At 45.7% G+C, this 144,179-nt stretch overlaps 2 protein-coding genes and 1 long non-coding RNA gene across 8 annotated transcripts; 1 reads left to right on the top strand and 2 right to left on the bottom strand.

Moving 5' to 3' along the window:
• Window positions 1-50,356: 50,356 nt before the first annotated feature.
• On the bottom strand, window positions 50,357-79,016 carry LOC144132537 (uncharacterized). Of its 5 annotated transcripts, XM_077665020.1 has the most exons (7): window positions 78,880-78,999; window positions 78,139-78,293; window positions 77,621-77,789; window positions 67,265-67,416; window positions 64,795-64,859; window positions 63,547-63,639; window positions 50,396-51,482 (listed from the first exon to the last, which is right to left on the bottom strand). In XM_077665020.1, exons 3-7 carry the CDS (start codon window positions 77,744-77,746, stop codon window positions 51,343-51,345), a joined length of 576 nt encoding a protein of 191 aa, XP_077521146.1. In that variant the 5' UTR covers window positions 77,747-77,789; window positions 78,139-78,293; window positions 78,880-78,999; the 3' UTR covers window positions 50,396-51,342. The 5 variants fall into 5 exon arrangements, with proteins under 5 accessions (XP_077521148.1, XP_077521144.1, XP_077521147.1 ...); XM_077665021.1 differs by lacking the exon at window positions 78,139-78,293 and having other exon boundaries at window positions 50,395-51,482; window positions 77,621-77,782; window positions 78,880-79,002; XM_077665019.1 differs by lacking the exon at window positions 78,139-78,293 and having other exon boundaries at window positions 50,399-51,482; window positions 78,880-79,016.
• A 19,437-nt stretch (window positions 79,017-98,453) lies between these two features.
• Window positions 98,454-126,397, top strand: LOC144134782 (uncharacterized). The gene is made up of 3 exons (XR_013315252.1): window positions 98,454-98,710; window positions 99,649-99,723; window positions 126,278-126,397. It is a non-coding gene; the product is annotated as an uncharacterized LOC144134782 (long non-coding RNA).
• Window positions 107,489-127,418, bottom strand: LOC144134780 (uncharacterized). 2 transcript variants are annotated; one of them, XM_077667609.1, is made up of 6 exons: window positions 127,375-127,418; window positions 126,370-126,505; window positions 121,747-121,901; window positions 117,052-117,116; window positions 111,557-111,640; window positions 107,489-110,083 (listed from the first exon to the last, which is right to left on the bottom strand). In XM_077667609.1, exons 2-6 carry the CDS (start codon window positions 126,493-126,495, stop codon window positions 109,944-109,946), a joined length of 570 nt encoding a protein of 189 aa, XP_077523735.1. In that variant the 5' UTR covers window positions 126,496-126,505; window positions 127,375-127,418; the 3' UTR covers window positions 107,489-109,943. The 2 variants fall into 2 exon arrangements, with proteins under 2 accessions (XP_077523735.1, XP_077523736.1); XM_077667610.1 differs by lacking the exon at window positions 111,557-111,640.
• Window positions 127,419-144,179: the final 16,761 nt, after the last annotated feature.

Genomic DNA, 144,179 nt, shown 5'->3' with positions numbered 1-144,179 from the left:
CAGGCCATTCAAAGTTATCAGCGACCATCACGCATTGTGTTGGCTAGCTAACTTAAAGGACCCTTAAGGACGGCTGGCACGGTGGAGCCTCAGACTACAAGAATACGACATCACTGTAACCTACAAGTCCGGACGAAAACACTCAGATGCCGATTGCCTATCACGCGCCCCCATTTACCCGCCGCCGCAAAATGACGAGGATGACGACGCCTACCTTGAAATAATAAGCGCGGAAGACATCAGCGAACAGCAACGAGGAGACCCGGAGCTAAAAGCCGTAGTCGATTATTTGAAATGGCACACCGACGTTGTCCCTAGACCATTTAAGCGTGGATTGTCTTTGTTAACGCTTCAAAACAACCTACTCGTAAAGAACTTCTCACCAGTCCGCACCAACTACCTTCTTGTTGTTCTGTCGGCGCTGCGTCCAGAAGTACTGCACGCCCTACATGACGTTCCGACCGCTGGGCACCTTGGTTTCTCCCGGACACTATCAAGGATACATGAAAGATATTACTGGCCGCACCTAACCGCCGATGTCGCCTTTACGTCAAGACATGCCGAGACTGTCAGCGAAGCAAGACACTACCGACAAGGCCAGCGGGATTACTTTGGCCGATCAAGCCCCTTTACCGACCTTTTCAGCAGATCGGGATGGACTTGTTGGAACCGTTTTCGGCTTCAACTTCCGGAAATAAGTGGATCGACGTGGCGACGGACTATCGCACCCGCTTCGCTGAAACTAAAGCTCTGCCGAAAGGCAGCGCAGCCGAAGTGACGAAATTTTTCGTCGAGAACATCCTGCTGCGACATGGTGCTCCAGAAGTCCTCATCACCGACAAAAGAACGGCTTTTACAGCAGAGCTCACGCAAACCATTCAGCAATACAGCAAGACAAGTCACAGGAGGACAACTGCCTACCATCCGCAGACGAATGGTCTCACGGAGCGCCTGAAAAAGACCCTCGCCGACATGCTAGCAATGTACGTCAACGTCGAGCACAAGACATGGGATGCGGTCCTGCCGTACGTAACATTCGCTTACAACACGGCGGTGCAAGAAACAACACAGATCATGCCATTTATGCTGGTTTACGGCAGGAACCCGACGACGACGCTCGACGCCATGCTGCCGCACGTCACTGACGAGGAAAATCTTGACGTCGCTATCTATCTCCAGCGCGCCGAAGAAGCTCTACAGCTCGCCCGCCTACTGATCCAGAACCAGCAGCGTACCGACAGCCGACACTTCAACCTGCGACGACGCTTCGTCGAGTACCAGCCCGGCGACCGTGTTTGGGTATGGACCCCGATACGCCGACGAGGACTCAGTGAGAAACTATTGCGACGCTATTTCGGACCTTACAAGGTCATTCGACGTATTGGCTCACTGGACTATGAGGTCGTGCCAGACGGCATTTCGCATTCACAGCGGCGCCGCGCACGATCTGAAGTGGTCCACGTGGTGCGCCTTAAACCCTTTTACGGACGCTGATGAACTTCCTTATTTTTGTTATTTTATTTGCTACGAGTGCTTTTCTTTATTTCGTTTATTTGCAGCATCGGGTCGATGCTTTTCAAGAGGGGGGGGGGTAATGACACGTGTCATTTATGTTTATCGGGCGACCACGTTTTGCCGCCTAACAAGTGTTATCGCACAGCGCGGGACGCGCCTGCATCTATCCGAAGTTTCTGGCAAGTCATCGATGGTTCTATTCGCTGTCTGTTGTAGACGAACCTTATGTTATCTGATTTCATCGCCTGACGCGAATGGTGTACAACTTTGTGGAATGCACTCGGGTCCCAATGATCAGTCTGGAACATTCGACGACTGCTATATAACAGCCGACGCGCTTGACCCGTGGATCAGATTTTCGACGATCGCCGACCGTGCTCGCCGCTACTGTTGTGCTGTAAGTGTAGCCTCTTTTGTGGGCACAGGTTCGCCCAATAAAAGTTAGTTTTGTCTTTCACAGTATTGTACTGTGTTCTTCAACGTCACCACCACGTGACAATATATATATACAGAGTGAAAAGGTCACAACTGGTTCGATTATCTAGGTTTATTCACCAACGGTTTCAGACGGCGGAGCGTCCTTCATCAAGGTTAGGTCGAATGAATACACAGATGTGCGCATTTACGGTCCTAAATGCAGAGGGAGAGGAGGCACTTTCTCTCCCTCTATCTGTGTGTCGGCGTCCACTAAGGGGAAAGAATAATGGTTGTGAAACAAGTGAAAAAAGCTGGTTAAAATACAGAGGTGACAGACATGCAGCAGAGCTGAGAAGGTTGGATTTTCGCCGAGAAGGCCTAAGCAAGAAAGGCTTCCTTTTGCGGAAGCGAGAAGTTCGAGCACAAGAGAAAAATAACGAAAACAAGAAAAACAAGAAAAGAACAAAAAGGAAAACACCAGAATAAACTGAAACAAAACACAAAGGCGCACATAGCATGACCCGCTCCCCAGCGGTGCAGATGTTAAGAACTCTTGTAATGTAATTCACTGTCAGCTGTCAAGACCGCGTCATTTCGCCCTGTTCAAGAGGCACGCAAACTGGGACATAGGGCAGACGTATGCCCAAACCCAAATGAGAGGACGTGCCGTGGATGCGGCCAAGTAAACCCAGAGAAAGAGCACGATTGTCATCTGAGTGCCAACTTTTCGGAAAACCACATCTGTTGGGAGACAAAAGGTGCAAGAACATCTATAGGATCCCTTACCTCACGAAGAAAAGGATATGGGCGAAAACAGAAATACAACAACAACAGCACCAAAAAGAAGAGGAAGCAACTGGCAGCTTCGACAGGAGCCGCCCCAAGTCTAGAACAAAACCAGGCCACAGGGAGAGATCCAACTCGGAGTCCAGGTCGAGTTCGAGGCCAGGATCCATGACCGCATCGAGATCCCGGTCCAAATCTGCAACCAGGGACAACGCTGCGGCGGATGCAGAGGTGACCACCACAGGAAGTGGGCAGAGCCTGGCGGCGACACGGAAAGGTGCTGGGCAGCCGTCCAGGGACCCGACAAACCCCTGGAGCCAGCAGAATGGAGCAGAAGCCAAACGGGTGAGCTTTGCTAGCAGCGCCTCCTAGGCTATAAATCAAGAACTAGAGGAGCTAAAGAAAGCAAATGCAACACAGAGGGAGCTCATAACATCCTTAACTCAGGAAATTATGGTGGTTAAAGCTCAGATCTCAAACGGCCAGGCTCTCCAGGATGCCGCGGCGACAGCTAAGAGACCAGCATCATCATCATCATCATCATCATCAGCCTTACTACACCCACTGCAGGGCAAAGGCCTCTCCCATGTCTCTCCAATTAACCCTGTCCTTTGCCAGCTGCATCCACCCTTAGCCTGCGAACTTCTTAAACTTATCCGCCCACCTAACCTTCTGCCGCCCCCTGCTACGCTTACTTTCTCTTGGAACCCACTCCGTTACCCTTAAGGACCAGCGGTTATCTTGCCTTCGCATTACATGCCCTGCCCAAGCCCATTTCTTTCTCTTGATTTCGACTAGGATGTCATTAACCCGTGTTTGTTCCCTCACCCACTCTGCCCGCTTCCGATCTCTTAACGTTACACCTATCATTTTTCTTTCCATGGCTCGCTGCGTTGTCCTTAACCTAAGCTGAACTCTTTTCGTTAGCCTCCACGTTTCTGCCCCGTAGGTGAGTACCGGTAAGATTATGCTGTTGTACACTTTCCTCTTGAGGGAAATTGGTAAACTGCCACTCATGATCTGCGAGAATTTGCCATATGCGCTCCAGCCCATTCTTATCCTTCTAGTTATCTCCCTCTCATGATCTGGATCAGCTGTCACTACCTGCCCTAAGTATACTATTCCGGCACAATTTCTAGGCTCTCGCTGCCAATTGTGAACTGTTGTTCCCTTGCTAGGCTGTTGAACATTACCTTGGTTTTCTGCATGTTAATTTTTAGACCCATCGATCTGCTCTGCCTGTCTAACTCGTTGATCATGATTTGCAGTTCACCTTCTGAGTGACTCAGCAAGGCAATGTCATCAGCAAATCGCAGAATATTTAGGTATTCTCCATTTATTCTTATTCCCAACTGTTCCCAATTCAGGCTTCGAAATACCTCCTGCAAACATGCGGTGAACAGCATTGGCGAGATCGTGTCTCCTTGCCTGACGCCCTTCCTTATTGGAATTTTATTGCTGACTTTATGGAGGACTATAGTAGCTGTGCAGTTGCTATATATATCTTCCAGTATTTTGACATAAGGCTCTTCTACCCCCTGATTACGCAATGCCTGTATGACTGCTGAGGTTTCCACTGATTCGAATGCTTTCTCGTAATCAATGAAAGCTATATATAGAGGTTGGTTATATTCTGCGCATTTCTCTATCACCTGATTGATAGTGTGAATATGATCTATTGTGGAATATCCTTTACGAAAGCCTGCCTGATCATTTGGTTGATTAAAGTCTAACGTTGCCCTGACTCTATTAGCGATTACCTTAGTAAATACTTTGTAGGCAACGGATAGTAAGCTGATCGGCCTGTAATTTTTCAAGTCCTTGGCGTCTCCCTTCTTATGAATTAAGATAATGTTTGCGTTCTTCCAAGCTTCTGGTACAGTTGAGGTCATAAGGCATTGCGTATACAGGGTGGCTAGTTTTTCTAGCACGATGTCCCCTCCATCCTTCAACAAATCTGCTGTTACCTGATCCTCCCCAGCTGCTTTTCCCCTTTTCATTGCTTCTAAGGCTTTCTTTACTTCATCTTTCGTTACTGGCGGGATGACGCATTGCTGTGCACTGCTGTCTTTCTCATTAGCGCTCTGATTACGTTGGCTACTGTACAGGTCTCTGTAGAACTCTTCGGCTACGTTAACTATCTTATCCATATTGCTAATGACATTGCCCTGCTTGTCTCTTAATGCATACATCTGGTTTTTACCTATGCCTAGTTTCCTCTTCACTGTTTTTAGGCTACCTCCGTTCTTTATAGCATGCTCGATTCTCTCCATATTAAACTTCCTTATGTCGGCTACCTTGCGCTTATTTATTAACTTTGATAGCACCGTTAGTTCTATTCTATCGGTAGTGTTAGATGCCTTCATGTTTTGGCGCTTCTTAATCAGATCTTTCGTCACCTGAGATAGCTTCCCGGTATCTTTTCGAACTGTCCTACCGCCTACTTCTACTGCGCACTCCGTAATTATTGATGTCAGGTTATCGTGCATTGAATGAACATCAAGATCATCTTCTTCAGTTAAAGCCGAATATCTGTTTTGCAGCGCTATCCTAAACTCCTGTGCTTTCCCTCTTACGGCTAACTCGTTAATGGTTAGTGGAGGAAAACACTACGACAGTCCTGGTACAAACAGAATCAGCTGATTGCATGGGACAAGACGAGGCCAGACCCCCACCGCCAAAAAGAAAAAGTGGAGACTTGGACCCATTAGAAAAACAAGTCAGAGATCAGGCAAACAAAAATAAGGAATACGAGGGATATTTTAAGATTTTTCAGGAACAGATAAAAGACATAACCGAAAAAATGCAAGCATTCTCGGCTGCGCTCAACAGTATCGGGACAAGCCTCGGGGCCAAAATTGTCCGAATAGAGGAATTTTTAAAAGAACAAAATGGCAGGGAAACCCAATCACAGTAATCCCAAGGAAAGCCCGGAGCATAAAGCTCTGTGGCAGTGGAACTGCAGAGGCTTTGCCAGAAAACGAGCGCTACTGCAACAGTACATAACGATGTGCGGTGTCGATCCCATAGCCGTGGCCCTGCAGGAAACATCGAAAACAGGGGCGACAATAGCCGGCTATAAGTTTTACGGGAACGGGAAGACGGACTCCAAGGGGCAACTTTGGTTAAAAAGAATCTGGCCGTCATAAAACATGACATAGAGTCCGAAGGAGAAGACTACGTCTTTGTTGAAATAATCACCGGAAGGAGGGAATCTAACAGCATTTTTCTTCTTAACGTTTACAGCAACCCAAGACAGAAATTCAACTTAGAAGCCACCTTTAAGGAGGCAATCAAAATCGCAGGCAGATGTCCCTTAGTTATTATGGGTGATTTCAACGCGGCCCATCCGGAGTGGGGCTACAAGCAGGCAAATTTCAAGGGTCGGCAATTGCTAGAAAGCATTCAAGACCTAGGAATCACACTGCATAACGATCCCTGCACGCCAACGAGAGAAGGATCAGGAGGAAAGGTGGATACTTCTCCGGACCTCACCCTCAGCAGAAACATTACTAAGGCAACCTGGGCCACCACAGGGCAGAACCTAGGTAGCGACCACATCATCATATCCCTCACTTTAGGAAAGGGCATCGCGGTGAGAAAATATAAGAAGCCAACCATCACGGAGTGGGATAAATTTAGGGCCATAAGAGAAGCAGAACACATGGGCAGCATAACCGACATATGCGAGTGGACCACCCTGCGGAAAAAAACACGTAGAGGACACTACAGTTGAGGTAGAGGACAAGGACGCCCCACAAAACGTGGACAGCAGGCTTCTTTGTCTTTTTCGGCAGAAAACGACCCTCGAGGAAAGGAAAAAGAAAATTAAGAACGACAGGCGGATAACGAGGGACCTAAGCAAACTCAACAGGGAAATAGAAAAGCATGCCTTTCAGGTATGCGAGCAAAATTGGCTAAGCGCTTGTGACCAGATGGAAAAGGGAATGAGTCTGACAAAGACGTGGAATATAATCAGACACTTATTGGACCCAGATAAAACCAAATCAGAGGCAAGAGTTCGACAAACGAAAGATACTGCAAAATGGCATTTTTCTGGGCCAGTTGGTATGAATCCATGATTTGGGCCAGCATGAACTTTGGGACACAAACGAAGAGAGACACATGGAACACGGAACACACTGCTCTTCGTTTGTGTCCCAAAGTTCATGCTGGCCCAAATCATGGACAAACGAAAGTCAGGCACAGTTTCAACGGCACAGATGAACAACTATGCGAGCGTCTGGCAGAAGTATATATCAACCAGGAACCGGCTGGGCCTCTACCAGAATATGGGGGTGAGGACAACCCGGAGCTGGATGCATCAATCACGGAAGCGGAGGTGCGTGCTGCGTTATGCAATCTAAAAACTAAGGCGGCACCCGGCTCAGATGGCATTGGCAACAAGGTACTTAAAAACCTTGATGATGTATCCGTCACCACCCTCACGGCCTACATTGGGAAAGTATGGCAAACCGGAAAGATTCCCAAAGCCTGGAAACAGGCAGAAGTAGTATTTATACTAAAACCGGGGAAACCCGAGGAACTCAATAGTTTGCGACCAATCTCACTTACATCTTGTGTAGGAAAGGTAATGGAGCATGTAGTGCTCAACAGACTTTCCAGGCATATGGAGGACAATAACAAATGGCCACACGAGATGGTTGGCTTCAGACCAGGGTTAAGCACTCAGGATATAATGCTAAGACTAGAGCAGGATATAATCAGGAACCGTTCACATGAGTTGAAAGTTATATTAGGCCTAGACCTAAGGCATTCGATAATGTTAGGCATGAAGCTATACTTATAGGCATACAGGAAGCAAACCTGGGCCTAAGAACATACAACTACATAAAGGACTTTCTCGCAAACAGAGAAGCGATACTGAGGTTTCAGGATGCAAAGTCGGAACCAATTAAGATAGGGGGTCCGGCACGCCACAAGGGGCAGTACTATCCCCATTTCTTTTCATTATAGCAATGAGAGGACTCCCACCCCTGCTCAACAGAATTAGCAACCTCAAATTCAGCTTGTACGCCGATGATATAAATATTTGGATCAGCGAACCTGGTACGTTCGAAGCCAGAGATAAGCTACAACAGGCTGCGGACATCATTGTTAAATATGCCAAAGAGAGAGGGCTGGCCTGCTCTCCTCAAAAATCAGAGGTTCTAGTGTACGCCAAAGGAATATACGGACCTAAGCCTGACATCAACATCATAGTTGAGGGCTGCAAGGTTCCCAGAGTTGAGGAAATCAGAATCCTTGGTTTCTTCATCAATTCCAAAGGCAAGAACGCTAGCACAATAAACTAGAACAGTATACAGATAAGATAGCAGGGTTAATTAGAAGAATAGCTACCAAAGGAAGGGGGTTGAAGGAACGTAACCTGCTCAGGCTCACGCAGGCTTTCATCACAAGCAGGATCTGCTACGCCACCCCCTTCATGGAACTTAACAAAGGGGAGGTAGACAGACTGAATATAATCATTAGGAAAAGTGTAAAAAGAGCCCTAAGTTTACCTGTAAATACATCCACTGAAGAACTAGAAAAAATGGGGGTTCATAACACATGGGCGGAGCTTAAGGAAGCAGTTAGAATTTCACAGCTTGAACGACTTAGCAAAACGCGGACAGGCAGGAAAATTATGGAATGGGTGGGGGTACAGCCTGACAGCAAAATAGAAGGCAAGGTAGATATACCTCTCGACATCAGGTCCAAAATAAAAATTCCTCCCATACCGAAAAACATGCACCCTCAGTTCAACAAAGATAGACGAAAACATAGGGCCAAGGCTATGGCAAAAAAGTTCAGAGAGCTGCCTGCTGAGGAGGTAGCATACGTACACGCTGCTTGGGGTCTGGAGGGGGCTGCGGTTTCGGCCGTTGTAGACGGTCAGGGAAAACCCCTGATCACAGCCTCAGTCAGAACCCAGAACACGGAAACTGCTGAAGAAGTGGCGGTGGCGCTCGCCCTGGCAGGATCTAATGCAGGGTACATTCTTTGCGACAGTAAATCCACTGTCAGAAATTTTAGTAAGGGCTTGGTCTCTTGGGAAGCCAAACGCATTCTGGAAAGGATGCCAAAACATAGGTCTGCTGCACTATTCTGGATACCAGCACATGAAGAAATAGCTGGAAACGAGGCCGCTCACCTGCTAGCCCGAGTAACCTACATCCGGGCAGCAGCGGAGCAACCGGTCTGCACAAATCTTAAGGATGCCCCAATCACGTACAAGGAAATTACGGATGGTTACAAATTAGGAAGAAGAATATACCCTCCTCCAGACGTATCCCTTACTCACAAAGAGGCGTATATCTGGAGGAGGATCCAAGCAGGGGTATACATATCGCCAGTCAAAATTGCTAAGAACTCAGGTGACGAAAAATATATCGACTGTGGGGAAAGGGGTACACTAAACCACATTACTTGGGAATGTCTTGGCTCACCAGGGGCTAAGGAAGAAATAAATAGTTTTGAAGCCTGGGAGGCGCTGCTGCGGAGCGAGGACCCCAACGCGCCGCGCAAAGCCACCCGCGTGGCGGCTGAGGCCGTGAAGCATCAGCTACACCGTCCTCAGCAGACGGCCTCTTCTCCTAATCGGGCTTAGGCTTCGGCCGAGCCTGAGACGGGGTAGGGAGACCACCATCTGCCGGAAATAATGTTTTTCTGAACTGAACTGAACTGAACTGAAGAGGCACCAGTGACCGTTACGAGGGCGGCGTGTCGCCTAAGCGGCGGAAAAGCGGTCGTCCAGAGGCCGTGTGGAAACCCGATCCCGCAACTAGCCGCTGCAGACAGCAACCACCGGCCGTTCGTCAGAGGGCGCCTGCTCCGCGCGTCCCACCGCTGACAATTCCGAGAAGGGGGCTAGGAGGGCAAGGAGGAAAAAGGGAAACCGGCATGGAGAAAGGAAGAGGGGGGTGGGGGGGCTCATGGTGAGCAGAATAAAAGGAAACAAATTAAAAATAACAGACGGGAGCTTCTTTCTCAGTTTGAATGGTTTTTGAGGAAGGCAAAATTGTCCACGTTCTCGTTCACACAGTGGGTTAATGTCCGAAATTTATGTATGAAATACGATTCCCTTTGTTCTCTTTGGTGGCCGGTTTGAAAACATGACTGTAGGAGGATGACCCGGATGCTTTGAAATGAGTGCTGTGGCAGACATAGATGCTTAAAAAAGGGTAGGTTTGGCAGTGTGTAAATATGGGCCTTGTGGTTGTTGAATCGCAACCTGAACGGAGTTACTGTCTGGCCGATGTACTGCATGCCGCACACGCCGCTGTGTAGCATGTAGACCACATTTGCACTGTCACAATTTAGAGTTTCTGTTATTGTGAAAGTAAAGTCAGAGAAGGTACCTTTTGCAATTCCAGTTGTCAGCATGTGGCAGCAAACCTTGCAGCGTGGTTTTCGGCAGGGTTGACACCCAGGGTTTGGGTTAGCATTGGGCGATGTCCTGGATTTAACTAAAATGTCCTTGAGCCCAATGCTAACTTCCTTCAAAAAGATTTGTCAAAGGCGCCTGCAGTGCTGCAAAATCTGGGTTTAACTGGCGATAAAAGTTCGCCATTCCCAGGAAGCGTCTTAGATCGGCTAGATCTGCGGGCGACAGAAACTTAAGCAAAGCCTGAAGCTTATCATCGCACGGTAGAACGCGGCGTCTGTTGATCATAAACACCAACAGTGTTAATCGTGTCGCGCCGATCTGTGCCTTCTTCGGGTTCAATGTGATTCCCGCGAACCTCAGCTTCTCTAGGACGTCCCTCAAGTGGCGCAATTGTTCCTCGAACGTTTTCGAGTACACCATGAAGTCGTCTAGGTACGCGACCGCATGTTGCCACTTCGCATCTCCCAGAACACGGTCCATTAGGCGCGGATAAGTAGCGGGTGCTCCTACCAAGTCAAAAGACATTCTATTGAATTGCAAAAAGGCCTCTGTGACCAGTGAAAACAGTTTTCTCTTGTCCTGATCATTCATTTCAACCTGAAAGTATCCGCGGCTAGCATCGATTGTAGTAAAGTACTTCGCCCCGCCTAGGTTAGACACGAGGGAAGAAATGGTTGGTAGAGGGTACGCGTCTTTTCTCGTAACCTCATTCAGTTTTCGGTAGTCCATGCAAAGTCGATACGTATCGTCTTTCTTTAAAACCAAGACTACCGGGAAGCCCAAAGGGCTGTTTGACCTCTCAACAACGCCAGTGTCGATAAGTTCGTCTAAGGCGCTGTCCAGTGCTTTCCTCCTAGCCAAGCTAATTGGCCTAGGATTGCACGTCCAAGGCAGAGCGCCACCCGTGTCTATTCTGTGCCTTACTAGGGTTAGTTAGGCCAGGGCTGTCAGTGAATATCGCGTTGTATTCGTAGAGAAGCGATGACAACCGTTCTCTCTCCCTCTCTGTCACGCCGCTCACTTCAGACAACAAGGGGTGAGCTGAACTTCACTGCTGCACGGCGGAGCAGTTTTACACCGTGGCATTCTTCTCTCTGTTCTCTCTCTAGGCGGAGATTGCCCACTCGCCTCCTGGTTCTCAGGCTGGCGGGTTCAATTTGTCACGATTCTCTCCGCTCGCGCCGCGTTGGGAAATCGAATTGTCGGCGACGCCGCGGGCGCTTGTCGAAATGCTTCAAGGCGCCTGACGTGCGCTCCCAGTAGCCACCGTTGCTGATGTCTGTCACAATACCTCCTTTGGCTAGAAAGTCTCGCCGAAGAATTAGAGGACCGGATAAACAGGGAAGAGGAATGAGGAGTTGTCGCCGCGCCCGTCTTTCCCTGTGAACCACTATCCTAGCTGCACCGCTTGATCGCGCTGTGCCGCTCGCGAGGTGAAAAGGGGTATCGCACTCTCTCAACCGGATTTTGTTCTCGCAGAAATGGTTTAAGACCTCGTCACCGAACAAAGAAGCGCTTTCCCCTGTATCGAGTAACGCGGTGAATTTTTTTCGAGCTATCGTAAGCTCAATGTATGGCGCTGACAAGTCAACAGAACTTCCTACGCGACATGCCAAAGGCGCGAGCAAACCGGGGTTCTCTGTGTACGCCGCGCGGTTTCGAAGGTCGATCACCGGCGGTTTTCACCGTTTCCCGTCCGTGTTTGGTCACGGACGGGAGGACGGCCACATTCTCGGGCAAAGTGCCCCGGCTGGTCGTACCGGTAGCAACGGCGGTCCGGGCCCCGACGGGCTAGGCGCTGGTCGCCACGTTCCGGTCGGTCGTCTCGAAATCGCGGTGCGGACGGTGGAGGCCGCTCGTGCGGCCGCGTGTCGGCTTCGCAATCTTGCCTAGGTTTCTTCCGCTCTGCAGCAGCGTGTGCTTTTCGCAACGCGTAGTCGAATGGGTCCAAAGCGCGGTCGGACAGCTCTCAACCCCTTGGGACACGCTCGTCCGCAAATCGTGCTGACGCTTCAGCTCTGGATGGACTGTTGCCATTCCACGTGCAGCGCGGCTCAAATGACAGCGATGCGGGTAGTAGCGGCGGATACGCTCGCGTAGAGAGGATGGCTCCCTGATTGCCCTTCGCCTCAGCAGCCAGCTCATCCAAATCTCTGAACCTCACTCCTCTCAGGTAGGCCGTGAAAGTCGGGTGCGCTTGTCTCGTAACACGCTCAACTTTCTCCATGTTCGTGGAGCGAGGGTCAGCGAGGCAATAAAGTTCGTCCATCGCTTGGACGTGCTCTAACAGAGACTCGTCGGGGTGCTGGGTGCGGAGCTCCAGCTCTCTCCTCAAACGCCACTAGTAGTCTTTGGGAAGGAATTCGTCGCGGAAGCTTGCGCAAAACTCCTACATTGTCCTAGCTCGGTTGCCAGCTAGTGGGTACCAGCGAGCCGCTTGCTTCGCCAAAGAAACAGGCACAACACGCGCAAGCATTTCGGCGCCTGCGATTCATGTCACTTGCTGATAATGCAGCAGACGGTCGAGGTACTCATTTGCTCGCGTACTGTCGTGGTAGCCCGTGTAGTTAGGCAAATCTATCCTAATACGTGGTGACTGAGCCGGGGCTTGCAAATTGTTTTGAAAAATACCCGCTAGACTCTGCATAACCTGCAATGCGTTCTGTAAGAGCACCTCGAACGTTTACGGGCTAACGCTCTCGGAGTTGGGTGCAGCCGCTTATGGCAGCAAATTATGAGGCCTAGGTGCCTCGTTGTCCGCGCCGGGGAGCGGCGAGGCGCCCGATTTTGAGCCCCGCATACCAGGCCTAACTCCTGCCAACACGTCAGGGGATATTCCTCGGCTATTCCGCGTGGAACGGCCGAGATTCGCAAATTCAAACCCTTCCAAAGGCACGTCATGTAGGGAGCCCTGGCTCTGTGCCACTAGGTCTGACAGCATGAACAAAGACTGAAGGTCAGGCCTATCAGCTGTCGTTATTTGTTTGGACGACGGCAGTCGTTCGCTCGAACAAAGGTCACTGCTCAATTGACTAGTTCGCCTCACGTTCGGGCGACAATTTATGGGGCCACTCTGCGTCCAGCTGGCCAGGAAGGCGAGCTTCCGTGCCAGCTACACACAGGCGTTATTCAAGTACGTAACACGTTTCCTTAACCCGTGACGCACAGTCGCAGCTACGGCAGGTCTGGACGAAACTGGCTACGGCAGGACACGCTAGGAAATAGTTTATTATCCTAACGCGAGCCAACCACACTGCGGAAGAATGTTCTATCCGTAAATTAGAAGCTCAGTAGCTCACCAAGTCGTGAGGTCGACTGGTGTTGGATTCGGGGGCCGGCGAGCAGCGAAAGGGTTCCTCGGGGCACTCAGGACAGGTCCGGCAGCGAGAGCATTTCCAACCTCGAGTTCCTCCTTCTATCCCCTAGAGAACTGCCTCCCTAGCAGCAAATCGTTGCCGTCATGTTCAGGCATGCATCCCTCTCCGCAGTAGGCAGCGCGCTGCCGTGACATAACGTCAGTGCTGGGGCGGAAATGAGCAGAGTCGCAGGGGTGCCTTTTCTCCACATTCCTTGTGGCCAGGGTGCACTTGGAAGTCACGATCGCCACTGGCGCGGGGAATGAGGAGGTATACCAGTGTAGATGACACAGGACAGCGCAGGTAACTATCTGGGAACTCATGTCGGAAAACATACCTCTGGGAAATAAGGGTACACCACTGGGTCGGTTTTATCACTCATTTGTTTCGACACCGCTCTGATCACGCTCCCTAGGAAGATTTACAACACAAAGTATTTTTTACATACCCTATATTATGATGTCGTCATGATCTGAATGAATTACGGATCACACGGGCAGACCGAGACGGCCTTACAACAGGCTACAGACGCCGCAGAAGCCCATGCCTGTAGGGCACGACTGGAATTCTCCCTGCAAAAGTCGGAACTGCTGGTCACCCGCAATAACCGATGGGCTCTCAAAGCGAATGTGAATAGCATACAAATGAAAATCCAAGGAGATGAAATTCCGGAAGTAGAAACAATACGGGTGCTTGGAAGGCTTAGACAATCCAACAGATGCAACAAATTGACGCTGGACATGTTGACGACCTCGGTCTAGCAGACCATACGGATCATTAGGCACGTGGCACTCTGCGAGAGGGCATGAAATAGCACCACACATTTCGGCTCGGGCAGGCTTTCATCATCACTCGGCTCGTGTACGCCACCGCATACCCATGGATCTCAAGAGAGTGGAGTGAAAAGCCGAACTTCCTGATAAGGCAGGCGAATACGGCGGCTCACGTCCTCCACAGAAACACGCCCACCGCGAGACGTCTTTATCTTGGGGTCCAGAACACCCTCGAAGAGCTTATTGCGGCACAACTTACATAAAAAGAAAAGTGGCTCCAGTAGACAGATACGGGACTATACATTTTTGAGAAGCTTAGGTATAAAGGACGAGGACCCTTGAGGTCAGGTGATTTTACCGACAGAGATGCGTGAGCAAATTCCGGTGAAACCTATCCCCAAAAATTGCAAGCGAACCGTCACGGAAACCGGAGAAGGCCTGGGCGAAGATGTCAGGCACAAAATATCGAGGGGACAATAGTGCCGTGTATGTTGATGCGGAACAATATAACATTACCAGCAAAGACGCTTTCGCTGTAAGCGCGGTGAGCATCTCCCTCAGGGCAGCGGCTGCGGTGGTCGCGGACCAGTGCAAGAGACCGAGGAGGCTGCGATAGCACTAGGGATAGACGGAGCTCGTTCTTCGTCGCCATAGCTCCGAGAGATGTGGTGACCAATATGTGAATGAGGAGCGAAGACGATGCAGCTCTGGACCGTTGCGCTGTGCAGCCGTTAGCTCCTCCATATCCACTGGTGATACGGACGCCATGGCACTAACACGGGAAAGCGCATCAGCAGCAGCATTCTCCGGGCCATGGACGCGACGGAGATGCACTGTATACTTGGAGATCAAACACAGTTGGCGGATCTCGCGTGAAGTGTAGGTGCTGTGGTTCATTTCGAAGGCAAACGTCAAGGGCTTACGGTCCGTGATGACGTAACGTGACAGGAAGGCACCGGCAGAAGTCTCAGTGATTCCAAAATGGCCCTTCGCAACTTCGCGAGGGGACGTATCCGCCACTGCGTTAAGAATTCTTCGTACAATGCCAAACTACAGGAAGGAAGTGGATCTGCTGTGGGTCTCGGCCAACGCGGATGTTCCAGGGAACGTGGCCGCTCACCAATATGCTCGAGTTTTTTTCAGCCTAGCCAGTGAGGGGGTCTCGAACCCGATGCCCTAAGGGGTGGGACGCTAATTACATATCAGCCCATAACCAAGATTTAATGGCACTCAGAGCGAGCCTGCCTCCTCCGCACGTTTCTCTGACCGCAATGTGTCATCCCGTCAGTAACGAAAGAGGCAGCAAAGAAAGCCTTAAGAGCAATGGAAAGGTGGAAAGCAGCTGGTGAAGATCAGATAACGGCAGGTTTTTTGAAGTACGGAGGAGAGACTGTGCTAGAAAAACTAGCCACTCTCTATTCGCAATTCTGTATCTTCTCGACCGTACTAAAAGCTTTGAAGAACGCTAACATCATATCATTTCATAAAAAAGAGGCTCCAAGGAATTGGAAAATTACAGACCGACCAGCCTACTGTTCGTTGCCTGCAAGGTATTTGCTAAGGTAGTCGCAAATCGGGTCAGGGGAGCCTTAGATTTCAATAAACCAAATGATCAAGCAGGCTTTCGAAAAGAATATTCCACAATATATCATATTCACACTGTCAGGTGATAGAGAAATGCGCAGAATATAGCCAACCCATATATATATATATATATATATATATATATATATATATATATATATATATATATATATATATATATATATATATATATAGCCTTTATTGATTACAAAAAAGCATTTAACTCAGTGGAAACATCGGCAAACCTCATGCAGGCATTGCTTAATCACGGTGTACAAGAGTCTTATGCCAAATTACTGCAAGATATATATAGTAACTCCACAGCTACCATAGCCCCCCTAAAGTCAGCAATAATATTACTATGAGGAAGGGCGTCAGGCAAGGAGACACGATCTCGCCAATTCTATATCACCGCATGTTACAGGAGAGGTATTTGGAAGCCTGACTTGGGAGCAGTTGTGAATAAGAGTTAATAGAGAATACCTAAATAATCTGCGATTCGCTGAGGACATTGCCTTGCTGAGTCACTCGGGAGATTAATTTCAAAGCATGATCAATGAGTTAGACAGGCACTGCAGAACGGAAGGTCTAAAAATTAACACGCATCACACCAAAGGGATGTTCAACATTCTAGCACTGGAACAGCAGTTCACAATTGGTAGCGAGGTGGTAGCAGTGGTAACGGAATAAGTCTGCTTAGGGCAGGTAGTGACCGCTTATCCGGATAAGGAGGTGGAAATAACTAGAAGAATAACAATCTGGTGCAGCGCATATGGCTGGTTCTCTCAGACCATGAATGGCAGTTTGCCAATTTCCCTCGAGCGAAAAGTACACAACTGCATCTTACGAGTACTCACCTACGGGGCAGAAACGTGTTGACTAACGAAAAAGGTTAAGCTCAAGTTAAGGGCAACGCAGCGAGCTATGGAAAGAAAAATCATAGGTGTAACGTTAAGCGACCGGAAGCGGGCAGAGTGGGTGAGGGAACAAGCGCGGGTTCATGACATCCTGGTCGAAATGAAGAGGAAGAAATGGGCTTAGGCAGGTCACGTAATGCGAGGGCAAGATAATCGCTGGTCTTTAAGGCTGATCCTTAAGGATGCGAAAGCAAGCCGAGCAGGGGGCGGCAGAAGTTTAGGTGGGCGGATGAGATTAAGAAGTTTGTAGGCATAGGACGGGCGCAGCTGACCAAGGACAGGGTTAATTGGAGAGATATGAGATAGGTCTTTGCCCAGTAGTGGCCATAGCCAGGCTGATGATTATGATGATGTGTAAAAAATAAACTCCGCCATGACCCTTCTCATCTTTACCCAATGCCAGCAAGGGGTACACCACAATATCAGAGCGATTTATATGACCGTATTTTTTCCCTATCTATTTGTACAAGCTTTCCTTATTTCCACGCACGATAACAGTTTGAACCCATTAACCCAAGCTTATATGTTGAAAAAACTCTAACGTAAGTTCATATTCCATGTTTCATGTTGGTTTATTATTTATTATTTTTCTGCTATATGTTATGGAATTAGATTATTATATAAATATCTTATTACGGCGGTACTGCTGTATTTTGTTGCTGTGATTTTCATTTTTATGACTGTAACCTTCCTGCCAGGACCTAGCCATGGTGTGCATTTTGTACACAAATCAATAAAATGAAAAATCGGTTGGAGGTGTCACTCTACAGGACCATTTATACTTCACAACAATTCGTGACAATATCGCTGGGATATACAACTACCTGCTTCTCTCCAGTGTATCTCTCCACCTAGAGTTTTCCGTCCGTGCTTTGAGCATGATGAAAAATTCCGGGATCGAAAGATGCGGCTAAATTTTAAAGAGTTACATGTATGGGCGCTTATCAAGTTAAACTTTAAGGGCAGAAAACACACGCTAATAAACGTTGTATACAGACATTATGCTGAAATTCTGTGGAAAAAAATTGCACTTTGAAAGCGGCAAGGACTGGAGCCAAAATTCTCTTGCGTCAATCGCATGGTGGTTCCCATATGTTCGCAACGCAAATTTATGCATAAAATTTCAGGTTCTATTTTAACACTGATTTTAGAGCAGTTTTTATGCATGGCTTTTTTTTCACTTCCAAAGCAGATTACGCCATTCGCAGTGTTCTTACCTGCGCCGCATTGCAGTCCTCGCGAATCTGTTGACAATCTCGTCGAAAGGCGCTAAGAACCGGTCTCAATGAAGACAATGCTGAAACTGAAATCAGCGAGAGCTTAAAATATTTAGACGAATTCATTCCGATGGCTTTATGAGAGGGTCGAATAATTGATGGACGTTTTGTGAAAGAAAAACACAAGAATTTCTGCACCGATAGCAACCGCCAATAAAATTTTGAAACACTGCGAATATAAGCCACCGGATCCCATGAAAACCCTCCTATGCAAAAGGCTTAGGGTCACGGACATATGTTCAAAAATAATCTAATAATAAATTTTAACAGTTAACTTAAGGGCTGACACAGTTAACACCCTATGCAAAGTTTAAAGCTGCGATCAAAGGAAAAAAATACCGTTGCTTCTACTCCACAAGGCCTTTTAAAAATTGCGGGGGCTCTTTCATTATTCTGTTCACTATATAGGTTGCACGGACATACAATTGTTTTCGAGACGGCAGTAGTAACACTGACCAGAGGGTCACTTTTCCAGATGCGCGTGGTTTATCAAATGTGCTTTCATACCGCTAGTGTTCTCTATATATGAGACCAAAGACAATATTTTGTCCTGCTAGTCGACCTAATCTGCCAGTGCAGCTGGGTCAGAAAGCTTGATTTTTGTTTTCAGCGTGGCGACCACAACGAAGTACAAAATAGTAAACACAGGAATGCTTGTGAGATAATGCTGCACTTAGAAACAAGGCTCTCAGCATTTTAGTGAACAGGTACAAAATTTGTGCATTCCGTGCGTTTCCCTGAGCTCTTAATTTATTTGCCTTTTTATGTTTGCACATTTTTTCCCCATCCACTGAAGCTTGCTCAGCAGTGATGAAGAGCACTTTACCAATATCCTTTAAACCAAAAGTGTACAACAGCTGTATCTTACGGTACCGGCACTCACCAACCGGGCAGAAACATGGAGGCTAATGAAATGGGTTCAACTTAAATTGACGACCACGCAGAGAGCTATGGAAAGAAAATGATAGGTGTAACGTTAAGGCACGGGAAGCAGGCCGAGTCGGTGAGGGACCAAACGCGGTTTAATGACATCCTAGTCAAAATCAAGAGGAAGAAATGGGCTTGGGCAGGGTTAGTAATGCGAAGGCAAGGTAACCTGCTGGTCCTTAAGGGTAACGGAGTGGATTCCTAGAGAAGGCAAGCGTACAAGGTGGCGGCAAAAGGTTAGGTGGGCGAATGAGATTAGACAGTTTGCAGGAATAGGGTGGTCATAGCTAGCAAATGACAGGGTTAATTGGAGAGGCATCGAAGTGGCATTTGCCCTGCAGTGGGTGTAGCCAAGCTGATGATGATAATGATCATGCGGCTTAGCGATGTTTGGAAGACAGACTTAGCATGTACAGTCTAAGACCAAAATATACTGCCCAATGGGTTTGCTTCCAAGCCGAGTAACTGCGCTCCTAAAAGCACATTTCGCAGTCCTAATCTTAGGAGGGCTGACGAACTAATTTGCTCCTGCCTTCGCGAGGTTAGGGCCTCTGATTATGGAAGGGGTGCCGCGTGGGAGAGTTATGAAGTAGGCCCCTTGCGCTGATTGTTTTTGACAAAAACTGTACATTGTTAAAAACAGGCATATACTGTGCTGTCGCGGCTTTGCCCACCTGCGAGATCTAGGCTTTGCATTCTTGATGACTAAGGATGCTGCTGGCAACACACCAGACTTCTAAAGTACTACCAAGGAGTAGTAGTTATTGTAATAAAGGATAAAAAGAAGTATAGATTGAACCACTACATGTTGAAGCATCTACATCCACTCACGATGAAAAGAGTCTCAGGGATTATAAGAACGTAAATTTCACTGATACCTTGATGAAAAACACAGAATACATTCGCGATGGCTGAATTCAGAGCCTAAGGGAGACAAGAAGCATGCATGCTATCCTCCGTTCGGAGACTGCGGAACATGTCCAAGGATAACATTCCGGAGCGATTGTACAGTTCACAGAATGAACAGCTAATAAATCATGAGCACCTTCTGCTACGTGAGAATGGGAAGTGCACTTTCAACAACCTGAACAGCTAGAACTAAAATAAATGTAGTCACGTTTTAAGCCCACCCTGGCGTAGTACACAATGTACAAGGGTTAGGCACGATCAGATGCAAACACTCTAAGATAGCTCTGTAATAAGCATTCATTTGAAAAGCTAGCAAAAAGCACAGGTGGGGAAGAAGAGCATCATCCATTACCGATATAAAAGAAAGCAGAAGAATTCAGTTTGCCTTGAGAACACATATTGTCATTAAATGAAAAATTTAGACATTATTAGAGTTTTGCAAACGCAAATTAATGCACCGTATACCATCACAGAGTAAGCAATATAAATGGGCGGTACTTGCAAGGTATACATTTCCCAATAAACGGCAGTGAGATAGAGGTGGCCGAGCAGTCATGTTATCAAAGATACTAAGATACACAAGATCGATAAATGTTTGATGTAGAGCATCTAGCAGGCTGCAGAGAACTTGCATATGTGGACAATCAGCTGCCAAGCGGAGCTTATACATTCGCAAAAGCAGATATGCACCACGAAAGCACATTAAGACTAATGTCATTCGCAATATGGATAACTGAGTTAAAATAGACGAAGAATTCTGCACAGATATATAATGCGACGGGTGGTCAGGCTTATGCAAGTCCAGATTTTTTAATGGTCCGTGGGGACATTACGCTAGCCGGAGTTGCCTCCCTCCTACACAGTGCCCCAAAACTATGACAGCAACGCAATCATGAAATAACAATGAGCTCGTCTTAATTCTTAAGAGGTGCAAAGTCAAGGACTAACCGAATTATATCAACCTCAGGACTCAGCCCAGCTGAGCATCAGACTGATTTCTGATTGTTTACATATGACCTTCAATGATAAGGACCAATTGTTTGCTCACTCGAAGCCTCAGCAGTCGTCCAGGCATTGCGTAAGCATGGTCTACAAGTCATATTTACGGTTACTCGAAAAAAAATTCTGTACAAGTTGCGTAGCGACCTCCGCCTTTGAGAGGGAAAGTGAAAATAAGTTAGGAAATGTGGATTGCGAGAAAGAAGATTTATGCAGTACTACTGACTAGCTTTTTAATGGAGCTCCTCAAAAAATTATCCTAAAATGTTTATATAAGCGCTAATTTGAATTCGTACTAAATCGTTGAATTCCTGACGACTTTACATTGATGAGTATCTAAGAGGCCGAATTAAATGGCGTGGTTGAGATGTAAAAGCTAAGTTTAGCAGCCGCGCTAAATATAAAACTTGACAAATATAAGGCTAAATTGAACAGTGTCGAGAGTGACCAAGAGCGTACTGCACGCCGCAAATCCATACTAATTGTAATGGAATACACTGCTCAGGGAAGCTAATGACTGGAATTTCGTACCTTTAGTTAGGTGACTTTAGGCGGAATGAGGACTATATTAGATAGGCATTCTCTGGTGATAAAGAATCGTTTTACAAAGCACCTAACATGAAAATATATAACAGCTGTATCTTACCGTTCCAACCTATCATGTAGACACATTGAGGCCAAGGAAGAGTTGAACGTTAAGCAAGCACAGCACAGCCATCTAAAGAAAGCCCAAGTCACCGGTGTAAGATACAGGGAGAAGAAGAAAGAATGGGCCAGGGAACAGGTGTGAGTTTGTGATCGCTAAATTAATGTGAAAGAGACTGGATTGCTAATAATCACAGAATGTAATATGACATCAAAATATTCGTTCGTCTTTATACCTTACGGACTGGATTCCAATAGAAGGCAAGCATAGCAGGGGTCATCAGAGGGTCATGCGGGCGGATGACATTTGAAATTTTGCAAGGAGTAGTAGTCCGCTGCTCGAACACGACAGGGTTATTTGCAGAATTTTGGGAGATGCCTTTTGAACTAGAGTGGCCTTAGTTAGGCGGTCGGTTCTCAACTCTGAAGTCTTTCTGTACTGTGAACAAAAGCTAAGGCTGTCTCTTACTGTCTCTTACTCTTACTTTGGTCCCTGTCTGTGTTTGCGCTAGTCAATATGTTTCACAGCTGCCAACAAAAGATAGTGAAACGGACAGTGAGCGACAAGAGACAATTTTGTTCTTGCAAGAATATAAGGTATTACACAATCCTGCGCTGCATCTAGTTTATTGTGAAAAACAGAATGATTTTGGAGAATTTAACCAATATTTTATGCTTGTGAATTTATTTGCGCCAAGGTGTTTTTTACAAGCTTCAAAACGCTAAACCAACTAGACCGGGAAAATGCCTTACTGAGCAATTCATATGATGTTCCACGTCATACATATGTCCCTGATCACCAGTGTATATAGCAAACCGACGGACCGTCAACAATACCTACGCTTCCAAAGCTGCCATCCTCGTCACTCTAAAACAAGCATCCCATACTCTCAGGCACATCGATTCAAAAAAGCGCATGTTCACAGGTTAAGGACTTCGTAAAAAATTCCAAACGCATGCGAAAAGTCCTCATTAAGCAACGATACCCCCCCCCCCCCCCCGCGTCATTGTCGGCGATGCCATTGAAAGGGCATCTAAACTCAACCGAGAGCAAATACTGGAGGTACGTCGATCAGCGAGGAAACAGATCTCCGGATATATCCCGTACTTACCTTCACCAGTAACCAGCCTAACGTAAAAAAATCCTCAGAAAACATTTCAACATTCTCGAACAAAGCGAGCGCTTCGCCAAAATGTTCACTGCTCCCCCTCACGCGGTCTACAGACGACCGAAAAACATTCTAAACATTCTAATACACACAAAAACAAATAACGAGCCGGTTTTGGGGTGCCGCCCCTGTGGAAAAAGTAGATGCCAGGTCTGCAAACACTTAAAAACATCAAGCTGTGCAGTAAGCACGGCCTCAGGCTTCAAATAGAAAAGTAATTCCAAATTTGATTGTTATTCCTGCAACGTAATATACCTCCTAGAATGTAGTGTGTGTAGTATGCAGTACATTGGGCAGACCGTCAACCCTTCACGAATTTGCTTTATTAACTACCGCGCGCATATCTTATCCCTACCTTACCTCAACTTGTCAAAACACATTAATGAGAAAAACCACCAATTTGATGTAATTAAGTAAACAGTCTTACAGGGTGGGTTCCACAACACCTGGGAAAGAGAGCAATGAGAGTCGTACTTTATTTATAAATTTGGAACAATTCCTCATGGCATTAATGAAAGTCCAGGTGTATTGTACTCCATCCGACGCATGCAGAGCCAGTGTTGACCTTACGAAAGCCAGCTTAACATACCTCGGTCGTTTCTCACCAGCGGCATCTTTTTCAAGCTTCACCCATCTACTTACCCAAATTTCTTCATGCCCCACCCCATGCCACCCCTATCTTTCAGGTTCAACCATCTTGCCGAGCGGGGTGCAATTGAAGAACACTCGCTTAACTGCTCCCGCCTTTCACATTTCCCCCCACACGGCACTTTCCCAAACCCGGATGTTTTGTCACCTTTTTTCTTTGTATTTTGTGTGTGTCTGGGTGTTTTCGTGCAAAGTGCACGTGTGTCTAGTTAAGCTCACGGCGCCGCTGATTCGGCATTGACTATGGGTGTCGAAGAGGTTCCAGGTGACAGAAGTCTCCTGCCCTGTCTGAATTTTATTCTGTTTATTTGTTTACTCTTTATTGCCGGCGTACGTAAATGCACGCAGCTCTAATTTTCATCTGTTGGACGATTCCGCCACCATCGGTTTCAGTGCAACTTACTCGCCGCCCCTCTGTTACCTTGAGGGGTGGCTATTATCTGCTCCCGCTCCTCGTTTTTCTTTTTTCCCCGGGCCGGCTCCCCGCGGCTTTCGATGGGCAGCGGGGGACAGCGCGTTTTCTTTTTCCCTGTTTTTTTTTCTCTTTCTCTCTTTCAGAGTATTTTTGTTTTGTGCACATGTTCTTTTCAGCATCCGTTTGCTTGTTGTTTTGTTCATGTGTCGTACATGTGTGCTAATGCCAGCACGAAGAGGAGAAGATCCCTGTAACTTCAGTCTTGAGAAAGGACAGGCTCTGTCCGAAACGCCGACTCAAAATAAGTCTACGGCTTGATGAAGCGATTCTCAACTTTTATATATATATATATATATATATATATATATATATATATATATATATATATATATATATATATATATATATATATATATATATATATATATATATATATATATATATATATATATTCTGTTTTAAACACTTCCGTGAAATATATTCCTAATCATGGAAGGAATGTGCTTCTATGTGCCACTGTTCTCACCGTGAAAGGCGACAAACTGTGTGTCATGAATTACATGTGACAGCATGATATTAACGGCATATGGACACCTGGCTTAAAAAGGAAAAAAAAGCAGAGGAATAAACGCAGGGAACTCAAGTGAAATACTTTTTTATAGGAACCTTCGCACGTGACTAGAAATCACTGCGCAATATCTTTCAATCGTACTGACTACCTCAGAAAGTGTAAGCAAAATATTATTGACAGTTTCCTTGAACAAATTACTCAGTTTATCACGGCTGGTTCATTTCACAAGCTTCTGCGTAGCGTTTTATCGCCTTGTGTGGCAGTAAGTAGTATAAATCCTTCGAGGTCATTGCTGTGTACAATGAGCGTGAAAGTCATATTATTCCTTGCGTAACGAGCACACTGGTCGTATGTAAGGGCAAATACACGAAAAAAACCAGTGAAACACAAAGCACAGGAAACTAGCTGCATTTCTCTGGCATTCAAGAACCACCGCCCAGAGTGCACAACATATGTAACAGCAAAAAAAAAATCTAAGAACGTGAATTTCAGTTTCAGATGACCGGTGTATATAAACTTAACGCGAACTACGTCCAGTCATTAGAACCATAGCCGGCGCCGCTTGGATGCTAATTCTCAGACGGGAATGAATTCAAAAATATCTCGAAGCCGTTTAATGGTCTTTTGCATTAAAAGTGTTTTGAAGGTTTACGTTTTTTCTCACCCCAAGTGGCAGGAATAAATCTTTGCTGCTAGCTTATTCAACCGATATCGAAGAAAAACAACCGATGGGCAGTCTAGTAGAATGCTGCGGCAAGGAACACACATGCATTTGCCACAGTGTTAATCTTGCAAATATGAAGTGCTGTGTCACTTCAACCCAGACACGCTGAGCGTAATTGGAGAACTTTAAAATCGCAGTTATCGGGTGAGCTGTAGGCCTTCAACTCCCTTAGGAAGCGAGAGCGTTAACAAAAGCTGTTTTTTTCAATATTCGCACAAAATATTTAATTAAATAATGCTTTAGCTTGTATACCGAGCTTTAATTGTGGAATTTGGGCTCCTGCACCAAATTGATGCCTTAAGCGGTGGGCATACATTCTGTAATCTATTTCAGTAACAGCCGTCGTCGTCGATCTTCGTTTGAAGTATCTCCCGAAACGCATTTTTTAAGCGCTTTGTAAGGTTGTCGATCATAGCATGGTAGCTAGGTGCTGGCTTTTATGACAACACTGCACCGAGGCTAACGTTCGCTCGGCCAAAAAAAAAAAAACTGCTCCGCATTCAGTGATGGGCATTTGGATGGAGCACGCACGAACACGACCTGCTCACCAAACACTTCGCTTTAGCTATATCAGTAGTATTATACACTTTTGATCACGCATACGGTTACAGTACACAGTCGCGAAGTGAAGAGGACGTTGCTCAGTCGATGGCCAGTTGGTGACGACGAGGACGCTGCTGCTAGTTCTTGAGTAACTTTGGTTTTTGTGTGACTTCTGTATGCGTCCAATCGTTCCTGCTACTGATCTAACCCCGTAATATTTCGACCTCCGCAGCGGTCTCCGAACAGGATCCATCACTATGACGCTTGACAAACCTCCGGCCGCAGCGTCAACTGTCCAGCGACAGAACAATGTCCTCTTCACTTGGCGACTGTGCACTGCAACACTACCCCCCCCCCTTCCACCGCGTCCTAAGTTAGTGTGTGTGAGTGGCAGGGTTTAAGACGGGGACGTGCACAAGCTCTGTGGAGGGGGGCGCGGAAGGAAAGTTGGGGTGCAGCGTCATCGTCGTCGTCAACCACACAGTGACAGAATAACGTCCTCTTTACTTCGCGAATGTGCACCGTAACACTACCCGAACGCTCACCGTTGTCGTGGATCATCCTCGCGACCAGGGCACCTTTTGTGGCACCGATGACGTTGATGACGACGATTGGCTCACCATATATGAGCGTCTGTGTAAGCACAACCGCTGGGACGCGACTCACATGCTAGCTAACGTCACCTTTCACTTGGCGGGCATGGCGCGCGTCTGGTTCGAGACGCAAGAGGAAGACGTTACCTCTTGGGACACCAACCAGCAGAAGCTCCGCGACTTATTTGGCAGCCAATTGGACGCAAGCTCGGCGCTAAAAAAATGCCTTGCTTCTCGAGCTCTGTCGTCCACGGAGCCTTACCTCTCGTACATCTGTTCATCTGTTATGTCCCGCTCTTTGTCGCAAAGTAGACAGCGCCTTGTCAGAGACCGACAATGTGGGCCACATCATCAAGAGGATCGCTGATGGCGACTCTATCCTCTTGGTAGGCCGGCAGTTTGAGCAAGCAAGCATCGCCGCATTGCTCCTCGTTTCGCCCGCCTTCCCAACACGGCGGCGACTTCCTTCTGAGAAGACCTCCCAACAGTGCAACAGCCGTCCCACGCTGACAATTTAACCCGAATTGTACGGAGAGGATTTAAGGCTATGACTTCCGTTGCCTTCGCTCCTCAACTGCCTGACGCTGTCATTGCTCTGATCTAGGCCGTTCGCCAGGATTTTTCAAACGTGGGTATCAATTCTGGCCTGCCCTCTGCTTTGCCCTGTACACCAACCACCGCTCCATTGGTTACTGCTGCTTATCGACTCTGACCATCACGCCGCATTACCGGACGAACGGCCCATCTGCTTCATCTGCTCCCGTGTAGGCCACATTTCCCTCTACTTCCGCGGCCGTTGGTTTTCAACACCTCAACCTAGCTGCAATTATGATCTTTGCACGGAATACGAACCCAGCTTTATGATCGTCGTGCCGACAACGGACCTCGCTCTGAATACGATCGTCGTGCCGACTACGGACCTCACTTTGATTACGATCGTCGTGCCGACTACGGACCACGCCAGATGTTTTCCCGTGCTGAGTTCAACACTCCAACGACACTCCGACCCCGCGCAGGTACAGCTGCTCGCCTTCACCTCAGGTCCGCAACACCCGTTCACCGCAAGTTCAACGCCCGGTCACTCCGCCCTAACCTGTCTCTCATTCGAAACACTAACCAATGCATCTCCCGGAGGTAACGCTGTATTGACGACCCGGCCCGAAATATCCTCTCCTGACCCCCGCTCATCTCCGCAACCTTCTCTATATGTGCGTGCATGGTGCACCAGTTAACGCTCTGATTTACACCGGCGCTGAATTTTATTTCTTGAGCTCCTTCGTTCGCCGTCGTCTAAAGAAGGTTGTGACACTTGCCGTTTCATCAGCCGTTCGTGTCGCCGACAGCAGTGCTGCTGCAGTCGCTGGAATATGCACTGCGCGTGCTTGCATTGCCGGCCTTACTACAGCCCTCCTGTTCGCTGTGCTTTACCACTGCTTCCAACATGTGATGCTCGGTATCGACTTTTGAACAACCCACGCGGCGCTAATCGATTGCTCCAGCGGCCTTCATCGTTTGGACCTGCCTCTCTTCTTGGAACGCGCCGACTCCAATCCGCCCCTCTTACATGCCGCTGAATTTACTCGCCTGCCACGCGATGTTGCAGTCTATGTTCCAATGTCCCTGGTTCCCCGCGTTCCTGATGGTGCCTACGTCACTTCCCAATCAAGAACGTTGTCTTTCAGCCAAACGTCACCCTTCCACACATCGTCCTGACCGTCACCGGTAACCGCACCTACCTTCCAATTCTAAACCTCAGCCTCTCTAGTCAAGTTTCACCCTGTGGAATCCCACTCGCTAAACAATGTCCTTTAGCCAAATGCACAGTTTCTGCTCTCACAGCTTCGACTTTGTCTGGCCTCCATGACCCCCGCTCGACCACTCCACGTCCGCACCTTACTTCTGCATTGATCGCGGCGGATTTGCCACCTGATCACGCCAGAACGCTCTCAACTCTTCTAGTTTCCTACAGTGACGTCTTCGACTTTGAGAATCGTCGTCTCGGCCAAAATTACTGTCGCGACCGATAGCATAAACATGGACGATGCCAGCTTCATACACAGAAGGCCCTATTGTGTCTCCCTTCCTGAGCGCCATTTCATCCAGGCGGAAGTGGACATCAAACAACATTATCGAGCATTCTAGCAGTCCGTGAGCGTCCCCTGTGGTGTTGGTCAAAAAGAAAGATGACAGTTGGCACTTCTGTGTAGACTATGGCAATCTTAATAAAATAACAAAGGCGTATATTCTCTTCCAAGAATTGATGACGCTCTGGGCTGCCTACACGGTGCCAGATAATTTTGTTTTATTCATCTGCATTCAGGCTACTGGAAAATTGGTTTTGACGAATGGGATCATGGGAGACAGCCTTTGTCACCTCCGATAGCCTGTACCAATTGAAAGTCATGCCTTCCAGCATCTGCAACGCTCCTGCCGCCTTCGAGCGTATGATGGACTCGCTCCTGCGTGGCTTCAATTGGACGACGTGCTTGTGCTACCTAGATGACGTTGTCGTTTTCTCCCCAACTTTCGAAAGCCACTAACAACGTCTTTCTACTATCCTTGCCATCTTCCTTCGCACCGCTCTCCAACTCAACTACAAGAAGTGCAGAGTCAGCCAGTGCCAAATTAATGTCGTCGGCCACTTGGTTTGATGCTTCTCGTGTCAAGCCCTACCCTGACAAAGCTCGTGCCACTCGCGGGTTCCCCACCGCCCTTCCTCACGCGATGTGCGAGGTTTCCTCGGGCGCTTCTCGTATTTGCGCCGTTTTATCCCGAACTTCACCGATATGGCACGTCCCTTAACTCCCTGCGGAAGAAATATGTGCTTTTCTCCTGGGGCCTTTACCAAGCTCGCGCCTTCACCGCACTTCTTCCGGCCCTCAGTGCTCCACCTGTGCAGACCCATTTCAAGCCTTCTGCGTCTACAGAACTTCGCACCGGCGCCAGCGGCAATGATACTGGCGCCATCCTTGCGCAGCGCCAGCACTACTACTATTGTGTCATTGTCTACGCCAGCCACCTGCTATCCCCCTTTGAACGTAACTATTCTATTACTGAGCGGGAGTGCTTTGCACTTGCTTAGGCGCTAACAAAGTTCCGCCCCTATTTGTTTGGGAGGCCGTTCTTCGTAGTTACGGACCACCGTGCCTTGTGCTGGCTCTCCTCTCTTTAAACACCCTACAGGCCGACTTGGTCGCTGGCCCTTGCGCGTGCAGGAATACACAATTATTGTTGTCTGCAAGTCCAGCCACTTTTGCCAAGATGTTGACTGTCTGTCCCGCCATCGATTTCAACAACCACAATAGAAACGATTGTGCTTTGTCCGTCTCGGACTTTCTACACATCGACGACGAGCAGCGCCGTGATCCATCTCTGCGCCCTATAATCGACCGCCTCCGAAGCGGCACTTCCGATCCTGATATGAGCCTGTTCGTGCTGCATCACGATATTCTGTACCGTCGCAATATGCACCCTGATGGCGTAGACCTCTTGCTCGTCGTCCCGACGCATCTCTGGCATACAGTCCTTGCCCAGCTTCATGACGCTCCTACTGCAGGGCACCTCGGCGTGTCCCGCACGTACGACAGCGTGCGCCGGCGGTTCTTCTGGCCTGGCCTTTACCGCTCTGTCCGCGGTTATGTTGCTGCCTGCGATCAATGTCAATGCCGGAAAACACCCCCGCTCCCGCCTAGTGGCCCGCTTCAACCCATCGACATTCCGCCTGGGCCATTTTTTCGTGTTGGCCTTTTCCCACATCAACTTCCGGGAGCAAGTGGATTGCCGTTGCGACCAATTGCACTACCCGGTACGCTATCACGCGCGCTATCCCGACCGGCTGTGCCTCCGATGTCGCCGACTTTCTCCTCCATGACGTCGTCTTGCTTCATGGTGCTCCTCGTCATCTGCTTACAGACCGAGACACCTGATTTGTTTCTAAAGTGGTCCACGACCTTCTCCGCTCCTGCTCCACCCGTCAAAAGTTTACCACGGCCTACCATCCACAAACTGACGGCCTTACTGAGCGACTAAACAGCACCCTGACGGACATGTTTTCCATGTATATCTATGACCTCCATCGTGGCTGGGATGTCAGTTTACATTTCGTGACGTTCGCTTACAGTTCCTAACGTCATAGTACCATCGGATACTCCCCCTTCTACCTGCTCTTTGGCCGCGACCCGTTGCTACGCTTTGACAGCTTACTACCTCATAACCCGTTTTTGCCAGCAGCTACGTTTGTCACGCCATTACCCGCGCTGACGCCGCCTGCCAAATGGCTCGTTCGTCTCCACGCTTCTTGAACCACTCAAAAACGTTGTTACGACCTTTATCACCGTAAAGTGCACTATCCTCCCGGCTCCCTGGTACTCCTCTGGCTCCCTGCATGCGGTGTGGGCCTCTGTGAGAAGCTCCTGCCCCTTACGTTGGTCCTTTCTGCGTGTTGAGGCAACTAAGCGATGTGACCTACTAAAACACACCGCTGCACTCCCACTCTCCTTCCGTGGCCCCATCCACACAGCCTGCGCACGTCGCCCGTCTTAATCCCTACCACTCGCACACACCACCTTAGAACGTCCAGGGACTGTGCCTTCCTCCCCGCGGTGGAAGGGGGGGGGGGGGTAGTGTTACGGTACACAGTCTCTAGGTGAAGAGGACTTCGTTTTGTCACTGGCAAGTTGACGACGAGGACGCTGCAACTAGTGCTTGAGTGACTTAGGATTTGGAGTGTCTTCAGTGTGGGGCCTATAGTCCCTGCTGCTGAAAGAACGCTGTAATAATAATAGCTTAAGGAACTGGACCCTACTCTACTGAAGTTGCGTGCTCTGCGTAAAATCTTGGGTCGAACACGTACATTCTAAAGGTGGCGGTTTCGGAATAAGTCTTGCTAGGCTGTCTGGCGCCGGAGTTCGCCGTTGACAGTCGCCGGCGTTTTAATATTTTGCATGATTTCGGCGCGTAGTCTTGTCCGATAGTTACCATCCAGAGGTCTGTGAAACATACACATGAATTCGTTACCTCCGACGGCAGGGTAGTCCTGAAAGTTTTCATGATCAAAATAATTAGCGTAACTAAATCTATCGCAGTGGAAAAGCCTCGCCCATGTCTCTCCGATTAACCCTATGCAGTGCCTGCAGCATGCAAACCTATCCCCTAAAACTTCATAATCTCCAGCACCAAGCAAGCCTTCTACTGGCCCATACTAAGCTTCCCATCCTTTGGAATTCAGTCTCTTATCCTCAAGGAAGTTAGATTATCTTCCGTTTGCATTACATGCCCTACCCACCCCGTTTCCTTCTCTTGTTTCTACTACGATATAATTAACCCGTGTTTGATCCCTGACCCACTTTGGCCACTTTATGTCTCTTAACGCTACACCTACCGTATATCTTTCCATAGATCGCTGCGCTGTCGTTAACTTAACCTGAACAATTTTCGTTAGCCTGCACTTTTCGGCCCCATAGATGTGTATACATTGATTAGCAGTAAGATACAGCTCTTGTACACTTTTATATTGAACATTGGTGAAGTGTCATTCATGATCTGAGAGAAGCTCCTAAATGCGCTCCACCCCATTCTTAATTTTTTAGATATTTCAGTCTCATCGCCCAGGTCTGTGTTCACTACCTGCTCTAATTAGACACTACAAATTTTAAACTACTGTTTCCTTCCGTGTCTGGTAAACATTACGTTGATTTTCTGCACATTAATTTTAGACCCTTAGTGCTTATGTGCTTACCCAAATCAATGATCAAGTATTGATATTCATATCAGTGACATAGCAAGTCACTGTTTTCAGTGAATCGCAGATTACTAAAGCATTCTTCATTAAATACTATCCCAACAGTTCTCAAATCATGCCTTAGAACAACTGCGGTATATATAAATTGAATAGCAATACCAAGATCTTGTCTCTTTGCCTAACACCATTTATCTTTGGAATTTTTCTGCTGACTTTATATAGCACAATGGTAGTGGTGCACCCGCTGTAGATATCTTCCAGGAGTTTTAAATAAGGATTTTCTACACGCTGATTTCACATTTACCTGATGTTTCTACTGAGTGTAATGCTTTCTCATAATCTATAAAAGCTATATATTATCTTTCGTTGTACTCTGCGCATTTATCTATCGCCTCATGGATAGGCTGAATACTGTCTATTTTCGAGTACCCTTTACTAAAGCCTGATTGATCATTTCGTTGATTGATGTAAAAGTTTGTCATGAATCTATAAGTAGTTACAGATAGATCAGTTTAATAACCTTTGGCTGTAAGGTATTTACTATGTACATGCCTTACAGCCAACGCATATTAAGCTGATCGGTCTGTAATTTTTCAAGTCATTGATGGTACCATTCATATTAATTGAGGACTTGTTAGCGTTCTTACGCTAGAGGTGATAAGGTCTTACGTATGCAGGTTGACTAGATTTTTTCTACCACAACCTCCCCTTCGTCCTTCAAAAGATCTCTGGTTACCTGATCCTCACTAGCTACTTTCCCACTTTTCATTTCATCAATCTTTGAAGTCTCCTTTAATTTGAAAACCAAGCCCAGGAACGAAACCTAAGTGAAAACCGAAGTACTAGCGTACCTAATTCACATTTCTTTCAACCACGCAAAATTATACCCAATGACTTAGGCGCATGGAGACCGTCCACGTTTCAAAGTATCTAGCAGCTATACACACATGTTATCCCGGTGTTTTATGAAGTATACCTCGCGTTCTTGGTGCGCTCTAAATCTGTCACCAAGATATATTATGATGCTGCATACCTATGGGTAGTTATGCTAGGAAAGGTTGTCGTCGGTGCATTTTATGAGTTTTCCTACCTGCGGTTCACTGCGCTCGCCGTCCGGTGAAGTACTAGTGCTAAACGGGTTCAGAAACCCACAGCTGTTTCAGTAATTAAAAACGAAAAGTCTCGGAGAGCGAGAGCAAGTTCAGATACCTAATGAAGTACAAAAGGCTTTAAAAAATTGAAGACAATGCAGTGAACTATAGATATCTTCTAGTTTGCTTCATGTAAAAAAGGCCTTCTATTCTGTTGCCAAGAAAGAACTCTTGCGAATTTTCCGATGGACGTCTCTAATTCGCGGTTACGCCGATGTAGGTCCTTAGTGAATGGATTTCATTCTCGTGGGTAAATGACCTTTATAATTTCTTGTTTGGAGCCGGTCGCGTTACCAACAGAATGCCACAGGATATTTTCTGTCATTATTTTATGGATTTTATATGCCGAGAACCTCTCATAGGGGAGCTGGAAATAATGTGCACGTGCTGGTTATTTGTGGCCAGGACTTTTCCAAGATTTTTTGGCCAGCACCTGTGTCGCGAAAGAGTGCAGCGTCTGTAAAGTGCCCTTTTAGCTTGAACCCAATATTCTCTTTTATTCGGTGATTTCCTTGCGAGCAGATTGCAATGTTACTACACATCACAAAGCAACCACCTCCGCTGCTAGCTTTCGAGTCGGGAGAAAAAAAATCCCTGTTATCGACAAGAACCAGAGTTCTCGGGTTGTTTTCTGGCAAGGTGTAAAAGATAGGTTTCGCACAGAAATGCACCTCTATTAAATTTGTCAATAAACTAGCAGTTTACTTCAGTGTGGCTTTAAAAGTTAACGACGAAACGATTTTACGAGCGTGGTCCTACACAGTTTACGATTCCTCAGAGAAATATGTGACAGGGGTACGTGGTTACAAAACTACATTTTTTGGTTACTTTTATGATAAGCAATTTCTTTATAATTAACTTCTTCAACATCATCTTTTGTCAAATACGCTTCTACTTTTTTTCTTTCAATGTATATGACAGAACAAATCATCGTGCTTAATATTTCTTTTATGGTGCAGAACTCGAAGCAAGTCTACTACCAATTGGCGTTGTACACAATCTCAATCTCGCCTCGCTGCTGGTGAATCACGAAGCATTGATTCTTTTGAGTTATCAATCCTCAATATGGAGGCTTTTCGACACCCATAGTTTAAGTGATTCGTGAAAAGCAGCGAGTTGTCTGAGACATTCTCCTTAAATTTAAGGGCACGGAAACAATGGAGCAGCCTTCAAATTTTGGTATGATTTATTGACAAGCATTTCTGATATAGATAGCAGGAGAGATTTCTCCGAGTAGGGCATTAAGCAATCAAGTATCTCAGATGTTCGAAGATTTTGCACGCTCTCACTGCATTTTTTGTATATTGCCAACAAGGGAACACTGGGGCGTATTTTTTGTGCTAGTAGCTATGTAGCCAAACTTTATACCAAGCACAAATAAATTGTCGAAAACAGAGCAAGGATGATGACCTGGTTGCGAGCATGTTTACAACTAACTGCGAAAACGTCGATATCAGTTCAATATGGCAGTGGTCAAGCAATGTGTTTTGCAAAGCAAGGAAGTTTTGAATTAGGCTAATATCCATTTTCAAAAAACATCCCATTTCGCGCGGAATTTTACAAACATTTTACTTTGCCGTTTTATGAACCTATCGTTCGCTAGTTTCGCTGCTAGGAGTTTGTCAGCGTCTGAGGTTTTGTCCGCAGATTACAATTTGAAATAAGAATTGAAATAGCCTAATTCATCAATTTATTTTTGCTTATGCTCGCTGAACTTAAGCCCGATGTGTCTTCCAAATTTCAAGGACCGAGTGCAGGGTTTCATTACAGCGCTTCAAATCATTACTAAATCTCTCATTTTATATAATGTCACGCACCGCCTGTAACTCATTTTTAGGAAATGACAAGCACGGATGAGTTAACTGAGTCAGAGAAGCTTCAAAGCAAACTAAGTATAGATTTAAATTAAGTTTAATATTTTCTTATATGAGAGTGAGTAAATATTCAACATCTAGCAAGGGAACAGCAGTTCACATTTGGTAACATAGTGCTGGAAGTGGTAAGCGATTACGTCTACTCAGGGCAGGTAGTGACCGCTGATCCGGATCTTTAGAGGGAAATTACTAGAAGAACAAGAATTGGGTGGAGCGCATAAGCCAGAATCATTCAGATCATGAATGGCAGTTTACTAATATCCCTCAAGCGAAAAGTGTACAACACTTGCATCTTAACAGTACTGACTTATATGGCAGAAACGTGGAGGCAAGCGTAAAGGATTCAGCTCAAGTTAAGGACAACGCAGCGAGCCATGGAAAGAAATATGTTAGGTGTAACGTTAAGAAACGGGAAGCAGGCAGAGTGGGTGAGAGAAAAACGCGGGTTAGTGACGTCCTAATCGAAATCGAGAGGAAAAAATGGGCTTTGGTAGGGCATGTAATGCGAAGGCAAGATAAGCGCTGGTTCTTAAGGGTAGGGGAATGGAAGCGCAGCATGGGGCGGCAGAAGGCTAGATGGGCGGATAAGATTAAGTATTTTGCAGGCACACTCTGGGCGCAGCTGGCAAAGGACAGGTTTAATTGGACAGACTTGAGAGAGGCATTTGTCATGCAGTGGGCGTAGTCAGGCTGCTGGTGACAATGACTATCTACTCTATCATAAGAATTTGTATACCTTACACAACCCAAAATTGCATTGGCGAGGCATTCATGCAGTCGTACAAAGCGAAAGAAAGGATATTCCTTCTGAACTGCAAATCTGTGGGGTTAAATATGTCGCGGTCTCCCTTCACTATAGACCTAACGATCATTATATAGCGGCAGGAGCTTACCATGGCTCTCTTAACTCTCACAGGGCTTGTACGGCTGTCTCATACTTTCCTACCCGCAGTGCCGATTCTAACTAGGCTAAGCCGTTTGTAATGTATAGTAGCTTCTTTTGAATCTAACGATAATGCTACTACTTTGAACTTTAAACTTTAGGGTTCGAATAATAGCGGATAAATCATACGAGGACAAAAACTGAATAACGATAACAAAAACATTTGCTATATTCAAGAAACATTACACACATCTTCCTTCGACGACTCTTCTTTCCGCACTGGCGCAGTTCACCCGCATTTTCACCCTCAATGTCCACGAGGCACTCTTTCTCCCCGCACGTGCACATGGTTTGGTGGTCGCGTCCCCACCCCCACACTTGCTCCGTGGCCGACATCTGGAGTTCGTTCGGGAAGGAGACCGCTTGCGTGCGTGTAGAGCTTAAGCGCCGTCTGTAGTTGACCGCGCGGCTCTCCCCTATGTCACTGCCAATTAAAGTTGCCGTGCTGGTGGTGGTCTTTTGTCCGCTCTCTTTGGGGTGCCGCCTTTCGGGTGTGTCCAAGGGCGCCATAGTTTCTGTTGCCGTCTGTTTCTGCTTTGTAGCACTTTACCCAAGCTTGACGTTTATTTCAGAGAAACTGCTGTTTCTGCTTCTTCGTTTCCTTGTTTCTTTCCACCGTTTCTATCAGTGAAGTTATTTGAAAAACGTGTTCACCTTGAGCGATGAAGTTCGTGTGTTTCCTATCATATGTGCTGGTAATACTAATGCTGTCTCCTTACGCATACCTTTCGTAAAATGCAGCTCAAAGGAGTTCTCCCCGAAAAGCTAAAAGTTGCGTGCGTTATGAAGGTACTCATAGAGGGCAGGAAAATTGACCCGAACAATATTGGTGTTGCTGTTGTTCCTAAATGTAGCTGAGTGGGTAGTCTTCAGACGCATAAAATCTAAAAAAATTAAAATGTTAAGAACAGTATGAATTTAAGCCTCCTAAATCGACTCGACAAGCTTTGTTAGGTATTAAAAACTGCATTGTTAATAATTTCGCAGATACAAATTTTTTAGATTTGTACAAAGCCTTCTATTCGGTTAAGCATTCAATACTACTGAAAATGAAGATTTAAGAGATTTGCGGAGTTTAAAATACACTAGTGGAAGGGTGAATAAGCGCTTGAAGACAGTACAAAGAGATTCACATTGTAAAATTTAATTTTTATGTAGTGAATTCTCTTGAATATATTTTTGCAACTGTACAGTTTACTCTGTATAGTGGTAACATTGTCAACATTACACTAAACACGAATATTGTGTTATACACCGAGAACACGAATGTCATTTACCAGACTAATCTTCAAGACGTTCGATATCTGACAAATTCATTGCTTACCGGTTAATAAATTGTACCTCTATCGACCAACTCTAATTAGATGAGAACAAAACTAGGCTCATGTTATCTAACAAAAAAAAAACGTTAGACGAACGTATCACAAGAAGTGGTTTGGTTTGGGCTAGTTGGTTCGTCGCTAAGGTTGATTCTGAAGAAGGCGCAAAAAAAAACACGGACAAGGAAGGCGCCTGTGCCTTCCTTGTCTCTTTTGCGTGGTCTGCAGAGTCGACCATCATATCACATTAAATTATAATAGCTTCAAAATTAAATAAGTGCGTAGTCGGCGATTTCTTGGTGGATATTTCCGCAGATGATTGGCCTAGAGAGATAATTTGAAAGCATTAAAATGAAAACATCCTCACATTTTTGCGTGGTCTACACTGTAAACATTTTCTTCTAACGGTGGGTAAAAAACAATTATAGTTTGCTCTTCGTCGCTCTAACCTTGTATGCTTTAAAGTCGTGTGGGCACCTGCAATACAACCGATTCTCCCAAATTGTTTCCACTTGAGAGAAGAGCCCTACAAGCAATGTGTAGAGTGGCCGCTAACAAATTCAATCTTTTCTGAACAGTTCGCGTCCGCAAGCTTGTCCGTCTACAAAAATATTGCCTGAATATTCTTATTTTTCACAAAATAAGTCAGGATTTATTTACCTTCCGTAATCATTATCATTCAAAGAATATAAATTATGAGTCATGTGCGATTTTTCTGTCCACGAGAATGTCTAGGACAGACAAGGGGAAACAAAGCGTGGCTAAACGAATTGCTACCCTGTGCTATGAGTGCAAATCGCTCGTAGAAACCAAGAAAGTATTAGTGTCTTTGTCTTTAAGAAAACCAGTTGCTGCTCTTTCCTCCTGTACAAGAGTGAAGAAAATTGTTTCTCTGGTGCGAAATAATTATGTATCTATTTTTATTCATATTTTTCAGTGTCTCTTATTTTACTACTGTTATATGGGTATTTATTTTGTAATGTGCTTGCTTGCTACCATTGAGCTGTTTTTCTGCTTAGACAATTGACTGTTTTACGTATTGTTATCGCTTAGATTTTTGGATTGTCACTGTCATTTCGCCGTGGTAAAGAATACCTTTTAACTCAACTGTGTGTTCATTTGAAAAGCACTTTTGTAATGAATGTGTTTTGCCCTTCGGCAAGCGGTGTCATAAATTGTAATGCGACGTGTAGGCCTCGTCAGAAAGCGTGCTCATCATTCCTCCTTAAGTCCTTCCTCGGAGACAAAGCGACCAAGGAGGCCAAATAAACACTACAGCTATATGTCTGTTATCTAACTCTTTACAGCTTTTGCTTTCCAGGGAAGAGGAACCAAAGTAGCACAGCGTTTAGGGCCCATCTGGGCCCCATGTGGGCAATGTTGGCTTGAGAAACCCCTTCTTAACCCAGCTTGGACCCATCTGGGCATCATGTGGGCAAAGGCAATGTCGGCTGGCCCATGACAGGCCAATTAGGGCCCCATATTGGTAATTTTGGGGCAATATGAGCACAGCACTGCTAAATAAGCCTATCTTGAACAACGTCTGTATTGACACCTGCAATCAGAAAGACATCCGGGACATATGTTTACGATTGTAGTGTTATTTATGTTGTTTGTGCCTGAGAAAGCATATTAATAACTTGGCGCACTTCTGTTTGTGGTATATTTTGAGATCTAGTGACCGCCTTGCTTGACATGTATCTTGAGTTACCAGAATGTATATCTTAAGTGCCAAATGTTTTGCACTTAATTTCGCACGCAAAAATATTCGTGTTCTTTTTTTGTCTTGTTTTGTACACGTGTCCCCCACGCTGCAAGCCATGTATACGGGGGGTTCAGGCTGTTTCAAGTGGAAGTTGTTTCCACTTTTTGCCTGAACCAACCCTCATCATTTTGTGATGAAAATAAAACGAAAGATTGAGTCATTGATTGATTATTGATTGATTGATTGATTGATTGATTGATTGATTGATTGATTGATTGATTGATTGATTGATTGATTGATTGATGCTGCCAAGTTCAGCCCGCACAGGTCCCATGCCGACAACATTAGGGCAAACTTGAAAACGAGTTGGGGTCAGTGCAGGAAAACTAGAGGCAACCCCAATTTGGGCAGCCCGCCTATAACCCTAATTGGTCCAACATGGGCTCTAAAGGGGCTAAACTAGTGTTCATCCCCAAAATACCCGAATGGGGCCTTAATGGCTGTGATCGGGCTGATTTAATGCAGAACTGGGCTATACACAGAAACATGACGGGCAGCCTTAATTTGGGCAGCCCATCTTGTGCCCAGCTTGGATCCTTGTGGGCATCATTTGGGCAGACAATTTGGGCTGCTCCATGAGAAGCCAATTAGGGCGCCATATTGGCAATTATGGCGCAATGTGAGCCCATGCTGCCAAGTTGAGCCGGCACATGTCCCTTGCTGGCAACATTAGACCAAACTTGAAAACGAGTTAGGCTCAATGCATGAAAACTAGGGGCAAGCCCAACTTGCGCAGCTCGCCTATCACCCCAATTGGTCCAAAATGGGCTCTAAAGTGGCTAAACTAGTTTTCATCCCCAAAAATACCCACATGAGGCCTTAGTGAGCTGGATCGGGCTGATTTGATGCAGAACTGGGCTATACACAGAAACATGATGGGCAGCCCTAATTTGGACAGCCCCTCTTGGGCCCAGCATGGACCCTTGTGGGCATGTTGTGGGCAAAGACAATTTGGGCTGGCTTATGACAAGCCAATTAGGGCCCCATATTGGTAATTATGGGGCATTGTGAGCCCATGCTGCCATGTTCAGCCCGCATATGTCCCTTGCCAGCAATAATTCAACTTGAAAACGAGTGGGCTCAGTGCAGGAAAACTAGGGGCAAGCCCAACTTGGGCAGCCCGCCTATCATCCCATAGCGCTGGTATACACCAAGTTAGCTCACGTATATACCTACCAAAGCGCCATGTATATGTATTACATAGACACATGCACCGGTTTGCCCCTCCAGAACCCATGTGCAACCCGCTAGTGTAGTGGGCCATCCATGTTGGGCCTGCCCGCGTTCTTTCTGCAGGTAGCCCAGCTACTTCACCGAGACTCTATGCGGGTATTACAGGGCTCTAGGCCAGCTTGTATAGCACGTGCAGAGCCCATATGGCATCCGCTGGGGTATTACGTGGGCCGCCCAAGTTGGGCTTGCCTACGATCTTTTATCATGTTAGATTGACTGAAACACCAATTTTGTAGCAAGCCCCTCGCTCAAATGCCAACGTGCAAATTTTGTTAACTGTGCACTGCTTTGTATTTGGCCACGAATTAAGTTTGATGCTATTTGCAGAATCCCGGCAGTTTGCAGGATCATGCACTAACTCTCTGCAAAGATGATAGATAACGGTCATATACCAATCGCCATACCTTTATATCTCACGGTCAGAATATTACTGCAGATGTGGCAATGACGGACTCTAAGAATTTTTACTCCGTCGACCATTCTGCTGCATCGATCTACAGCAATTACTCCCGCATATGAGAGTTTCTCAAGCGTTTCTATAGGGCTCAATCGAGAGTCGACCCCTCGGGCTAAGCCCTTGGAACTCGCTAGATGATGCGGAATGAATGCTTTCACCGGGTGGTTGGCGAAGGACGTACACTTCAGAAAGTCTTCTATACAGTCCTTCTCCGGGGACCTGCACAAAACACCACCTCTGCCGAAGTACCGCACATTAATAATGACCATGAAGTGTTTCAATGTCGATTTAAGAGCCGCCTGTACTTCCTCCGGGTTGTTCAGTCGGATAGCGCCTCCATCGGAAGGCACTGAAGCGACTGGAATGCTGGTAACCCCACTGCGGAAAAAGAGATGAATTGGGAGCTGGCCTTGAGGAAGAGATGGTGACGAAGGGGAAAACCCCTAGCCGGGAGAAGAAGTAGACATAAAGCATTCGTCCTGAATCCAATCACCCCAGAACAGGAACAAGCAGGCACAGGCAAGAAGAAGGAGAAATTGTCAAAGCCAGCGCAACACCGCCAGATACTTCGCCGCTACCCCGCAACCCTCTCGGGTTCTGCATCTCGGGTTCTGCGCCTTGATGCCGACCCCAATGCCAATGCCGATCCTTGATACCTGCTGGATGAAGGCGATGGTGGCCCTATGAGAATGTATTTGTCAGAAATGTAGAATGCTTCCTAGATTGTCTAGGCCTTCTTCTCATCTGCGCGAACCAGGTCGTGCTCCCAGCTTTATCATCATCAGCGCCGCTGGCGATACTGGCGCCGCTACAAACCCATATACAATTATGCCTTAATAAAATGAACAAGTTGGTTCTGGATCAAAACTATACATACAGAGTTTTCTATAGTATCGAATCGTGATTAAAAATGAAAAGCATTTTCAGTAAACTTCTGTGATTATTATAATTTATTTTTGCTTAGCAGCGTGGAGTGAAGCTGGATTTTAAAGAAATGCTTGCAATATTCAGTGCATTATTGTGGTTGCCATGGCTACTGGTAAATTCCAGCGATCTCGAAGTGCTCTTGAGCCATGACAATCGGGATAGAAACTGTACAATTTGAATCAGCACCTGATCTAATATTTAGTGTTGCTTTCACTACACTGTTGTCGCCGAGGTGCTCAGCAAGTTGGCTTTGTTCGTAGCGAAGAGTTGTTCACTAGCGCTTTTTAAGTAAGGTGTACCAGCTTGTGTAAGACACTCTCGAAGCCTTTAGAAGCATATGCCTTCAGTGCACATGCACACATCATATTCTGCGTTCGGTTGCCTGTGTCTGCCTGCAATGAACATTATTTGCCTACTGGATGAAGGCGATGGTAGGCCTATGAGAATATATTTTTCAGAAACGTAGAATGCTTTCTACATTTCCTAGGTTTTGTTTGCATTTTGCTGCATTTCTAAATTTGTTTGTTTGAATGTAGATTCTTGTTTGCACCTTCCACAATGCTCAGCTACAGGTTTCTGTGGACACACATCTGTTCACATTTGTCGTACGGTCGCTGCAGGGCCATATCTGTGCATATTGCCGAAACCACGTTAACAAGGTTTTTTTTTATTTTTTTCAAAATGTGCTACACACTATTGCACTGTGGCTGGCCCTGCAATGCTGACGTGCCGTTTCTGAAAGTCCTGCAATGCCGGTGCAGCCATCGATCTCTCGAGGTTGTGATCACATTTAATTTCAACCCATTTCCATACTGCTTGGATTGTATTTGCAGATTCTCTGCTTCGCGCCTGTGCTTAATTTTCATCGTGCCCGACATCCTTTAACTCGATATGTTTTTTTCCTTCTTGCCGTGTGCTCTGTTTTAAAAGACATTAAATTAGTGTTGCCAGTAAACATTTGTGAGATTATGACAAAAAGGTTATACAGTCAGCGAGCGGCTTAATTAATTAATTGGTGCAGTGAACAAAGTGCGCCAGGAAATGAGTGGCCAAGCCTTTCAGTGCCAATGATTTTGACACCAGAAATATAAGTGATTTGTCAGTCAGAAAGAGCAAGCGGAGAGAGCCGGCGTGCCTGGTAGTTGAAGGTATAACAAAAACTGCACGCTATGCTGCAAGTGGTATTAGGGCAAATTCCAGGGTGCAACCACTATATGATTCAGTCCGTATTGGTCGCCAAACACTTCTACCAGTCCTTGCGCTGTGTTATTGTATGCTTACCATAGTCCTGGCTTTCGCATTGTAGTCCATATTAAACGACAAAAATATGCGGGTCCCAAAGGGCTTTGTGCATTTAAACCCTGTCAGTTGTCCGAACAGCAAGTTTCCATGTTAAGGAATGCATGCTTTGATAAACGTTCGTCTCCAGAAAAACTGTCCATAATTCAAGCCATCATTACGGGGCGGATATTAACGAGGCATGGCTGCATACAGCAGAATGTTGTAAATGTTTTTTTTCTGATAATGTAACAAGCACCAAATCATTGTACCCGTTCTATGACTAGCATGGGTTTCTGATCGTGAAAAAATGATATGTACTCTCACAGTGCTAATTTTTTGTGGCCCAGTAAATTGTTCCTTCCAAATCTGTACGCTTTTTGAAAAGCATTCCTGCGATGGCAAACTTTTCGTTTTTCGTGGCATACACTTGCACCTTAGTCTCTATTAGAAATCATGCGATACAATCCTTTTATAGAATAATGCCTTGCACCGTACTCCTCTGAGCGAGATTTAAGTGATCCTAGCCAGCTAACAGCAATTGGCCCATTCTAACTCTTGCTCATCCTGCCTTTCTTTTTGGGGGGAATCTCGGGCAACCCCAACAGAATTGTACTTGGCTCTTCCCTTTTTCTTACATTCATTAATGACCTTCCTTTCACTGTTTCATTTAACTAGTCTTCATTGATTGCGGTATGGTCTGCCATCCCACTACCCTCCAGAACAACTGTCTGCGTGCTTGAGAATGGCCCATTTGCAAATGTTAATAGGACTGCATTAATAGCTCTTTCTGTCAGCCATACCCGTCGCCATTACGAGTTGATATGTGTCAGTATTTCCTTTGTGCTTGTATTCTACCCTTCTTCACGCGAAGCAACACAGAGACTTCCATTATGTGATGTCGTTAAAATGCTAGGTGCGTATGTTAATGCATGTGACTTTTATGTGCGTGTGTCATTTAATCCTTATCCTCATCTGAAATGGCCAGCCTGGTATGGCATGGGGCCAGAATTTACAGTATTTATAAAAGGGTGCCTCCTTCTCCTCTATAATAAAGCTAAATTTCACATACAGTTCTGTCGTCATCAATGGAGTCAGATTGCAGCAACTGTAGATTTTGTGTGTGAACGTGACTATCTTACATTGACGGCAGTGAAACGCATGGAATGGCACAAACGTTTTTAAAGCGCCAGTGCCACACTGCGGAAAAAGCGGAACTGAGACGTTGCTTAGAGCGTGTGCTGCGGAGAACAGGAAGAACGCGGTCGGCGACGCACGCGTTCAAGATCTGCGGGCTCCACGAGTTTCCAGCCATGGGCCTCAGCCGCAGACGCCCGGGCTACCAGACATTGACAGCCGTCGTCGAGAGCCTGAGCCACTGGACCCAGGCGCCGCTGTTTCCTTCCTGTCCGGCAGCCTCTGAGCACGGGCCGCCTCCGTCGCCACCGCTACTTGCCCGGGCTACCTGACCTGGGGGCCGCGCCCGGATCCCGCAGATGTGTCGGCTTCATGCGGCAGCGTTGAGGCCCGCCGGTGACAGCGCCGTCAACCGTACAACGCTGTGACACTGACGTCTGCCGTGGAGACTGCCGTCCACACTACGTCTCCATCACGGCACCAACCTTAGCCCACAGACTGTGCCGCCGCCACGCGAGACCTCGGTCGATGCACCAACTCACCACTGGCACGAAAAACTTGAGTGTTCATTTCCTCTTTCTGAAGATTTTTCCTTTACCTTACGCGAGTGGTTTTTTTGTTTTCTAGTTTTTTTTCCTGTACATTTCCTATCATGATTTAAACTAGAGTTCTTTTCCTTTACATGCCGCCTCGTTTATTTTTTTTTACGTTTTAAAGCGTTGTAAATTTGGCCTACAGTCTTTCCCCTCAAACCTCTACTCAATATTAATTTACTCATAGAGCTGCAGTTTTACCTTACATTAGTTACACGAGTTTTCTTGTAAGGTCTTGAGGAGGATTATCATTTTGGTGCATTATTTTAGTATGAAGGCCACAAAATAAGACATTTGTTTGCCAAATACATGCAGCCCTTCTAGGACAGTTATACACTCTCTGTATGAGGCCGAAAAGTAGGCATAGCCTAGGCAAAGATCTTGAAGCAGTTAGGTTAACAACTAAGCCATTTTAACATAAGGTTATCCTAAAGTGAACTTTGGCAGTTTGTAAACCAAACTGGCAATGAAATAAGCTTTAATTTGTAGATGATGTTGCTAATAACCACAGCCAGCCCGTTCTAAAATTTTATACATGACAAGTGCTGCAGACAATGCTCACTTTTATCTGCTGTTTTGGGAGGCAGAATTACTGTTACGATGCCTCGTTTTTTTTTTCTGGTACGAAAAAATTCTTAAATATTACTGTAAAGCTGTATGAGAGGATATATCCATATATGCCCTACACACACTTAAATGCATATTTTTTGTTTCATTTTATTTTGTGACAACACGACATTCACCTTGTAATTATATTTCTACAAATTATGTTTCGGATAACTACTGTACATGATCACTGCATCCTTTTTCCCTGCATATATGAAGCATTCTTTCTCAACCTCAACCAAGAGCCGTCAAGATGTAAGCCAGTCTACCAACACCCACATCATGTTATGTTTACACTGAAGGTAAAAGGCATGTATGGCAATTTACTAAGTTTAACCCATTAAGGACCAGCGTGCCCATATGGTCACGCTAGTATGCAAGAAGCATTTCGATTTATACAGATTCAAAAACCCGCGCCAAAATCTCCTATACACCGTTTGAAAGCTTAGTGTTTACTTTACTGGTCGCCAGGTGTCACGAGCTGTCCATGTTTTGTGTCAGCTGCTCCAAAAGGCGGGAAATAGTGTTCTTGTGAGAGGTGCGTCGCCATGCAACGCTCCCGTGGGTAAGTGTGTTTTTTGCACTGTTCCTCTAGGCAATAGGAGGATGCACTTACCTCCGTGTAGCCCTTTGAATATGCGACCACCGGTGAGCGTTTTAGAGGGATTGATGTTTGTTTTATGAACGAAAGAGCGCATGTTTTGCTGCGTTACCATATGGTCACGCTGGGCCTTAGGGCTCCGTAAATTTTTTATTTTTCATATCTGCATTCTTTTCACTCGCACTGTGGCAAGGTTGTTCCCGCAATACTCATTTAATGCATTATTGTCTAAATAGGTTGACGTTGGAAGAAATAGCGAAGATACTCGAAGAAGATGACGACGACGTGTCAGCAATTTACATAGAACCACCAGAAGCTAGCACATATTCGGATGAGGACTCTGGCGGGCTCATTGACAATCTGAGTGGGAGGCAGCTGAGAGCCGGAGCCGAAACTGTTTTCACGGACGGACGCCGCATTGGTGGATGTGATTCCGACGACGACCATGGCGGGCAAGGCGACGGAGCATCGAACACCTCGTCACCTGCGGGTGATGCAGGCGTTTCTGCGAAATTACCTCTGACGTCGAAGTGGAAGAAGGGGGATCTTCAAAAGAGTCCTGCCATATTTCCCGACCCAAACGTTTCTTCTTACAGGGACTTTTCCGCTGTGGAATTGTTCGAACTCTTTTTCGATGAAGCCGTAGTGGAGCTGCTCGTTGAGCAAACACGAAAATACGCGCTATTTTTGAATATGCCTGATCCGGAGGTCACCACAGAAGAAATGAGATGCTTTATCGGAGTCCTCGTCCTGTCCGGCTATACCCGCTTGCCAGGAAAAAAGTGCTACTGGGATAGCGGCACGGACATGCGCAACACAATGGTCTACAACGCCATGCGAAGAAACCGCTTCATACAGATAATGAGGTTTCTGCACTGTGCGGACAACGCGAGCCTGACACTCAGCGACAAGTTAACAAAGTTGTGCCCATTGATGACACTGTTAAAAGCGAGGTTTCTGAAGCACTTTCAGCCTGTGCGTCACTTGAGCTATGACGAAAGTATGTTTGAGTACTGCGGTCGCCATGGCTGTAAACAGTTCATACGTGGAAAGGCAATTCGCTTCGGATATAAAGTTTGGTGTCTAAATGCCAAGAATGGCTACCTTGTAAACTTTGAAGTGTATCAAGGCAAGCAGGGGAACCCAGGGAGGTCTGCAAAATATGAAAAGGACTTTGGGAAAGCTGCGGCGCCACTTCTTCAAATGGTGGATGAACTCCCGGCAGAAGCTCACCATCTTCCATTCTATTTCTATTTTGACAATTTATTCACGAGCATCCCTCTACTTAGGCATCTCAAGGGACAGGGCTACGAAGGTACGGGCACAGTGAGGCGGAACCGTGTTCCGAAAGAGTGCCCTATCGCTCGACCGGATTTCGTGAAGCGCCAACCTCGCGGACACGAAGAGCACGTGTAGAGCGACGATGGAATAATCGTTGTCCGCTGGGTGGACAATTCTGTAGTAACCATCGCGAGCACCATACACGGTGTAGAGCCAGTGTCTTCTGCAGACAGGTACTCCCGTGCTCAGATGAAAAGAAAGTACCCCGTCCAAATACTTTCGCTCAATACAACAGCTTTATGGGAGGTACAGACCAGATGGATGCGAACGTAGGTGCCTACAGGATCGGAATCCGTGGCAAGAAATGGTGGTGGCCGATCTTCACATGGCTTTGCGATGTGTCAATCAGCAATGCTTGGGCACTTATTCGTTGCACAGGGTCCAACGTCACTCAGCTTGAGTTCCGTAGGCAAATCGCACAAAGTTATCTGATGCGATGGGACAATAAACCGAAAGGACCTGGTCGACGAAGAACCCCGAAGACTGGTGACGTCTTGACTGGTGCGCGGTATGACCAAGTGGCCCACTTTGTTGCACCGGTTCCCAATAGCAAGGGGCGAAGATGCGCTGGGGACAATTGCAACAGCGCGGTCCACACACAATGCTCAAAATGTGACATTGGCATGTGTATCCCATGCTTTAAACCGTACCACACTAAATAAGTGGCCAAATATTCACTTAGTATGTTTTTTGTCATTTCTCGCCACTTGAAATAAACATTTGTTATTCCGTGCACTTTTCTGTAGCATAAGGGCCCAGCGTGACCATATGGTCACGGGCTATATTTTCTAAACTAATAACACAATAGCGATAGTTTTTTGCATGGGTCTTATGTGTATGGAATTAAGTTCAAATATAACATTTTTTTTTCAAGAAAACAAAAAAAAAGAAACCGGTCCTTAATGGGTTAAGCAACCCTTTTTTCATTCACATGGGCGCATTCAGAAATATTTGGAGTTGTAGAGACAACATACCACCTTTTTTCTGCATGTGTCACCGTTAACTGGCTCTAAGCACAACTCCCCAGGCCTGTTTGCACTGCCGCATTCCAGCTTGTGCAATTCTCATCGCAATATGGGCTAAGGAATGAATGCTAAAATGAAACTGGTCGCACGCTGTCACTGCAAAAAAAAAAAGCCATGCATTTCAGTGCAGTTAAAGACGGTTCGGCCCTTTTAATTGTCACCACGCTGTGCTATATCTGTTTTGGCTTTCCTAACGGACTGAATAACATTACAGAGAACAACATTAATATGCACTACTGCTGCGGTTACAACTGATTTTACATATTCCAAATTACTTGGAAAAATATAATTTCCTCGTGCATTTGAGTTCATCATCGACAGCAGTGTGCTAAAATATGGAATTTTTAATACGTGCTCAATTGACAGACACATTTCTGATATCGATGAATAGATAAGTGTCTTTTCCAATAACCGTTAAGTGGGCAGACAACAAGGAGCCCTGTTTATCTGACAGTGACATACATGTAAAAAGACTGCAGTATGCTAGTTTGAATAACTGATTATTTAGTCAGTGCCTGATCTCAGGTATGTGAATTTCTCTCTAAAAATTAAAAACGATCGAATGTTTACTGCTAACCTATAAGTTGTAGTAGTCTCGTGTCCTTGGCTCCGAGAATTCGTTATACGAATCGCGTCGTCGTTCCGAAATTGTTATTGCACGTTAAGGAATAGCATAACTTCAATGGGGGCACTCTTCAAATATTAGGAGGCAAAAATATTAGATTTTAGTCAGAACGGTTGAATATATGGGTGCTCTTAAGCGGAGTCAAGCCGACCAGCGGCCGAAGGAGTTGTGTAACGATCGCGGTGTGATGCCTTTTTTTCACTTAAGTAGAAATTGCGCCAACGTTAATTGTTTCCCCCGACGCTGTTTTAGAACCTCGCCTGCGGTGTTGCAAAGTTTGTTGCGAATTCGTTCGCGGACGTTACAATCGGCCGCGCCGAGATCCATGGCTATGACAGCCGATTGCGGTTTTACCTGCTACGAAAAATCTCACAGCTAAACATTTCTGAGTTGAGCCACAATATAAATGTGTGTGTATTCGCACGGCAAGATATCTTCGTGTTTTGCTACGGCACATGCCTGTGCAGTCGCACAGGCGGCACTGACAAGCGCGCCAATCAGAACACCGGAGTCGTCCGCTCGGTCACATGCAATAAACTTGATCGTATAGCTGAATGGACGGACGGACGGACGGACGGACGGACGGACGGACGGACGGATAGATGGATGGACGGATGGATGGATGGATGGATGGATGGATGGATGGATGGATGGATGGATGGATGGATGGATGGATGGATGGATGGAATGATGGATGGATGGATGGATGGATGGATGGATGGACGGACGGACGGACGGACGGACGGACGGACGGACGGACGGACGGACGGACGGACGGATGGATGGATGGATGGATGGATGGACGGATGGGTGGATAGATGGATGGATGGGTGGATAGATGGATGGATGGATGGATGGATGGATGGATGGATGGATGGATGGATGGATGGATGGATGGATGGATGGATGGATGGATGGATGAATGGATGGATGGATGGATGGATGGATGGATGGATGGATGGATGGATGGATGGATGGATGGATGGATGGATGGATGGATGGATGGATGGATGGATGGATGGATGGATGGAGATCACCGCCCCCAAAAATGGAACAGTGGTTTCAATTTAATGTCCTAAATAAGGAAAAAACTGAAGAGACGAAGGAACGGCGTTCTGGTCTAGAGCCACCAGATCGTCTTCTCATAGTTCATGATTCATGAATGGATATCATGAATATCTACCTAGCGAGCGAAAGCTGTCAAGAGTGTGGTCCATAAAGATTGCACGATGCTTCGACTGTTTGGATTCTATAGGTGCTTAAGAAAATCTCATGATCTTTGCTTGACAAGATGTAAGCGACACTATAATTAGGACATCAATTTCTAGATAATTGCTGCACGATAAGTTTTTCTTCCGCGATGCGATAGCACAAGAACTGTTCATGATTGCGATCGCCTTGCTGTCAAATACATGGCCGACCGTGAACTTAGTGCCATAGCGCGACTGTCTTTATTCAATGAGTTGGCATCCTGCAACACGAGCAATTTCTTATTTCAGTCACTTTATTTAATAATGAAACATACGGAAATTTACAACAAATCAAGTAGGTTACATTGAATCCCACAAGCAACACTTATAAGTTGGCGAAGATTTTGCTCTCCCGCTAGCCTGTCTAAAGCCTTCGTATGGCGCCGGTCGCGGCTGTTTTTTTTTCCTTTTTGATACTAGTGCCCCGAACTCATTTCACAGTCCAATGACATTCAGTCACCTTTAAGGCTGGCTTCATCTTTAGTGTTGTGCGATACTCAGTGTGTTCACACGATGTCTGCCGTCATGCCCCGCGTTTGCGGCTGCGTTTCTAAAATAAGGCACAACAGCAGTTATTTACGCCTTTCCCCAACGTCAGTATAGAGAGGAGAAATCAAACAGACGCCCCTTTCAGCTCCCAGTTGGCATGCCCTTTATTTACACAGCTCCTGGTCCACCCCTGCGTACTGTTATCTGATTCTTCATTCCAGTTATTCTAATTTCGTGCTTGCCTAAAACTTGCATTCGTTGTTTTGATCTTTTGTCGTGGCCATCCACTTAACCTTGCGCCCTGCGTTTTATTCTTAACAGTAACGTGGTAGCCCGTTGAGTGCGATGTCATTTCGCTGGTGTTTTATAGACTTTCGGCTCGCGCATGGTGGTGCCACCTCCTCAATTAATGGCTGGTTTGAGGTTAGTTTTATCAGTGCACTTCTAAAACAGTCCTGTCCATTAAAGCTGGCAAACTACTTTGTAGCTGATATGGGGGCTATTATTGAGGCCTTATTTTATAAGCAGGGGTGCATAAATAACATAATCAATGTTACAAGTAACCGTCACAGTTACTTTAGGTCAGTACAGAACCAAAGGTATGGGTACATTGACCTTTTTATTGCTTCTGACGGAAGGGGTTAGAGGTTACAATATGAGGAAAACACACAGATATTTCGCTCTTCGGAAAGCGAAAATAATTGCAGAAGTTTATTACAAAGTGTTGCGAAATTCTGTCAAGCTTTTTTCATGCAGATTTATACGTGTACATCCTTACGCAACAGTGGGAAAAGAATGAGGTTTTGTTGACGTGTTTCTTGCATTCCTCATTATGGCTTAGGAGGAACATTCTGACATCTTTGAATGTCACGCAGGAAAGTGATGTTGCCGCCAGAGTAGCCGTCAATCTTGTTGAAGCACTTGTTGTATTCCAAGATATCCGAGTCAGGGTTGTCGATCAGGTAGTAGTCTGAAGGTGAAGAAAGAAAGTAAAACAAGTTCACTTTCAAATATATGAAATTTCTTTTAAGCATAGCTGAAGGAATACAACGGCGCAATCAAAACAAGAACGAGAACACACAATAGAGGGGACGGGAGCCAATTACCAGTTGTTTTATTAAATGGAAAAAAAATCGCGTATGACTACACGACAGTACACATAATAACAACAAGCACAAGAAGCTTAGAAAACGAGCAAACACATAAAAAAGCCGGGCACTGAACCACTTGAAAAGGCATTCTCCTCATCTGTTAGTGACACTGATGACTTTCTTACGCACATTGGCCCCCTTGCGGTTCAGCGCCCAAGTTTTATTCTGTTTGCTTGTTTTATACGCTTTTTGTGTTTGTTGTTTTTATGTGTACACTGGTGCGAATAAAAGCGATTTTTTCGAGACATTAAATCAGTTGGTAGCCAGCCCCCGTCCTCTGTGTTGTGCGTTCTTTGTCGTCCTTGTTTTCTTGCGATGTATTCCTTTAGCCATGTGTCTTAACCGAATAGCTCAAACTAAAGTCTTGCTGGAACATATTTGTTCTGGGTGGTAATTTGCCGGATGAAGTCGCCCAAAATACCTTAGTTCCAGATTAAGGTTCACGCCTATACGCTTTATTGCAAGAATCGGAAAGAACATGACACCGTTTAAAGCTGACGCGCTTCTTCACAAAAGTGAACAGCGGACGCTAAAGCATGGCGCCCACAATGACAGCAGTGTCTTTCGTTCATAAGATTTCATACCAAAGCAAGAAGACTAAAAAGCCATACTAAATATAAATATCATTGCATCATCATAACGCCACCTGAGAACAGAACCTGGACCTAGTGAATGTCGGCACTGTTGTGCCATAGAAGTGGTCCCGTAGCGCTCGCCCACCGTTTTGTGACAGAGCGCTGCCAGCTCTGTTGGCGGTAGCGAGGAATAGAGTCCGGCGTCGGTGAGTGTAAGAAAAGGGGCTTTTTATACACTATATACGGGCATTTGTACGGAGCAAGACCGACACGGGGTCCGAGAGCTGCCAGCAAACGCGACTGTTCTCGGACAGCGACGTCCGACGAGAACCCAACGCGTCACAACATCTCAGTCCACTCGTGAGCAGCACTCGACTCGCTGTGGGTCGGTGTCTTCCTCCAATCGGCAGCGGTGTGGCTTTATTATACAGCCCGAGAAACGGTTGTCACTAAAACGGTTCAATACAAAGGCAGCACTTCACGGCCGTCCGAGAGGTCCAACCAGCGACCGCGCTGGCCACCCGCTTCATGTTTGCCGCGCGCGGTGACTTCCAGGGGGAAAGGGAAACCGGCGCCTCGCTGTCTCGATTGCTGCACGTTTCAGCATGTCGCTCGCCGATACTTCCTCATAGGGCACCGCTACCGTGCGGCGCAGCACTTGGCTTGTAAAGGGAGCGTTACGGCACCATTGTCTTGCGGCGCAGCACCTGGGCTTGTCAAAGAGGCGTTCGCAGGAGAAATACTGCGTCCTGCACAATTGGAATCCGGGCGGGTTGACCGGGCATAACAGCAACCAGTCGCAGATGAAAAAAAAAACATACATGTGCCTACATTCAGAGCAACGGGTGTCATCAGCACTATATGGTTATTGAAGTAACAAAGGAAGGCCAATTCCATGTGACTGCCACTGAACGAGCACAAACACCCGCAGCAGCCTATGAGTGATCGAGGCGGACACGTGAGCGCAAATAAGGATTCTGCGCATCATGGTCTGTGTTAGAGCCTCCGGCTCAAAATCGGTTGGACCAATTGGCCTTCTCCTGGTGGTGGCAGGCTAGAGTAGGCGTTCTCACAATCTGCCAGCTTTGCGTACATGTATACAGTTATTAATATTTTTCTCTGAAATTAGGAAGCGGGTGTGTCGGGCTGCCTGCGGATGCGCATGGTCGACGACGGTTGCTGGAATCAAGCAAGCCTTCCTACAACACCGATTGCTAAAAGTAAGAAATCTGGAAAGACCAGCTTGACACGACAGTCTTTTCTTAACCGACGCTAGTTTGGTTTGGTTTATGGGGTTTTAACGTCCCAAAGCGACTCAGGCTATCAGGACGCCGTATGAGGGTTTCCGAAACTTAGACCATGTGGGGTTCTTTAACGTGCACTGATATGGCACAAAAAACGGGCCTCAGAATTTTGCCTGCGTCGAAATTTGACCACCGCGACCGGGATAAAACCTGCGTCTTTCGGGACATCAGCCGACCGCCATACCTACTATGCCACCGTAGTGGCTCAAATAGACGGTAGTATTGTAACGACAGAGTTAATGTCTGCGGAGGCGATGAATAAACAGCACACACGGATCAGTATTTCAGGGGAGGATCGGAGAAGTACGATGTTAATGGAAAGTAGCTACTTGTATTGATTATATCTAGTAGGAGATCAGATCGAGTTGGCATCACGCAGTGGTTAGGATAGTCCGTTCGATGAGGAGATGGGATTTGATGTCCATATATATGATAATGTGTGCGCTTTGCAGCCGGTGATTTCGTGCAGAATAGCGTATAAGCTACAAAAGCTGTGATGCTCTGTTATCTGCACATTAACTTCGTTATGTCGGTCATCTTGCCCTTACTTATTGAAGTTTACAGCTCTGCGAATTCTATTGTACAGCTCTGCCAGTTCATTTTGTACAAACGTCTAAATACTTCAGCTGAAGTCAGCTTTCGCCCTTCTTCCTCAGCCGATCTTATTTGCCTTTGATCTGCGCTTGTTTTCCAGCAAACAGTGCGTACGAGTTAGTTTTTTTAACCAATGCCTGATCGCTTTTGAATGATGTGATCGCGTTTGGTGAATTGAGGCGCAGAGAAAACAAGTGTGATACACTGGCTCCAGCAATACAGATATTTTGCGGAGAGCAGGCGCTCGTCGCTCCCTGTTTTCTAGGAGGCCTCACACCGTTACTCATCCCTGTGTCGTCGCATCATTACTGCGTTGTATGCACACCGCACGCTTCACGTTGTGTACAGAAGTGCCTCTAAATGCGCTTGTGAAGACACGCCCACGCCTTCTTTTAATGCGCCAGCACTACAGGTTCTCATATTGAAAAAAAAATGTCTGCTTTTCTGAAGCCAGCTGTACTTGCAAACAAAAATAATACCATGATTTCGCCTCGCCTAGGCTTCGAACCCGCGACGGCGCGATCAGATCTTCTTCAGGGGCCAGTGCGCGAGGGCACTTATGCCAATACCAATCATCCCTCGTGTTTAACTTACCGTCCCATTTCCCTAAGCAGCGTACCCGGCAAAATCATGGAGCACGTCATCTATACCCATATCATGGACTTCCTTGACTCTAACAACTATTTTCACCCAGAACAGCATGGATTTCGCAGGGGCTACTCCTGCGAGACCCAACTGGCAACTTTCTTACATGATTTGCACATAAACCTAGATTCTTATCAACAGACCGACGTCATATTTTTGAATTTCGTTGAAGCCTTCGATAAAGTGCCTCATAAACGCTTACTGGCAAAACTTTCCAGCTTAAATTTGCACCCCTACATAATGAAGTGGCTTGAAGCCTTCCTACCTAATTGCTCCCAATTTGTTTCTGTTAACAATCAGAACCCTCACTCTCTTCCGGTAAAGTCAGATGTTCCTCAGGGATCTGTACTCGGCCCTCTACTTTTCATAATAAACGCTAATGGTTTGCCATCACAAGTCACCTCTAATATACGTATGTTTGCTGCCGACTGTTTAATCTATCGTGCAGTTACTAACCCCGCTAACCAAGCATCTCTTCAAATTGATCTTAATGCTGTCCAGAAAAAGGTGTAACCAATGGCTAATGGAACTCAACCCTCATAAGTGCAATCTTTTATCTGTCCACCGCCATCACAATCCTCTTATTCGTTCCTACGTAATCTCTAATGTGTCCATAGAACCAGTTCAGTCCTACAAGTATTTAGGCCTTACACTTTCTAGTGATCTTTCCTGGAGTTTGCATGTCACTAACACAATATCATCAGCTAACAGAACGTTAGGATTCTTAAAGGGACACTGAGGAGAAATTGAAGTTGGCTTGTATCGATAGAATACCAGCTTCCTATCACAAAAACGCCGCTATTACTGAAAACAAATTTCTTGTAAGGTAGAAAATAGCAAGAACCAAAATACAGGTATCGCCGCCACAGGCCAATCTCGCAAGTACAAGCGTGGCGACGTCGTAGGACAAGAGACGCCACCTTGGAGGAAATTTCCTTCCTACATATGGTGTCGCGAATCTCTGAGGCTCTCAAACGAAGGTTGCGCGGTTCAATATTGAAGTAAGTTTTGTTTTAAAACCGATAGTGCACTTTTATCACACAAGAAAGGCAGACAAAAGACAACCTGAATGTTGGAAGCAAGAAAGCCGATGCTTGGCAGGCGCCACAGGCGGCCAGGAGAGAGTCGATTTTTTAAGGCGCTTCGCGTCTATGAGCTTTCCGTGCCCCATGGCTTTGTTTTTGACGCGCCTCGATATACAAGCGCTGAACAACAGAGGAACTCCAAGTGCCGCTTCAAGTGCTAGTTAAACTTTTCAGGAGCCTGTTAAGGCTGGTCAGATGATCGCCACGGTCGATGAAAAACTATGATAGCACAATGGTCGGTGATCGTACAAGGCAGTTCGCACTTGTGTCTTCGCACGCTCGCCCGGCGAAACATTCCCAGCTGTGCCAGTCAACTTCTAACTATTTTACGGAAATCGTTTATTAGGGACGGGAGACAAGGTACAAGGCAGTTCAGAAAAATTGCTGATGGCCTCGCTCTGTTAGGCCAGCAGATATGTAGCGAAAGGGCGGAGATTTCTGCATCGGAAGAGTACATTCAAGTTACACCTCGAGCCGTCGTGGCGGAGTGGTAGCGTGTCCGTCTGAAACGCCAAAGACCCTGGTTCGATTCCGAGCCTCGTCACAGGATTTTCGTTTTATTCAGAGAGCGGGCGGGGGGTTTCAGTGGCTCCCATAGATGACGCCACCCAATACGTTAGTTAGCGATTAAGCGCAGGCTCTGTTTAGGCGCGTTTATGCTCCGGCGTAACGCGTGCGCTGCACGGCGACGTCACGTGCCAAAGCGAGACCCTCTATACAACAACTGCGCTTCACCGCCGACGCCCTCGGCGCAATCTGACCGCACTGGCGGGGACTTGGAGCATGTCTCTATTTCGAGCTGAGTGCGCCAGCCGCCGCCTGCCCGGCTAGACTGATTCAGCTCCGCGGCGAGGTGCGCGTTGTGTCGTATTTCAATAGCTTCGGCATTTGGGCGGAGCTGTTCTTTTCGAGCTCGGCTAATTTAATCCGTTCACAGTACACATCTGAAGGTAGATAGAAGTGGGCGAGAGAGCCCGATCCAGTGTACCCGTTGGATCTAGCTGAAGCCGTTGAAGCGTCGTGCGTCGGCTTTAGTTTCAAGCCGCCGCCGCCTTTAAACGCGACCGCTCTTAAGCACCCATCCGTTTATTGTAGAAAAAAATGAATAAATAACTTGGCCCTTGCAACCGTGACAGACCTCGACGCCGCCTGCTGCACCGTGCAACCACGCCGTTCAAGGAATCACAATCTGTTGGACAAAAGCCCCGGCCAGCCTCCGATGGGCACAACGCGCCGACCTTGTTCTGTCCCCTCGCGACTCCCCGCACTGGGAGCGGCTGCTCACGGCGGAAGGGGGAAACGACCAGCCGGCGCCTAACCTAACCGTGCTCCCTCAAAAGCATCGCACGCTCTCTGGGGCTGAGGTCGCTGAAATGCAGGCCAGAGTCTTTGCGAGAACTACGTCGTCGGGTTCGGGAACGGGTCCATCGTAGCGCTGGCAAGACGCCGGTGCAAACGTAAACGAAGCAACGGTAGCGACCCCTGATAGATGCCTTCAACGTGCGGCGGCGGTAGCTTTCATTTCGGCAGCTGCTACACCGCACCGCTGACGGCCAGAAATTACGGAGTCTTGTGTTTACGTCAAGTTTCATGTCACTCCGTCCTATGACGTCATAAGAGTTCTCCGTCACGTCGTAAGAGTTCTCGAGTTTGAATCGAAGCGGCGGGAAAAACTTTTTCAACTTCTAATCTAAATTTCTTTGAAATAAATGCATCTTTTGCTCCCGGACAAGCGGCAACAAAGCCATGAATTGCCGAACTATCAGATTTTGCTAACAAAAAAATTTTGATAGCGTTCTCCTCAGTGTCCCTTTAAAACGACATCTTCATCACGCTCCTCAACATGTAAAGTTACTAGCATATGAATCGTTCGTTAGGTCAAAGTTGGAATTCGCATCGCCAGTCTGGAATCCCCATCAAGCTTATCTCATTGATTCTCTTGAGTCCGTGCAAAATCGCGCGGCCAGGTTTATTCAAGCATCCTATGCTTATGACATTAGCGTTTCCGCCTTGAAAACGGCATCAGGTTTACCGCCATTATGACCCCGTCGTCGCACTTCAAGCTTATCTTTATTTCATAAAATCTTCAATAGCCCCATGCGCACCGCTCCTTATGTTCTCCTTCCCCCAGCACACATTTCACACCGCACGAGTCATCATTTTCATGTGGCCCGTCCACTCTCCCGCACTATCACGTTCGCCAATTCCTTTTTTCCCCGCACAGCTGCAGACTGGAACGGGCTTCCAGGCGACATTGCCACCATAACCTGTTCATCCAAGTTGAATGTAAGTGTAAAAAATTATGTACAATTGTAAGAATGCTTTTTTTATTACTAGTTCCCACTTGCCCTTATGTAATACACCAGTCATGGGGCCTTTAAGAGTATAAAATGAAATGAAATGAAACTCTCTCACGCTGTGCATTAGCTCCTTCGACTTTATCACTTTTATGCTTGCGCAAGGTGGCAAAAACTGTTCCACTTTGTCTACGCAATGTCTTAGGAATTCGAGCATACCGGAAGCTTGGAAGAACGCTATAAATATCTTTATTCATAAGAAACGAGAAGTCAAAGGCTTACAGACCGATAAGCTCCCTGCCCTTTGCCTACACGACGATTAGTAAGCTTATCGCTAGAAGGATCAGGACAACCTTACAGTTCAATCAGCCAAATGATCAGGCAGGCTATCGTAAAGGATACTCCACAATATACCATATGCACACTATCAATCAGGTGATATTTAAATGCGTAGAACATAACAAAATGCGCAGAATATATGTGTACCGTTCATTGATTGCGAGAAAGAGTTTGTGTCAGTGAAAACCTCAGCAGTCATGCAGGCTTTGCGGTATCCGGGTGTAGAAGGGTCTTGTGTGAAAATAATATATCTATAACGACTGCACAGCTGCCATTGTCATTCGTACATCAGCAATAAAATTCCAACAATGAATGGTGTCAGGCAGGGAGACATAATCTCGCCAAACATATTCAGCGGCTATTTACAGGAAGTGTTCAGTGGCGTGCACTAGGAACTTTTGGGGATAATTATTGGAGAACACTTAAGTAATTTTTGATTCGCTGATGACATTGCTTTGCTAACTACCTCAGGAGATCAGCTGCAATGTATGATCATTGAGTTATGTCGCAAAATTAACATGCTGAAAACCAAATTAACGTTCAACAGTCTCGCAATGGAACAGCTGTTCACAACTGGTAGCGAGGCGTTGGGAGTGGCAAGGGAATACGTCTATTAAGGACAAGTAGTGGCAGCTGATCTGGATCGTGAGAAGCAAATAACTAGTAGAATAAGGATGTGGTGGAGCACATGTATTACGTTCACTCCAACAGAAAATATACAACGGCTGTATCTGACTGGTGCTCACGTTTAGGGCAGAAACGTGGAGGCTAAAGAAAAGGGTTCACTGTAAGTTAAGGACAACGCAACGAGCTATGGAAAGAAAGATGGTCGGTGTAACGAAGTGACTGGAAGCGGGCAGAGTCGGTGAGGGAACAAACGCGAGTTAATGACAGCCTAGTCGAAATCAAGAGGAAGAAATGGCCTTCGGCAGGGCACGTAATGCGAAGGCAAGATAACTAATGTTCCTTAAGGGTAACAGAGTGGCTTCCAAGTGAAGCAAGCGTAGCACTGGGCGGCAGGAAGGTAGTTGGGCGGAGGGGCTTAAGAAGCTTGCGGGAATAGTGTGGCCGCAGCTGGCAAAGGAGAGGGTTATTTGGAGAGACATAGGAAAGCCCTTTGCCCAGTAGTGGGCGTAGTCAAGCTGATGATGATAATGATCATGTTTGCGCAGTGGGTGAAGGAACACACCTATACAGTAACTCTAAGCACACCGCGGTCGCAATGCCCTTTCAAGGTGCGTTGAGCGGCCGCAAAGTTTTATAGCGGGCTATCACTAGGGCCCCATCTCTGATTTCACCATCTTTGCCTGAATCCTGACCTGGAAAGCCTATAACCTCGAACCAACTGCCGCGGTGACTCAGAGATTGTGCTGCTCGGATGCTGATCCGAAAGAGGCGTGTTTGATCACGGCCCCGGCCCTCCACTACGGCCTCCCTCATAGTCTGAGTTGATTTGGAACGTCAAACTCGATAAAACCAATTATCAGTTCACAACTGTGTACTTTATAATGAAACACGACGTGCTAGCGCACATACCTCGAGTTTGTTTAAGAATGAAAAATCGGCTGTATTTTTTTAACGCACGGCATCCATACGGTGTAGACACATGTGGAACAGCAGCAGAAGTCGCCAAATTTTTCGTGGAGTGCATTCTTCTTCGACACGGCGCCCCCGATGTGCTCATCACGGACAGAGGAACAGCATTTACGGCGGAACTCACGCAAGCCATCCTGCGCTACAGCCAAACCAGCCACCGGAAGACAACTGCATACCATCCGCAGACCAACGGACTGACCGAGCGCCTGAAGAAAACCATCGCCGATATGCTCGCTATGTATGTCGATGCCGAACACAAAACCTGGGATGTCATCCTGCCTTACGTCGTCTTCGCATACAACACCGCAGTGAAGGAGACCACCCAGATGACGCCTTTTAGGCTCGTCCATGGCAGGAAGGCCACGACCACGCTAGACGACATGCTGCCCAACGTTACAGAAGAAGAGAACGTCGACGTTGCCGCCTACCTTCAACGCGCAGAAGAAGCTCGAAGGCTTGCCCGATTACGGATCAAAGATCAGCAGCGGTCCGACGCCAGACGCTACAACCTACGAAGACGCAACGCGGAATACAAGCCAGGAGACCAAGTCTGGGTGTGGACGCCCATTCGCCACCGTGGAATGACTGAAAAGCTTTTGCGCCGCTATTTCGGCCCGTACAAGGTTCTTCATCCGCTGGGTGAACTAGATTATGACGTCATCTCTGAAGCAATGACGGCATCCCAGCGAATGCCGCGTACGACTAGAAGTTGTCCATGTAGTCCGTCTGAAGCCGTATTATGCGCGCTAAAGGCCGCTGCATTTCCATGCTCTATTTTCGCAAGACCCGTTTTTTTTCCTTAGTAGTGGCATTATTGTTTTAATGCATCGGGTCGATGCCTCTTTGAGAGGGGAGTAATGCCCCGAATATTTGTAGTGTTTGTTCGTTTTTCAATTCAGCCGCCACACCACTTTATCGCTTTGTTTGCGACGCAAGACGCGACTAGATTTATCTCGATTGATCGCAGCCAGGCAGAGCTGATTCTACGTTGTTCCGGAATGTTCTAGCAACTTTGCGCTCTTTATTTCGAAAATTCGCTATCAGCTTTAAATTGAGCACGGCCGACAGCGGCGGGCATTCTGTTCGATGACCACCGAGCACGCTTGTCGCTTCGCCGCCGCCGATTGATTCAGTACATTTTGGGTGCAAGTCAGCCCAATAAACAGTTTTCTTTTAGAAGATAGACAAATGCACAGGATATAACGAAACCCTATATACAGCCTTCATTGATTATGAGAAAGCGTCTGACTCAGTGGAAACCTCAGCAGTCATACAGGCATTGCGAATCAGGCTTTAGATGCGCCTTTTGTCAACATACTGGAGGATATATATGGTAACTGTATAGCTACCATAGTCCTCCATAAAGACAGCTATAAAATTTCAATAAGGAAGGGCGTCAGTCAAGGAGACACGATTCACCGCCTGTTTACAGGAGGTATTCCGAGGCCTGAATTGGGAGCAGTTGGGGATAAGAGTTAATGAATAATACCTAAATAATCTGCGATTCGCTGACGACATTGCCTTGGTGAGTCTCTCAGGATATGAACTGCAAAGTATGATCAATGAGTTAGACGGGGTGAGCAGAACGGTAGGTCTAAGAATGAACACGCATAAATAATAAGTAATTTTAAACACTCTAGCAAGGAAGAAGCAATTCACAATTGGTACAGAGGTGCTAGAAGTTGTAAGGGTATGCGTCTACTTAGGGCAGGTAGTGACCGCTGCTACGGATCATGAGAGGGAAATAATTACTGGAAGAATAAGAATGGGGTGGAGCGCATATGGCAGGTTTTCTCAGATCATGAATGGCAATTTACCAGTATACATTAAGAGAAAAGTATGCAACAGCTGTATCTTACCGGTACTAACCTATGAGGCAAAATTGTGGAGGCTTACAAAAAGGGTTCACCTTAAAGACTACGCATTCAGCTATGGAAAAAAAAAAATATAGGTGTAGCATTAAGAGACCGGTAGCGGGCGGAGTGGGTGAGGGAACAAACTCTGCTTAATGACATCCTAGCCGAAAGTAAGAGGAAGAACACGGACAATTGAGCTAGTTGGTACACCATTTTAACACTTTCAAAAGCGCTGGGACAGGGGGCACCAAGAGAAAGAAAGAAAACGAAGGTCAATCGGCTTGGGTGAGCATGTAATGCGGAGGCAAGATAACTGGTGGTCCTTAAGGGCAACAGAGTAGATTCCAAGAGAAGGCAAGCGTAGCACAGGGCAGTAGAAAGTTCGGTGGGCGGATGAGATTAAGAAGTTTGCGGGGAAACGGTGGCCGAAGCTGGCAAAGGACAGGGTTAATTGGAGAGACATAGGAGAGTTTTTTGCCCTGCAGTGGTCGTTGTCAGGCTGCTGCTGCTGCTGCTGCTGCTGCTGATAATGATGATGATGATGGTTATGATGATGATGATGATGAATTTTGCAACCCAGCTATTTAGCGCCCATTCATGGGTTGAGCCGCATCGACACCGTCAGTGTAACCTAGCCAAGCCATACCTTTGCCGTGAGCGGGTGCTGGCCGTGCCGCCAACAGATCAGCTTCGCTGGCCATTTTAGCAGAGCACAAGGCTACTGCCGCAGCCGATCACGCTTCCTGTGTTCTCTGTTAGGGTGGCACATACCCACAGTGAGAGATTGGCTGGGGTGCCTTGTACAGTCTACCAATTGTGAAACAATGGCTTATTTCGGGTAGTCTAGGTTGAATTTTGTGCTAATAAAAGCAATTGTGAATTGTATTTAACAAAACAGGTCTCCCTGCCTCGTGTTAAACTGCAACACACTCTTGCTCTGCTCATTGCACGTCTTTGTCTTCATCAAACAACAATACTATCGAACTATTAACGTCGCTAGGCGTGTCGACGAACCAGCAAGTGCTAGCAATGAGCCTACAGAGACTGAGACGACTAGGTCAACGCCGCAGCTGATCACGCCTCATGTTAAACTGCAACACTCTTGCCCTGTGCCTTGCGGATTCTATTCTTCAAATAATCCGACTTGATGATTAGTATATTACTATTGAACTAATATCGTCACCAGAACAGCCGATGTCCGAGCGAACGAAAACATTGAGCCGCACATCCTGAGACGCGGCTAGAGCTGTGCACCAATATCAAATTAGGGACAACCGTAATCGGCCACAGTATTTTTTCAATTTTTAAGGATGTGACCACCTTTTCTTGTCTAATCTTTCACCCGCATCGGCATTCTGACAGATTGTCGCTTTGTTGCACACATGTACCTACCTTAGTTCCTGGCTTTCTGATATCAATTTTACATTCCATCGTGTTTTTCTACCAACGCAACGCCTCCCATCGAAACGACCTTTCGATTGACCTCGCACACTTTCTTCATGCTCTTTTTCTCATAATTACGCTCCAGTGAACTGCGAGGTTATGCAGCGTAGAGTGGCTTGAAGGAGAGTACACATAGCAGATATACTTACAGATCTCAGGGGTCTCAGTGCAGTTGCAGTGGCCAACAAAGCACTGGTCTCCGTTGACGTAGTCCAGTGTGAGCTCGTAGACGGGGCTAGAATCTGACGAAACGACGCAATGATGCAAGGATTTCAAAGAAGTAGTTTATATGGTAAGAACTGTGTCAAGAAAATTCATCTTCTAACTTTGCTTTAGAAAACAGAATTTAAATAACGCGGCTAACTACCTGGCGCCCTGTTTAAATATTCAACAGTAATTTAAGAATTGTGAGCTCCTCAGGATAAAATGAGCATTGAATTTCACGCTAGTGCTGGAATGCATGATATTCCCCTTTTTTAAACAGAGATCTCTGAGAGAAATTTCGTTTCCGATTTTATATTGTTAAAATCGCAAAAGAAGCACACATTCTTTAATTGTTTTACTACCTCCAGGTACAGATCGATCATTAAACTTGCAAAGGGGGCTCTTGATAACGTTAAGTGCCTCCTAGAAGAAAAAATTTTGATCTAAGACGTGACTGCAGGGTCATTCGCGCCTCCTCAGCAAGAGTGGTGGTCTACGCCACAGCAATCGGGCTTGATTCAAATGGTGGTGTATGCTGGAGGTTCTTGGTTTCAAGCCATGTACCGGTGAAGAAACTTAACCTTTCGCAAGAGGGCAGCTTTTGTAATAGTGCAGCAGGCCAGCCATGCCAGAGGCCAAACGATTTAAGTAAATGCACCTTGCTTTCTATGAACAAAGCATTGCAACTCAACAATTCCGGTCGTGTGAGGGAACACATGTGCATTTTTATTCGTTACGGGTCTTGGCAGATTAATTAATCAGCTGGCCAACATATTGGAGCCCTTACGTTACCAACTGTTCCTATTTGGTAATTTAGTTGAGTTGAAAGTCCTTTATTTGGTAAAGAAGGCGCATGGCAATGTGATGGGATTCCTCATAATTACGTTTTTTTATGTTCAAGACTTTTAGTGCCGCACCATCCACTAAGGCTTGATCATTTTTTTGTTGCCGGATTGATGTGCAGAATTTAATTTTGAAGTTTTTTGAAAGCTGCGCACTACACTCACGTTAACATGTCCGACAAAACATATCAGTATGAAGTGTTAGTTTACACATTGCACTTCCCGATTCTCTGCGACCTTTTAAATTCGAACGTAAAACAACATTCACATTGCGAATGAACAGCAAATCCTATAGCGTGACAAGGATTGCTGACATGTCCTGCAGGATTCCTTTTGCGTTCCTCCACTTACTGTTTCCGAAGGTGATGTACATCACGGTATTGTTCGCCGCCTTAAAGGTAGATGTGTCGTTCATTCTGTAACAAAGAAGAAGCAACAAAGAAAGGAATTTCAACGCTGAGCATCCACTAGTTTAGACACCCAACAATGTCTTAAGCTGAAAGCGCATAACAATTGAGCAGGTTATGAATAATTCACAATGAAGTCGTGGTTCACAAACACGCATAAAACATTCATCATTTGCTCCTAATGCGAGACAACAGTCGGATTATTTTCTCAGTTCTCCGTCTGAACCCAGCTGTGTTGTATTCTGCTCTGCATGTGTCTTGCTCCTACACTCATTTAACTTTGATAAACTGGATATCTCGTCTAGCTTATTGAAATGTTTGCATGCAAGTCCGGCAGCAATAGTCATTCAGGCGGTATAACTTCAATTTACATTCTTGTGCTGCCAATTGTTTGCGCAAAAGTCATCCCGCGGTGCTGAACACTGTCGCTTTGTCGCCTCCTATACATTCTGTAGGCGCTTTTTATTTTTATGCACAAGCATTATATAGTTCATCACTGACAAAATGCGGCGTCCCGTCCACGAGAAACGGACCGAAAACTAACGTTACCTCATGGCGTCCTCGGCACTGTCTAGATGATGAGGGAAGAAAGAAAATATAATTCCTTAAATAAACTTTCTTTCGAAATAGATTTAAAACCAAGGTTGTCGCGAACAGATCAGCTTCGCTGGCGACTTCATTACAGTATTAGGCTAACACCGCAGCACCACCGCCCCACGGGCCAATGCCAGTCTCTCGCGCTGGGTTTGGGTGTCCTCGTCTACATGAATTCGCATTCGGGCGGAGCGAGGAGACCAGCTTCGATGCCCGCTGCCTTAGAGAACTGCGCCGTCACCACAGCACAACACCACGAGCGCTAAACTGCCAGTCTCTGGCGCTGGGTTTTGTTATCGCCGCATTTGATCAACTTCAATTCCGGGGGCGTGAACACGTTAGCTTCGCTGGCCACTGCATTAGTGCACCACTGCCACAGCCGAAGAACCCGTCTGCATGCTTTCGTGTTCACAGCACGTAAGTAGGCGTGAGTGCCGCTTAATTTTATTCCCCGGCAGTGTTCCAGGTGCATCTCGTTCTTTTCGCAGCTTGACGCGCTCTGCCCTTCCCTCACTCATCAGTGGCCTTTTCGTTACGTAACTGCTGAGTTCGACTGTATTGATCCACATCTACCCATTCTGGTCAGTCGCAAATTCCCGTGAGATTAGCTTTAGCTTGCCCTGAATAAGATCAGAAAGTGTTTCATGCTTATAAACTGGTTACGACATACGTGTGGTGTGCTTACTTCAGTGCAAAAATACATTCCAGGTTACACTTAAGCTCCACCTTAAATATGTGATGCGATAGCATAATTGGTTAAATCTCATGTACGCCGACGGTCATTCTCTATTTAACATTCATAAATCCCTGTGAGTCTTCATATCACTCCTAGCACAGTGCTGGAGCTGTCAAGCAATGTGCCACTGCTCTTCGAGTGCAGGTGCCGCCACCGGTGGAGCTTGTGAGACCCAGGTTGCTCTTCCCGAAAACATCGAGGATATAGAGAGAGTCATCGGACCACTAGACATATATCAGCAAAATGCAAGATGTTTCAGAAGGTTTTCAGGAATTTTTAAATGTAAGTTTCTAATTTAGAAGACCGCCATTATCGGCATTGCATCTTCAGCGCTGTAACATATCGAAGTACAGCTAAGGCGTGCTAATTGGCAGCATGGTTAACAAAATAAATGTGTGGAGCTCATCGTGAGTAATATCTATATTATTTTATAGGATTCTAAAACCGGGCACCCTCGGCGCTGCGGCCAAACAAATTCTGGCTACATCGCGCCATAATCAATGCCCTTTCGAGCATCCTACTTGCAAAGAATCCCCTGCAGTGCACGTAACACCTCGAAATCGCTAAAACTTGCTGGCTCACAGAGCCAAGGGTATCCGCGTTTTCGAAATTCTGAAAACTGATATGGATATTGCTTACGGTGATCAATACGCCTCTTCATAATAAAGGAGACGAAAAGCAGTAGTTAAAAGTTAAGTACTCAAAATTAGTTATCAGCGTTCTAGTTAGCACGTTTTTGTTGTGGTGTGATATACTACACCGCTGACAATGCTTTGTTGAAAATAGCGGTCTTGTAATTCTAAAACCTTATTTTCAAAAATCGAAGACCGTCCTAAGTGAAACAGCTTGTATAAGGTTGAGTGCTCGCGCGCTAAAACTGCCGAGAGTGTGCATCGTGCGTGTGGGGCCACTTTCCTCAACCTGTACCACGTCGGCTTGTACCACATGTAATGTCGCACATCGAGACTTTGAGGTATCAACAAATATACAAATAAAAATCTTCCGTCCTTTACTACGGCGCTATAAACTCCAAGCAACTGCAAGGACTTCTCGAGCTTAGCATTGGCTCGTGAAAGCGACTCACGCAGTGGTGTCTCCGGCATTCGTGTAAGCAAGGTCATACTCGGCCGTGGTGCCGTCATCAGACAGCGAGGTCCTCTCGTACCTCTCGCAGTTCGTAGCCGGCTGGGGATCCGAAGTCACTTGGGCAGTGAACAAGGGAAAATCTAACAGTACCTGCGGCGATATCAGACCAACTGTTGACGACGGCAGTTAAGGAGCACACATTTTTTAGGCTTTTCTCATGAAGTTGTCAGTAATGCATAAGAGTATTTGCGCAGTTTCCTTGTTTGCTTAGAATAGAGGAAAAGTTATTTTCCCAGTTCACTGTTTGTTGTAATGCCTAAGAAGTTCGCCGAAAGGGGCAGCTCACATTGCTCGTCATCATTCAAACAAACAAAATCTGCAGTCCAGGCAAGAATAGCAGGAAGGGCGCCTCGTTGCTTGGAAAGGCTATCAATTTTCAGTACTTTTCCTAGTATAGACCTCCTTCATCCCTCGACATCTCGAAGATGCGGTGGCGCTGATGTCAGTAGCGACTTTCGCACGGTAGGCAAAACAGGTTCCGCCCGCCAGTGCCAACCGCAGCTGCCGCAGTTACCGGCGGCTGTATGATGCCTTCGCACTGCAGAAGCAGCACGTATTGACTAGTTGCGTCACAGTTGGGTCTCCACAGTAGCATAAAAAAGTAAAATTATTTCAGTCTCGATGGTTTTTTTTGCAGATAAACACCGTATTAAGAAATGGGCCGTCATAGTAAAGCGCGAAGTCTGGATGTCGATCGGCGCTGCCAGTCAATGTACTTTATAGCAGAGAAGTTGCTGCGCCCATTCCCCAGAACCTAAGCATAGTACGCTTAAAATGGCGCAAAGGAAAAATTCACATACGTAGCTGCGCACGTATTTTATAGCCTTGACCCGTTGCGCACAAGGCGCCGGCCGGTTCACTCGCCACTAAGGAATGCGCTCTTTTGTTGATAGCACAGCGTATTTTAACGCGTGTAGAAGTTATACGAACTATAACGGCACGTTTCATTGCATTTAATATTCACTTAAAGGTATTTCTTAATATGACCAACATAATTATTCGATTCAAGTAGAAAGAAGCATGGTAAGTTGTGTTAATCATGCGCGGTCAAGTTGACATGCTTACAATAGCGTACTCTAAGTGTGCTAAAAGCCACATGCATTTTAAATGCATGATGCATGTGTCATAAGCTCTGATGTGGAAGTACATGATCGCGAAGCTTGTTTGAAAAGAAGCACGTAGCCAGATTCAGAAAGGACGCGGCAAAAAGAAGTGTTTTGGTTATTTATGTATGAGCTTGTAACTAAGTTTGGTGCATATATGCTGTGCTTTTTTCAGTAATGCGTTTTATTTTCAGCTATACCTTCTTCGGAAATTATAATTACCAACCTCGTCAAGTTACCCCGGGTGTAGAATAATTAAGTAGGAAGAGCGCAAATTTTTTTACGGCAGCACGTCCACTAAGACGTTGTGTATTATGACAGTATTAGTTCTTTTTTTAGATTCTCTGTACTTATGCATGCATAGTTACATGAAGACGTTTCTTACAAAAATACCGAACATATTATTGCACGTGTAGGAAAAAAATCAAGAGATTTATTGCACTCCTCAACGTCAAAGCAATCGTTGGCGTCAAATAGAATCATTATATTTTCATCCGCTACGAAATTACGAAGGGGTGAGTAATGCCAATTTCAAAAAAAATGTGGAAATTGCGAAAACGAAACTTTAGCTTTATTCCTTCGTTTATGACATCTTCGCATTCGCTTTGATCAAATAAATGCGTCACTCAAATCAAAGAAACCTCTGATCTCCCTTCTTCGTATTGATACCAAGACGGTGGTGCTCCGTCGTAGAAAACCCGCGGAATTAGCGACATGGCAGGACCATGAGAAGCGTAGTTGCCACGAAATTTTGGGCGACCACACATCTAGAAGCATATATTTAAAAATTACAACTTAATACTTTGCTATAATGTTTCGTCACGAAAGAAAAGAGCCAAGAGCTTGGAAACAAAATATATTAAGAAATAAAAACTTTTCACACAGTCACCAGTTTAAAAAGGGAAGAAGTCGGCCTGGCTGGTGTGTGATATTGCGGCTAAAACCGCGCTTACGCGTGGCAGATCGGGGACATGAGGCTGCCCCACTTTTCGCACTGCGCGACATGTGTGTCAACCGACATATATAAGCCAAAGGAAATAAGGGGCTCGTTTTGACAAACATATGAAGGAAGCCAACAGTCACCGAAACCAAGGTGCATAGGTAGTGTTTCGGTTTCGGTGACTGTTGGCTTCCTTCATATATATCTATGTACCCAATACGTAGTGGCTCACTATTAATCTGAATACACGTACTTAGCCAACACGACCACATGTACTTCGAGAAATTACTGTGTTGAAAGCAGCAGCATCTGCTGTGATTCGAGGAAGCTGAAAACGCGCCTACAAGCGTTGGAAACCTGCGCTCAACACCTTTCTGCGACGCCACTTCCTGGCTTTTTCCCTGGCGCAGGCCCTCCAGCCACTGGAGCCCCACCGCGTTTGTTTGCAAACATGCCGGACGTGTACAGGTGATAGCTCAAGATTTCTTAGCTTAAACATTGAAGGCCCACTGAAAACATTTCGATCCTCTTTATCTAAAAAAATTGACTCTGCGGCTCGTTTTGCGCGTTAATTTTGTGTGGCAGGAAAAACAAATGTCACTTTTTCACACCACTCGATGCAAACTCGCCCACGCCGAGAACGAAGTGAATGCTTTGCAGCCTTTCAGAAGTGCTCAAAAATTTGCTGCCGTTGCAATGAATATATTTAAAATTTAAGCTTGTGATAACGACACCTTGTTTTTAATTTTTTGTAAGTTAAAAATTTCGTTTGCGGTGGCAATGAACTCTATGTTTCTAAAGACGTGGTCTACAAAACAGAAGAATTTGAATGGGCCATCGCTGTCTCTTTACATGCCGCCTTACTTTGCTTAGTAATGAGTGAAATAATGAGTGAAGAAAGTGGGGCAAGTTGGTATATATTCATGATTCACAACAGCGCAGCAAACGCGGACTAAAGGGAGACTATACAGAAAAAACGCTCACTTCAAATGAAATTTCAGTTGAAGTCAGCGCTTGTTTTGTCGAGTCTCTCTTTTGTCCGTGTTTTCCGCGCTGTTGTTAATCATATGTTTGAAATGAGTCCCATTGCCCACGCCGACTCTAACATCTCCACAAATATACATATTATACGGTTGTGAAAAAAGGCGTGACAATTAATCATATAGCAATACAATAATCACATATGGGCTTTAAATCTGATAAGGACAATGGCTATCCTCAAGCACCCAATCCGTGTACGCGTGCACTTTTCTGCATGGTTGAAGGTTGGCGGCTCGAGAGGAGGCTGCCTGAGGCATGAGGCATAAACTGCAGTGAACCATCAGCTAGCGTGAAGGAATGTTGTCTTCCTAATCTCCTCTAAAATGTAAGAATAATCAGTCCTAAAGGCAATTCTACTGGTGGCAAGTCACCTGTGTCTGAGCATTTGAGAAGGTGAATGTGCTGCAACACTAAATCACTATAGGGTAAAGCCCTGCGCAAATACAGTTTATTGCAAAGTTCGAATTTATAATGCGGGCTTTCAACAGTAATCAAGATGTCACCCCGCTATATGTGTCTTGAGGATCCGTTGCTTCCGAAGGTAAAATTAAATTAAAACATAACCTCAGTACATCACCACTACCCTCAAGCTCCATTCACAGTTCTCGCTATGTTAATGAGTTTCTACTAATGAGTGTTTCTATTGCAATGGACGATTTGAATGGCGACGGTTTGAATAAAAGTGTCCCCGCGGCGCGCGTGATGTGCGCTGGTACTTTCTGTTGCCTTCTTGTTCTCCATCACTTCGCTAGTTTCTTATCGCATAGCATATTTAGTGGAAGCTAAGTTGAACGCTCCTGACACCGAGGCGTTTCAAAGCGGTCTGCATTGCAGGGCTACCACCATGGCTTAACCCGGCAAGTCACAGACAGCGGCGTGCATGTGTCCGCAATGAGCACTAACTTGCGCCGTCGCCATCGCAAAGTCCGTACGCCTGAAACGCTTCGGGCGCACGACGCGAACGGTGGAATACCTGACCTTAACGGACTGCGGACCGCTCGAGCTACAATTACCTTCACACGTAAAAAAAACGAAGATAAGTTCTCAGTCCACCATCAACAACAATACACTGTCTTAAAAATCACAGTATAAATTTTTGAGTGTGATATTCACGGCCAATTGTTCTGTAATACACATATTGACACGTTGGTTGTGAAGACTGCAAAGACCTTAAACTTGTTAGAACGAAATCTGGTTCACGCGCCGCCTCACCTAAAATCAACTGCTTTTGTAACGTACGTTCGGCCCATGCTCGAATACGAATTTGCGGTGTGGGACCCATGGCAAACAACACTGAGCAATAAGCTTGATAAAATCCATAACAGGGATGCAAGGTTCGTCCTACGTCGATACTCCAGAGGTGATAGCTGTACCAATATGAAAAACAAAATAGAGTGGGAAACTCTTTCTGCTCGGAGCACAAAATTGAGCCTTAAACTGCTGTATCAAATATTTCGTGATAAAACCGGCATTGATAAAGAAAAATATGTCCCTATTACGTCTCTTCACGTATTGATCACTGCTTTAAGATTTTCGAATACTGTACCAGAACTAATATGTATGAACATTCATTTTTGTACGTTCTATCAGTGAATGAAATCGCCTTGCAGGTCAGCAAGTGTGCTATATGAATGAAGATGTTTTTTTCATCATTGTAACCCCCCTGCAGTAGCGCTTTCGGGCTAAGAGGAATAAAAATGGAATAAAGAAAGAATATACCCCGGATCAGTGCAATTTCTAACACTTGCGCCCATTCTCTAAACAGATTTTGTGTCGGACCATTCCTCCCTCTTTGACTGCTCAAAGCGTGTCTTCCTCCTCCAACCTGATCTCCCACTCATTGATTTCTAACACGTGGTCATCGCTCTGATTTTGTCTGCACAACCTTCGACCAAATGCAGCATCCATCATTACCTCGTAGCCAACCCATCCAGGTCCAGATGGGTAGTACCTCATTGCTCCCTTTATTAATATCGTGCTGACTCTAAACGCTCCAATGACGGCGCACACGATATATCTGCGGTTGCCAAGTTTGCACTTCTCCCCTCATGTGCTTCCTTCGGACATATGCATGGCCACTCCTTTTCCCTACCTCATTTGCAAGTGGCTGCAGTAGACGCAGCCCTTATTTGGGATCCCGTCCCAGACCCCCAGCCTTCCACTGTTTCGACGGACGTATTCACAACAAATATGGTCACCGATGTAGGCCCTTTTTAAACGACCCATTTTTACGTACTTCACGAATTTGTACCAATAGTTTCCACCTGAATAACGCCGAACTTGGTCATTGCTTGTTTTCATGAACGCAAAGAAACTGTGTGCCATTCCATCCACCGACGGCCCTACCTTGTGCCCTACGCTGAGCAACAGTTGCAACGAGGTTACAGAAATAATTACCAAAAATGGTTCTCAACTCATTTCAATCGGGTGCTTCGCCAGCCAGTGAAGAAAAAAGATAGCCTTTGGCATTTCGGGTCGATTATAGAGGCATTAATAAGATAACCAATCAAAGCAATTACGCCACTGATTATGTCTATGGTGTGAAATCCTTCTCGAACTTTGGCATCGAACTTCTCCCTGGCTTCTAGCAAACTGCAGTGGCTGAAAAAAACCGCGAGGTAATAGCATTTGTATCAGTTGAAGGACTGTATTTTTAAACCAATACCTTTCGTCTTATAGAACGCAGAAGCTAACATCGAATGAATATTAGACCCCCTTCTGCAAGGTGTTAAAGCTTCCACAATTCTTATTATCTCGACGGCGCCAATTCCTTTTCGGCCACCTTGTTGCTTCACCTGGCCAGCCTTCCCGAGATTGTTATGCTCTTCAGACATGATGGCCAGCAGCTCAACTCTTCATTGTGCCCTTTCTCTAGGCGCTAAATCACCATATTCAGCAACGTCGTCAACAACTCAAGTGTCTCTATTGACAGAAACAAGATCCGGGCTGTTAAAGCCTTTTTATTGACTTGTTTTCGCAACGCTGTCAGAACATTCTTGGGACTGCGCGGAATTTTGGTTACACCTTTTGCCTACCCCACCTGCCCACTCAGTAACGATGATGATGAAGATGATGATGATTATTTTTTATGAATCCAGGATATCTGTGGCCACAGAGCACAATGGTACAAGGTTGTTTCTTCTACTCAAGGTGGGTTCAAAGACCCATTTCCCAAGCATTTCACCCTAAAGAAGCCGCGCACCAGGCAGGGGAAAGCTTGTACCCATTGTATCACCGGTGGGTGCCCGGTGGCACCGTGGATCGAACTCCGCACCTCCCTCAAGCGAGGCGGATGCTCAAGGCACTAGGCCACCGCTTCGATTACCCACTCAATAACGTTCGCAAACAAGGCCAAATCAGTTTTCTAGAACCAAGAATAACCATTCTCACCCTGATCTCAGAGCTTACCACTGAGACTGTTTGGGCAAACTTCATGTGGATGCCCTTGCTGAAGTCTTTCCAAACGCTAGTCGGTATGGGATCTACGCTGCACTCTCTTTGCGACCAACAGAAAAAGACTGTCGTGGCCTACGCGAACCACCTCAAATCTACATCAGATCGGAATTACTTTATAAATGAAAGTGACTGCTTAACCGTGGTGTTGCCAAATTTCAGTTCCCAAAATTTCCTCTTATTTTACGCCCAACCGCTCGCGGCTGTCCCCGACCACTATGCTACAGGTTAGATTTCGTGCCCTGTGCGCAAGCTTGGTCGTTTGGCATCACGCTTTCATGGAAACAATTAACGTGGTACTGCCTCGCTGTCATGTGTGAGAGCCCTGTGATTGATAGCGACCTCAATCTGTTGTCGCTCCTTCCCTGCCTTCGCCATCTTGAGCGAAGAATAGCGCCATGATTCATAGCTCTATTCATTATTTGCCGCCACAACTGTGCCATCTCTGACCCTACGAAAAGCCTGTTCATGCTGTATGATAGGCAGGTACTTTTATACGGCAGATGACACAAAGCGCTTCTCCCCGACCTGCTGATCGCTGCGACTATGCTTCCTAGCATTGCTCTCCATCGAGAACTTCATGACATCCCCCATACTGGTCATCAGCATGTCTTTCTCACTTAGGAACTCATGTGTAGTAGATTCTTTTGGTCCCGCTCAACCGCTCTGAGCGCAGCTAACTCGGTGTCAGCGAGTAGCACTAGCACTGGAAAAGCCCTCAGTTCATGCTCCAGTCTATTGACGCCCCACTCATACCATGGTTCCGTGTCTGCTTGGACCTTTTGGTCACTTCCTAAATCCAGGTCCCCAAACAGATGGTCCCCAGTTACCACGGATATTGCGCCCCTCTACGTAACCACGCGCACTCTCCACCAGTGAAAGACGCCGCGGCGGCTCAGCGGTTATGGCGCTCGGCTGCTGACCCGAAAGAAGCGGATTCTATCCCGACCGCGGCTGTCGAATACCAATCAAGGCAAAATTCTCGATGGCCGTGTACGGTGCGATATCAGTGCACGTTCAAGAACCCCAGTTGGTCTAAATTTTCGGAGCCCTTCACTGCGGCGTCCCTCATAGCCTCAGTTGGTTTGGAACGTTAAACCTCCAATAAAGCACACCAAACCACTTTTCCCCAGTGCTGCTACTGTTGTTGAGAACTTTCTTCCAAATCACCTCACCCTACCTCATGCTGCACCACGCCAACTATTTACCGACCGCGAGTGTTCACGCTTGTTAACGGCATTGGCCGTTCCTTCGCGTCTAAATGTAAGCCCCCACCGGCAATCACGCTCAAAGAACCGGCTTTATCAAGAACCTCAACCACGCTTTTAACCACGTGCTCGCAATGTACGTTTGAGCAGACCATCATGACTGGACGAAAGCTGTTTCATGTCTACAATTCATATTCAACTTCATCCTTCATGACAATGCTGGTTACTCGCCTTTCCGCGTTTTGTACGGCCAGCAGTTCTAAATAACTCTTCATACGCTGCTGTCCTACGCCTACACTTCCGTCTTCTGAATAGTGCCTCGACACGATCGCCGGGTTTAACCACACCCGCAATCTAGCACGCTTCCGAATGCTAGCCTCGTAAGGAACGCAGCACGACTACTAAGACCGCCGCCGTTGCTATATACAGATTTATTTTCGCGTACGAAGAAGCTTCACGTACGTACTGTTCTTGCGATTTCCCAGTGCGCATGCGTAGAACGCTGAGGGTCTGCGTGAGTCTCACGGGCTTAGATTCGAATTTTTACGTTGCGGTGTTTGCGTTGCTTGCGTAGGTAGCGTACGTATCGTTGACAATATGGCGGCGCCCTGCCCGCCCGCTTTACAGCGATAAGAGCTTTGTCACTAATGCTTTGTCACTAATATCGTGCTCTAAACTGTTGCAGTAGCCTTCATTTTGCCCGCTCTTACTTTCGCATAGTTTTTCAAGTGACAAAAAGTTTTTGTTTTTCAGACAGAAATGTAGCTTTACAGCTTTTAAGCATGACGAAGCAGCGTTTTTCGTCGTCATAGCAAAGCTCCAACCCAATTCTACTGTCTTGGCTTTGACTCGCCTTGTATTATAGTGGCTTCAGCAGTGCCTTTATCTGTTAGTTGATGGCGCTATTAGCAACGCGCGTAGGCTACGTAGACTTCTCACGTTTGCGTACGTGAACTCTGTACGTATGTGAAACTCAAACTGCCTAATGCCTCTATGTCCAGGTTCCCTAATCTTGGTTTGGTCGCCATCTTGCCGCGTAGCGCATTCTGAACAAAAAACTTTTTCCCCGTTATTCTGGCCCGGAAGGTGTGTGCTCAGGGTTGCCACAATGGTCTACGAGTTCGCTCCGGCCTCCTCAGCGATGACCGTGAAGCTCTACGTGAATTAGTACACGTATCTCGCCTCATACACTACCTATGGCCGATGCCTGCAACGCCCTAATCTACTGCTCTTCGGGCCGTGCAACTAATAATCTAAAGGGCGACGTCGTGAACGATGCTTTTCGGTGGTGGGCGTGTTTGTTTTATGGGTTTTGCTAGTAGTTCTTTAATCCTCTTGTGCGCCTTGCCATGACCGGTTCCCTGCCATGAAACAATAGATGGTCCAAGGGAGATGTTCGCAGGAGTGCCTACATTTCCTACGGAGTTCTCAAGGAATTTAAGTTACCAATTTTGGCATAGAGCTCCCGATTTAGTCGAGAAGTTGCCTATACATTGAGTGATTTAATGGTTCTTTAAATAAGAAATACATTCCTCCAAGCATTTCTTGACCAGCCCAACTCACCCAGTGGCGCTAAAACGTGCTCAAAATCTAATCTATAATATCTAAAAACCAAAATTTTAATTTCAGACTGTTCTCCTAATTGTTAGCAGACAGTGATTTTTTTTTTAAAACAGGAGGTTTGATTTAATACAGTTCTGTAAACCCTCGGACGCTTAAAGACCAGACAACCGACATATCCGCGTAAAACACTTGCATATATAAGTTAAGTGTACAATTAAACTTTGATCGCATGTCATCACGCTGTCACAGTCATATGCAGCTGCCTACGCTTCCTGCGCCCTTTGTCTTACCATTTTGCGTTAGAAGTCAATGTTTTCAGGAACGCGTAAATCTTTTTTATTGCAATGATCCTGCTTAATATAAAAGCGATACGTGCATCGCGACGTGTGAACGAGAACTAAAGCAATAAAGATGGCGTTTCGGCCCCGGCTTACGGGGGCCTTGTTCACAATGAAAGAAAGACAGGAGTGAAGGTGAGTTATATAGGTTTCATGGTATGACGCAAGCAGCGGGAGTATATCGGGTGTAGATTGCCTTGCGTCATACCATGAAACCTATATAACTCACCTTCACTCCTGCCTTTCTTTCATTGTGAACAAGGCCCCCGAAAGCCGGGGCCGAAACGTCATCTTTTTAACGATTGGTCGGCGCTTGAAGATTTTCCGCCATGAACATACCCGACCAGACGGGTTTCCGTCGAACCCTGGATTTCAGAACTAAAGCAAGTAAAACACTTAGTAAAAAATACAAAAAAGAGTAAAACAAATAGATAATTCGACACTAGGGGGGAAAAATTTCAGCTTTTAAGTATCTGCGCGCACTTTTACCGAACTTTTCACTATCATTAGTTTGGTTTTGGCAGACACTATTCTTCCACGAATTGATGCATAAACTATCACGTTCTACCTATATACCGTAGCTTTTTTTTCCTAGGTATCGCTATTCACACTCCCAGAGCATACAGAACCATTCCCCGCTGTTTTTACCTGCGTTGCATCGCAGTCCTGGAGGCTCTGCTGGCAATCTTGTGCACGGCCGCAAGGAAAACGTGTCATAGAAGCCAGTGCCACCATAGAATACACCAGGAGGTTTAAATGTTTGCTCGTATCCATCCCGACGGCTCCGTGAGAGAGACCACAAAGTAGTCGCTGTCCACTGAAAGAAGAAAGAACAAGGGTTTCTTCGCCGTTTTGTACGCACCAGAAAAGATATTTAGACAGTCCAAAGTGAAGCCACAGTATCTCGGTAAATGACAGCAGTGTGAAGGGCTTCGCACGTGAGTAATATTCAAATAGTGTGTCTGGGGGCAAAATTTGAACTGTGAACTGAATCCCTGGCACATTTCATTCCAAATGCAAAATTGAAAGTTAAAAACAACGGATAACAACCACGGGCTTATCGTAACAGGCGCAATAAACAGCCATAGATGATGCTGCGGTTCTCAGAGCATCTTTCGCTTGCAAAGAAACACCAGTTCTTTCCAAGTGGCAAGAGATGTACCCACCAAAAGGTTACGTTGGTTGATGCTGGCTATTGTGCTGCGAAGACCGCAACTGTTCCCTATTTCTCGTCAAGTCTGGTATTTTATTGTGTCAGCCCCACTCATGTTTCATTGGAGCTGCTGCTGTCTGGGCTTTTTTGCTGCACGCCAGCCCGCCGCTAAAAAAAAATAACAGCGGAAACGGAAATGCTCCTGCTTTTCTGCCACCCTGAAAACCCTAGGTTTCAGCACTTCGTATGCACTTGCACCTGTGCGCTTCCGTGCGCAGGTCCAAAACATTTCATTTCTGAGTGCTTCGCAAACAGATTGAATTTATCGTTTATTTTTTTTTTAACAAGCGCACGTTCCCCTGTTAAATAGTCAGGCTAGCCTGGAACTGAATTTCAAGAAACTGAATAAATAACAATCATTGGGCTTGGTGATGCGAACGGATATATGGAGCACATATAGTGTTGAAGGGCGGGCACATATTATATTTTCTTTGTTTGTCGGTCCGGCGAGGTCTAGGTCTCGAACTCTTCGTCAATATGGGTATAGCTGATAACATACAGGAGTTCTACAGTATTAAAGAGAGGGTTGTAGTTATCGCGGTAACACTTAATAATGGTCACAAATTGATGCACATAAATCCTACGCACGTGCCTTCAGTAGCAATGACGAGGCAATCAAAAGGTTCATTGATGGAGTAGAATAGGCAATGAGTGGAGAAAACACGCAGTACACTGGCCCTAACGGGCGGCTTACATGCTTGGGTAGGCAATGAAAAGGCTGGGGAACAGGCTGTGAGTGACTACGGCATAGGTCCCAGAAACAGCATCAGCGTCATCCTAACTATTCGCACTACTGGGAGAGGCCTCTTCTATACCTTCAATTAATCCTCCCTGCACCAGCAGCTGCCATCTTATACCCGGAAACAACCCGTCCCACATCCGGCAACATGACTTTCGTTCCCTTTCCTTCTATGAATAGCATAGGTGTTACAATAGCAGAGGTGAAGTAAAAGTAGAGTTCGGAGAAAAAAATAGCTCACGGATAGTGAATGACTTCTTCCCGAAATATGAGAACCTTAAATGGACGCTGAAAAGCCAGAACTGGGAGGATAAAACTGAAACAGGCCTGATATTTTGTGCGCATCCAGGCATAGTACAGGATGTGGAAGTCCTCGGCAATGTGCAATGTTGCGAACACAGTATGGTGAGGCCAGTAATCAGCTAATGTATTAAAAGAGACAAAGGAAAGCAGCAGGAAAGAACAAGCCAACTAGTTATTGGTTAGACAAAAAGTAGTGGATTACATCATCTCACTTCAGAACAGATGTTCGCTTTAAATGGTCGACAATCCCCTTAGCGTTCACAAGATGTATAGGAGTCTAAAAACATATGACTAAGGCACGCCAAGTTATCAAAATTTCTAATCTCGCAAAGAGGCAGTAGTCGCTCAAGTGTGAAATTTTGTCACTAGAGAAAAAAAGAAATAGCGAAATATGATATGCAGATAATACAGTAGACGCCAGAAAAAGAACAGAGCTACCATTAAAGCTGGCAACAGGAATTTTGTCATAGGCAAACTGGGATGTACGCACTAAGAGACAAGGAAGATGAGGAGGAGGAGGAGGAGGAGGAGGAGGAGGAGGAGGAGGAGGAGGAGGAGGAGGAGGAGGAGGAGGAGGAGGAGGAGGAGGAGGAGGAGGAGGAAAACCTTCATTAGGAAACTATGATCTCGTCCTGTTAAGTGAAACCCTCAGTCCAGGGCCCGATGTGCCGCCGCGATCCTGCGCGCTCACCAGAGCAGCTGTCGCTGGTGTCGCGGGCAATGTCATTAACAATAAGAAAACTAAAGTTAAATTTGCCCAAGAATTCTACACACACCTCTATGTTAACCGAAACAATAAGGATCGTTATCAGGAAGACTGTTTGCGCGGACGAATTGGACCCGCCAACTGTAACAAAAGAGGAAGTAAAGAACCGCTTCATGAAAAGACAAGAAGAAAAGCGGCTGGCGAGGATCAGGTAAATCACAATTTGTTGGAGAATAGTGGGGACATTGAGCTCGGACAACTTGAGACCTTTTGTATGCTGTTCCTCGAAACCTCGAGAGTACCGCAATCTTGAAAGGACGCTAATATCATCTGAATCTATAAGAATCGGGAAGTCGAGGTTATGAAAAAATGGACACCGATCTGCTCACTCTCTGTTTATTAAGAGGTATTTACAATGCTAATCGCTAACTGAATTACCTTAAAATTCGGTCAGCCAAAGAACAGGCTGAATTTCGAAAAGGCTACACGGCAGTAAAAGGTATTCATACCATGAATCAGCGTTAAACGCCTTTGCATGTGTACTTCATAGACAAGCCACCGTGCCCCTTTACAGAGAATGGGATAAAAAATTAGGGGAAAACTTAAGCTCCGCCTTCAAGGGTATGACAAAATAGATGTACTGGCTCCCCTCAGGGGTTTTTCTTAACACAGCCACTGTTTTTTGTGCACACTGACGCATATTTTGTGAATACCGCAGTGCAGTATCGCCACTCTTCTCCTTGAACTCCTTACGCGCACAATGTTACTGTAATAATTCATCATCATCATCATCAGCCTTACTACACCCACTGCAGAGCAAAGGCCTCTCCCATGTCTCTCCAATTAACCCTATCCTTTGCCAGCTGCATCCACCCTTTGCCTGCAAACTTCTTAATCTCATCTGCCCACCTAAACTTCTGCCGCCCCCTGCTCCGCTTACTTTCTCTTGGAATCCACTCCGTTACCCTTAAGGACCAGCGGTTATCTTGCCTTCGTATTACATGTCCTGCCCAAGCCCATTTCTTTCTCTTGATTTCGACTAGGATGTCATTAACCCGTGTTTGTTCCCTCACCCACTCTGCCCGCTTCCGATCTCTTAACGTTACACCTATCATTTTTCTTTCCATGGCTCGCTGCGTTGTCCTTAACTTAAGCTGAACTCTTTTCGTTAGCCTCCACGTTTCTGCCCCGTAGGTGAGTACCGGTAAGATTATGCTGTTGTACACTTTCCTTTTGAGGGAAATTGGTAAACTGCCACTCATGATCTGCGAGAATTTGCCATATGCGCTCCACCCCATTCTTATCCTTCTAGTTATCTCCCTCTCAGGATCCGGATCAGCTGTCACTACCTGCCCTAAGTAGACGTATTCCGTCACAATTTCTAGGCTCTCGCTGCCGATTGTGAACTGTTGTTCCCTTGCTAGGCTGTTGAACAATACCTTGGTTTTCTGCATGTTAATTTTTAGACCCATCGATCTGCTCTGCCTGTCTAACTCATTGATCATGATTTGCAGTTCACCTCCTGAGTGACTCAGCAAGGCAATGTCATCAGCAAATCGCAGATTATTTAGGTATTCTTCATTTATTCTTATTCCCAACTGCTCCCAATTCAGGCCTCGAAATACCTCCTGTAAACATGCGGTGAACAGAATTGGCGAGATCTTGTCCCCTTGCCTGACGCCCTTCCTTATTGGAATTTTATTGCTGACTTTATGGAGGACTACAGTAGCTGTGCAGTTGCTGTATATATCTTCCAGTATTTTGACATAAGGCTCTTCTACCCCCTGATTACGCAATGCCTGTATGACTGCTGAGGTTTCCACTGAGTCGAATGCTTTCTCGTAATCAATGAAAGCTATATATAGAGGTTGAATATATTCTGCGCATTTCTCTATCACCTGATTGATAGTGTGAACATGATCTATTGTGGAATATCCTTTACGAAAGCCTGCCTGATCACTTGGTTGATTAAAGTCTAACGTTGCCCTCACTCTATTAGCGATTACCTTAGTAAATACTTTGTAGGCAACGAATAGTAAGCTGATCGGCCTGTAATTTTTCAAGTCCTTGGCGTCTCCCTTCTTATGAATTAAGATAATGTTTGCATTCTTCCAAGCTTCTGGTACAGTCGAGGTCATAAGGCTAGTCTTTCTAGCACGATGTCCCCTCCATCCTTCAACAGATCTGCTGTTACCTGATCCTCCCCAGCTGCTTTTCCCCTTTTCATTGCTTCTAAGGCTTTCTTTACTTCATCTTTCGTTACTGGCGGGATGACGCATTGCTGTCTTTCTCACTAGCGCTCTGATTACATTGGCTTCTGTACAGGTCTGTGTAGAGCTCTTCGGCTACGTTAACTATCTTATCCATATTGCTAATGACATTGCCCTGCTTGTCTCTTAATGCATACATTTTATTTTTACCTATGCCTAGTTTCCTCTTCACAGTTTTAGGCTACCTCCGTTCTTTATAGCATGCTCGACACTCTCCATATCAAACTTCCTTATGTCGGCTACCTTGCGCTTATTTATTAACTTTGACAGCTCCGTTAGTTCTATTCTATCGGTAGTGTTAGATGCCTTCATGTTTTGGCGCTTCTTAATCAGATCTTTCGTCACCTGAGATAGCTTCCCGGTATCTTTTCGAACTGTCCTACCACCTACTTTTACTGCGCACTCCGTAATTATTGATGTCAGGTTATCGGGCATTGAATGAACATGAAGATCATCTTCCTCAGTTAAACCCGAATATCTGTTTTGCAGCGTTATCCTAAACTCCTGTGCTTTGCCTCTTACGGCTAACTCGTTAATGGTCTTCTTCTTCACTAGCTTCTTCCGTTCCCTTTTCAAGTCTAAGCTAATTCTAGACCTCACCATTCTATGGTCGCTGCAACGCACCGTTCCGAGGAAGGCCACATCCTGAATGATGCCAGGTTTAGCGCATAGTATGAAGTCGATTTCATTCTTAATCTCACCATTTGGGCTCTTCCAGGTCCATTTCATGTTTTCTCGTTTGCGGAAGAAGGTATTCATGATCCGTAAATTATTTCTATCCACGAATTCGACTAATAACTCTCCCCTGCTATTTCTAGAGCCTATCCCATAGTCACCTACCGCGTGGTCTTCAGCCTGCTTCTTGCCCACCTTCGCATTGAAGTAGCCCATCAGTACAGTGTACTGCGATTTTACTTATTCATTGCTGATTCTACGTCCTCATAGAAGCTTTCAACGGTCTGGTCATCATGGCTGGATGTGGGTGCGTAGGCCTGCACCACTTTCAGCTTGTACCTCCTATTCAGCCTAATTACTATAGCTGCTACCCTCTCGTTATTACTGTAGAAGTCCTCTACGTTGCCAGCTACATCCTTATTAATGAGGAAACCCACACCTAGTTCTCGTCTATCCTCTAACCCGAGATAGCACAGTATGTGTCCGTCCTTTAGTGCTGTATACGCCTCACCTGTCCTCCTAACTTCGCTAAGCTCTATCACATCCCATTTAATTCCCGCTAGTTCCTCAAACAGCACTGCTAGGCTAGCCTCACTAGCTAAAGTTCTAGCGTTAACCGTTGCCAGGTTCAGATTCCAATGGCGGCCTGTCCGGAGCCAGAGATTCTTAGCACCCTCCGCTGCGTCACAGGTCTGACCGCCGCCATGGTCAGTTGCTCTGCAGCCGCTGGGGACTGAGGGCCGAGGGCTAATTGGTTTGATCATAGAAGGTTGTGGCCAAGTACTACACCAGGGTGGCCAAATCCTGCTCTGGTGAGAGAGTGCGTTGTCGGTTCTGGTCACCGAGATAAGGCCGCACTCCAGGCCTGGTTATGCAATTCCATCGACACGCGGATTTTTTTTTAAACCCGGTGGAGAATTGCGCGGCACCAGGATTTGAGCCCCGGTCCTCTTGCACGCGAGGCGGATGTTCTACCTCTACGCCATCGCTGCATATCTGCAGCGATGCATAATGCAGCCATCGCTGCATTATGCAACATAGTGCTCTTCAAGGCGCGTGTCTAGCGCAGACAGCGATGTTTTTACGCTGGACGTCTTCGAACGCAGCCAGTGGTCCCGTAGCTATCTCTCTGTTATCCCTTTGCACCCCCGAGTAGCGAAATTTACGCTTTAACCCTTTAGACGACAACCTCGGTCTGTACTCGTCATGAGAGAATTTACCAATAATGCCAATGAGAAGTCACAATGTTTGGCCCCATATTGCGCTGGTCCTGCCGCCAAAGGAGTGTTGCGGCCTATAAATGCGTCGGTTGAATTTTTGTGCACTACAGGGTAGGAATTTTCTATGAAAAGCGCTTTGTTCCTGTAACGCTTCTTTTAAGCCTGCCAACAGGGATTTTCGTCAAAAATCGCCATACAATGCGGTAATTTGGGCACGTTGTTTGGGAATTAAATTCTTGGTGAAAATTAACGGTGAAAAAAAGCGCGTGTATATGGCACAATTTATAAACAAACACAGTGCCTATTCGATTATAAGAATATGTGAGTTTCAACGCCGACCTTTGGGTCAATTCAGGGCCCCTTCTTTGTCTTTACATTAGCTTATGAGAGAATGTTTTTCGCTGAAAAATGTACAACTACGCTGTTATGTCCTCAATACATCGAGCATGCAAATAGCGTCCTGCTTAAGCAGCTGTATCGCGTGTCGCAATCGCACGACTGCTAGTGCTATAATCAGCGACGCCCAGGCTTGTGCGTGCCTCTGTGCTTAGTCTATGTTGGCCGCTTTTGGAGCAAATCAATAAGTGAACGCGTTTTGCTTTCGTGGGAATTTAGCATTGTCTGCTCAGAGCTTAAAGTCAGTATGGTTCTCTTTGAAGCTGAAGTAACCCAGAGTTTAATTACAGAAGTCGCAACTACTAGCCTCCGTAAGCCTTCGAGAAAATCAAAGGCACACAATACTATCCTCAGGCAATGGATTTTAGAGGCACCTTTATTGGACACGGCGCCAGTGTGGTTCATTCAAGCCCGTTCATAATTGAGGCTGGGTGGTATCGGCTTGCACTTGTTGGTCGTCATGCAGTGTGATTAGGTTGCCGTCAGAAAATTTAATGATTTTATTAGAGCATTCGTTGTAAATTGTGGACTTCGCTTTCGGATTGCTAAGCGTGAATAAAGCTGAAATTAAAATAGAAGGACTCTGTGTCTCACCGGTACTAATAGATAGGGCCGAAACATGGAGAGCAATGAAAAAGCTCGAAGTTAACTTTAGGAAAACGCAAATATCTATCGAAGAAAAATGTAGGTGTAAAGTTAAGAGACAGAAAGAGAGTAGAAAGTGCCAGGGATCAACCAGCGGCAAAATGATATCGTGAGAGAATAAACTAGCAATGAGAATAAACTAGCATGGGCGCCTTTATTAAAGGCAAGAAGACCGCTCTTCCCATAGGGTAACGGAGCGGACTCTATGACAAGGCAAGCGTAGCAGTAGGCGTCAGAGCGTAAGGGGGAAGATTGATAATAGCATGTTTGCGATGATAAGTTGGTCGCAGCTGGCACAGAACAGAATTTTTTGGGGTATGAGGAGATGGCTGGTACTGCAGTGAACGCAGTTATACTTATGGTGATGCTGATGGGAATAAATCTCAAAGTATTACAAAAGGCCTCCAGTTTTATGGCGGATTTTCATGCCACTCCTCACCTGTCAAAGCTCCAGGTACTTAATACCTAACTGCAATTCACTATGCAAAGAGAGAAAAAAGAAAGCAGCTCTTTCGAATGAGAATTTGCGTAGTACACTGATTTGATAGAATCCTGGGTGCAGCTCAGGGAATAAGGCCATTTCTTGACCCATACCCAGCAATTCTTGACAAAGGCACTTTTGAGCCTCCAACCATCCATGAACGCAATTTTTTTTCATATACTAGAAAATTTCTTTATAACACTCATTATATGAATAGATCACACGACGGTAGTCATGAATTTTTATTTTTGTTAAAGTTTTTGCTATGATCCAAGCCGCTCCCCATTTATTCTCTATGGCAATGTGATCTGTACGATGTGGTCGATGGAAACAGCTTAAAAGAAAGATTTTGGTGCATATCAGATTGCGTTCTTACCTTCAATATTTACATAAATTGCTGTTTTCTTTTTTCAAGTTTTAAATTTTTTCTCCGCGAATGTTGGACATTTCTAGTGTCCATACACATAATGCGTTAGTTTTTTACACACGGCTATTTTGTGTATAACACTTCCTTGAAATTTGCATGATTTGGTAAGATGCCCTTCTGTATGCTGCAGCGTATAGAATGGAATCGTACTTAGTGCGTGTCTCACAAATTATATATAAGAGTTTATTATCCAAGACGCGCAGGCACAGAATCGTTTTATGGAGACAAAATGCAGAGGTTTGATATGCAGACCGCTGAAGTGGCATAAATTTCTACGTGAACGATCATCGCGCCTGAAAATCGAAACCTAATATTCTAGCATAAAGCCTATTTATTCACTCTAAAACCTTAAGTAAACAGGGGTTCATTTACTGCTGCACAAACCTTTCGATCAATCATTCACAGTCCGGTTCCTTCCACAAGCTTGCTGTCTCTTCTTTATGTTTGGCCGCGCGTTTCCTTGCCTTATCAATTGCAATGGAGGCAAATTTCAATACGGAAGTCCTGTAGTCACATGTATATTCACTTGTAATAGATACAGGCAGCGACGGAAGGGAGAAAATAATGCTTGCACAAAATCCGCAGGAATTCTTTAAAGGGCTGAAATCGGGTGCGCAAACAAAACTAATTGGTGCCTAATTGCATTACGCGTTTTGCAATGCGTGGAGTTTAGAAGCCCTTGTGCACTGTGCAGTGATTTGTCAAGCTGCTTTGTCTGTATAGTAGAGTGAGTTTGGACAGATGGTTCTTAATAATCACAAAGTGATCAAGGGAGGGAAAACCTCAGGGTGCCTGCCAACGTTTCGACAAGTGGACGCGCCCAAACGAAGACAAGTCCGCTTGCCAAAACTTTGCCAGGCACCGTGAAGTTTTCCCTCTTCTGTCCACTTTGTGGTTATACTTTGTTTCTAGGAGGATGGCGCCTCTTTCTCGGAATACTACCGCTTGTCTCGTCGTATTTGCCCCCTGTCTCCGGCGTAGTGCTTCTGCTGCTAACACTTTACGGTGCGTGCCCGTTCTCCTCTTCTGTCGCCGCTACACACTTGCGACGTTTATCTTCAGGTTCTGCTCCTAAACGGCGGTGACTTTCCTCTTCGGTCTCCAAAGGACGTTTTCGATGGATCGCTTCCACGTACTCCGGCTTCCGCTCATTTGTCATTGTAGTGTTAATCACTGTAGAAGGTCACGGATTCATCTGAGGACGTTATAGTTTCTTCCGATACACTTCACGAGTCACAATGATAACCTGTGTAATAAGTTCTTATCCTGGTTCATTGCGCTCATTTCTCATTGTTTAATTTTTGCTAGTCAATTTACATAGTCATTCTTAATTGCTTGTTTTTTTCGCTGGGTAATTCCTCGGCATTTCGTTTCATTCTTGTTATTTTGGATTTCTCTGTCTTTCCTGGTTATTCTAAATCATTGTACATTGTAAAAAGTCATTTTGTAACACTGTTTTTCCGTTGGTGCGGAGGCAGTTCGTCCCGTGGCGGCCACCTTCCGGCCTCTCCCTCCTGTCTCCCACAAATGAAGAGGGGAATTTCTGCCTCTCCATTTGTCCACCTGCCAGCGGTGACAGCTGGCTTTTATTGCACACAATCTTACATACGCCGAAACCGGCCGGTTCTCGCCGTTGGGGTTCTAATGCTCCTGCATTGGAAACTGCGTCATCGTTGGCAGACATACGCAAGGATCCTCTACAAATGCTTTTTTGAGCGTGAAATGGCTTATGAATGCAATTTCTTTTCATTTATTCATGGCCGGCAGGGTCTTTGGTTTCGGCTGCCCGTCTTTCGTCACCACCGACCGCGGCCGCCAGTTTTAAGATTTCGCTATAACAATCAATATATCCGCCGATCACCCGACGGCAGTTTTGCATTTTTTTCTTTTAACATTTTTACTATCATCAAAAGCGTTCACTCTTTTTTTTGTATGACAGTTTTAACTGCTCGAATGGGATCGATGGAAACACTTGTTAAGAAAGATTTAGCTACATATCGGAAGAATGGACCATTACCTTCAATAATCCCATAACAGTGTCTTACAAGTTTCCAATTTTCACAATTTTTGCACGGGAATGTTCACCATGATGTGCATTCGGGGCTTGTTCGGTTCGGTGCTGCCAATTCGTTCACTAGTGTTCTACTTATGATGACACCGGACAAACTAGGTTGCACGCCAGCAACGTCCTGAAGGACGCCAATCATCGTGAAAGTAAGCGTGATGGTAAATCTTCTTCGAGGCTGTTGTCATGTCTAGCAAACATTCGAATGGTAATTTGCCTTCATTAGTGAGCAGATTGGTCGTGGATCCGCGACGTTAAGCAAATTACACGAAAATAGAAACATATTCGCGCGGCATTTAACTGCTCCTAAATAAGCACTGACCGGAAGATAGAACAAAATGAATTTCAGGGAAAACAACGACAGTAGAAGAGTTCGACATAACTTCTGATGGCATGCGGTAAGAAACCAAACGAACGATATCCAACCCTTGCAGCCACGGTCCTAGCTGCTTGCATGAATTCCTCGGCGGGGACAGATTTTTAAACATCTCCGCAGCCGCCGAATGAACTATATACTCCAGTAAAAAGTGATTTAGGTGTTACCGCTTCCGTTTTACCAAACCAGTCGAATAAATGTTTCTTGTTGGCATGATAACTATTGTCAAATGAGAACGATGTCAAGGTTACATCAATGCATTTCCTTCAGCATGCTTTATAAAATAAATTTCATCCCGGCACTTTACTCTATGCATGTTGAGCTTAGAGGGAAACGCGTGATATGACGTCAACCTGAATAGGTTTGGGTGCCGGTTGAGCCATCAGGCTTTTGCCCACAGCAGGTACCCGACAGCATTATGGCTGTTGTCAGCAATGTTCGACAGCAATTCTCCAACTCAAGCCTCAGCCTGTGTGGTGTGAACGGCGTATAATCACGTGGTTTCTGCTTCCTGTTGCACAATAGTGCGTAAGGTCTCGCTTAGGTAGTCGTTAGGTAGAAATTGCTTAGGTCGCCTTATTCTCGTGTTCGGCGTCGACTTACATGGCAGGCCGGTCTGAAAAGGTATTTTAAAGCACTTTCTAAGGCTTTTGTAAGTGGATCGTGCGTAGTTGTTGGCTTCAGTGACAGCATTGCACCATGGCTAACGTTAGTTAGGTGACAATGTCTGCTCGGATCTACGTAATGAACATTTTCAATGTGCCAAAAACGAGCAGGATATTCTCAACAGCTCTGAAACTTCACCTGCTGTACCACTCAAAAGGGCTTCTGCTTAACAACACCTGAGGAAACAAGCGGTTCCCGCAATGATACACTTGCTAGATCTGCGACGAAAAAGGAGTCGATAGACACATTCAATAGTGTTTGTAGATGCCATGGTAATCTGTGCATGACAGGTACCTCATTTATTAGTAATATTGTTCAGCAAATCCCTAGATATGTAACAACTACCCGAAGAGTGGAAGAAATCTAACATGACGCTCCTACACATGTAGGCAATTACAGACCAGTATCTTCAACGTCCGTCTGTTGTAAGACGCTAGAGCATGTCATCTACTATAACCTAATGAAGCATTTCCAAGAAAATAACTTTTTTACCTCAGCTCAGCACGGGTTTCGCTGCGGTTTCTAGAATTGCCATCTCCTAGTATTGTCGCCGTGTAGGTAGCAAGCGCTTGCACGTGATGGGAGCGGGGAGGTGCGGGTTGAACGCCTCGGTACAATTCGCTACGTGCTCAAGCTCCCCTCGTTAGGATCAGGGCTTTCTGCCGTTTTGTTGCACCATTTCTTCGCGCTTTTTTCCCCTTTAAAAATCTGCGACTCGCCTGTACGCGGCGCCTGAATTTTTTTTGTGTGTGTTTGTTTCCCAAGAGAACGCGGCGGCGAGAACGCCCCGAGCTGCGCAGTTGGTCTAGAGATTTCGCTGCGTGCGGTCGTGAGTGAGGTCAGCCAATGAAGTGGTCGGCAATGGAGCCTAGGGGGTACGTTAGACGCAAAGAGCGCGGCGACGGTGACCCCGAGGACGCGAGGCCCAAGTTCGCCCGTATCCCCAATCCCCCATCTGCCCCGCGACGCACAACCGCAGCCCGACGCTCTCTGCGACCTGGACCTTGCCACTCCGCAGCTAAGCCATCGTTTCTCCCCACTCACATGCACTCTTTTCTTTTTTGTCTTATTGCTTGCTGTTTCTCATCCTAATCTTGTGTATTCCAGCCCTTTCTGGCGTAGCATTGTAGAGTAATTGAATTGACGTTTCCTTCTTTGTGTTAATTGTTGTATTCGCATAGTCATTTTGTGCTTGTTATTTCCGTCGCGCCTGTGTAGAGACGCTGCTTGGTTGGGCTCGGTTGTGTGTAACATTTTGTAGTTGTTCTCTGCCCAAGTAAAGGGGTTCGTTACGAGACTCGCCTACGCCTCATGCCTCCGGTCAACGGCTAATCAGGCGGGGCCCCTATCGCCGGTCACCAGTCGAATCTCCTCTTTTGCACGCGGGGAGGAGAAGTTTGTCGCTCCTCCCCATCCAAACTTACGGAGAGTGCAGAGGTGGGCAGGTGGGCCCGATTAATTAAAACTTAGGCGCCAGTTAATCATAAAGCCGCCCACAATATCCTGACATATATACTAATGATTTATTAACAAACAATAAATATAATGCTAGACTTTATGCCGACGACTGCGTCATGTATCGTTTAGTAAAATGCGTTTCCGATGTGACTGCTTTGCAAGGCTACCTAAAAAAAAGTAGCTATCTGGTGCAACCGGTGGCAGGTAACTTTTAGAATACGAAAATGTTATCATGTGCAGTTTACGAAGAAAAATTTAAAGTTCTCTGGTGCATATAAACGTAAATTATATTGGACTTCAAACCAGAGAACATGTTAACTGCCTCTGCGTTATTTTTACTAAAACTCTGGACTGCTCCAATCTTATTGACATTGCAACCGCGAACACTTATCGTCTCCTCCACTTTTCTCGGTGAAATCTGAAGCTTCTCTTTCATAATTGAAAGCAAACTTGTATTTCACTAGCTTCAGGCCCATTTTAAAGTAAGCATGCGTAACTCGGATCGATACACGAAAAATCACGTAGCTAAAATAGGACGTGCCCATAAGCAAGCAGCACGATTTGTAACAGGAAATTATAATTTTGCAGTTAAAGGTTCTGAAATATGTGAATGGGTTGGAAAGCACTTTCGTCGTGCAGAAAAAGCCTGAGATTGAAATTCCTTCAAAATATACACAGCAACAAGACAGGTACTGACAAAACAGTGTGCATAAATGAGCCATATTACATCTTCTTTAGGACAGAGAACGCTACCGAAATTAGGCCTTATCAGTACCGTATAAAAGTGATTAATTATTAATTTTTCCCCATAACATAATTGCAACCATGTCTGGAACAAAGTTATGAATGCGCCTTGTATTGAAAATTTTGTTGAGAGCCTTATTCATTGTGTTTTTCTCAGTGTTTTTTTTCTATTATTAGCACTTCTTTCTCTATACTACAATGTACGCTGTTCGTACGTATGTCTTTCTATTGTTCACATGTTACTGCACTCTTTGTACGTTTTCTAGTAATTTTTACTTGAGTGTTGGTCGTTTTATCTCCTGTTATAATGTGCATTATGGCTAACTTTTTATCATTGCTGTACACCCATGTACTTAACCTACCTACAAGAATGCCTTTGGCGATGTAGGTATTCTGATTTAATAAACTGTAAAGAAGAGCCTTTGCCGGACACATCTGGCATTACGCACCTGCGTGCAGTCGAGCTCGTTTATACTGAACAGAGATATATAGAATTATCGGATATATCGAACACATAGATTATCCCCTTGAAAATCCTGTGGGGAAGTATAGGAAAGTCGCGCTGCATATCGAACGGCCAATTCGCCCGTCAGTCAATATATCGAACAATGTGCCGCACTCTTGCTAGTGGCCTCATTCTAACGGTGCTCTTCAGCCACTTTTTGCGTGATTAGGCGTGCGCTACGTAACAGCGTGACTCGGTGAACGTGGTGTGTGCTTCGCGGTGGCCCTCGATGTCTTGTACTTGTTTTCTATGCCTATAGTCCCTGTAATGTGGTCAGGCCAGCCTAACTAATAAAAACTTATGGGTGACCCTCGCTCGGCTTTTTTCGTTCTCAGTGCTGCTAAAGGTGTTGCTGAGCCCAACTACACCTAATTTTAATGAGATTATTCTATTTGCAGTATGCTGGCAACAGGATTAGACACCTTATCACACGCAGTGGCTGTCTTCAAAGCACTGTCCGCAACGACTGTGATGGGATGAGCCTGACGACACCAAACGAGCTGTCCACTGCCAGTACGCCAGCGGGTGGCTCGTCGCTGTAAAGAATGCGTAATTAGCGAAGGTGCAGTGTACATATTAGCTTATTTATTAACATTTTTAACCTATCGAATTATCTATATACGCAACTATTTTGCTATCCTCTTCGAGTTCAATAAATTCTAGTTCGATATGCTTGAAATCTCTTCGCTGACTCAGCTCAGTTCTCATGCAAATGTTTTTCTGAGATTTGAATTAAAGACGCAGTTCAAGCGACCCTAGTTGAAACTTCACTTTTCCTAGCTGCCTATTTTCCAGGCATTTCTTATTCAACACGAACGCCAATCCCACGTCTCGTTTAACGAGCTTGTGCCTTTCAAATAAATCGCGCCTAGCAACATCGTTCATTGCGCAGTGAATAAAAACACCCCAGGTATTCAAATAGCCTCCAGCAGCTCTCAAGGATATAGTTAGGTCACGTGCACCTCAGCTGGTTTTCAGTAGTCTTGTTTTTCAACTCGTCGGTGACACGAGACCTTGGGCTTTGTTTTAACTGAAAACAAAATTTTGGTTCACTTTTCATTAGGATCGAAAAGATGAAAAAAGCAAGCAATGCATGCGAATAACTCTTTCCGCCGCAGCGCATGTTTTGATACCGGCGCTTGTGCTTTGACCTCGTGACGCACATGCACCCAGGTGAACGCGCAGGGCCGAAGCACATGTGCAGCGTTGCACACCATGCGAAGCCTCGGGGTGTACTTATTCATATCCCGCCCGTAAAACCTGGGCCAGAGAGTTCCTGCTGTTGTCATGCGTTTTTTAGAGCACGACACACAAATGTTAACAAGCCCTGCGCCCTCGTTTTTACTGTTTGCAATATTTGAACTTGTATTCACATATGTGGTTTCGGAGCTACACTATATTTGAGAGGCTTCAATCACTAGCAAGCTAGCAAGATTTGATCAAATAACTGCACCGGACGATTACTTGCTGGATGGAACCTTAGCCATAGAATTATTTTACCTTGAATCTGTGCTTAGACGGTGGCAGCTGCGTTTGTGCTAATAAAGCAATGCCAATTATATTGATTCGACTTGTGTGTGCACCAGACATATGACGGAAGACCTGTGCTGAAAGCAGTGACAGTGTAAATGATAAAGAAAAGTTATAATCAGGAATTACTGACCCTTCGTACACAGTCAGTGGAAGAAGTTCAGAGGACATTCTATTCCACCCGTATTAGTAAGTATCTGGTGTAGACGCTTGGAATGTTTAAGGCGAATTTAAAAATAACAGCAAAAAGAAAGAACAATTGGAGAAGAGGGCAGACATGCGAACAACTGTGTTGCTAGCGAGTGCTTTTTGTCACATGGCCAACGGCTTAACTAAAAAAAAACTCATTATTATTTTTCCTTGGCGCTCTTATTATTCGTACCTCATTTACTCTTACTGTGTGATATAAAAGAGATTACCGAAACGTGTTGATTTCATACACTGGCGCAGAAGAATTTTTGCCCATGAAACATGTGCAGAAACTACTGCGTGGCAAAAAAAAATCATTAGAGAATGTAGTATTAGAGAATATTCAAATCTCGTCAATAGTTTTACGGAGAAGCAGAACCGAACATCACTGCAGTCCTGCTCAGAAATGAATGCGCGTAAGTTCCACTTCGGGAATAAATTTTTTATCGAGTTTCGCTTACCACGGCAAACCACTTACATATTACATCGAAGCATACGTGGCCAGATGTCTTAGATGATTTCTAACAGAGCCACTCATGTTCCTCTATGCTTTGTACACAGTGAACGCTCCTTTACTTACCGCAAATTAAATACATGACATCGACGCTGATTTTCTTATTTTTGTTTTCTGGAGTTTTTGAATGCATTTAGGCCCCGCTTGCAAAAAATGCCGGCATCTGTCCACCCGTCCGTGTCACGAAAAAGACACCGGCTTGTGGGCAGCTAGCCAAAGATGGCAGTTCGCATATATATAATGGAGATAAATTCAATGCAATTTCCATTTGGACACTAGGTGACTGCGCATCAGCTCATTCGTCGCGACATAGCCTCCTCAAAAACTAACTCTGGAAAAATGAGCTTAGCGTGAGCTCGGAAAGAGCAATCTGCGTCCCCCCCCCCCCCCCCCCCCCCGGCACGTATCACGTATGCTGCTTTTGAGAATCGAGGGGCTCAACTCAATAGCTCGTCAGAAAAAGACATCGCGACCGGGCCTATTTCATAAACTGCATAAAATTGTCCTAACCTTGGAACCTCCATTCCAATACCAAACCTACGAACATCGCGTCGGCTTTTTAACGCTCACAGTGTGCAACGCTTAACTGCTTCCAAGAAGGCATCCATTCAATCATTCTTGCCTTGGCCATTGAATAAAGGAACTCGTTCCCCTAATCAACGGTCCATTCACACGCCAACTCTAATTTCATAGAGTTTATATCAACTCAGTGTGATAAATTGTATGAACGTGCAGCAAGAAGCCTTGATTATTATTCTTTTCCAGCTAAACTCGCATGCCAAACGTAAATTGCGCCTTGTAGCTAGTACCTTACCTAAATAATTTATCACATCTTCTATATCCGCCAATTATTTTTACGGAATGGTGTCCATAAACCCTATTCTAAATACTTCGTAAACGCATGTGGACAAGAATCACATGACTTTTTTTCATCTCTTTATGTTTAGCATTGGCCTTACACATGGCTTCATAAAAACTTATACCGCCCAATGCCCTCTAATTTGTGTTTTTTTTCATTGCATAACAACATGACCGCGAAAATATTTTATTGTTTCTCCCTTCTATATGTCATGACCAACGCTGCGCCCTCAACGGAGAATAAATGCTGATGATTAGGATGTAAAGTGTGCTTCGGCTGTTGAAAAGAGGACGCTGGCATCCTTCATGAAAATCACGAGACAAGGTGATTATTCTTGCACCACGACATTAGTTGCTTTTTCTAAGTACATGTTTTTATTTAAATGATGAATTTTCGCCTTAGTTTCACTACTGAACGCTACGGCCCTGATTGTTAAGCAAGACGAGCCTGTAAACTCTAATTGCGTTACAGTATGCGAACACTCGACACCATGTTACAGCCATAATGTAACCAGCCAAAATAAATGGCTTAGGCTTGAATCGGCGAAATTCAAGTTCAGGTGCAGTGTGGCATTCCGCATTGTCTCGATGACTTATTTTTGTCCACATTCTGTTTATTTCTGGGAAAAAACAATTTGCTCACCACCCTTCGCAGGCATGTTACATTTTTTTTTTGCAAGCGTCATTGCAGCACTGACTTGCGAAATTTGTTTTTAACGCAACACATTGACAACACCGCCTGAATGCGATTGACAACACCGCCTGAATGCGTCTGCTGGCGACTGAAATAATGAAACAAAAGACGCGGTTCAGCGCCTGCCGAACCTGTTTACACTAGTTAGCACTGTTGTTGTGAGAATGTAGAGTAGAACACCAATGCGTACGGAGTATACGTTGCTCTGAAGTCCCCAATTAATGGTATGGACTTAAAGTGGGCCAAGTTAGACATTTTATGAGGAGCTTTGAAATTTGTATTTTGATATCACAAAGCAGGTACGAAGTCGATTCGAAATTATAAGGCCAGCAGTGTATTATAGAGCAGAATCTGAGAGTGCGAAATGTCATTTAAATGCCGCTACATTTTTGCAACACGAGGTCATATGGTTTGTTTTATACGGAATTTACCGCTGATTGGTTAATGCTCGAAAGGGCAGTCAGTAATAACATAATGCGGGACAAATAACTTCCAAATAATTTTATAATGGCCCAGACCGTCCAAGAAATCGGCCCTTCTAAAACTGTTGAATCCATTTAAGAATAGGATGTTAAAGCATGGATCGTGATTTCGAAGCTGAAATTGTTTTGAATACTGCGTAAATTGGGCGCCCTCATTCCGCATACACCTCGGCTATGTCTACGCCCTCAGTCACCTGGCTGTCGGACGCTGAAAAAATAGTTAAACGTCAACATTTCGGTAAAACTTTGCACTAGTACGCCAGAACAGCAACCGTGATGGGGTAGTCTTTAATGGAGAGAAAAAAAATAACTGTCGGCTATTGACTGCGCACTATGGTAACCAAAGGGTTGTTCACATTATGCAACACAGTGCTCTTCAAGGCGCGTGTCTAGCGCAGACAGCTGTTTTTACGCTGGACGTCTTCGAACGCAGCCAGTGGTCCCGTAGCTATCTCTCTGTTATTCCTTTGCACCCCCGAGTAGCGAAATTTACGCTATAACCCTTTGGATGACAACCTCGATTTGTACTCGTCATGAGAGATTTTACCAATTATGCCAATGACAAGTCACAATGTTTGGCCCCATATTGCGCTGCTGCTGCCGCCAAAGGAGTGTTGCGGCCAATAAATGCGTCGGTTGAATTTTTGTGCAGTACAAGGTAGGAATTTTCTACGAAAAGCGTTTTTTTCCTGTTACGCTTCTTTTAAGCCTGCCGACAGGGATTTTCGTCAAAAATCGCCAAACAATGCGGTAATTTCGGCACGTTTTTTTGGGAAATTATTTCCCCGTGAAAATTAACGGTGGAAAAAAAGCGTGTGTATATGGCACAATTTATAAACAAACACGGTGCCTATTCGATTATAAGAATATGTGAGTTTCAGCGCCGACATTTGGGTCAATTCAGGCGCCCCTTCTTTGTCGTTGCATTCGCTTATGAGAGAATATTTCTCGCTGAAAAATGTACAACTACGCTGTTATGTCCTCAATACATCGAGCATGCAAATAGCGTCAGGCTTAAGCAGCTGTATCGCGTGTCGCAATCGCACGACTGCTAGTGCTATGTTGGCCGCTTTTGGAGCAAATCAATAAGTGAACGCGTTTTGCTTTCGTGGGAATTCAGCATTGTCTGCTCAGAGCTTAAAGTTTGTATGGTCCTCTTTGAAGCTGAACCAACTTAGAGTTTAATTACAGAAGTCGAAACTACTAACCTCCGTAAGCCTTCGAGAAAATCAAGGAAGGCGCACAATACTAACCTCAGATAATGGAATTTCGAGGCACCTTTATTGGACACGGCGTCAGTGTGGTTCATTTAAGCCCGTCCATAATTGAGGCTGGGTGGTATCGGCTTGCACTTTTTGGTCGTCATGTAGTATATGTTTAGGTTGCGTCAGAAAATTTAAAGATTTTATTTGAGCATTCGTTGTAAATTGTGGACTTCTCTTTCGTATTGCTAAGCGTGAATAAATTGAAATTAAAATAGAAGGACTAGTGTTAACATGTACGCCAAGTTTTCAATGTTGACTGAACTCACAACGGTCGGATTTTGTCGCGTCGAACTGGTAATCTTCCTCAATGCGTGAGTGGCTTTGGTAGATGGCGCAATGTATTCCAGTCAAATTATTCATATTAGCCATAGTTGTTATGAGAGGCTGCCGTATTCACAGAAAATCGCCATCTTGTCTCTAATGCGAGATAGATAGTGCTAACCTTCTGTTTTTGCACAAGTTGAAAAATTTCCAAGAGCCCCCTTTCTTACATGCGCAAAAACACGGGCCTCATACCATGGCATGTTAACAATGTGGGTATCATTGCGTATGTTTTTCCTGGAACACGTATGATGCTTTTGAGAATCGAGGGGTGTTAAATGCACACTACATTTTCATTGCTATTCAAGGCATACGATTATTGACATAGCCAAAGCTTTTAACAATTTTGTCCTGGTAGTCTGCCATTCTGTTTCATATACCAATACTAGGGATCTGAATTGTGCAGTCTATGTCACCATTGTGTAGAGCGCTAGGACGGCGCACTTCCGTGCAAACAAATCCAGATGTTGTCGCAGGCGCTAGGTTACAAGGTCAACACTTGCGCGGTAGTAGAGCAAAAAGCAGACACGACCACGTTGCCCAAAAATCAGGGGCTGTTCTGTTATTTCAGTTTTTGTTACCTGATCGCGCACTGCTCGAGCGCTCTACACAAGCGTGACACGGACTGCACATAACACGAGAGAATGAAAACCGGTTTTATAAAAAAAAAGTAGAAAGCAATTTCATTTCGGACACAAACTGCGCGTCCAGAATAGCGGCGGCCTCTCTTATAGGTTTAGTAAGTTGTTCTCCGGTGAAGGCTTACGCGAGGCAAAAGACCGGCAATGTGGGGATGCGAACAGCTCTAAGATTGTGTGGCTGCTGGACAGTTGAAAAGCAGTTGTGGATCGTTTGCATAGAGTGTAAATAAATACATGAGCCATGCTCGCTCTGTGTCGCGTCCGAGCATTCAACGGGCCGATGCTGGTCACTAAATGATTCTTGCCCCACGACAACGCCCAGGCTCAAACAGACAACGCGACAAAGCGACTAAAGGTAGGAATTTGAATATAACGCGAAAGCAACATTACCCCTGGATGTCGACGTTGTACAAACTATCGTATTTAGTTCCCAGACAGACCTTACGCGAAGTCCATGCAGTTGGCGCTTGATCATGGGGTCTATTGCATTTCCACATACGCGCTTTTCTCCTCGTTCCTCTGACTGGCAAACTCAGCTTGGGATGCAAGATCCGAAGCACCTAGCATCTCATGGGGTGCTGTTTATGTCATGTGCATATGACTTCAGTCATTTGCTTGGCCTCGGCGGATGGACAACCGCGGCTAGCCTCAAAGAGCAAGAGCTAGTTTTCCCCTCTCTAAACAAACCCACATTCTAATCGTATTTGGTGAGGCAGGTGCGACGTTGTTCCACTGATTTCTGCGAAATCATCAACCAAAATCTTCCACCTGTGAACGAAGCAGCGCTTAGTACTTCCTAAGAAAACGGTTGGCACTGGGAGCCAGCGGTCTATTTTATTTCTAGAATTCTCCGGCTGCGTTTTGAAACCCGTAATGACAGCAGTTGCTCGTCGTGGCCACAGATCCGCTTTGCGCTTCCTGGATGCCATGGCATTGTATGCGCAGAAATATCTGAAAGAATCAGATACGATTGCAAAACAATACTATACTCGCTTCAGTGAAACATACGCTTCAAAAATTAGTTTAGCTGTTTATGGGACCATTTTGGCCTATGTGTGAAGAGCCATTTGCAATCAGAGACCTCATTAGGAAAGAAAATAGTGCGATTATACGATGTGAGGCAACAGGTCTGTGTGAGAAGCATTGGTTGCACGCTTTGCTTTTATGTGACTTTAAGAGTGATTTCGCCGTGGGATTCTGCTGTGTGTCTACTGACGAAGGGTGTAGATGGATAGCGGCGTTCTGAAGGGTGGAATGGACGAAGATTCGTAAGTAGGAGGTGTATCTTTACAGGTGGGTGCCCCGATGTGCCCTGGCTGGAGGGCGCCCCAGGATGGACTCTTTCCGGGCCTTGAAAATGTCTCGAAGGTGCGGGGTCACAAGCGCACTCGCACACGAACACACAAACATACACCAGGGCTCTTTCGTCGAAAGAGAACCTAGTGCTAAGTCAAGAAAAATATAGAAATGTACACAAAGAGCGAAAAAATGTCGAGAGTGAAATAAATGACACACAAAGAGAACATTTTAAAAAGTCTCGGCACACAGCCCTGACATATATTGAACCACAAATTTATTCAACTTCAGATGCAATATTGACAAACTGGTATTAATACCCCGAAATCAATGCGTGTTGGGTATTGTGAACGCAGAGCTCTTAGTCGCTACGCGTGAAAAGGTATCCCCATTGGCCCTTGACTGCTGTTAAAAAATATCCATGAAGGCGCATTGCATTCATATTTATTTTGTCGAAATACCTGAAAGCTGGTGCACAAGGTTGTTTTGCATACTGTGGAGATGAATTTATTAATTTGAAATCTGAGCTCTCCCACTAAGAGGAAGGTATATCTATTCGGATAATCTTGTAGTGTTCGGCATATAATGTGCCGTATACAAACCATAAAGGTCAGCGTTATGTGCAGTATGTTGCTCAACGTCTTCATTTGAGCTGAGTGACGGCATTGCCTCAAATACTGATCACAACATATCTATCTTAGCAAACGCTCAGTTTAATCCGACGGTGACCCAGGAAGTTTATCTTAAAATCACTGTCAGCAAAAGCTAACATTGACTGGCTAAACAATTTAAATTTCATCTACTATTTGCGGAGTTCATACAGGGAAATATTTTTGCAATTCGTAATTATTAACACCTTGCATTTGAGCACCGGTGCTTAGATTCTTCACAATTAGATATGACAGAATTGCATTAATTGGCAATGTAAATTACCACTACTTAAATATTTCCAAAATAGACTTTACTGAATCTCCTTATGGAATGACATGGATAATGGGAATAGAAAGCCATAGAATGGCCTCATTTATCCAACCGTTTCAATGCCTTCCTTCCAATCTTTAAAATATTTCCCCCTCTTATGTTGCTAATTCTATCATGTTTCTATGTACTGCTTATCCACATCAAAAGTACTTACATTGGTCGCGTTGCACGGAAATGAATCCCTCAAACAGTTCAATTATATCTTTAAAACACCGATTGTCCCAGATATCAATCCCACGATTGTCGCTATTGATGCAGCGATACACTGTGCCTGAGACATCATTACAAAACTGGCAACAGCTTACGAAGCGCTTCCACGAGCAGGAAACAGAAGCACACAGTTGAAGGCAACCGGCCCATTGTGGTGAAGTAGGGCTCATAGGAGCGCAATGCACCTTTATATTGCGCTGTCGTTAAGCGGCCAGAGGTTTCTTGAAGGAAAGGTAAATTACCCAAACAACGTTCATCGGGCGATATATATTCAGTTATATTTACGACGGCGTCCCAGCTTAAAGCTCGAGACGAACAAATGTACGACAAGAGAGGCGTCACATAGAGTGGTACCTGGAATTTCGGAGGAAAAGGCCAAGTCTGATTGACTTTAGCCCCTGTAGGAAATTTTCTCACGCCGATGAACGTGATCATTGTAATTTAAAGGCGCCAAAACAACACACACACGAGAGAAGAGAATGGACAGAGCGCCACTCACAACTGGGTTAATCTGCAGAAACCACATAATTATATATAAAGCCAGCCAGCGCCTGCGCAAAGAACATTCTCACCCGTCAAGTCTTACACGATAAGCATCGCTCAAAAAACTTTTCTGCACCTCATAAAAAGGTATAGACGTTTCACTGAAGCACAAACATCCTTTCTTGATGATATAGAAAGCTTAAATCAGTTCTGTGGCTTGGACATTGCTACTCCTGGCAAGAATACGCACCTTTAAAAAATATGGCTCACAAGAGCGTGAAGGACAAGATCTAATATGTTTAGGTAAATTTGGGAACTCTTTATTTTGTTCCACGTTTCGTTCATGTTCTCTGATTCGCTCGTTGAGACTGTGGTAGGCAGTAGCCACATGCAGTAGCTAGGCCGTCTGCTTAGCTTGGCTTGGCTGCGCTGCGCTGCTGCGCGATCGTGCGAGGCTCGCGGCGGCTGGCAAGCGTCTGGTGCTCGGGCCGGCGTTCGCCTATCTGAAATAAAGCTGTCCGGTTGGCGTCTCAACGGTACTGCTTTCCTCAACTTAAAATGGTGTCAGAAGTAACCCAATTCCCACAGTAAGCCCAACCAGGGCTACGTCCTCTCGCTGAGATACCCATCGACGCTTGCACACGTCACAGCAGCGTCTACGGCCTGGACTACGCGGCCAGTACATGGCGTCCTTCGTAGATCAACCGCCCGAGGCCGTCTGCTTCACGACTCTTGCCGACTGGCCGAAATGGACCAAGCGGTTCAATCATTTCTGCACGGCTTCCGGTTTGTGCGAAAAATCAGGGTCACATCAATTCGACACGCTCCTTTACTTAATGGACGACCAGGTCGACGACGTCTTCGGAATCTTCAAACTGTCCGGTGAGAACGCTCAGAACTTGTAAGTCTTCGTGAAGCAGTTCGGCAGCTACTTCATACAGCAGCGCAACGTCATTTTTGAACGGGCACGCTACGAAACGATGGTCCAAAACGACGGCGAATTCGTGGAAGAATTTGTAACTACGCTTCACACGCTTTCCGACCATTGTGAGTGCAGCACCCTCCGAGGAGAACTGGTTCGAGACAGACTGGTCGTTGGCATTCAAGACCAGAACTTGTCAGCGAGACTTTAACTTGACGCTGATCTTACTGTTGGAAAGGCGCTTGAGTGTATCAGGCAGGTCGAAAGCGTTCGTCAGCAGCAAGCGGAGCTTCAACCCGAAATGCTGACCGTCAACAAAGTTACATCAGGCAAACAGCAATTCAGGCACCCTACGAACGCTGCTCACGTCAACTACGGACGAGATCACTTTGAATCAAGGCCACATCCGCGTCCAGTTGCCAGCGTTCCGACATTGGGTCGTTGGTGTGGGAAAAAACGACACCCGCGTTCAGTGTGCCCAGCGCGGACGCAGGTATGCAGGGGTTTCCACAAAAAGGGCCGCTACGCGTCTGTCTGCATGTCACCTCGGGATGATATCGTTGAAGCATCAGGAGCCGACAGCGAAGGTGGATTTCTAGGAACCGTCTCGTCCTTCGAGTTTCCTTCAAGACCATGGAGAGAATTGCAATGGACCTGTTCTTCTTCAATAGCCGCTGGTGGTTAATTGTGACTGATTACTACTCCCGATATCCTGAGTTTGTTCTCAAAACGTTAGCTTCAGGTATAATAATCACGCACTGCAAATCAATTTTCCCCGCCACGGTATACAGAGGTGGTGGTCTCCGACAATGGTCCGCAGTCCACAGACTCAGGACCACTACCTGACCGTCCTTTCCTAAGGGTCAACACCACTCAAAAACGGCTACAGCCCCTCTGAACTACTGATGGGGAGGCGGTTGAGGACAAAGCTTCCCGTCGCTTTTCGAATGCTATTTCTCCGCTTGCCAGATGCCAACAAAATCCGGAATTTTGAAGAAGAAAACCGTGCGCAGCAGCGTCGAGACTACGACAAGCGACATGGCGTCCGTCAGCGTCCAGTTCTTCTCGAAGGGGATGATGTCTGGGTCACGGACCTGAGGAGGACAGGCAGCGTGCAGATGCCCGCAGACGAGCCTCGGTCCTTCATCATGGACACAGGGGACGGCACCGTGTGGCGCAATCGGACCCACTTGTTCCGTTTCCCAAGTCTGGGCGAGGAGGTGGAGGCAACGAGGTATCAGGAGGTGAAGACACTGAGGCATATCTGTGTATTCAGATGCTGAGACAGACATAGACGAGGCATCTCTGAATGAAATTTCTCTGGGAGAATCACACGCGACCTGTGTGGACGCATCTTCGCACCATCACATCAGGAGTGAGCGATGTGTAATTCCGCCCAGGAGACTCTCCTATGTTTAGGGGAGGTGTTGTAGGCAGTAGTCACATGCAGTGGCTAGGCCGTCTGTTTGGCTTGGCTTGGATTGGCTGCGCTGCGCTGCGCTGCTGCGCGCTCATGCGAGGCTCACGGCGGCTGGCACGCGTCTAGGGCTCGGGCCGGCATTCGCCTAGCGGGAATAAAGCTGTGCAGTGGGCGTCTCAACAGTCCTGCTATGCTCAACTCAACAGATACAGCGCCCAGTTTGCCCTATATAGAAACGAGCGCACTAGAGGGGAATTTCATAAACTACCCTTTCGGCAAATTTCATGAATGGTCGCCCATGCTTGGTTCCGCAGCCTCTTTCTTTTTCCTTTTTCTTTCTTTTTCGACTCCAACGCAAACGCTTCCGAGCTTCAGGGGGGCTAAGAAGACGAACGGAACACCGTGCCTGTTCGCAACCTTTTTCAGATTGCGAACCAACCCGTGCACATACGGCACCGCCACAGGTCTCGCCTCCTCTCGAGGGACCTCCCGATTCGTCGATTTACGGCAAAGAGTTCATGCGGCGGCATTCAGGCAGAAGTGCCGCTGCATGAACTGGTAATCGTAAATCGACGAATAGCCGATCCGGAAGCGCAAGAAATGTGCCTTTCGGAGGTCGTTGACTGTCTCCTTAAATCTGGGTACCCGAGGCCTACGCAACGCGCGGAAATGTCAGTTGGAGCCTTTGTGGCATAATTTAGCAATAATTCCCTGACGCTCCTTCAAGCAGATAAGGAGGGCGGTTTCGTAGTTATGTCTGAGGATAACTTCTAAGAAGAATTTTTGATCTATCCTTGTGAAGTTTACAGAAGTAAAAAGCCGCGCATTGGCAATGTGTGAACGTCTGGGTTTTGTCAGTCTTGCTAAAGAAACTCACAAAAGCAAAAATAAAGCACTGAGAGGGCTCTTTGTAAAAACGCACAAAGAAAGCTTGCCATTCAGAACGATAGTTGCGGAAAAGGGTTCGTGGCAGAAGCAGATTAGTCTTTTCTTGTGTACGCATTCTAGCAAACCAGTTGTAGAACATCCGTTTTTAACGAAAAGATCCGAAGAAGTTTGTGAATTCTACAAATCTTAAGTTGAGGTTGTGCATGCCTTTTCAATGGACGTTGTTGATTGTTTTTATTCTGTACCCAACGATGCCCTATTTACTTCAGTCAGGCAATGTATTGAAAGAAATGATGCTGTTTCCTTCCAGAGCTCTGCCGGTATTTGTATTAGTGATTTTTTAACTGTTTTGAAGGTTTACTTGGAGTCCACTTTTATAGATTTTTACGAGCGGTATTTTCTGCAGAATGCGGGTATTTGTATTTGATCGTGTGTCGCGCCGGTATTATGTAATATTTTTCTTTCACAAATGAACCGCGTCCTTCATTACATTTTACCAGCTAACAATGTTTTTAAAGTTTTAGACACGAGGACGATTTTTTTTTACTATTTTAACCAAGGACACAAGCTTGAACTTTCCTGAAGCTGCACCCGATGTATTGTCTCTATTTAGACAACATAGAAAAGGCTTAGAGTTTACATGTGGACTACCCGTGGACAATTCTTTAAAGTTTTTAGATCTTAAGATTGACTTCTGTACGGACCAGGCGTGATGGGCTTACGCTTCTCAAGCAAAAAAAAAAGGGCTTCTGCCATTTGACTCCTCGCATTCAAAGTTAGGGAAAAGAGGCATTGCTTCACTGTGTTTGAGTCTGCGCTAAGGAAATCATGCGTTCACAAGATGCGGCCGACTTTTCACAACCAATTGACCAGGCTGGCTTCAGCCGGGAGTCCTGGTTTGCTTTTGACAGGGGTCGCCGAAAACGTTTTGCAGATGAAGTCTATGGCAGTGCGAGCTGGGGAAGAGGTCCCTCGTGAAGAGGTGAGACCTGTGGCGTTGCCGTAAGTGCAAAAGTTGGCCCACAATCTGAAAAAGGTTGCGAGCAGGCGCGATGTTCCGCTCGTCTTCTCAGCTCTCCTGAAGCACGGAAGCGTTTGCCCTCAAGTAAAAAAAAAATTAAGCAAAAAGAGAAAGAAAGAGGCTGTGGGACCAAGCATGGGCGATCATACATGAAATGTACAAAGGGGTAGTTTATGAAATTGCCTTCTCGTGCTGTCGCTCCTATATAGAGAAACCAGGTGCTGTGTCAATGAGCGAACCAGAGAACATGAACAAAATATGGAGCAAAATAAAGGTGCCCAAATTTGCATAAACAGAATAAATCCTGCCCTTCACGCTATTTGAGCCATGTTTTTCAAAGGTGCGGATTCTTGCCAGAAGTAGCAATCTGAAAGCCACAGAACTGATTGAAGCGTTCTATGTATCATAAAGAACGGCAGTTTGTGCGTCAGCGAATCATCTATATATTTGTATAAGGCGGAAAAAAGTTTTTCGAGCGACGCTTATTGTGTATGGCTTGATGTGTTGGCCAAATGTTAAAGGGAATTCCCCAATGTGGAGTAGATTTGTAATATGGCAGTAATTCCTCATTGACATTATGGAGCTATTGATCAATTCGCCCTCGTCCTACCATAAGCTTGCCGTCCCGGTTAGCTCAGTTGGTAGAGCGACTGCTCCGGTGTAGCTGTGATTCCTGGTTCAAACCCCGGACCAAGTCGAATTTTTCTTTAACTACGAGGTTTCTAAGAAAGCTGTATAGCTTTCTTTTGTAGTCATATGGCTACGCTCGGTTGGATGTCAATGAGTAATTACTCCCTTATTACAAGACTTCATGTGTGAGTATGTTCCTTGCGCAGGCGCTGGCTGACTGTGTATATATGTGTATGTATGTGGTTTCTGCAAATTAATCCAGTTGTTAGTGGCGCTCTGTTTCGTTTTCTTCTCTCGTGTGTGTGTGGTTTTGGCGGCTTTAAATTGCAATGATGAATTACCAACTCGCCCAGAAAGAAGTTCTCTTAAGCGATGAATGTGAGTAGCTGGGAGAAGTAAACCTATTTCTGGTTGAAAACTTACGTTGACGCCCATGACAGATGCACTCAGCTTGGTGCTGAATGCAATTATCTGTTTTTTTAGGCAAGCGAAGAAAGCCGGGGGCCGCATTCTATAAGCTGTCCATCTTCCCTTGTCCACTTTCTGCGTATTTGTTACGCTGTCGATAGTCACTCAGATGTAACAGCAGCTTTCGGCGTCTGTGGGAAGCGACCCGGCCATTGGGGAGTTGGCGTCCGGACCTCACCATTGGCTGTCTTTGGTTACAATATGCAGCCAATGATGAGGTCCGGCTAAAACCACCCAATGGCCGGGTCGCTTCCCACAGACCCTTGAAAACCGCGGGTATGTCTGAGTGACCAATGACAGAGGAGCAAATGGCCGAGTAACTGACAATGCAAAATGACCCGCTTATAAATACGACCCGTGAACACAGGACTAGTATTTCTCGGAGAAGCCCGTGAAGCTTTTCTCGAATAGAAGTCTACGTTCTTTACTGAATTGTTTCGAGGTAGTTATAACATTCTTGATATAACACGGCTACTTAAGCGTTACACTTAATTAATTACATATGCAATGACACGTATGTAAGGCATACTTAAGGCTACATCTATGCCTTACGTAAGGAAGAGTTACCACTTGCGGCCAAGACTCCTCGATTCAAATGCAAGAAATAGTAATTAAAATGATCTTAAAACCATTAGTCGCTCTAAAATCTGCAAGGAAAGAAGCAATATTGGATGCGAAGCGTCGGACGGCATGGTCTCCAACATAAGTATTTGGCACTACCACAACGAGCCCTATGAAGACCATGAAGAAGAACAGGATCCAGAGTACAGCTGGTGCTGTTATTCCTGAACTTATTTATTTATTGGTGCACGGAGATTCAAAGAACTGATTCAAACAGCGCTGCAAGCCACATTACAGCGTGAATTTGTCCAGCAGACATTCCAACAAGCAACACTTGATATATTTGTTCAAACACGTAACTTTTAACATATTCAAATGCGGAAACCTATTGGCAACAACGCATAGAAATGGGAAAAATATTAGGCATTGCATATTATTCAAATAAAATGATTTGATATTTGTGGCTATACTTTAAGAGAAGCCGTAAAGCTATTACTGCTTAATGTGACAATTGCCTTCGGAATTTCGTTACACTCATCTATTTTGCAAGAAAAAAAATTTGACTCATGTACCGATGCTCTACAAGATATTTCTCTTTTTGTTCATTTTTCTTTCATTTTCATAGTTTATTTCGTCGTAAACCGGCTCGCTTTTAGCGAGACATAAGCTTCCCCAAATATTATCAAGGAGAAATTCCGAAGTGACCTTTTCTATATGCGTTATTCGTTATATGTGTCTACCAATATATGTCACAATATAAATTTTTCATTTTCTGACAGGCTTAAAAAGCGTTATTTTTACAGCAGTGGCGATTTTATTTGTGTCATAGTGCCGTGAGATTTCTAAGGGTCAGGACTGCATTCCGCAGTAAACAAAAAAAAACATTACTGCTCGAAAAGCGTCATTTTTCCTCGGGGCAATTATTTTTCTTCATCGAAGAGCGGTGTGAGCCGAAATACAGGCCCGTTCTAGAGGCCCTGCTGTAATACCGCAATTATGTCCTCCTTCAAATGTAATATGACTTTGCGGTCCTTTTTAGCGCGAATTAAACCCCCAAGGCTCCTGTCTGCTTCGATTTTCGGAAGCGAACATTCATATTTGCAGCAACTGCCAGTGGACTTCCAGTCCTAATGGCTGCAAAATCTCTGTTACCGAAATTTTCCATAGTGTGTGTGCCAACAATGAAAAATGAAGAGGCTCTGGTGCACAACAAGCAATGAGCAGACCAATGTTTGGCCGTGAACTGACGAGATCTGAGAAGCACCTGGGAGGGATGCTTAACCATAACGCATGCAACGTCCCATGTATACCACGCGTACTAGAGTGTGATCGACATCAAAGCGGTGGAAAATAGGACGGGTGTTGAACTAGAAACGGTGCAACAGAGGGAGAAGAGCCTTATCCTTCTCATTGTAGGAACGGGAGCTGGGTCAAAACCCCTCTTCACATTCGTGAAACATTAAAATAATGCCAAATATTTTCAACTTAACCCAGTTTACCGCTTGGCGCAGTGCACTTTCGTCTCACGTCACGCTTTAAGCACAGTTTAAGCTCAGTGATCATTATGCTTGTGTGTTCATGACAAAGGTGTTAGCATTTGGATTCTGCCTGCGCTTTATTTGGGAAAAATTCAATTATTAATCAAGCGAAAGCAATCTTTGACGGATATGAACAAACGAGACGTGGTTCTGATCAATGGCGTTGGCAAACCACTGACGACATTACAAGCTCCGGTTTATATAGTCTCTTATTGTGCGCATTATAATTTAACATCGATTTAGACTGGCAAGATGTTTTAATGCTACAAATCAACGCTTTTATGATATGGTTCTTTTCTGCCGAACATTAATATGAAAGCAACAAATAGCAGAATTTCCCTTATCCCAGCAGTTGCCATCCCAGTTTTTTTCATTCACTCGTAACCAGAAAACTAACACAAAAATTGTATTATTTGTTAGGGCAGCATGTATTCTCGGACGAGAGCAAGGAACGCTATCGTTTCTTGGTGTGGTTCGCTCAATAAATGCAAAGTCAAGAATGGTGAACCCGTTAAGTTTAATTTTCCTTCTCATCGTGAATGGCTGAGCAACTCTCATTATTCATCAAGAAATTGCAGTTCCCTTAAACACGTTGCAGAGCTATTTCTTGATTCACTTTTCTGAAGCACTGATTTGGCCCCGCTCTTTTTACTGGCGAGCACACATACCGACATCACAGAGTGGGGGCCGCCATTATATAAGTTTTTTGAACACTTGCTCGTTACGGTTTTTCAGAACCAATTTAATGACCGCATACGTATATATGGTCATTGCAAAGAGAAGCCATTGAAAATTAAGAAATGCAAACGCTATTTTCATGCACATTTCTAAAGAGTAGAAGTATTTCGCTAGCTCAAAGGGAGACTGAATTGGTTCCGATGAGGATGTCGCTTCTCTTCTGAACAAAAGGCGCTTCTGATAGTTCGCATAGTAAAGTCTTTAGGTCTAGTTATAAATCTGATTTTTTCAAGTTATAGTTTCCGTTTGTCATAGTTGCACTCGTTTCAAGGGAGACAACGGGCGGGTTGAATCCGGTATGAGGCTGACGCATTTTCGAATGCTCTTTCACCTTTTTTGGCACCCTCATTAAAACAAAACAGGAAGAAGAGCATCTCTCACTTTCTGTTCTACAAAAAAGGAATATCGCCTGTAATTTTTAATGTTCTTGAATTATGGCTTCGGAGAAATGTTGCGGCACTTCTGCAGGCCTCGCAGCATTGTCAGGTTGCCACCAGAGTACCCGTCAATCTTATTGAAGCACTTCTTGTATTCCAAGGCATCTGAGTCAGGTTTGGCAAGCATGTAGTACTCTGAAAATAAAAAGAAAGGCAACATTCTCATTGCATGAATTATAAAACCTTATTGGCATCTGAGTAAGGTTTGGCAACCATTTCGCCTATTACTCTGAAAATGAAGAAGAGAAGTACGATAACCTTATCTTATGAACTATGAAACATTATCGGCATCGGCCAGCTGTTGAGGCTCTGCATACTTTTGTCCGATTCATTCTTCGGCCGCAGCTCTATTAGTTTGCGACAAAGTTAGATATAAAGCAATGCAGGCCACCTATCATTGCCCAAAGACTCAGCCACAAGGGAACAGAAGCATACAACTAAAAATGAGTACAGTGCCTTGACTTTGTACTGTTTTGCACCTTCTAGACGTAAATAAAGAACCAAAAGTCATGAAATATATTTAGGGTCATATGAAGAGGACCATCCCTTAGGGAATAACGATGGGCTCCCGCGAAGAGAACCAAACTGTCTAAATGTGAATACGAGATCGCCGTCGAATTCTCACGGCATAGGGAATGCATTGCAAATGCTGCCGATCACCGAGGCACCTCTTAGAAGGGACACGTGGCGGGAGAGACACGGAATCAGGAGGCGAGATGAGGCGAGAAACTGTTCTAATATGAGGTGCCCGTCGCTGACACAAAACAGCTCGGCATAACTATGGTTTGTTTCGGTTTATGGGGAGTTTAACGTCCCTATGCGACTCAGGCTATGAGGGACGCCGTAGTGAAGGGCTCAGAAAATTTGGACCATCTGGGGTTCGGTAACGTGCATTGACATTCCACAGTACACAGGTCTCTAAAAATTCGCTTTCATCGAAATTCGACCGCCGCGGCAGGGATCGAACCCGTGTCTTTGGGGTCAGCACCCGAACGTCAGAACCACTGAGGCACCGCGGCGGTGACCCGGCATAATTATTGATAAAAAGAGGCTTCCGCAGTGTAGTGAGCATGATGGTTATTTGCGGCATTGGACTAGATTTGGAGAAAGCATTGATCATGAAGTGGACACTTGCAAACCTTGCATAACATGTGAACCAAAGTGCGTCTGCGAAAAATCCATCAGACTAAGATGTGACGGTTGAACCTGCTTATGAAGGCAATGTATACGCACGATTTAAGAAGAAGGATTCTGAGAAGCCACCAGCAGTGTCGCGCAACACTTTTTATCACTAAAAAAAGCCCTTATGATGGGGAAAAATAAATCATCTCCGAAATCTTAAGCTTCTCTTCCTCTCAGCTGCTGTATCCTTTCTCACAGCTCTGCGTCGTCACTACACACTTATTTTCCCTCTCACTCTACGTTCTAGCCTACGCTACACTTTTGGTGTCCTCTGCCTAGCCTCTGAGTGGTTCAGTGGTTACAGCGTTCTGATGCTGCGCCAGATTACCTGGGTTCGAACACGACAGCGGGGGTGGAAGTTTCGATGGAGGCGAAATAGTGAAATACGTTGACGTTTAGAGTCAAGGACATAGGCCTTGTACTTACGGGTCACAGTACAGTTGCAGTGGCCGATAAGACATTGGTCTCCGTTGACGTAGTCGAGCGTGAGCTGGTAGACGGTTCCAGTATCTAATGTAAAAAGCATGTGGTAATTTTCATTCTGAAAAATTCCTAATGATGCGGTTTTTCGCAGAAATTAAAAAAAAATCTTTTGAATGAAATTGTACAGAGGAACTTGAGTGTGGGTTTCATACTGGGGTCAAAAAACAAAATAATAATAAGACGTGCTGTCACCGGCTGTTTGATGTTGGAAGCAAAAGAGGAACTCCAAGTGGTCGATTTTCATTGCGAGACCTGCACTACGTGTTGTCTCGCATAGCACACGTGGAGCTTATGGTTGTCACACCTGACACAACATAACGTAACCAGAACTCTAACGGCGGAGAGTAGGAGCACTCCTGTTGCAGGCGTCCAATAGCCATGTGTTTCAAAAGTTTTCTTTCAGTTCTCTTCATTGAATTTAATATAGAGTAAAAGCGCATTTTTGTGAAATATTTTAATTCGTGCAGGTTCAAGACGCTGATGCAGAGCCACTTTTATTCCCGAAGTTTCTGACAGTGACAGTTTTATTATTAAAGCACTCATATGCTTACAAACACCGACCAAGAATCGTGTCTAGTGGGGATACATAGCAATAATGACGTCATGCTGAGTTGAAAAAAGCATAAAACACATAGATACTTCCAAATTTCGCCTAGCCGCTTCGAAATTTGTACGCGCCCAACACGATGGTAGGCGACACTTGCGTAAGCTCCATGAATACCAGTGGGAGTTGCCAGTAGAGCTCACAGACATCATGATTAACTTCTTCCGAAAACGAGAGAGCAGGAAGTGGACCAGGAAGAGCCCTAATGGCGAGACTAGAAATGAAATTGACTTCATACTATGCACTCACCCTGGTATCGTGCATGATGTAGAGGTCCTCGCAAAGGTGCGTTGTAGCGACCACAGAAAGGTAAGGTCTCGAATTAGCTTAAACTTGAAGAGGGAACGGAAGAAACAAGTGAAGCGGAAGCCCTTCACCGACTTCTCGTTAAGTAGGAAAATAGACGAATTCAGGATATCGCTGCAGAGCAGGTATTCGGTTTTAACTGAGGAAGGCGATCTTAATGTTCATAGAATGAATGATAATCTGACAGCTATAATTACGCAGTGCGCTGTAGAAGTAGGTGGTGGGACGGTTCGACAGGATACCGGAAAGCTATCTCAGGATGTGTCGAACCCTAAAGATTGCATAGAATCCGAAAAGCTATCAAGGTTGATAAATAAGTGCAAGGTAGCCTACATCACCAAGTTTAATACGGAGAAAATTGAGCATGCTCTAAAGAACGGAGTTAGCCTAAAAGCGGTAAAGAGGAAAATAGGTATAGGTAAAAACCAGATGTATGCGTTAAGAGACAATGAGGGCAATTTCATTAGCATTATGGATATGACAGTTAAAGTAGCTGAAAAATTCGACAAAAATTTATACATTAGTTAATGTAATCAGAACGTTAATGAGATAAGCAGTAGACTGCAACAAGGGGTAATCCTGCTAATACAAATAGAGGAAGTAAAGAAAGCCTTAGAAGCTAAGAAAAGGGGAAAGTAGCTGCTGAGGATCAGATAACAGCAGATCTGTTGGAGGACGGAGGGGAGATTGTGCTAGAAAAATTAGCCACCCTCTTACGCAATGCCTTAGGGCCTCGAGCGTGCCAGAAGCTTGGAAAAAAGCAATCATTCCCTTAACCAACAAGAAAGGAAACGTGAAGGACTTTAAAAGCTACAGACCAATAAGCTTACTGTCCGTTGCCTGCCAGGTATCTACTAAGTCAATAGCTAATAGAATAAGGACACGCTCAGGCTTCAATCAACCAAATGATAAGGCAGGGTTTCGTAAAAGATACCAAAATAGACCATATTCACACTAACGATCATGTAATAGATAAATGCGCAGAATATAACCAACCCCTATATAAAGCCTTCATTGATTACGAGAGAGCATTTGACTCAGTGGAAACCTCAGCAGTCATGCAGGCATTGCGGAATCAGAGTGTTGAAGAGCCTTGTGGGAAAATACTGGAAGATATCTAGGTTTAATGCGCAGCTACCATAGTCCTCTATAAAGTTAGCAATAAAATTCCAATAACGAAGGGCGTTAGACAGAGAGACACAATTTCGCCAATGCTGATCACTGCATTTTACAGGTGTTCCTAGGCCTTCTCTGGGAACAGTTGGGGACAAGATTTATTGGAGTATACCTAAGTAATTTGGATTCGGTGATGACATTGCTGAGTCACTCAAGAGGTGAACTGCAAATCATGATCAATGAGTTAGGCAGGCAGAGCAGAACGGTGGGTCTAAAATGAACATGCAGAAAACCAAAGTAGTTTTCAACAGTCTCACAAGAGAACACCAGTTCACAATTTATAGCGAAGTGTTGGAAGTGGTCAGGGAATACGCCTACTTATGACAGGTAGTGATCGCTGACACGGGTCATGAGAGAGAAATAATTAGAATAATTAGAATGCGGTAGATCGCATATGGCAAGTTTTCTCAGATCATGAATGGCAGTTTGCCAATATCCCTCAAGAGAAAAGATTACAACAGCTGTATCTTACAGGTACTCACGTATGGGACACAAACGTGGAGACTAGCGAAAAGAGTTCAGCTTAAGTTAAGGACAACGCAGCGAGCAAATGAAAGAAAAATGATAGGTGTAACGTTCGGAGACCGGAAGCAGGCAGAGTGGATGAGAGAACAAACGCGGGTTAATAGCATCGCAGGCGAAATAAAGAGGAAGAAATTGGCTTGGGCAGGTCATGTAATGCGAAGGCGAGATAATTGATGGTCATTAAGACTAACGGAGTGGATTTCAAGAGTTGGAAAGCGTAGCAAGGGGCGGCAGAAGGTTAGGTGGGTGGATGAGGTTAACAAGTTTACGGGGGTACAGTGGCCGCAGCTGGCAAAGGATAGGGTTAATTGTAGAGACATGGGATAGGGTTTGCCTTGGAGTGGGCGTAGTCAGTTTAATGATGATGATGAAAAGCACGTTGGTGACCTCCAAATCTGGCCCGGGAAACCCCACAATTTCGCTCATCCACCGCCGAAATTTGACCTTGGTCGATTTAGGCAAAATAAATCTCCAGCCATTGTTGACCACGCCCAACACGATGGCGACCTCTAAACTTGCCCCAGGCCAACCCCAATATTTGGTCCACCCACCTCTGAATTTTGACCTTGGCCTATTCAAACCAAAACGAATGCACAGCCATAATTGACTTCGGCCAAAACAATGGCGCGCTCCAAATTTGACCCAGGCCATTTTCAAAATTAGGCGCTGCTCTCCCCCGAAATTTCTCCTTGGCATATTTGGACCAAAATTGATGTCAAATCGTATTTTACCGCGCCCAATACCATGGTGATCTCCAAATTTTGCCCGGGAAATTTAGCAAATTTGGCCGGGATATGGCCATCTAGTACAATTGGAATATGATAGCTTGAGCCAAGTTGAAAGCCAAGCCTTTTTCAATGGGCTGCTGTATATGAAAGCAATTTTTCGCCTACCTTATGATTGCACCATAACTATCAATATATCTGAATTTTCCCCTTTCTGGCGCTTGTAGGATGCCGCAATGTTGGTTAAAAAAACTACCGATTTGTTTTGGCCAACAGTATTAAGTAGTGTATGCAGCGGAGGGCATATATTAAAAACCAAAAAAAATTCCTACACATTCATCCTCTACAGCCTGACTAAGCCCACTGCAGGGCAAACGTCTTTTCAATGTCTCTCCAGCTAACCCTTTTTTTTTCACATGCGGCCACTGTATCCCCGCAAACTACTTAATCTCATCCGACCATGTAACTTTCTGCCGCACTCTGCTATGCTTGCCTTCTCTTGTAACCCAGTTTTTACCCTTAAGAGCCAGCAGTTTCGTGCCTTCACTTAACAAGCCCTGTCCAAGCTTATCTCTTCTTCTTGATTTCGACTAGGATGTCATTAACCCACGTTTTTTTTCGCCCCTGCTCTGTCCTCTTCCCCTCTCTTAACGATGCACGGATATTTTTTTTTTCCAAAGCTCGCTGCGTTCTCCTTAACTAAAAGGGGCTCTGAAACACTTTTCGAGGAGAGCACGTCAACTCGCTCAATCACTTCATTTATTGTCACGAAAACCTGGGGCAAATAATACACTTTTACACGCAGCAGATAACCCAGCCCTTCTCGGCGACTCTTTTATGTTCGCCCCCTCCTCCATCGATGGCACCTGCGTGTACACGTTGAGAGCTGGCTAGTGCTTAGATTATTTCAGATGACCGGCAGCTACCATGGCCGATGCCAATAAGCCGCCTGGCTCCGGCGGGTGAGAAAGCTCCGCCCCCGGAAGTGGGGCCCCCGGAATAACGCCGACCTTCGATAGTGCAAAAAGTGATGAGAGGAGCGGAAAGGGCGCTCAGAGGCTCAATATGAAATTTTTCTACAGATAACTTAGATAGCAAAGCCGCTCAAAAAATTATTGCTGAACACTGCTCATGAAGAAGCGTGCGTTAACAACCCCGGCATACCGCAACTTTATTAGAGCCCCTTTAATGGCCCCTTTAAGCTGAACAGTTTTAGTTAGGCTCCATGTTTCTGCCCCAAGGGTAAATACCGGTGCTGCACATTGGCATATTATAATATTCCCATTAATATGTTTGTAACAGTATCTAACAATATGCCACAGTTGCATCACAACTAAAATGATGTCGTACAAATCCGGACATGTTTCCGGTGAATACCTTCTGGACCCCTTGAATGCTACATCCCGGGAGGCTGCCAGATCAATTGCGAACTGCGGAACAACAGCAATGGCGTAATACAAAAGAACTGAGGAGCTTTAAGACTGCAGACTCCGTGGAAGATACAAGGGCAAATTGTGCCACAATTTCGAAACGACCTCTTTTTTCAATGAGGTACATGTAGACGTACGTTATGGCGCCCATCGTTCTAAGACGCAAAAGGTTTTCATAAGTGGAACACACTTTTATCTAACAGCTGTTGAGTACACATTGTTACGTGTATTAATAGTGCGAGATGCCGAGGCAATTGAATTGCTCAAGCGGTTTTCGCGCTCGAGGTGTTTTTTAGCCGTTCACGAGTTTTCCTTATTGTATTTCTTCCTGAGACCTCCACATTATTCAAGAAGAATGCTATTGCTGCAGGCTTCTCGGCTGAATAATGCAGTTTGTTGCAAAGTGCTATTCAATTCTGAAGCGTGAAATTCGCTGAGCGTAAGCGAACGCCCTCAACGTTGCTTTCCTGAGGAATCCAGCGGATTTGTATTGGATTTGTCGTATTGTATTTTCGTTTCACATTGTACCAACGGCACTCTGAATCGCACCCGTTGTTAAAAGCTTCGTGGTAGCAAGATTAAAATTCGTAACTCTAACTAGCAGGAAGGAGGATTAGAAGACAAGAAAACTGGCGCGTTTTTCAAGAGAATCCTTTTTCTTGCAGTACCCACCGCTTCCGTAAGTGACGTAAATCCCGGTGTTGCTCGCGACCTTGAGGGTGGACGTGTCGTGAGTTCTAGATCGGAAAAAAAGTACAAAGGAACAAATATAAGCAGCAAAAAAAAAAAGACTAACCTCGTTTGCTGCGTTTATAACAATGCGGTGGATTTTCGACGCCCTCTAAGGTAGTGGGACATGTGGCGTGACGATAAAACGCCTTGTCACTTATATTACGGCTGTAACGAAATAGCTTGTGTTAGCAGCGAGGACATTTATTTGTAAGGATAACTACCAGAAGTTTTTGCGGCCAGTATGTAACTAGTCGTGCTATTTCGTGGTCTTTTCCGTCTCCTCCTGCTTTTTGGTCTAACGAACAAACTGGCTGCAGGTATTCACCTGCAAGCCCCTCGCAGAGACTGAAAACTGCTGTCCTGCGGGCTTAAAGGTATATATTCAGAAGTAGTTATTTGCTTCTACAATGTGAGTGGTGCTACAGTCAGCTCCTTTACCTCGCTGCCACCTGAGCGTACAGTTCTCAGAAACTCTCGAAAAAATTTTAGATGCTTGTTACTCTCACCGCTGGTGACATTTTACGAGAACTAATTGCGGCGTACATAACCGCAGATGCAGAAGAGGCCGCAGTGTGATGAAGGCTCTATCTCAAGTCGTGGCGCTGCATATTCCTTTGTAAATTTGGAAAACTTGGAGTTAACGATCAATTCACTTTCACCCTAGCTTATTCTAGCCGTCCACGCTAGCTCTGTGGGTAGGGCGACTGCTCCGGTGAAGCTGTTGTCTGGGGTTCGAACCGGCGTTCGAACGACAAAGTTTCTGTGTAATATTCATCGTTTCCCTTGGCAGTCGTACGGTTACAAAGTTGTTTAGAAACAGCATCACCAGACACGAGACACGGAAAATGAGAGGCCACCCGCTGACCTGCTGGAAGATACCTGAATTTCCGCGAATATAGGGAAAAGGTTTGAAAGCCGTTAATTCATATTGTGTTTTTTCTGTACTTAAACAGTGGTGTTCATAATACCATCACTGCCAATGAATCCGTCCGCGCGCTCTCTATATTGTCATGAGCGATCGCTAACAACGCGGAATAAGTCGAGGACTTAGATATGACGATATGGCGATACGATTTGGATGCACCTTTTTACCAGTAACGATTTTGCAGCAAATGCTGTTCATGAGTTGAACTCCCCAATTGCTAACAATGGCGTTTCAGATACAAAAAATCAACATATCTGCCAAACGGCGTCCAAGAAACAAAACGCATGTCTTTTACGCGCACTCATGTGCTCATGTATGAGCGCTCACGCTGAACTCCCATGCGTGCACATGCAATTGCAAAACAGCACACTTGGAAAAACAGCAGACGGGAAGAAACCACAAGAAGAGCCGCGGCAACAGCAAATTTTCGGCTTCTGTTGTGACATGGAGTTATTTCACCATGCTCTACCGGCACACCGATATATTAACAACCTGTGTAACATTCCACATTTAAGAGTTCGTCATCGATGAGGAAAATATCTAAAGGTATCAAATATCATACAACGTGGTACGCATAATGAATTGGTCGTTTTGGGAAAGTTTCTTCACGATTCTAGAATTCTTCACTAACGAGAAATTCAAAAATGGTATGTTTTTTGCAAAATACCCTTATTTCCGGTATATAGTGCGCCAGATATTTGGGTTAATGGTTGAAGTTTTGCGCTTTGCGGGCTATCTAGAGGCGATTACTATGCAGTAATTCTTATTTATCATCGAATAATTCTTCAAACTCACAAATATTGTCGATTACGAGGCTTTGTGATACTCGAGTTGTGCGTGCATGAACATTTTATGTGCACAGGTTGCACATCTTGCTTCTCAGCACTATGCACTGGGTACAGACAATGTAACGAAAAAAAAAACTGACTTTCAGCAGACCTTGAGCACTGCCGATACCAAGTTGAGTGTGGACAGCATAACAAAAATTACGGTACGTCTCTTATGTATACCTCCATAGTACCTCAATCGCTTCGCTTTTTGGCACGTGAATACTTTTAGCAATGATACAAGAATTACGATGAGGTCTTAATTTGATCTAGAGAGATTCGTTATCAAGACATGTTCCACAGCAGCAAAGTTAAATCTTTATGTTCGGGGGCACTAAAAATCCCACCTTCAAAGAGCTTTGCAAAGAGTCAATGAAAACGCTTCCAAATTTTGAGTGGCTACAGCAGTCACGAAATGCACCATGCCTTTAGTGATGCACAAGAGGGGGAGGCAGCACGCTGTACCGCGAAGAACATGAAGTGCCCAATACCCTGTTGCCAGTTCCACCAAATCATATAACCTTGCTTTGCTTTCCTATTGCGCATTAACTTGCAAACGTTACCTGAATTCGCGAGGGCAAGCCTGAGTGGCAATAAGGGTTGTGAGGAACAGGCCAATTCTCAAGCGTTGCGTTAGAAGAATTAGCCCAAGTAGAATATTATGCATGCGGAAGACCGATGCTATCTGATGTTAATGAAGCCATGCAACTGCCCTGCAAGCCTGAATAGCAATACGGGTGGTGAGGAACAGGCTAATTGTCAAGCGTTGCGTTGGAAGAATAAGCCAAAGTAGTACATTATGCATGCGGAATACCGATGCTTTCTGATGTTAATGAAGCCATGCTACTTCCCTAAATGCATGTCCTTAGAACATCGTTAACTGTATTTTCGAAATAATAATAACATCTCTCTAAGAACGGGTCTAGCAGCTGAAGTGTTGCACTTGTATGGTACTCTTCAAGCAGCTTACCGCGAAAAGCACCACACCACAGTCTTCGCTCCAAGTCAGGGTTTTTTATGGGTGCTTTTGATGCGGAAACATTACTACCCCCCTTACGATAAAAGCAGGGGCGTATATGCGTTAGCGTGTGTCCTCACGGATGGTGCGCAAGTCCCCAGGGAGGGCAAGAAAAAGAGGGTAACGTCATCAAGCGACCGTACAACACACAGCAAGCTGAGTAACCCCTTTTCAGAACACGCACTTCCCGTCGTTCGTCTATTTATACTCGCCACTGAGGAAAAACGCTAAGGCGCCCGTGTGCTGTGCGATGTCAGTGCACGTTAAAGATCCCCAGGTGGTCGAAATTATTCAGGAGCCCTCCACTACGGACCTATTTGTTCCTCTCTTCTTTCACTCCCTCCTTTATCCCTTCCCTTACGGCGCGGTTCAGGTGTCCAACGATATATGAGACAGATACTGCGCCATTTCCTTTCCACCAAAAACCAATTATTATTTTTGACTTACATGTAGCGCCAGTTTTCCCTGCAACAGGCGACAAAACTGTGTCGCAACGCTTTCTCGTACAGCGTTCCCGGTGGTGTCATACGATTTCCCGCTGCATATGGCTTACTGGTGCTAGTCAAGTTGGAGGCTAGCTTGTAACAGGATTAGCACCGGCAACAGATGCACCTACAATTGAATTTCTTATAATACTGTTAGCTCTTCTCATAAGGCGCGGTTGAGGTGCGCACCGATATGTCCGGATGTCAACGCACCCAAGGACAATAATGAGTTCGCATCCCCACACGTAAGCAGGCTTAAGTTTCTGTGCCGATTTTTGTTTGTTTTGCCGCCCTCTTACCTGTTAAAAAAATGAAGAAGCGATTGTGCAGGTTCCTCGGTATAAGTAATACCTTAACACCTGGCGCCAAGATGGCCGACTGCCTTCTTCTAGGCTGCGAGGCTGATGGCTTTCAGCCATCCAGATCTACAGATGCGTTCATTCTGGATACAGATGCGCCTCCTTCCATCTTCTAAATGGAAAATGTGGAGGAGAAGGCGCGGGATTGTCGTTGTTGAACCTAATCTATTGCCGCCTACGCCAAAACGTCGTTCGCCCTAAAGAACTTAACCGCAGCAGCGCAGTTTTATCACACCCGGCATCAAAAAAAGATTATCTCGGCTTCCTAATCTCAAGAGACATCGATAAACTTTTGTTTTAGGCACAATTTGCTAAACAGACTTGTGTGCGCGGGAGGATCGCATACCACCATTTCTTGTTGAATGGTTTTTATAGCTGACCACAAATGGCGCTAACAGACAAGACAGACACAAGTTGACGTCAGCCTCGTCTCCTGTGTTTCCTTTGTGATTTACCACAATTTGTTTTCAATAAGGAAACCCATGAGCCCGCCCAGTAAGAACTAGTTCTCTGATATCTTTTTGCCTGTTATTAGTGTTCAAATTATATTTGACGGTATTTGCCATCCCATAAAGCTTCTATTTTTTTTCTTTAGCGCCAGGTGCTGATTGCAGCGTATACTTGAAGCATTTGAGTAACCGATCAACCGTTCGCTACGGGACGGGAACCAGCACGAGCAACGACGTGTATATCTCGTCTTCAGAGCAGACGGCAGAAAATGCGTGCACGAACCCAGTTCTTCTTCGGCAGTGAAAGCATAAATTTTCCCGTCCTCTTTTCCCTTCTCAGAGCTTTCTTTGCTATCAATATCAATAAACAGTCTTGAACGAAGGCATGCTACCCTCCTTTCTGCAAAAAAGAATGGAGAATTTTTGTTGCGTGTTTGCAGCCATTTCTTTCTGTTCATGGTGGTGTTGTTTGCTATTTGGGTCTATGCACAGGAAGATGACCCAAGAGAACTCTAGTGGCCCACGCTTCACTTCTATTCAAAGCATCCTGCCACGGGTTGACGTCAACTCACGGCGTGTTGTTCGCGCTGGCGTCCACGTAGACCACTTTGTACTGCGCCGTGTTGCCGTCGTCGGAAAGCGACATTCTTTCGTACCTCCCGCAATACTTTTTAGGCTTCAGGTCAGAAGTGGCTTGGGCGTCGAACAAGGGAAAATCTGACAGCACCTGCGTCAAAATTAGTACACCGAAAGTGACAGACAACGCCACATGGGCAGCGCAGAAGCTTTCAAGTGTGTTTTTCTTACTTCATCCATCCCCACTCGTGCTCTAAGAGGGATAGAAAGTAGGATATTCACTGTAAGTCCCCTGTTCACTTAACGATTTAAAAGATACGTCGCTGTTTTGTATCTTTCGCTAACGTTCACACAAATTCCATTGCGGCCGGTGGTTCCAAATAAACTGAAAATAGTCTGTCCTATACAAGCGTGCACAGAAGTAAATATATTCAGAGTTTATTAAGCGGAGCAATGATCCCGATGTCGTTTATTTCATTTGCTCCAGTCGTGCGTGCAGATTTCAGTTTGAAGCTTCATGCTCTGTCTTATTATGAAAGATCCATAATCAATGGGAGCAATCAATAAAAATGTAGACAAGTGGCCGTATTCTGAGTTTGTGTCATAATGAAAGCGTCATAATCTTCCGCAGCGGCGACACCCGATTGGTCTTAATGCCGCAAGCGGATGTCAGTTCGGTTGCGACTGTGAGCGGCGGCAGGATGTCACTCTGTTGCGGTTGCCCCACTGAAGCGTCCAGCGACGCAATTGCTCTTTGCCGAGAAATGGAACGCGACCAATGCGACAGAAGAAATATTCAGCTGCAAATTTACTTGCGCATCGGATTCCACTGCAAGGGGTAATCTCAAAGGCGATTTGCTTACTTAATGGACTTTAACAAATATAAACAAGTGTTCAGATACTCTTTTCTGCATCTCACATGTCAGAGGTGTACTTAAACAAGAAAATACTGAACGCAACTAAAAATAGAAACAATAGTTCAGATACTCTTTTCTGCATCTTACAGGTCGGACGTGTACTTAGACAAAATATTGAACGCAACTACGCATGACTTTTCAGCAACAGAAGGCGGCCGCTACAGCCGTCAATCACCGATGGTAAATAAAAGGCTGCTAGCTTGTTCGCACAACACGGCGTTTTACATTTATCTTGAGGATTAAAGTGAACGGAGCAGAAGATTGCGGCATACACTCACTCGCTGCACATTGCACGCTGCGTGCCGTGCTGAACCAATACGTCGTGACGACTTGCCGTCTGTAACATCGCTGAACGTAAGTTGCTGTTAGGATCAGACGGTTGTGCTCACGGTGATTTACGTTTCTATTCCTTTTATTCAAGCATTGCAAGAACCGCGAGATGCCGCTGTTATATTTTTAATTTTTCTGCAGCAAATAATTAAAAGAGATGAGCTGAAAGAATCATCTTGCTGCGTTTCTCTTCATATATGCGTTGGGACTTTTCTTAGGTTCGCCGTGGTACGAACCGCACGTATGGCCACACTGACGTCTGAAAACGGCTTTGCAAGCTAACTCGCGAGCTCAATGCAGAGCCACACTACCGCGACTATCAAGATCCGTGAGGGACGCCGAAAACCACCTCTGGCATGTCAAAAGTGTCGTTGTAGGTGTAGTAGCACGTCGCTGGCTACGTACCATCCGAGGACATGAGTGGTTTTACGCTGGCAGGCATTACACACGACCATAACGCATGACGCTTCAACAGCTAATAGCGAGTTCTGGAAAAGAAAATGCACGTTCCGTTCAGTAAACGCAAGCATTCTGCGGGACATTATGATTTATGTTACATCATTCACCGTTTGGAGAGGAGATAACTCCGGTGATAGTGCCGCCATCTAGTTTCTATGAAGGGAACAATTTCTACAACAAAGCGGTGCTCGTTGGGCGTAAGAGCTACCGAATCGTCGAACGAAATAAAAAAAAATGGCGGTTGTTTAGCACTGGTTAAATTTGGCGTAGCGGAATAGCTACAGCTGGCTGAGTGGAACTTGGCCACGTGACTAACCACTTGACGAACCACGTGATCAGCCACGGCGCCGCGCCGCCGGCAGTTGCTCAGCACTACGTGACCAACCACGTGACAGCGTGGCGGCGCCGCCACGCTGGAGGCTCGAAATGCTACCGTAATGTAGCTATCGCTACAAAAAATCCGGCCAAATTTATCATCCATACAAATTGTTATAGGCAAGATGAGACGAAGCGAAAGCCCCGCACCTAGTTTATAGCCAGTTCACGTGCAGAAAACCGCAGTAATGCCGACTAGTTTGCTTCGAAGCGAGAGGGTCAGCGCGCCGCCGTGTTGTTTGTCCTTTTGCATCTGCTGCGTACACTGTGTCTCTGACGTCACCGTCCGGTTTCTTCATCCCTTCTGACTGCATCCAAAACAGCACATCCGCTTCCGGCGTTCCGACCAATGATGTGTGGCCGCGGCGGAAGATTATGGCGCTTTTTATTATGACACAAACTCGGAATACGGACCCAGGTCTGTTATAAACAAGTGGACTATATTAAAATAATTTACACAACCAAACAATGCAAGTTTCCTTAGGGACCTCCGATGAAAGCCCATGCATTTCGTCCCTCGTTTTTATTCCAGTTTTTTCTATAAAATTATGTAACAAACCACAAGTGAACCGCACAGGCCATTTTGTGGTAAGTATATAAGTTTTAATGGCTTAGAAAAATCTTTACTCATTCGAAGCTTAAATTCAAAATTCCGTCCACAACTGGCTCTGTCCAGCTCAGAACGGCCTCTGTCAGCTTATTAGAAAAAGTAGGCATTCATAAGCGATCCCTCAGATTTTCCACCGAAAACGAGAGTCAGTTTTTGTCATCATAAATGCTTTTTAAGTGCCTGTTCTGAGTATGCGCTTGCGCAGAAAAAGCACAGAAATGTTGTTTTTGTTATAGAAAAAAAATCAGTTCTAATTCCAGTGCCGTTTTGTGTTTCTTGCCCTTCGTCCGTTTTTCCCTGGAACATCAGCAGGAAATTTTCAGGGCAAGAAAAGCTAAACTAGCTGCACATCGATCTCAAAAATTGTGACGTCACCCTCTGCCCTTCGAAGTCCGCGCTATATCGACACATTTTTGTTTTCTTTATTTTTTGCTATAATTGGCTATGATTAATTAACTACTCCCTTTACAGTCATAAAACAAGGCGTAGGGGTTACATTTTGTCTCTTCTGTCTGATGCAACCGTTCGGTTTCTGCTATCCTGAGTAGTTACCGCGTTGTTCGCGGAAGTCAGCGGGACACCGGACGCGCGAGTATGAGCCAATAATGGCTTTCGCCTTAATAAAGGAGGCTCTTCGCAGCTTTAAGCCAAAATGAAGCTTGTCTAAGTTTACCTGATAAACCCTCAAGAGCGCGTGTAACGACCAGAAAGTTGCGCACATGGGTATGACGCATGCCGAGTGGACAAAGCGAGAAGTCACCCATGTTTTTGTGAAGAAATCTAGTACCTTTAAGAGCGGACGGTTGCCGGATTTCACGTACGGTGCCGATAAATGCTTTCCACGTTTATTCCTTTTTCCTGGTTCATAAATATTCTTGCTCGGGCACAAATGATCTATTACGCATCTCGAGAGAATATCGTTTTTTTCGCTATGTATACACGATAAATTGCTAATTTCTTAAGGTACCTCTGCTTGTCTAAGATGGGCGTGAAATACTACAAAATTTTACCGCCACTGGTAATGACAATTTCACTTTGCACCTTGGCGTTCGCTCAAATAGACAGCACTCAAATGGACAGCTATACCTAACCCTCATTATGGAAAGCAAACAGTTCGTTTCTCTGCCACCACCTTGTGGAACTCATTACCAGTTAGCATTAAGCAATCATCAAATATCTGTGCCTTTAAATCCGCTCTCCGTCAGTTTTTTCAATCTTCGAACAGTATTTTACTTGGTATATGGTATTAGTTTTGTCATTTTTATCATTGAATGATTTGTGTTTTGTATTGGTCTTACGCCATTAGGTGTGTAAAAATATTTCATTCAAATAAGAGTTTGCATTACTTCTCGTATCTCACTCACTGCTCTCTTATGATGCCAACAACTTAATTTTTTTTTTGCATCTGCTGTCTGTAATTCTTTTTACAATTGTTGTTACAGGAGGTCCCGTCCACAGTCTCTTGACTCTGGGACCTCCTTCTGTATTCCAGCGTTTCTCTAACCTTGTACCATAAACATGCAATAAACAAACCTTGAACCTAATGTGATGTCATTGCGCAATATTTTGAAATGCGTGACCTAAGCTTTTATTACCAGACTGTGGATTAACACGTCGGCTTTTAGTAACATAAATGCATCTGAGCCATGTGCTTGAAACAACGTATAATAGATTAAGCGGTATTTTTAGGTAAAGCGCCACGAAATTCTGCGTTTTAATTTTATCGCAACACTTTATCTTTTGAGGGCTATATAAACAGACCGTCGTCCGATCCTGCACTCTTATGTTCTGGAAGTATGCAGAGTTGTAATCTGGTATTGCGCTTTCTCGTTTCAGCCCTGTTTCCGTCGTATTTGAAGCTTACATCACGTGCCAACACTTCATGTCTCGTTTAACGTTTGGCGACCGTTTGTCCCCTTTGTTCTTACCTGGGTGGCATCGCAGTCTGCGGGGCTTTCCATACAATCTTGGGCATGGGCGCAACGAATTGATGTCATAGACGCTACTGCCGCTGCCGAAATGACCAGAAAGTTGAAAAGCTTGAAGAAATCCATTTCCTGGGTCCTATGAGAGAGGTCAATGAACACGTTCGTAATTTATTATTAGGGAACCTGAAGAAGTGCAACGCTACATGTGCCCGTACTTCGTTTATATTTGCTATGTTGCTTATGATTAAACATCAGTTGTGGGTCAGCGCTTATGCTGTTTCCTTCCCTTTCTTCTACGTTTTTAGCGATGCTGCCTGAAATACACAATTCTGGACAAACTATTTTTGAAAGAGAAAAAGTTTATGAGCGCAATTTTTTCCAATATTGTAAGATTTCACTACAACAATCAATGTATACACAGATCTGCGTTCGGTAGCCTTGCTTTTTTTGTGCATATCGTCGGCAGCTTCCCGCTTTGGTTTTATATGGCAGTCTTAACTGCTCCGTGTGACCGATTGAAAAAGTTTTAAAAAGGAATATTGCAACACATCAGAAAAATGGACCATTACCTTCAAGATTTTCATACGAGTGCCTTACAATTTGACAATGTTGTAAATATTTGTCCAAGACTGTTGGGCAATATACTTCAAAAATTGATTAATGCCGGCGGCTATTACGTTTAAAAATGCACAGTTATTTCCACAAAGATGAAAAGTCTAAACTTTTATATACTGTGATATAGCTCACCGAATAACACGAGTTCCAGGCAATCTAACGCATTTCGCGCGCACTAACCGTGATACAGGGAAGCTGCGGAGAACATTTGATACAAAACAGTCAATCGCTGACAGTGTTCAGTTCGCCTACAAAACACGAAGGAAGGTGCAGAGGGAAACGTTCCTTGGTGCTTCCAAATCAATATAAACACTGAACAGGATATGAAGCTGCAGAATCACTATTTTGAGCTTTAAAGCTTTGGTTCAAGGCAGTAAAAGAAAAGCGTACCAGGACGTTACTTCTTCAGACCAAGACTATGCAGCAAATGTTCCTTGAGCAGTGGAATCTCTCTCTATTTGAGGCAAGGGCTGGCAGCTTTGAACTGGATAATAATAATAATAATAATAATAATAATAATAATAATAATAATAATAATAATAATAATAATAATAATAATAATAATAATAATATTAATAATAATTGGTTTTTTGGGGAAAGGAAATGGCGCAGTATCTGTCTCATATATCTTTGGACACCTGAACCGCGCCGTAAGGGAAGGGATAAAGGAGGGAGTGAAAGAAGAAAGGAAGCATAGGTGCCGTAGTGGAGGGCTCCGGAATAATTTCGACCACCTGGGGATCTTTAACGTGCACTGACATCGCACAGCACACGGGCGCCTTAGCGTTTTTCCTCCATAAAAACGCAGCCGCCGCGGTCGGGTTCGAACCCGGGAACTCCGGATCAGTAGTCGAGCGCCCTAACCACTGAGCCACCGCGGCGGGGCTTTGAACTGGATGCTAAACTCCAATTATGGTACAGATGGCGCAATGGCGCCTTAGCTTGTTTTTGTGCTCTCTGACCCACAGAGATAAACAAACATCAAAAACTACAACGGCCATGCTAAGCTACGTGCCCAAAACATAGCTCCCAGCACTAAGGTCCACCGGATCAAAACCATTCGCTTATCTGCGTTTCCCACAGCGTTCCGTTTTTTCGTTTGTTTATTACATTAGGGCACACGGGCCCTGGCGGAATAATAGCGACCGTAATAACGTTGGCCTTCGGTTTTATGCCCCCCGAAACTTGTAGGAAGTCCAGCTGTGCTTTCTTTTTGGTTGAAAGCTTAATGTTTCTTCTGAGCGTCCATCCGCATGTCACGTTGAAAAGGCAGAGGAGGAGACCAGGTTTACTTACACATGAAAACAGTGTTATGCCTTCGCATGCGCTACAGTTATCAGTCTTGTTACTCAAAGAAAAATAAAATTGTAATCAACCCATAGTTACCCGCATTGTGCTCCAAGATGAATGTACATGCAAACGTTTGGTTCAAGCTGCAGCGCCTATCCGGCATCCCTAACATTCGATGTAACTTTCATTGGCTGCTATTTATCTGCATTATGCAAGAAAGTTCTGTTCATGACACATAGCTGAGAGGATACTAGCGAAGCATCAGGCTGAGCATGCTTTAGAGTGACGGCAAAAACAGGTGTAGAGCACAGGCAACTTGAATTTACTTCTTTCTCGTTTCAAGCACCGGGGTTGGGTAAGAGGTTTCACATACACTGCCATGATATTCCATGTAGAACCCCCGCACGAATCCCACCCTGTGTAGAATTTTACGGACGTAAAAAAGTATTGAATAATCCACTGCCTATATTGATCAGCAATAATTACCCAGCGGCCAGAGATGAACTCAAAGATTATGACGACGGGGAGAACAAATTATGTTTATGGGTAGGGATATATCTATATATTTATAGATTGCGCATTCGACATATAAAAGCGCGAAATGCATGTGAAATTCCACGAACCATGGCTAACGACGGGCATCAGATCGCTACCAGAAGATTCCCGCCCACTGGCCGCTGCGATTGTCAGCAGTGAAGGCACCTCCGCACGATAAGCTCTGACTTTACCAAGTGCTTGCTGACTTTGCATACTGACTTCATTTTCTTGGCATCTTTTTCCTTCACCTCTTTATTTCCTCACCCCTTCCCCTCTAGCAGGGTAGCAAATCGGTTTATTATTTCAGTTATCCTCCCTGCCTTTCCTATTCCTCCTCCTCCTACCCACACCCTGATATTCTGAACGAGCTCATTTCTTAACAGCTCAGCTGTTCTTGGTCAAGTCTTTCATGGTACAAGGTGAGGTAACGCAAGCGCAGCGATGTGGAGAAGTCATAGCCTAGCAAGGGGGAGAGCAAGCGCCAAGCACAGGTGCAGCGTAGTGGAGGGCGGGGGACCGTGCACCAGGCACAGGTGGGCAGAGCCAAGGCGCGGGTGAGAGCACTCTCCCAGCGCAGGTTGCCACGCCTGACGGGCTTACTTGACGGGCTCATTGACGGCTCACTTCACATTTCAATGATTTCGAGACAAATTTTAAGCGAAACATGGAGACGTCACCCCCTTTGATGACGGCTGTAGGTCGCCCAGAGGCTATATATTGAGGAAAAAGCCAGTGTGAACAATGGAGTGACAAGCCTAGCTTGCCACTGTTTCGACAAGAGGGCTTGTCTTCCCCCAAACGATGAAAGTTCATCTCGCGAAAGCGCCGGCAAACTCCTTGACACCCCCCCCCCCCCCCCCCCAAACTTGTTCACTTTGTGTTTGCAAGAAACCCACCTACCGGTTCCCTCTCTTACATGTGCTGTTAGTTACAGCAAAAAACGTGAGTTCTCTCATTGCATCGCGTAAAACACCAAAGCGTTATGGCGCCAGCTTCCAGATCTCTACAATTTCTGATAAAGCTGTCTAAGTGTTTATTGATAATGCTGGCTCGTTTCACGAGAACCAGCTTGCGAATGGGTCAGATTGTTACCATCTTTAGTTACACACTGCAACGCCCTCGCCACACACTCACATTTTAATGTTAGCTACGACCCAGATGATCAATATGGAATGCGCATACAAAGTTAAGCACAATAATGGTAAGATTGTATGTCTCGTGCCTCTGTAACAGGTGTTCAATGAGTGTTACGTTTTGCCGAAAATCAAAAGTAAAAAGGTTTCTCTGATGGATCGTGAATAGATCAAAATGTCATTTTTTTGGTTAAATATCCACCCTTTTTTGAGGGACGAGAGAACAATAAATGCTCATATTCTTTCACATTTATCTACACAGAGGCGCAAAGAACTGGACTGAAAGGATGCTCATTCACTCAGTAGTTTTCTAAAGGTGTTATTCAAAAATTTCAGGTTAAAGACTGCAAATTTCTGAGATTAAAATCATTTCTGAGCCACAGAATAAGAGAAAAAAATGAGGGAAACATCTAGCAAGCTAGCACACTTTGTGTAATAGTTGTTGAGGTAACGAGTCTTATATGCCGGCATATGAAATGTAATAGAGGTAGTCCTTTTATTCCGGAATACGCTGTGGTATATAGTAAGCATTATTTTGAAAGCTGCTATCTTTGCTCGAGCGCTGAAATTTGCACGTCCAGATCCTATTTACAAAAAGTGTTCAAGAGTCATAATTTAACCGGCTTTGCTTGGTAATATGGTTAGCCTTCAGTACAGTATTTAAAGTAACAGATTGTTCCTTGTTTGGGGTGTACTTATCGAAATTTGCCGCGTTGTTACTATAACACTTGGGTTTTAGAGCGTGGTTTCTACACATTCGACAGATTTGATTGAGTGAATCAAATAACACTGTTTTAATTCTGGTCTTTTGTTTGGCGCACTGTTTACTGACTTTTCTAAAGCGTCAGGCCCTGTAACCCAAAACATACTATTTATTAGTTAAATTTAATTATTTTTGGCGACCGGTGCCGTTCATAGTTTAGCCCGAGCTGCGGACTTAACAGTGAACGATGAGTTGACCAGACTGACTCGACATTCATTTTCTTTCAAAAGCGTTTGGCATATAGCTTGCTATCGCGTTCTAGCTAAGCTATCGACGCTTAAGTTATACTTGATCCTATTTCTCAATTTAAGAACTTTATATCAATTCCCAGAGTTTACTTTTTTTAATAAGGCTTCAGCACCCCTTAATGGCGTTGCACCGACGCTCCTCAGAGGAACGTTCTGGCTCTTTTATTGTTTTATTGTACACAATTTATTTACCCTATCAAATTATGATATTCCCATCGCTCGAACATGACTGTAATTTATTGTACAATCCATTGGATTAAAGGCCATCTCCCCATCGGTAGGGCCTTGAATGTGTAATAAATGAATGTACAGCGGGTTCAAGTACTTTTAATACTGGCGTTTGCAAAATCATTACATTTAGTCTGTAGCATTCGAACTCACCGTCTTTTTATTTACTTAATGCTTAATAAAGTAAACTTGTGTATCTTCTTATAAATATATAGGAGTTCCTTTAACTTGCAAACTTTATTGCTGCACACACGTAAAAAAATTAACCGTCAAAGCGTCACGCATGCTTAGCTAAGACGAAGTCTTCGATCACACCCATTTCCACGGTCAAGCTCGCTTACCTAACTTCTATTCCCCCTCTACAGCAGTATGCTTCTTCCCAGGTAGCACCGAACATTATAATCATGTTATAAAAGTGCTATGTAAGTTCCACTTCTGTTAAACCTTGCATTGTAACGTTACATTCGTATTACAAATTAACATCCGAAATTATAAGTTACATTGAAAGCATTAGTTTAACGTTGGAAAAAAGCGATTTGTAAGTCTAAACGACATTATAATGTTAGAACCATAAATAATAAATATTACAAATATATTTCAATATATGTCCACAGAACTGTTCCCACTCTTCATAAAGTAAAGATATTTTCCAGCTAACAGCACTTTGCAACCACATCTCTAAGACAATACTCGCCATAGAGTGCATAAGCAGCCGCATTAGTTTGTTAGAAAACTTTGGTTCTTACCCATTCTCCACTAACACTCCTCAGTAATGATTATATAAGCTTGACTGCATGGTATCTATTCGGAGTCGAGTGACTACGAGTTGCATGTATGGTGATGTATAGTGGAGTTCAAGTTTCACCTTCCTGCTTGGTTTGGTTGGTTCTCGCAAAGGGTTGTTATTTCTGGGTTGTGACAGCTGACCAGCTTGCAAGCTCACGCGGGCCTGCATCACCGTTTTCGAAAATGTAACCTTTGTGTTGTTAAAATGTGCCGTTAATGTTAGGGGAAGTTATTCTAAAGTTTATCTGTAACATTACAAAAACGTCAGAAAAAGGGAGACTAAGAACACTGAAATAACATTTGGCCGAAAAAAAAATGTTATTTTATTGCAATGTTGCGGTGGAACCTGGGACCTATTTATTGACAACGGTCATATGTAATCCACTTCCTCGAAACATTAGAAAGTTGTGCAGCCCGATATAGTGACCGCGATTACAGCCGTCTTTCAGCCTACTTAATGTCAAGTCTTATCGCTCTTAAAATTCCAATCTCTAGGGATATCGCATTCTTTTGCTTACTGCGCAAACTAACCAACACTCGTGCTTCCGAACTGACATTCCCTTGACAAAACCTCAGTGCATGTCGCCTGCATTATTCTCGATGTTTTCCGTGTCTATTCGTCCAAGCATACGCGTTTAACGCTACTTCATTAACATGAGCTATAATTTGCCGGTACAGTGTGCCGAAGCATGTAGCTAACATATCCAATCCGCCAAGAGCTAGAAACGAATCCAGTGCCATCTAGGGTTCATTATTTGCCTTCACACAAAACTTCCATTATTATTCCGCTCAGTGTAGTTACTCATTTTATACTGTTCTAATTCTTAGTCCACTAATTATTGTTTTTTTCTGGCATTAGTTTGTATTTAATGACAGTGGAAATTTTATATGGGTCTATTTTTCTACCTGTAGTCATTGTGCCTAATCTTGAGAAAACATTTTCTGAAACCCCTACACGCAATGCTTCGAGTTTTGAGCCGGTGAGTTGCATGAATGAATGGATGAATGAGATGTTTAGAAAGGGCAGCCCAAGGCCGTTTGCTTGGGAATTGGGTTCTAAACGAAAGAAGGGAAATGAGGGGTCTATTGATGCATGAAGGGACGGCATGGGTGGTCTAGCCCAGTTTTAGACTGCTTTGTAGAGGCCACTTATCTTAGCATATTTGCCAATATCGTCGCAGATGCCGTTCGCTCCGGCACTGGTAAATGCAGGACATTCCTTGCCTTCGGTGGAAAAACCATTGCGTGAATAAATAAACTAACTCCCTAGTGCCCACAGCAGAACGAAGCTTTCGGCTGTGCTGTAGTTTTAGATGGCTGGTAACTTCTGAGATATCTGGAACAGAACGCTGTGAGCGATTGTTTACACTGTAAATTCACGCCCGTTATCCCACTCCTTCAAGCAAAATCAACGCGCCATTTTGTGACTGTTTATTATTTCATTCATTTCTTCTTGACGTCCGTCAAAATATATGTTGATGATGAAGGTGAGGGTCCTTACTACAAAATACATTGCTCAGGCTAGATTATATTGCCGCAAATCTTTGCAGTTTTTGTTTGTTCATTCTTAAAAGCTGCCGGCCATCCGCTTTATCACTTTGCGATGTAAGACGCGACCAGATTTATCCGATTGGTCGCATACAGGCAGAGCTGATTCTACGTTGTTCCAGAATGTTCTAGCAACTTTGCACGTTTTATCTAGAAAGTTCGCTATCAGCTTTAAATTGAGCAGGCCCGAGAGCGGCGGGCATTCTTCTCCACGACCACCCAGCACACTTTTTACTACTCCACCGCCGAGTGATTCAGCCCATTCTGGGCGCAAATCAGCCAAATAAAGAATTTTCTTTAGACGTACTTTTTTATGTCATTCTGCTGCCCGCATTGCATCACCGCTTCGTGACAATATTTATCACAACAGAAACACATCCTTACTCACCCATCTGTAGTTGATGTTTCTGCTACTCTCACTACTTTTTTGGTGTGAAAATGGATGAGCGATTACTGTTTTAAGGGAACATTTCTTCTATGGATTGCTCGGTCTGTGCGCATGTTAACGACGATTTGTGAACTTTTCGCCCATCACCGAGCCTCTGACCCAGCTGACGAAGGCAGACACCCCATTTAAGTGGGAAACGCCTCAACAGAAACCTTCAAAAAACTTCAGAGTCGTTTACAGTCCCCACCGATCCTTGTGCATTTTGATAAAAACGCTCATGCTGAAGTTGATATTTATTTTTATTTTTATTTACATTACCTCTCAGGGTCAGTGGCATTACACAGTGGGAGTGGTAAATATACAAAAACAAGACAAGGAGGGTGTGCCTAAGCTCCGTCCTCGTTCACAAAAGCGGCGGTCAGGAGAAAGTCATCGCATACACTAGCCCTTCCCTTTCCAAGGCCGACGCTAACTATTCGACAACTGAGAAGGAGTGCCTTGCCATCATCTGGGCTACGTCGAAATTCCGCCCCTGCCTGTACGGACGACCGTTCAAGGTGGTCAGCGCTGTGCTGACGAAGAAACCGACCGACCCCGGCCGACGAAGAAACTTGTACCCGGCCGACGAAGAAACTTGTACGGGCCGAAATAGCGGCGCAAAAGCTTTTCACTCAATCCACGGCGGCGAATGGGCGTCCACACCCAGACTTGGTCTCCTGGCTTGTATTCTGCGTTGCTTCTTCGTAGGTTGTAGCGTCTTGCGTCGGACCGCTGCTGATCCTTGATCCGTAATCCGGCAAGCCTTCGAGCTTCGGTGCGTTGAAGGTAGGCGGCAACGTCGACGTTCTCTTCTTCTGTAACGTTGGGCAGCACGGCGTCTAGCGTGGTCATGGCCTCCCTGCCATGGACGAGCCTAAAAGGCGTCATCTGGGTGGTATCCTGCACTGCGGTGTTGTAGAAGAATTCGAGGTAAGGCAGGATGGCGTCGGATGTCTTGTGTTCGGCATCGACATGCATAGCGAGCATATCGGCGATGGTTTTGCTCAGGCCCTCGGTCAGTCCGTTGGTCTGCGGATGGTATGCGGTTATCCTCCGGTGGCTGGTTTGGCTGTAGCGCAGGATTGCTTGCGTTAGTTCCGCCGTGAATGGTGTTCCTCTGTCCGTGATGAGCACATCGGCGGCGCCGTGTCGAAGAAGAATGCACTCCACGAAAAATTTGGCGACTTCTGCTGCTGTTCCGTTCGGTAGGGCTTTCGCCTCGGCGTAGCGGGTCAGGTAGTCGGTCGCTATGATGATCCACTTATTTCCAGATGTTGACGTCGGAAAAGGGCCAAGCAAGTCCATGCCAATCTGCTGAAAGGGCCTTGAGGGAGGTTCAATGGGACTCAGAAATCCTGCTGGTCGTGTGGGAGGAGTCTTTCGTCGCAGACAATCTCGGCAGGTTTTCACATAGTGTCCGACATCGGCAGAGATTCGGGGCCAATTATACTTGTCTTGAATGCAGCGGAGGGTGCGAGTAAACCCCAGATGTCCAGCTGTCGGCTCGTCGCGTGAAGCCTGTTGAACTTCTTCGCGGAGACAAGTAGGTACAACAAGTAGGTAGGCTGTTTTGTTGGCTGTAAAGTTCTTCACAAGGACCTCTTTCTGCACACAGAAGGAAGACAGACCCCGCTTGAATGAAGCGGGGGGTGAAGAAACCTTGCCTTCCAGGTACTCGATGAGGCCTTTTAGGTCGGGGTCCGAGCGTTGCTGCAGAGCAAAAGAGCTGGGGCTGATGGGTCCCAGGAAGGTGTTCTCATCGTCGTCCGGCTGCGGTGCATCTACAGGGGCTAGTGAGAGGCAATAGGCGTCAGAGTGCTTACGTCCGGACTTGTAAACGACGGTGACGTCAAACTCCTGGAGACGCAGACTCCATCGAGCGAGTCGACCAGAGGGGTTCTTCAAATTGGCAAGCCAGCAGAGCGCGTGGTGGTCGCTGACCACCTTTAACGGCCGTACGTAGAGGTAGGGGCGGAATTTCGACGTAGCCCAGATGATGGCAAGGTACTCCTTCTCAGTGGTCGAATAGTTAGCCTCGTCCTTGTAAAGGGAACGGCTACCGTATGCGATGACTTTCTCCAGCCTGTCGCTTTTTTGAACGAGGACGGCAACTTGTCCCACGCTGTTTGCGTCGGTATGAACTTCCGTATCGGCCCTTTCATCAAAATGCGCAAGGATCGGCGGGGACTGTAAACGACGCTGAAGTTCCTTGAAGTCTTCTGCTTGCGGCGCTTCCTATTTAAAGGGCACGTCTGCCTTCGTCAGTTGGGTCAGGGGCTCGGCGATGCGCGAAAAGTTTTTCACAAATCGTCGGTAATATGCGCACAGTCCGAGAAATGTGCGCACTGCTTTCTTATCGGCCGGCGGTTGAAACTGTTCAATAGCAGCTGTTTTCTGCGGGTCTGGGCGTACTCCTTCCTTGCTAACGATGTGGCCTAGAAACAGCAGCTCTTCGTAGTCAAAGGGGAATTTTCCTGCTTTCAAGGTTAGGCCAGACGACTTGATTGCGTCTAGTACTGTTCGAAGTCTTTTGAGGTGCTCTTCAAAGTTCGAGGCGAAGACAACGCCGTCATCTAAATATACCAGGCAAATTTGCCACTTCAGGCCGGCCAGCACTGTATCAAGTACTCGATGAAACGTCGCTGGTGCGGAACAGAGACCAAATGGCATCATCTTGAACTCAAACAGCCCATCCGGAGTTATGAATGCTGTCTTCTCGCGATCTCTTTCGTCGACCTCAATTTGCCAGTAGCCGCTTTTGAGGTCCATCGACGAGAAATATTTGGCGTTGCAGAGGCGGTCCAGTGTGTCGTCGATGCGGGGGAGGGGGTAGACGTCGTTCTTTGTTATGTTGTTCAAGCGGCGGTAATCCACGCAGAATCGACGTTCGCCGTATTTCTTTCTCACTAGAACAACCGGTGCCGCCCATGGGCTGTTTGAAGGCTGAATGACGTCGTCGCGAAGCATTTCTTCGACTTGGTCCCGGATGGCTTGTCGTTCTCGCGGTGACACACGGTAAGGGCTTTGACGGAGAGTTCGGACGTGTTGATCCGTTATAATGCGATGCTTGGCAATTGGCGTCTGTCGCACCTTCGGCGATGTCGAAAAACACTCACTGTAGCTTTGAAGCAGATTGCGGATCTGGTCTTGTCTGTTCCGGGGCAGGGCTGCGTTGATGTCGAAAGTGGGCGAGTTCTCTTGGTCACGCGAATCTTCTGCGGAGGGGTCGGAGAGGGCGAAGGAATCTCGTACGTCAGATATTTCGTCGAGGAAAGCAATTTTCGTTCCTCTGTTAATGTGCCGGTATTCTTCGCTGAAGTTAGTCAGCAGTACTTCGGCCTGGCCATTGCGCAAATGTGCGATGCCTCTTGCGATGCTGATTCCTCGGTCTAGAAGCAACTGCACGTTCCCCTCGATGATGGCTTCAGCGTTAATGGCTTTCGTGGCACCTACGGTAACAATAATGCTTGATCGGGGTGGGACGCTCACTTCTTCCTCCAGAACACTCAGGGCAACGTGATTTTCCCCAGTTTTCATCGAAGCGATCGCTTTGTCCGTCGAAAGCGTGATCAGCTTGGATCGCAGGTCGATGATCGCCTGATGCTCATTAAGGAAATCCATAACCAAGATCACTTCGCGGGAGCATTGCGGTAGCACAACAAAGGTCGCAGGATAGGTATGTCCTTTGACAGTCACTCGCGCTGTGCATCGTCCTGGTGGCGTAATGAGGTGGCCCCCTGCGGTGCGAATTTGTGGGCCGTCCAAAGCCGCTGTGCATTTTCTCAGCTGCGAAGCGAATGTTCCATTAATCACCGAGTAATCGGCTCCTGTGTCGACTAGAGCGGTAACTTCTAAGTCGGAGGTCCTGGCTCTTGCATTGCATGTCGCTCTCAGCGTCGGATCACGGCTTCGTCGCGTATGCGAGTCGCGGGTGGGGCGTGTGGTCGAAGATATTCTGGGTGGCGGTGTCGTTTTCAAGGCAGCCTGCGTCGTAGTCGGGGTTCTCATTGTGTGCGGCGTCGGTGCAGCGAGTGCCGGTTCTTCATGCGGTGTCGCGGGTGCAGCGTCTTCATGGGCGTGGTCGGTGGAGGATCTTCGGCGTTTCGCTCCTGAGCAACCTCACCTCTAGAGGTTGCTGCCTTTAGTTTCCCCTTCGGGGGCTGGGAGACCTTCCTCGTACTGCGGCTGCATAGCTGCGGCGTGGCGACGCTAAGCGCGAGGTTGACGGCGATGGTGAGCGCAAAAAGCGGTTCGGCGTGTACTCTTCTCGACGCAGGTACTCGTCGATTTCCTGCGGACGTTGTCCGAAGCGTGGTCGTGGGGCGTTAACGGCAAATCCTCGAAGACCGATACGTCGATGCGGGCACTGACGAAGAATATGGCCGGCCTCACCGCAATGGAAGCACAACGGCCGGTTGTCGGAAGTCCTCCAGGCGTCGCATTTCCTGGGGCTTGAGGGTCGGTCATAGGCTGGGCGGGCGGGGGCTGGGAGGCGGCGTTGTGGAACAAGTGGCTCATCTCGGGGAGGACGTGGGGGTTGTCGTTGGGGCTGAGCAGTCCTTGTTGCAGCGGCGTAAGTCATGGCCTGGGGTTCTGTGGCCGTCGGGGTGCCAAGTGCCTGCTGCACTTCTTCCCGTACCACGTCCATCAGAGTCGCTGCTTGTGGCTGTAGGGAGGATGACAGTAATCGGCGTAGCTCCTCTCGGACGATTTCGCGGATAACTTCCCGCAAGCTGTCGCTGGTGGTGGCCAGCGTGTCCGAACGGATTGCACAGGTAGAGGAAGGGCGGTTGTACTGCCGAGCTTGGACGTCGAGGGTCTTCTCAATCGTGCAGGCTTCTTGCATGAATTCCTCGACTGCTTTTGGCGGCTGGCGGACGAGGCTGCCAAAGAGTTGTTCTTTTACACCACGCATTAAAAAGTGAACTTTCTTTTCCTCGGTCATCCCGGGGTCGGCGCGGCGAAAGAGGCGCTTCATCTCCTCGACGCAACCGCGGAAGGACTCATTCGGAAGCTGGATCCTGGACACGAAGAGTCGTTCGGCTCTTTCTTTCCTCATGACACTGGTGAATACCTTCAATAGTTCTCTCTTGAATAGCTCCCATGTCGTAAGGGACAACTCGTAGTTTTCGTACCACGTGCGTGCGGAGCCATCCAATGAGAAGAACACGTGTCCAATTTTTGCCGCATCATCCCACTTGTTGAATGACGCCACGCGCTCAAATTGATGCAACCATTCTTCAGGGTCTTCACCTAGGGATCCATTGAAAGTTGGCGGCACCCGCGGCTGCTGCAGTATGATCGGTGTCGACATCTTCGGCGAGATTGCGGTGCTCGTAGCAGCGTCTTTTCGCTGTCTGGTGCGGTCCGGCAGTTTCCCGAACTCAGGCTTCTCTCCCTGGAGACGTCGGCTGGCTCGCTGAGCTGCTGGCTCGTCCTCGGGTGCGAATCGCTGAGGGCTGGCTTCACGACTTGAAGGGGCGTCCGGAACATGGAAGGCTACCCCGCACCTCCACCAGATGTCACGTAGTGGTGACGGCAGTCGAAGCAGCGATGAAGGCGGACGAAGGGTCTTCTAAAAGAAAACTGTTTATTGGGCTGACTTGCACCCAAAATGGACTGAATCACTCGGCGGTGGCGAAGCGACAAGCGTGCTCGGCGGTCGTCGAACAGAATGCCCGCCGCTGTCGGCCGTGCTCAATTTAAAGCTGATAGCGAACTTTAGAGATAAAGAGCGCAAAGTTACTAGAACATTCCGGAACAACGTAGAATCAGCTTTGCCTGGCTGTGATCAGTCGAGGTAAATCTAGTCGCGTCTTGCGTCGCAAACAAAGCGATAAAGGAGTGTGGCGGCAGATTTGAAAAACGAACAAACACTGCAAATATTCGCGGCAATATCATTTCATTAGATAAGTGATGAAATGTGTAGTCGGCCGAATATGCCGTGCCTTCAGGGATACAGGTTGCGTTTCAAGATAAGCCAAGACCCGTAAGACCATCGGTAACGGCCGAGGAGAGGATCTTGATATCGTGGCGGCTGCCAGCTGTCAGGCCGCTCTGACACCCAGCAAGATCGAAAGGAGCTGTCTTTGACTCTTCCAATAGCAACGATTCGGCAAAGATTAAATGCAGGCGGTTTGAGAAGCAGAATTGCTTTCCAGAGGCCACGCTAAACTGCAGCCGAAAAGCAAGCCCGCCTCAGTTTCCTCAGAGATCACCTGTCTAGGCAGTACGAGCAGTGGCAACAGGTCGTGTTCAGCGGCTAAACCACTTTCTTCAATAAGTGGAATCAACAGCGACGGGAGTGGAGGCTTCTGGGGACCCGGTCAATGAGCTTGTTTAAAAAACAGTTTTTTTAAGGCTTGAAAGCTTTTTGGTAGGACGTAAAAATGAATCTTCGGCGAAGATCCCAAGGTCTGCTTTCAGTTGCACGCAGTGTCTGTATGTTTGCAAATTCGCTGAATTATCCATTTCAAAAATCGCCTGGACACTAGGCAGCAAGGAGCAAAACATATCTAGACATTTTCTGATAATAGCAAGGAGCAAAATTTACCAATATGCCAATAAATGGAGCGAATTATATTTTTACGATCGAAGCCATTCAGTAAACTTCAATGTTTAAAATTGTCACGGCACCATGTGCACCGCGAAATAAACAAGAATTCCACACTTGGAATGCCTGGGAGATGCGTTTGTCGATCCGACGTGCAATTACGATGGTGTACCGCGTTCTGATTTTTAAACAACAGAAGAAGATAGAAGGATGACTCTAAGGTTTAGTACCATGTTTTTGCATTCATTTAAGTCTTGAGAGGTCGTTTAGCGGCGCAATGACGGCATCTGGCACTCAAACTTGGAGAAACCTCACACAGTACGAAATATCAGGAGGAGACTAAAGCTCCTTCTTAAGGTTATGATGTGACAGCGTTAATGATTATTCGACACTTTCTTTCTTAAGTAGTGCCGACTCCTAGTTACACGCACTCATTAGCATACATACGTAGGCATACGTACACACTTATTAGCATACCTACTCGATCATGTCATACATCACAAGACGCACAAGGTCTCCCTTAAACAAGCTGGACGAACGTGCGTCAATGGCCTAGGGGTGGAGTGTCTTTCTCGCAAGGCAATGGCCTTGCTCTTGATTCCGTAATAATGAAATTTTATTTTCAACACAAATGATTTACATTACATCTGTACGTGTCAAAATGACCTCTTAGTCGTGCTACGACAGGGTAGCAGCAATTTAACACGAGCTTTAATAATTTTCAGTACCCGTCTGAACGTATGACGCCACAACCCTGTCGACAAATCCTTTAGTTAGTGTCACAACACCCACGGGTTTTCCTCCGAAAGTCCAATAGTTGTCGCGTTAAAAAAACAAGCAAAACGAGACCTTCGAGATTTGTGTTCGGAGCGACACTGATAAACAAACATATCTGAAGCATTGGATGTCTCTGTTTACCTCGATTTCTTTAAATTTCAAATATTAGAATAAATCATGGTTATTCGTTAATCCGGTGCCTCCATTATATTGCGTGCCTTATCGGCCAGCAATATTCCAAGGCACAAAGCTGTTACACTAGATAACAGCAGTCTGAGACAGATTACAAATGAAGTCAAGATTTCGTACTACGAATACCCACAATGTTATACAGTACAGACAGGTTGGTCAAATGGTTCTTGATAATCAGAAAGTGAACAAGGGAAGGAAGGTGCTTGCCAGCGTTTGAACAAGTGGACTTGTCTTCGTCTGGGCAAAAAGTTCATCACTGGCGGGCTTTAAATAGTATCATCCCTCCGAGGTGGACGACCTGATGAGGAGGAGGAGGTTATGAATTGGGAATGGCGTTCGGATGGGGAGGGTGAATTCTATCCTGGCAACCTCCGGATTCATTTCTGGTGAGCTCGCCTTTTTTGTTATTTTTTGCAGGACAACCGGTTAATCAACTTTAGCAGCCATCATGCCTTGACAAAGTATTATAGCAAGAGTTCTTGATGCCGGGCTAATTGATCTGATGCTTGAAACGGCATGAAAGCTTTTTTGTTTGCGGAAAATATCTATTCTTCTCTTTTTGCTGCCTTTAACTGAAGGCTTTCTGCGCCATTCATCGACGCTCTAATTGTTTATGTTTTCATGACCTCGGTTTAGGAGGCCATGGCGTCACAGCCCAGCACGTGAACAGCACATGTGAACTTCGTACCTAGGCGCGCCGGTGCTCCTTCCATTATGTACTCGGCTTAGGAGGCCGTGACGTCACGGCGTAGCCCGTGAACATCACATGTATAATTCGTGCCTAGGCGCACCGGTGCTCCTTCCGTTATGAACTCGACTTAGGAGGCCGTGACGCCACGGCCTACCACGTGAACACCGCTTGTCGACTTATTCCTAGGCGGGCTGGCGCTCCTTCCGCCATGTAGTTGGTTAAAGATTGTCTGACGTTATGCCCAATAACGTAAACGCCGCGTTTAGACTCTTCGGCGAGCCCAAAGTCGATCACGTGACCAAATTTTGGTTGGCCTTGACGTCCCCAGTTTGACCTTGGTTTGACCTTTACCTTGATCCTTCACCTGTCCAATTGATTGACCATCGGTCGGACCATTGACCATTTACGGATTCTCCCAACTTATAAAGTTATGGTTTGACCTTGGCTGAGCCTTGAAGGTCATAAGCAACGCACGGCAATCTCCGCCCGAGAGCTCTTGTAATAAAGCGGTAGCTTCAGAAAACAAGCGAAAGCTAGAAGGTGCAGGATGCGTTTTTGGGTTGCTATTTACTTGTTTTTCGAAGCGAGCAGATTTCATGCATATAAACTGAAATGCGCGCACACTTTTTCGCGCGATGGACGTAGCACCGGAAAGCGCCTTTGGCATACCAAAAGCTTCGTCGTGCTCGCCTTCTTGTGGTAAGCGCCAGTTTGTTTAAAGCCCACCAGCAGAATCCTGCCGCGGCATGTATCCGTCCCCTGAACGGCGCAACAGTTTTCGTGCTTTGTAAATTAGGTTACCTTGATTTTCGACCTTGATTTTCGTCACCACAAGAGAGCCTAAAATACACTTGCACGGGCGTGTTAATGCAAGAAGACCGTGGTCACAACAAAGTTGTATACAAATGAGCAAGTGACGTAAAATGACTCTAGAGGAATTGGAAGGCAGTTTTGAAATGAGCAAGGCAGCTTGACGGCAGATATACAGTTTTTCTTGCAGGCGTGGCTGTAAGATATGTACTTACGAGTCTTTGGCAGATGTCAGAGAGACCGCCGGTTTTTATTGCGCATACACCTTCAGAACTAGGCTGGGAAGCGTTCACAGACTTCCAACCAAACAGAAGGAGGTGCAGAATTGCAGCCATCTGGTAGATATGCAGTGCGCAAAAAATAAGTGATCACTCATTTTTTGCAAAAGATTTTAATATTTTTATAGAGGCGGTCAGGCAGGCGGCTGGACAGGCACGCGGCTGGCCAGGCAGACCGATAGGAGCTTCTCCTTTGAATATCTTCGCATATCTTCACTTCTTTTGCGCTCAGTATCTTTACATAAACTGCCAATCATAACGTATCGTGAAAGCGTTATGGAGATTGTTTCGACTCTCGACCGGAATGACGAACGGCACAGCCAGGGAACAATTCATGCTAGTTTATTGCGATCTGTACTTTTCCAGTTTACAGTTTATTGCGATCCGTACTTCTGTCCAGCCTACGGAGTAGGCTGGACAGAAGAGCAAAGAGGACAGCGCTGCCCCCTGCGGTGTGCCCCTACTTCCCAGCCGCATGAACTCCGACTTCACTTCTCCGACATTGAGCCGATATGTTCGGTTCGACAAACATTCTTTAATTATACATGCTTGCAACACAATTGCAGTACTGCAAAATTTTAAGTATGATAACACGTTTTACATTATCAAAGGCACCTTTGAGGCCTAAAGCTAGTATTGCCCTGGTTTGATAACCTGTAGCATTGTCGATGAGTCCTTCTTTTAGCTGTAAATGTACTACGGGGGACAAAATGGGGATGGGGGGGGGGGGTGGGACACCGGTTTTAGGAAAAACGTTTATTGTAGCTCCACCTCGCTACCCAGTCTCCTGATATTGTAGCGAGGTGGAGCTACAATAAACGTCTTTCCTATAACTCGCGTCCCGGAAACTTTTGTTCCCAACAGTACATCTTGAATCGAAATGTTTGGCCTGAACCTGAACATCGTGTTTCAAAAGAGGCCATTTTTATCTAAA

Source organism: Amblyomma americanum, chromosome 5 (genome assembly GCF_052857255.1).
Source record: "Amblyomma americanum isolate KBUSLIRL-KWMA chromosome 5, ASM5285725v1, whole genome shotgun sequence".
NCBI classification, from domain to species: domain Eukaryota; kingdom Metazoa; phylum Arthropoda; class Arachnida; order Ixodida; family Ixodidae; genus Amblyomma; species Amblyomma americanum.
Note: the sequence above shows the minus strand (reverse complement) of the source record. Positions and strands in the feature narration are given on the sequence as shown.

Coding starts and splice junctions, on each gene's coding strand:
- LOC144132537 (XM_077665019.1), bottom strand. CDS start 77,746: ATGGATACGAGCAAACATTTAAACCTCCTGGTGTATTCTATGGTGGCA. Junction 64,860..67,264: donor AATGCCGGAGACACCACTGC/GTGAGTCGCTTT, acceptor TCTTTGTTACAG/AATGAACGACACATCTACCT. Junction 51,483..63,546: donor CACTGAGACCCCTGAGATCT/GTAAGTATATCT, acceptor CTTCACCTTCAG/ACTACTACCTGATCGACAAC.
- LOC144134780 (XM_077667609.1), bottom strand. CDS start 126,495: ATGGATTTCTTCAAGCTTTTCAACTTTCTGGTCATTTCGGCAGCGGCA. Junction 121,902..126,369: donor CAGACTGCGATGCCACCCAG/GTAAGAACAAAG, acceptor ATTTTGACGCAG/GTGCTGTCAGATTTTCCCTT. Junction 117,117..121,746: donor GCCAGCGCGAACAACACGCC/GTGAGTTGACGT, acceptor TTTCCGATCTAG/AACTCACGACACGTCCACCC.